The sequence below is a fragment of the Magnolia sinica genome, chromosome 12 (genome assembly GCF_029962835.1).
Source record: "Magnolia sinica isolate HGM2019 chromosome 12, MsV1, whole genome shotgun sequence".
Lineage (NCBI taxonomy): Eukaryota > Viridiplantae > Streptophyta > Magnoliopsida > Magnoliales > Magnoliaceae > Magnolia > Magnolia sinica.
In genome coordinates, this window is record NC_080584.1 from 7,723,700 (window position 1) to 7,867,878 (window position 144,179).

The following is a 144,179-nucleotide window of genomic DNA, read 5'->3' on the forward strand; positions in this document are numbered from 1 at the left end:
GGATTGAATCCAAGTTAATTATGGGTCGGGTTTAGATAAATCCAACGAACCAGGTGGGTGATCCAATCTCATATGTGAACTTTTTATATACTTGTTTATTTTTATATATATATATATTAATCTATTTATTTATCTTTTGAAATTTTTAAGAAATTCATATTTATTTGCTAAATATATTTTGTTAATGGGCATATGAAAATATAATGATCATATCAATTTATTTGAAATAAATGAGAATTCTGTATTATATATTTTAATATATGAGTTTGTGAAGTAATGAATTTATTTAAATTAGTAAATTTGAATTAATTCCAAGATACTCTTAATTAATGATTATATTAATTATTAAATTTAATTGTATAATTGATCTGAATTATTAAAAAAAAAATTCAAGTTAAAAGGTAATCCAAAATTTAAATTCCAATACTTAGAATTAATTAAAATAATAATAATAATAATAATTTGAATATGTAAAAATAATAGTATCTAAAGTCCAAATTAATAACTTGTTTTAACTTATTAAACTTATATATAAAAACTAGATAAAATTATGAATTTAAAATATTTAATTTAAACTAATTAGATAAAAAATAATTACTTTAATTTAAGATAGTTTAACTTAAATTATTAAATAATAATTTAATTACAATGTTAATTTTATGAATTTATGAAATCATTGTAATATTTTTTTGTAAAGATTAAAATCTGAATTTTAATTCTAAAATTTTAAAGAGCTAATTAATTTAAATATTAAATGAAGTCAAGTTTAAGAAAATTTTCAAAATTTTGGAGTTGAAACTAAATTGATTAGATTTTTATATTTTGAAATTTTAGTGATTAATATATATTCGAAATTTAATTAAATTGAAATTTTAATAAAGTATAATATTAGATTTTAAACTTAAAAATCTTCTCCTTATAGTTCAAAATTTTTGTTTAAATTAAAATTTAAATAAATTTATCGATTAAACCTAAATATACATTCTCAATGAATTATAAAAGAGAAATTAAAATTATTTACAAAATAATCAATTTATTTCAATATATAAAATTAAATTAACTCAAAATCAGCATTTCGAGACTCAATTATAATTTTCAGCAAATCAGAGGGGACTTTGTCATAAATTTCTATATCGTTACGAAATACAGCTTGTACCTTAATAAAATTCAAATTTACAATATGTTATAGTAAACGGCTTTTTATTTTTTTAAAACAATTTCAGAGTTTGAATTTTAACAGCATTGGATTTTTACAAATTTTGTATAAGACCTGCATTATTGTAGGGAAACCTGATCTATTAAATCATTTCATTATTGATTTTGGATTCATTCATGATATACATGCATACTTATTTCTATTGAAATTATGGAAAAAGAAATGAAAAAAAAACGGTATCAGCAAGTAGGGCAATCGTGTCCCTTGGGTGAAAGACCATAACGCTAGCAACTAGGGCAATTGTATCCCTTGGGTGAAGGACTCTAGAACCCGTTGGATCCTTCGGAGTCTCTTTTATGTACAGCATATGAGTACAACTGTGTATGCGGACAAACATCAGAGGTACAACTGAAGTAGTAGTCTGACTAAGTAACGTATAAATGGGTCCCTCACAATGAGGTACCAGTGCGTGGGCGCTAATGCGACGTGACCATCCACTTGGGTATGATGTTGTAAGAGGTGATGGTTATTTGATTTCATTATTTATGAAATTCATGGAAAGTATGGTATTTAAAGTAATCTTTATGATTCCAACATTACATACATGGTATTCTTAAGATTCATATTTGATTCGTGTTTTGATATGAACTTTAAGCAAAGTATTTCATTATCTATACATATAATTTAATTCTAGAAATTTTAGATTTTGGTTGGATAAGATCTCATGGGCTATTATGCTCATACCCAAAATAACAATGTTTCAGGGATCAGAGTTTAATTAGGACAAAGCGGACTGAAGATCTAGCAATCGGCTTACTTGTAGTTACCTCTCTGTTTGTATTTGGAAAAAAAAAAAATGTATAGCAGAAATTCAGAAGTTTAGACTGATAGTGTTATATCTTGTATTGGGTAAACGTTTGTGTATTATAAAGATTTTTTTTAATCAAATGCGGTTATGAATATTTAATATTAAATCATGACCTAAGTTTTGGAGTCGGGTTTGGCCAACTCGGATATCGAATTTCAAGGCGTGACATCATGGGCTGAAAGTCATGAAATAAAACATGTATTAATTTTATCATAAATTCTCTACAATCTCTTCTCTTCTTTTTTTTTCTAATTACAGAAAATAACAATTTAAAGATAAAATCAATATCTCTATTGTTAGTATGGATCTATTATGGCATTTATTTTAGAAATTAATAAGATCGAGATTTTTGATGGACCAAACTTTAAGAGATGGCAAATGAAGATGGAATTTTATTTCTAAAAATTTTATTTTTAAGAAATAAATGAGTAGAAGATTAATTATTATTTATGTCAAAAACATATATTAAGCAAGAAATTGGAGGTGGATTTCTCAAAAACATCACGGTGGGCCACACAACTTTTTCAACGGGAAATCTAAGAGTGTGTTTCAATGATGAGCCTTCATTATCCACTATTTCAAGCAATGGGGCCCACTTTTCTCATTTTTTGTCCTACCCTCTAAAATCATATGGTGAAACTAGTGGACAAGGTGTATTTTTCAAAAACATCATCATGGGCCCCATAATTATTTTAATGTTAGGTGAGAGTTGTTTCAATAGTGGGCATTCAATAACCAATGTTTGTTTCAATCTAGTCCGTTTGATTTTGGATGTGCCTTATCTTTACACTTACATCTTATATTAACTTAACGAAATTGGTGAATAGGGTGGATTTCTCCCAAACATCATAGTGCACCCTGATTGTTTCAACATAAGGCAGGTTGGAGAGTACAACCCCCATTGTCTCATGATGTCTGCCCCTTTATGGCTCATGCCTTGAGATTATCTAGCGAAATTGGTGGACCACATGGATTCTAATTTCTAGTTGAAATTGCCTAAATTATCTCACTATAAATTTTATGTTGTAAAAATATTGATTTTAATAAAATATATTTTAATAATAAAAAATAATATATGATATATTATTTTTTGTTTTGAAAAATACCGTTTTGTGGGTTTTTAGGAATAGTCCCACATGGAAAAGGGAAGAGAAGAAAAAATAGTTTAAATGAAAACAGTGGAGTATTATAATATTTACTCACCTAGTCCAAGGACTATGGAACTCGCGCACGGGCACGGGCTCGGTCTCGGTCTTGGTCTCGGGCACGGGCTCAGTGCGAGGGCGTGGGCATGTGAAGCAGTGTGGCTGTAAAGGCGCTAGTAGTGCACTTTGCACTTCGCACGTCCGCATCGTGTCTCAGAGGGTCGCTCCTTCGCGACCTTGAGTGAACCAGAGCAAGACGCGTGCGAGTTGTGGTGCGACTAAGTGACTAAGGCGGATGACTGGATGAAGGGGAGACTAGAGGACTGAATGAGAGTCCTCCAGAATATATAGAGGGCTGAAAAATAGAGTTGTTACAGCAGATCTGTAACAGCTGTGCAATTAGTGCAGGGTCCAGCTGTAACTGCTACATGGCTAGCCCAACAGCTAGAAAACGGCTAGCTGCTGTCTCACAATAGTCAGCATGCAACAGCTTAATGGTCCATGCACAACAATCAGAAAATGGTCATAAAACGGCTAGTTTTCTCCAACAGCTAGAAAACGGTCATGGGATTTAATTCCCTGAACCATAACTGTCATGCCCCAAACCCGGAAATCGGATTCACAGGAATCCCGATTGCCGAATCTGGTGCCGACAGCCTCCATAGTACCCCATTCTCGGCTCCTAGTGTTCATACGCCAGATTCCGATCTTGGGATCTTATAAGGAGGATTTTTTTATACAATGTACGTTTAATTTGTAATAAGCATAACCACAAGATTACCCAATTCACAAAGGCAACATCATCATCATATATCCACTAATATAATCATTTGAGTACAATGCTGAAAGGAAAATACATCAATCAAAAATCAAGCTCCAGAAGACCGCTGCACGCTCCAAGCTCAACACTGTTGTAACCTAACATCACCTGCACGCATCTATCGTGCATAAGCTTATAGAAAGCTTAGAGGGTGGTGTAAGTGTGTGTAAAAGGTAAGTGCCAAGTATTCCATATCAGAGTAAGCAAATTAAGCGGAAGTACTGATAAATCCATGGATCATACGATATCAGGGTACACAACACAGATCAACTGTGCAAATAAGGAATTAAAGCGAGCCAAATATTAAATGCCGAGGATGCAATGTCATAAATCACACAATATCGAAAGTACTTGTAGACTCCATAACATTCGCTCCTAAGTGTTCGAAATAACGCGATTGAATCTTGGGATCTTATAGAGGTATGAATTGTCTATAGTAATGTACGTTTAATATTGTACATGATCAGCATAACATACGATAGATTACCCGAAAATACGACAAAGGTCAACATGAGTCATCATATGTCCACTAATATAATCATTGTAGAACAACTATGCAAGTGAGGAATCATAGATAGCCAAATATTGTATTTTTTCCTCAATACAATACAATCATACATTTCACTTCAAAACGGAAAGCATCTATCGTGCATAAACTCTTATAAATGCTTAGAGGGTGGTGTAAGTGTGTGTAAAATAATAATGTGCCGCGAATGTCATGCAATATGTGATGTAGTGCGAATGGAATGACCATCTGGAAGTGTGAAGTCGAGGATGATAATATACGTGGTATCGCAAGCTATGGGATCCACCACAAGAGGGAGTTATAGATATCCAAATATTAGATGCCGAGGATGCTAATTTGGATAAATCGGACTCAATGTCGAAAGTACTTCGTAATCTCATAAATTGTATAAGTCGCGCGCCAACCGAAAATCCTGACAAGAGTATGAATTGCACATAGTAACAGAATAGTTGCACACTGATCACAAACATACGATAAGAGTAAGCGAAAATACGTGACAATGTCCATGAAGTCGATCAATGTCAAAATATGCAATGTAGAACAACTATGCAAGTGAGGAATCATAGATAGCCAACTATCAGATGTAGAGGTTACAATACAATATACATTTCGATGAGTAACACAAATAGCATCGGGGTTTAGTACACTCAAACATATAAATGCAGAGACACAATAATCCAAAATGTCCTATGCCGCGAATGTCATGCAATATGTGGTGCGTAATGGAATGAAATGAAATGACCAAGTGTGAAGTCGGGATGACCTAGTACGTCGTATCGCAGGCTATGGGGTCCATCACGAGGAACTTCTATCCAAACTAGTCCCATACCTAATTTGGATAGTCGCGCGCCCTAACCGATAGGCTCCTGATCTCACGTTAGTCGCGCGCCCAACCGAAATCCTGGCCATTACGAAGGCACATGTAACAATAGTTGCGCACTACCAACCCGAGTGGATAGTCGAATGCACTCGAATGCATGACATGAGTATGCAACTCGCTCCTAAATCCGACGTATCGGGCAGTTCATCTCGGGATCATCAGGAGGTTTAGGGATTTTCACTCAAAGCTAAGATCCGCACAGTCAAGTGAGCGTAAGAAACCAAACATATCCTGCGCCAATAGTACGCGAATACCTATCCACGATATGACGTCGATAGTGGAGGCATTCACGAGGTCAAACTTAGCCTAATGTTGCCCCCTGGCGGGTAAGGCCACACCCTCCCAACCGACTCACGACAGGTGGGAGATGCGCCTCGAGTCATTCGGCAACTCGCAGCTTATGTATCCACTCGGTGCATCGACGTCGGGCGTGCTCATGGCCATGGAGGTTTAGGGATTTTCACTCAGGACATAAATAGCATCATGAAGCATAAACCAAACATGTTCAAGTACTATTCGCCATTCACTATATGCTTGTGGAGGCTAACATGCCGATGATGCGTATAGGGCATGTATCAAGAATCATAATGTCGAAGCATGACTCATGAATCGGTTATGCATCAATCCTGTGCATGCGCGTGCTCATGTGAGATAACCTCGACCTATCTGGGAGTCTCATAACCACATGTCTCCAATGACATATGCAATGGCCACACTAGATCTCATAACATATACATGCGAGATCCACGCGTATAGGCATGTATCAAGATGCTCGATGTCACATACTCATAATCGGCTTCGATGGGACATGACAATCGACCTCGATAATGGTGGACATTTAACTCAATGTTGCCTCACAAGGACATGGCCACATCGAGCTCAAACATATAATGGGTCCTCGAATGTCATCACAAATGGCCCGATATACAACCACGGTGGGCCTCGAAGGGACACATATACACATAGGGCCTTCACTCATGGGCCTCAACATACATCACATCGAGCCTCCATACTAACGGGCCTCGCATGTATGCATCAATGGGTCACGCACGAGCTCGAATACATTACAATGGGCCTTGCATCGCAATGAGCCTTAAATACATCATATTGGACACTCGACTACGGCCTCGCATACTCGGCCCGATCGATGATCGGCATCAACAATTAGGCCTTGTAATCGAAATCGACCTTAATTGATCGATAATTCGACACTGAATCGGCCTCGATACTCGGTCCTGTCAATCGGCAATCAGTTAGCCTCAAACAATCGGAAAGTTGCGATCGATAGTCAGAATCGACAAATCGGTCATGTCAATCGGCAATCAGTCACGATAATCGGAATCGATCGATTATCAGAGTCGGTAAATCGGTCACGACAATCGGATCGATCGATAATCAAATCGGCAAATCGGTCACGAGAATCAGAATCGATCAATAATCATAGTCGGCAAATCGGAAACGACAATCGGATCGATCGATAATCAAATCGGTAAATCGATCACGACAATCGGAATCGATCGATAAGCAGAGTCGGCAAATCGGTCACGACAATCGGATCGATCGATAATCAAATCGGTAAATCGGTCACGACAATCGGAATCGATCGATAAGCAGAGTCGGCAAATCGGTCACGACAATCGGATCGATCGATAATCAAATCGGTAAATCGGTCACGACAACCGGAATCGATCGATAAGCAGAGTCGGTAAATCGGTCACGACAATCGGATCGATCGATAATCAAATCGGTAAATCGGTCACGAGAATCAGAATCGATCGATAAGCAGAGTCGGCAAATCGGTCACTACAATCGGATCGATCGATAATCAAATCGGTAAATCGGTCACAATAATCGGAATCGATCGATAAGCAGAGTCGGCAAATCGGTCACGACAATCGGATCGATCGATAATCAAATTGGTAAATCGGTCACGACAATCGGATCGATCGATAATCAGAATCGACAAATCAGTCACGACAATCGGGATCGATCGATAATCAGAGTCGGCAAATTGGTCACGATAATCGGATCGATCGATAATCAGATCGGCAAATCGGTCATGACAATCGGATCGATCGATAATCAAATCGGTTAATCGGTCACGACAATCGGGATCGATCGATAATCAGAGTCGGCAAATTAGTCACGAAAATCGGGATCGATCAATAATCGATCGATAATCAGATCGGCAAATCGGTCACGACAATCGGATCGATCGATAATCAGATCGGTAAATCGGTCACGACAATCGGATCGATCGATAATCAGATTGGCAATTCGGTCACGACAATCGAATCGATCGATAATCAGATCGGTAAATCAGTCACGACAATCGGATCGATCGATAATCAGATCGGTAAATCGGTCATGACAATCGGGATCGATCGATAATTAGAGTCGGCAAATCAGTCACGACAATCGAAATCGGAATGGGCCTAACAAGGCCTAATGGAAGGTCATAATGTGGTCATTCAATCATCATTGCCCATCATTGTGGACATTTAACCATCATTGCTCCCAAGGAGTGGCCTACATATAAAGCCAAAACATATAATGAGCTCGTGGCCGCATGTAAGGGTTATATACACGTCAAGTGAGATGAACCAATGGACCGCACTAATGGGCCTCATACACATCAAGTGGGCCACATCAATTGGTCTCATATACATCCAGTCGGCCGCATCAATGGGCCACACCAAATAGGCCACAATTACACCACAAAGGCCTTGCCCATGGGCCATAGATACATCTCATTAAGGTGGGGTCCACGTCTAATGGACTGGACGGTGGATAGAATACCACGTCAAAGCGAGGTCCATGTCCAATGGGCTGGAAGGTTGGGACATAACACATACCCATGATCAGGCCCACGGAACTTACTGACGTTGACAAAGCAACTGAATTACCAGTGGGGTCCACATAGTTGGACGGCATGGATAACAAATACATCACAGCTGACCTCATAGATGGACGCTATGCAACACAACCATCATGGTGGAGTCCCACTGACTTGACAGATAGTGAGGATAAAACACACACTACAGTGGGTCCCACCGTCCCAAACAGTAGGCGGTGCAAATTGCAACACATGCAGGGCCCAGGAGGGATGATCTAGCTGAAACAATTGTATCATGCTGGACTTTATACAGCAGTGGGCGGTAGAGATATACATCAAGGTAGCCCACGTCCAGATGGACGGTTGGATGTAAGACATATACATCAAAGGTGGGTCCCAGCATCCAATAAACTGGACGGTTGGATCAAACCCACACATCATGGTGGCCCACCCAACACACATCAGATGGACGGTGTGGCTGCAGAGCACGGTGCAGCTCACAGCACACCGTCCAAATGGACGGTGTGGATACACAGCGAGGTGGGTCCCACATAACTTAGTGACGTCAACGACAGCTATTCTGCTGGTGCGAAGTACACCAGCCAATCTACTTTTCACCGTCCTTTCCCTGGACGGTGAGGGTACAAACACATCCATCATGGCAGGCCCCACACCTCACACATGCCCATGTGCAGGGTAGGTCCCACCATCCAAGCAATGGACAGTGATGATCAACACATTCATCAAAGTAGGGGCCCCACCATCCCATCTGGCGGGGGGATGAAACAGATACATCTTGGTGATCCAGCACCGTCCCTTCCTGGATGGTGCCATGGACGGTGGATCTTAGCGTGTCACCAGGTGATCCCACCGTCAAAATGAATGGACGGCTGGGATGAGGCACCTGTACCTAGTGGTTTCCACCATTAGAATGGATGGATGGCTGAGATGAGGCGCATGCACCAGGCCCACTGCAACTATTGCATACAGCAGCCGTGTGGCTAGCTGCACTAGCCAACCTGCTTTCCAAAACAGGTGGGTCCCACATGGGGCCCTCACGTACGGACGTACATACGTCCATATGCATGAATGAATATATATATATATATATATATATATATATATATATATACATATAAATTATTACATGATATTATAATATAATATTATATTATATACTACATACGTACATACATATTTATATCAGGTAAGTATCCAGCGTTGGCTAGATGATGCACTTCATCATGGTGGTCCCACGTAGTGGACCATGGGATTTCGGTCAAGCAGATATTCCACTTTCCCTCTCATCTAGGCCTATGTAACCATCCGATCATGTAGGCCCCAACCAAGATCAAGGTGGCCCACTAGTTGGATGGCATGGGTCTAATACATACATCATGATGGGATTGCATCATGATGGGATTGCATCAGGGTGGACCACACATATCAAAAGAGATAAAGAGAGAGAAATAGAGAAAAAGAGAGAGATCGGAGGGAGTAAGAGGGACCCCGCCACTATGGGCCCCTCTAGCTTACAATCACATATATCAAGATGGATCTCACCATATGTGGGCCCTCAAATCATAAAAAACGGTAGAAAATCACCCACATCATAAAAGTGGAGAGATTTACCCTAAAGATGCACCCACCTCATGATCCTCTTAGACTTCTTCCGCCAACACAATCTAAAGCTCCAAGAAAACGATTCCGACGGTTGAGATGGACTTTGGATGGTGGAGATGGAAAGTAAGAAGGTGGGCCACACATGGCATTCTCTCATGGAGGTGGACGTTGGCTCTCATGGTTGCTTGGAATGGAGAGAAGTGAAAGAGAGAAATGATGTAAGGGAGTGATGGGAGAGAGGGATGGTGAGGTGATGGGAATTAATGAGTTTGACTTATGGGGAAAAGGGAAGGTAAGGTGGTAGGGTAGGGTGATGTCACCCCTAGGGTGACATCATAGTAATTATATTTGTAGGAAAGTACAACAACATGGATAGGTGGGTCCCGCGATCAAGCAATCAATGGCCGCGATAATGCACGGGCCGGATCTCATAATCTAAGCGTCGCATTGACGCACGAGACGCATCGTTGGAACCGCGACGATGGTGCGGTTACAATGATATAGGTCTCGGCTTGAGTCGGCTCGGATTTACAGGATATGACCCAAGAGCGTGTGCAAATGCTACCTGCAGGTCGTTGAAATTCGACTGGGAGGACAGCGAAAATTTACGAAACAGTACGGGCGAGAATACGGGTCTTACAATAACCCCCAACCATCATAGCCTATAAAAGGAGGGTCTAGATGGGTTTCCAAACCATCTCTCAACCCACTCCAGCAGACCCATAGAATTGAGACACAGCTCACTACTTCTCTCTAATACTCCAGTGGTTCTAGCAAGACAACAAGGGTTGAACCTTTGCTAGAAGAACAGACTAACGGTATGGTCTAGAACGGTTCATCTGAACCAGTGGCTGAAGAACTGACCAATGCAGTGGTCTAAATCAAAAGAAATTTCTTCTCTTTCTTTCTCTTTTGAGACTTTTTCTATATTGTAATTCTGTCAGATAAAGTGTATAAGAGTTCCATTTGGTGGGCCTTCGTGTTTGCTAAACGCAAACCCACACTAGGCTCGTCGTATCCTATAAGCGGTTTGCCTGTAACCTATCAGCATACTCAATTCACTTGAGTAGGGGCAAATAACGCTTTAAGGATAATGTTTCAGACGTGCTTCAGCCTGTCCTGATTTCAGATTATTTTGTAATTTTTTGGTTTTCACATTATACAAAAATATATCAATCTACATAAGTTCCAACAATCTTAAAGCGTTATTTTGTAATGGAAGCCGACAGTGTTTCATCCATCAAGTTGATGAATCAGGACTTGATACGTCTTGATCGGTTCGATGGAACCAATTTTACAAGATGGCAAGACAAGCTGAAATTTCTCCTGACAGCGCTGAAAATCTATTACATATTAGATCCAAATCTACAAACACTACCTGAAGCATCCGACAAAGACACACCTGAATAGGTGGCTGCCCGCACCAAACGAGCCGAAGATGAACTCTTGTGTCGAGGACACATTCTGAACGCTCTCTCCGACCGCCTATATGATCTGTACCAACTGACGTCATCAGTAAAGGAGATCTGGGCCGCTCTTGAATTCAAATACAAGGCTAAAGAAGAAGGTACCAACAAGTTTCTCATCGCCAGGTATTTTGACTTCAGCATGGTAGATAATAAATCGCTGCTACCCCAAATCCAAAAACTACGGCTAATAGTAAACAAAATCAAAGCGGTAAAAATCGATCTTCCTGAATCATTCCAAGTCGGGGCTATAATCGCCAAATTACCACCGATGTGGAAAGACTATAGAAAGAAGTTGCTGCATAAAATCGAGGACTACACACTGGAACAAATCCAGAAACACTTTAAGATTGAGGAAGAATCCCGTAACCGCGATAGAAAAAATGATAACGGGAATACCTCGTCCAAGGTACATGCTGTAGAAAACACTAATAACAAATATCTCGAGAAGGACAATTTCCTGAAACCTAATAAAGAAAAATTCAAGAAGAACACCCAAAAGAAGAATAGAAAGTTCAAGGGCCCATGCCATGTCTGTGAAAAAATCAGGCACTATGCTCGAGTATGCCGCTATCGCAAATCTAAAGAAGAGGCAAGTGCAGTAGAAGAAGGCGATATCGTAGCTATGATCACTGAGGTGAATACCATCCAAGGCAAAGTTCCAGGGTGGTGGTATGATACTGTCGCTACTGTACATGTGTGCTACGACAAATCAGCCTTCAAAACCTATGAGGAATTGACCGATGGTTAAGAAGTCCAAATGGGTAATAAAGTCCGATCGAAGGTCGTTGGCAAAGGAACTGTCGAACTGATATTCACCTTTAGAAAGAAAGTGATTCTAACTAATATACTGCATGTTCCAGACATGAGGCGAAACTTAGTTTCTGGGGATCTTCTAGGAAAACCAGGCATACAGGTGATGTATGAGTCAGGTAAACTGATTCTATCCAAGAATGAAAATTTTATCGGAAAGGGATATGCTTGTAATGGGATGGTTACGTTTTCTCTGAATGAAAGTAGCACTTCTGCGTATATGGTTGAATCTGTTAGACTGTGGCATGATAGGCTAGCCATATAGGGTATAGTACCTTGAGGTTCATGGCTAAGAATGGTTTAATCTCATACATGGATAATAAAACTGATAAATGTGAAGTGTGCATAAGATTCAAAATGATGAAGAAACCTTTTCCAAGTGTTGAAAGATCGTCTCAAGTATTGGATCTTATGCACAGTGATATTTGTGAGTTAAACGGCATTCTTACTCGTGGAAGTAAACGGTACTTCATAACTTTTATAGATGATTGCTCTAGATATGTGTATGTTTATTTGTTAAAGAGCAAAGATGAAGCATTAAACATGTTTAAAATATATAAAGCAGAAGTAAAGAATCAACTGAATAAGAAGATAAAAATTCTCCGTAGCGATAGAGGAGGAGAATACTTCTCCAATGAACATGGACTGATACATCAATGTACAGCGCCATACACACCTCAACAAAACGGAATAGCTGAAAGAAAAAATAGAACATTAGTAGAAATGGTCAACTCAATGCTGATAAGAGCAAAATTGGCACTAAGTCTATGGGGTGAGGCATTACTTGCAGCATGCCATATTCTAAACAGAATTCCGTCTAAAAAATATAAAATATCTCCATATGAAACATAGAGAGGTAGAAAACCTAACCTAGGATATCTAAAAGTATGGGGGTGTCTTGCATATTGCAGAACCCCTGATCTAAAAATAACTAAATTAGGACCAAGACCTATTAAGTGCGCCTTCGTAGGGTATGCACAAAATAGTAAAGCTTATAGACTTCTAGACATAAAGTCTAATACAATAATATAATCAAGAGATGTTGAGTTCTTTGAAAACTCACTATCCTTGGAGTCAAAGGATAATGAAATCCAAACTCCTAATAGAGAATCATATAGCACAGCTCCACAGATAGTGGAAGCTCCTGTTGAACCTCGTAGGAATCAAAGGACAAGAATAGAGAAGAGTCTATGAAATGACTACATAAACTCACAACGCATCATTTTTCATCGTGTAGAAGGAGATAGAGAAAATTTTATAAGAAAAATACCTTTAGTGATGACTATAGAAGATGATCCTAAAACATATAAAGAGGTTGTATCCTTTAGAAACTCAGCTTTCTGGAAAGAAGCTATAAATGATGAAATGGAATCCATACTATCAAACCAAACATGGGAACTAGTAAACTTACCTCCAGGTTCTAGACCCATAGGTTGCAAGTGGGTATTTAGAAAGAAATATCACACTGATGAGACTATCTAAACCTTTAAAGCTCGACTAGTAGCTAAGAGTTTTAGACAAAAAGAAGGGATAGATTACTTTAACACATACTCACCTGTAGCTAGGATAACATCCATTAGGATATTATTTGCGCTAGCTTTTATACATCATCTTCACATCCACCAAATGGATGTAAAAACTGTATTCCTGAATAGTGACCTCAATGAGGAGGTATACATGGAACAACCTGAAGGTTTCGTTCTACCAGGAAATGAAAACAAAGTATGTAGATTAGTCAAATCTTTATATGGATTAAAATAAGCACCAAAATAGTGGCATGAGAAGTTTGATTCCAAAATACTATCTCATGGTTTCATGCATAATGTAGCTGACAAATGCATATATTCTAAAATAGATGGTAGTTATATCGTTATTATTTGTCTATATGTTAATGACATGTTAATAATAAGTAATGAAATGGAAGGTGTGACTGAAACAAAGAGGTTTCTATCTTCTATATTTAAAATGAAGGATTTTGGACAAGTTGATACCATTCTAGGTATCAAAGTTAAAAAATATTGTGGGGGTTATGCTTTGTGTCAATATCATTATATTGAGAAGATACTAAACAAGTTTAACCATCTAAATATAAAAGAAGCAAAGACCCTATTTCATCCAAGTATCAAGCTAAAAGAAAATACTGGAAGAACAGTTGCACAATTAGAATATGCGAGTGTGATAGGGAGTCTTATGTATGCTATGCAATGCACTAGACCTTATATCGTATATGCAGTAAGTAAACTTAATAGGTTTACTAGTAACCCCAATACTAAACACTGGAATGCAATCAGTAGAGTCTTTGGTTACTTAAAAGCAACCAAAGACTTAGGACTATTTTATTCAGAGTTTCCTGCCGTATTGGAAGGATATACCGATGCGAACTGGATATCGAATGCAAGGGACAACAAGTCTACTACGGGGTGGGTATTCACCCTAGGAGGTACAGCTGTATCTTGGGGATCCAAGAAACAGACTTGCATAACGCATTCGACTATGGAGTCTGAATTTATAGTCCTGTCTGCAACAGGCAAAGAGGCTGAGTGGCTAAGGGATCTTCTATTAGAAATTCCTTTCTGTGTAAAGCCTATATCGGCTGTGTCACTACATTGTGATCGTGAAGCCACATTAGCTAGAGCCTATAGCGGCACTTATAATGGTAAGTCTAGACATATCGGTCTTCGACATGATTATATCAGACAATTGATTCGAGATAGAATTATTGTTATTTCTTATGTGAAATCAAGCAATAACCCGGCAGATCCTTTCACTAAACCTCTACCGAGAGAGGCAGTAAAGGCTATATGTAGAGGAATGGGGTTGAAACTCTTCAACCAAAGTTCCACCAGTGATGGTAACCCAACCTAAAGTAAGAAAATCTCTCATTTTGGGTTTAATGGGTAAGAACAAGTCACTGATATATGAAAAGTTTTCAGCACTAAATTATATAACCTCATCCATAATAGATAAGTGCTAAGCGTTACGAAAGAGGGTTGAGTCTTAGAACTCTTAATAAAATCCAGTCTATAAGGACAAGTGTCTTATAGTAACGGAGACACTGGAAGGATTTCACCTATATGAACGTGGAGATGGTGCTGTTTCTCATGAGAGATAAGAGTTTTTCTCTCTGGATCGTTCACGAATTAGGACAAGCACATGGTCATTAATTGTGCTGAGCAAGATTGTGGGAACTCTAACAAACACATAGCAAATATGTGTGTGGTTTCTCCGACTCTGTTATATAGGAATAACTGGTTCAACGCTATGGCTACCAGTCATTTCGATAGAGTTTTGAGATACTTACACTAAGAAAAGATTAAAATCGAAAGATATCTTTCTTTATGTATATAAGCTAATTATTCTGGCAAAATTGTTTAATCGAAAAAAAATATATGTTATAAAAAATCAAGTGAGGGATTGTTGCAAAAATATTAATTTTAATAAAATATATTTTAATAATAAATAATAATATATGATATATTATTTTTTATTTTGAAAAATACCGTTTTGTGGGTTTTTAGGAATAGTCCCACATGGGAAAGGGAAGAGAAGAAAAAATGGTTTAAATGAAAACAGTGGAATATTATAATATTTATTCACCTAGTCCAAGGACTATGGACATTGCCTCGCGCTCGCGCTCGCACACGGGCATGGGTACGGGCTCGGTCTCGGTCTCGGACTCGGACTTGGACTCGGTCTCGGTCTCGGGTAAGGGCTCGATGCGAGGGCGTGGGCATGTGAGGTAGTGTGGCTGTAGAGGCGCTAATGGCGCACTTTGCACTTCGCACGTCCGCATCAAGTCGCGGTGTGTCTAAGTGACTAAGGCGGATGACTGGATGAAGGGGAGACTAGAGGACTGAATGAGAGTCCTTCAGAATATATAGAAGGCTATAAAATAGAGCTGTTGCAGCAGATCTGTAACAGTTGTGCAGGGTCCAGCTGTAACTGCTGCATGGCTAGCCCAATAGCTAAAAAATGACTAGCTGTTGTCTCACAACAGTCAGCATGCATTAGCTTAATGGCCCATGCATAACAGTCAGAAAACGGCTATAAAACGACTAATTTTCTCCAACAGCTAGAAAATGGTCATGGGATTTAATTCTTTGGACCATAACCCCCAGCCATCATAGCCTATAAAAGGAGGATCTGGATGGGTTTCCAAACCATCTCTCAACCCACTCCAGCAGACCCATACGAATTGAGACACAACTCACTACTTCTCTCTAATACTCCAGTGGTTCTAGCAAGACAGCAAAGGTTGAACCTTTGCTAGAAGAACAGACCAACGGTGTGGTCTAGAATGGTTCATCTGAACCAGTGGCTGAAGAACTAACCAGTGCAGTGGTCTAAATCAAAAGAAATTTCTTCTCTTTCTTTCTCTTTTGAAACTTTTTCTATATTGTAATTCTGCCAGATAAAGTGTATAAGAGTTCCATTTGGTGGGCCTTCGTGTTTACTGAACGCAGACCCACACCAGGCTCGTCGTATCCTAGAAGCGGTTTACCTGTAACCTATCAACATACTCAATTCACTTGAGTAGAGGCAAATAACGCTTTAAGGACAGCGTTTCAGACGTGCTTCAGCCTGTCCTAATTTCAGATTATTTTATAATTTTTTGGTTTCCACATTATACAGAAATATATCAATCTGTATAATTTCCAACATTTTAGAACATAGTTCCAAAATTAGATTGGTTGAACTATCCCAACTTTTGGTTCATTAAAATTGCTTTTTGAACAAGAACCATTGCATATTTTCCATTTCAACAATCCAATAAATGTCAATCATCCTTGCCTAAAATCTTTCAGCTGGGCCCATGAGCTCAAATGGTCTGGCTCACAGAATAAATTGCACTTGTACAAATGGTTTAGATACTCGTGGTACATGTGCGCCATGTGTACAATGGATCAGATGGTTCAGCACTCATCCAATGCTCCGACCAAGATGGGGCCCACAGATCGCATGTGGGGGCCTACAAATTGCCATGTGTACATTGCATCATGACCATGAGATGGATGGAGTGGATGTCATGGCAACGATGTTCCGCGCATCCAAACGGATAAATAAGATTCCCCACTTCAAATTGAGCAAAACAATAAAAATTTCATGAAAGTGAAAGAGGGTGAAAATTAAAGTCTATTTTTCTTTGACAACCATTTTCGCTGGAGTTATACATGAGCCGAACTAAGCTGAGCTTGGCACTGCCAAGCTCCATTCAGCCAACAGCCTACCCTAACTCAAGTTCAACTCGGCTTGATTCTCAAGCTTGACTAGCTTGCTCGATTCAGTTAGAAGTTCTAGAGAAGCTCAAGCTCAAACTTTCGAATCGAGTTCGAGTTCAAGCTTTACAATTAAGCATTTTCTTTTTAATTAATTTTTATACAGGTAGAGCTTTTTTTATATTATATATAATATAAAATATAAATATTAATTAAGTTATAACTCATTCCGATTGAGTTGAGTCAAGCTTAAGCTAGATCGAGCAAAAAAAATTTACTCAGCTCAGTTCAAACCTAACTTTTAAGTCAAGCTGAGTTAAGCTTATCCGAGCCAAGCTGAGCAAGTTAACCGTGCTAGCTCACTTCGTCTCCAACTGTAATTTCCCCAACGTTCTATTAGTTAAATTCATCAAAAGTTCTGTTAGTCAAATTCATTAAAATGCAGCCGGGTGCAAAAATCCCTTGAAAATGAAAGAAGAGCGCTTTTGGAGCCCTGCAACACATGTCAGTATGGAACACGTGTGAGATCTAATCTTTCCATATGTATGGAAAAACTACTTAGATTTTCTGAATCTAAAATCATTATGTTTGGCTCCTAAGGTGGGCGACCTGGTAACAAAAAATAAACGAACGGATAAAACACGCTTCAGAGTACAATACTCATTGTTGTTTGCCATCTAACCGCTCATCTCTCTTATTTTTCAACACACCCTAAAATCATCTACCAAAACTGGTGGACCGCATGGATCCTAGCTTCTACTTGAAACGGCCTTAAATTTCAGAAGACTAAGGCCACAGTCCCAAAGTCAGACTGGTTGAACCATTCCTATCCTTCTGGTTCATGAACCTTGCTTTTTAAGCAGTATTTGACAGTCTCATTTGAACAATCCAATCAAAGTCAGTCCATCATTGCTTAAAATCTTCCAGCTGATCTCAAAAGATCAAATCGACACCATCATGACTGAGTCTGGATATATATCAGCAGTCCCTGTGCGCCATGTCAACGGTGGATCAGATGGTTAAGATCATCCAATGGTTCGCGTCCAAGATAGGGCCCACAGACCGCATATGAGGGGCTACAAATTGTCACACGTGTGTTGCATCATGATCCAAGAATGTACAGAGTGGATATCACAAGGCATCCGGCACACTTCCAATAGGTGAGACCCCTAACTGTAGGGCCCACTGTGATATATTTGACTACATCCACTCCGTCCATCCGTATTTAAAGCTCATTTTAGGTCTTGATCCTAAAAATGAATCAGCTCTAAATCCCATATGGATCACAGTACAAGAAACAGTGGTAATTGACTATTAAATATTTCATGTGGGCTACAAAACCTTTGGATCAAGATGATATTTGTGTGGGATATTCATCTAGGTGTTTGTGACCTTATCAACAGGTTAGATGGAAAATAAGCATTCCGATGAAATCCATGAAGTTTTCAATGGTGGGAATTTAATCGTAATTGTTTGGTGTGGTGTGGTCCATCTAAGATTTAAGTCAGCTTCATTTATTTTATAATGCCCTAAACTGATCTTTCAAAATGTATGGACAGTGTGGATTTAATGTACGTACATCACTGTGAGCCCCACAGTCAGGGCCCACCCATCACGTTATCAGCTAGGATGAAAAGGGGGTAAAATGGTCTTTTTGCCTTTTAACAGCTGCTGGTCAAAGTCAATGGAAGTGATTTCTTTGTCTGTACAAAAACCGCCGGCCGGCCACAACATATGAGGAAGTTTCCATTACAAGGTCTGACTATTCCACGCGCATCTGGAGCCCTGCAAATCCGCACGCTACACATGACAGTATGGAACACTTTTGTGAGATCTGATCTGTCCATTGCACATAAAATCTATTTATACCTTTGAATCTAAAATAATACAGTTTCGAAACTCGTTTGGACACATTAAAAAGTAAACTGACGGTTAAAACACTTTTTAAGCCGTCCATTTGTTTTGTATAATGCTTCCCACATAAGATGTAACATGGCCTGATTTTTAGCTAATGAGATCTAAAGAGGGTATACTACCTAATACAGAATTCCGATCCTGAACACGTGTTATTATATGACACGTGTGATTACGTGAGAATGCAGACTCCAACATGCGTGTGGTATCAACAAACTCAACTAGAATAAAATATCATTTATTTTTGCGATGGCTTCAGTCATTTCATCCCGAGCATTACGGTTTCCCTATTTTGGGTCAGGTAGCAAAATTGTAGTTGTTACGATATAATTAGACCGTATGATTGTGTAATTGCATGGTGTTTGAGATGACCAATCACTGTCCAGCAAACGAGGAAAAAAGCAGGAAAGTCGTGTTTTCTGCAGAGGGTAGATCTGACCCGAAGGATGGAGTCCGGTTCCGCTGTTTGCCAAAAGCACAACTTTCTTCCTTCCTTGTTTCCTCGTTTCAACTTGTTGAATAGAGATTCGTCCATCTCAAACACCAATAATTACATGATTACATGGTCCAATTAAATTGTAACAACCATAATTTTGCTGCTCGACGCAAACGGAGGATCCGTATTTTGTCCCAAGCTATACAATTCTATACATTTCCGGAAAAAAGCGATTCATCGTTTGGATTCATTGATGAGATGACACGTGGCACACATGTCGAACGTATATGTTGAGAGATTTGGTCCGATAAAAAACCGGGACCCACTTAGCGCCATGCTCTGGCCTAAAAACTAGGCAAATCCGCATGACAAGCAGAGCTCACACGTTCGAGAGAAAAAAATGGACGGTTAGAAACATGACCAACAGTTATATTCAATGCACACGTGTGGTCCACCTGACGGGTGGACCAGCCTGATTTTTTTGTAGAAAAGGAACGTCTATGATGATCCCCACCAATTAATCACCCCTGTACTGATCTCACGCATGGATTCCAGATTGGTACATGTGCCGTGAATCCTCTTCAATGGACAGTCAAGGTACCGACAGCTGGGCATATACAGCCAACGGATCAAGCATATACAAAATCTGAGCCGATAAAAAGGTTGGGCCCACCTTGAATATCATTGACATTATGCTGATCAGGTGGATCACGGTGGTAAACAATGGATCTCAAATATATTGATGCAATATACATTTGTGGCACACCTGATGGATATATGGGCCACTTTGTTTAGTATAATAATATTAAATGTGGACCCAACCTTTTCAACGGATTGGATTTGGTATACACGTGACACATTAGCCGTATAGAGGAGGTCTATGCTATAGAGGAGGTCTCAAGTACAAACGGTTGGAGCACAAGTTATGGTGCATCTAACTGATAACTGCCACTCTTTTAAGCGCATGTGATACATCCAACCCTTTCCATAGGCCGGCCCCACTATGATAATTTCTTAATGGAAATATAAGACTTAAATACTCATCATAGGGCCACACCATATAAAACAATTTCCAACCATTAATAATAGAAAAACACATGTATAGTCCATTCAATGAGTTTCTGTTGCTATTTTCTTAACATGGAAATTTTCATGATGATTCAAACATATTGGATGGCTTGGATATCGTACAAACATGAAATTTTGCAAGTCATTCTGTGGTTGGACCATAACTTATAGCAATTTCTATGTGCCTGAGTATCATCTACCACACTCCGCCAGAGTATCAAAATTGTTCTCGAAGACAATTGCAGCCAGCTGTCGCGACATGCCAAGCGTCGTCCAGCATAGTTCACGTGCGAAATGTAATGGAAAACGATCCGACGCAGTCATCTCCAATGAGTTTCCATGCAACCCATATTCCATCCTACACGTGGCAAAAAAACAAATATGGAATGATCATATGGTGGACCCTGCCATGCATGGATCATAATTTAAATTCCACATATTTGAATTATCCGATCCAACTGCAACGGTATAAACAAAAAATGGGTAGGGGATAAGGTTGTAATATTGTCTTGCTTTTAAACTGTGGCCCATCATGACTGATTCAACTATATGGACGGTCCTGATTATCCATCTCCCTTGCCGCATGTACCTAAAGCAGATCAAAAACTCTATCAATGACACTTTAAATAATAAAAAAGAAAAGCAGTCATGACTCCAATACGCACGTGCTCATCATTGTGCACGTGCAAAAATGCAACTCAAAATGTCCAAATAGTGGGTCCGACTCTAGAGAGCCCACAAGCAAGGATTCAGTATAAAATTTAGTATTGAATTCATCTAAATCAGGTACCATGATTTGGACGGTTTAGATTGAGTTACATATATGCCACGTGTACATTTCATGAGTGCATGTGTATGCACTATTTTACTCACCCAGATTAAAGTCTATTTTTTTTCTCTATAAAAGCAAAGAGTTTCAAACCAACTTTCATAGCCAAGAGAAGAAAATGGATCTTTCGGTCTCTTCATCACACCTTGCTCTCATATCTCTCATCTTTCTCTCTTTCTCCATTACAATTTCATTCCCAATCCATGACAACTTCTTACAATGCTTTTCCTCCCATTTTCCAACTTTCTCAACAGAATCCCAACTCATCTACACTCCAAACACATCCTCCTACACCTCCATCCTCCAATCTTCCATCCAAAACCTCAGGTTCCTGGGCCCCACAACCCCAAAACCTCTCTTCATCATCACACCCACAAATGCATCCCACATCCAAGCATCCATCATCTGCTCCAGAACACATGGCCTGAACATCAGAGTCAGAAGTGGGGGCCATGACTATGAAGGGCTATCTTATGTATCATTCAGCAATGCCTCATTCATCATCATCGACCTCGTCGACTTCCGATCGATCACTGTCGATCTCAAAGACAAGACAATGTGGGTCCAATCTGGCGCAACGATCGGTGAAGTCTATTACAAGATTGCGCAAACGAACGGTTCATTTGGGTTCCCAGCAGGGATCTGCCACACCGTCGGCGTTGGTGGACACTTTGGCGGTGGCGGGCTCGGAACCATGATGAGGAAACATGGCCTTGCCGCTGATAACATCATCGATGCCTACTTGATCGATGCCGATGGACGGATCCATGATCGAAAATCCATGGGTGAGGATCTGTTTTGGGCCATTAGAGGAGGTGGTGCATCGAGCTTCGGTGTAATTCTCTCATGGAAGATCAAGCTGGTGGATGTCCCACCTACCGTGACTGTTTTCACCATATCCAAGACCTTGGAACAAGGTGCAATCAAGCTTGTGGAAAGGTGGCAATCCATTGCAGATAAATTCAATGAAGATCTCTTCATCAGACTCATCATCCAACCAATGGGCGGAGTGGACCAAAGACCAAGGAGACTGCAAGTCCTATTCAATTCCTTGTATCTTGGGACAGTGGAAGAACTCCTACCCTTGATGGGAAAGAGCTTTCCTGAATTGGGTTTGGAGAAAAAGGACTGTTTGGAAATGCCTTGGATTGAATCAGTCCTATATTTTGAAGGACTCCCACGTGGGCCAGGAAACTCCATAGATGCCCTGTTGGATAGAGGACTCCAAGAGAAAGTCTTCTACAAAGGCAAATCTGACTTTGTGGAGAAACCCATTTCTCAAATTGGTTTGGAAGGGATTTGGGAGAGCTTGTTGGAGGGGGGGAGAGTGTACATGATAATGGAACCTTTGGGTGGTAGGATGAGTGAGATATCAAGGGCTGAGATTCCTTTCCCATATAGGAAAGGATATTTGTATAATATACAATACGTGGTGAGATGGGGTGAAAGTGATGCTGGTGAGGGATCTAAGAAGGATATAGATTGGATTAGGAGGCTGCATGATTACTTGGGCCCACATGTTTCAAGATCTCCAAGGGGTGCTTATCTCAACTATAGGGACCTTGATTTGGGAGTGAATGAGGAAGGAAACTCAAGCTATTCAAGGGCTAGGATTTGGGGTAGGAAGTATTTCAATGGTAACTTTAAGAGATTGGCACTTGTGAAGGGTGTGGTGGACCCCACTAATTTCTTTAGGTCTGAACAAAGCATTCCACCTCTTGTTCGGATGGAAAGGAGATAGAATATAGCAATATTGGTTTGAATTTATTAATTTGTTCTTGTATACGTACATCTTTGTGTGCTTGTGATTATCATGGATTGTATTTTATTTAGAAACTATACTTAGATTTGTATGCTAATTTTCGAATACAATATAATATTTCTTCTTCTAATGTGTTATTTTATTGGAACTTCCAAGATAGCTAGTGTATAAACATGGAAGCGGATTAGTGGAACCCACCATGATGTATGTGTTGTATCCACACCGTCCATCCAGTTTGCAACATCATTTTACAGGATGGGCCCAAAAATTAAGTAGATCCAGACCTCAAGTGGACCACCTCAAAGAAATCAGTGTAGATTGAATGTTTACCTTTGAAAACTTCCTGGGGCCACAGAAGTTTAGATCAAAATGATATTTGTGTTTTCACTTCATCCATGTCTGCGTGACCTCATGAACAGGTGGGATGGCAAATAAACTTCACGGTGGGCACTATAAAGGTTTCAACGGTGGTCATCATTGTTCCCACTATTTTATGTGGTGTGTTCCACTTGAGCTTTGGATCGGCCTCATTCAAACCTATTGGACGGTTTAGATGTCGTACAAACAAGAAATTTGGAATTTTCTGTGATGTGGTACACTTGAGATTTGGATATGCCTCGTTCAGACCTACTGGACGGCTTAGATGTGGTACAAACAAGAAATTTTGGAATTTATTCTCTCGTTGTAACATAACTTATAGCCCAGCCTGTTGGCATTGAGGAATTATTCTCTTGAGCATATGATTCAACAATCCAAGCCGCTGATCTGATGAGACAACAGCTAATTGGGTCTTCCTTTAAAATATTCATGATTGAATCTCTACAATATCAATCAACGGCTCACAAAAAAGGTTATCGTGACTTTCTAGATCAAAGTGAAATAGTTCATTTGGACGGTTTAGATCACTGATGCATGTTATCAATTATACAGAATCATGCGCGTCTAAAGAGACGGACGTGGATTGCGTCCGACCCCCGCCCGTCTCTAGCCACGAAAGGGCAGTTCTGTGGGATGTATCTGTTTATCTAAACCGTTCATCCCTTATGTCAGATCATTTTAAGGCATGTGTACATAAATGTGGCAGATCCAACGCTCAAGTGGACCACACCAAAGAAGACTGTTGCATTGAATTCAACTTGCTTTTAATGCAATCAAGCTTATTATTTGGTGTGGTCCACCTAAGCGTCGATCTATCTTATTTTTGAATTCATAGCTTAAAATGATGTTAGAAAAATGATGGACGGTGTGGATATACGGATACATCATGGTGGGCCCACCCATAGAAGTGCCCTTTCGTGGCTAGAGACGGCCGGGTAGGAGGCAGTCCTTGTCTATAAAAATCAAATGGGTTTAAAGCCTTGAAGTCAACTATCCAAATAATGGATCACGCATTCAACATTTAACGTGTGACGGAGAGAAATTGGGGAGAATATGTGTTACAGTCAGGATTTGAAAATCAGTGAGAATATAAGTTAGAATAAAAATAAAATAAAAAATTAATGGAGAATGAATTTAAAGATAGACCTGCTGTTCCGATAGAGATGGACATAGGACAACTCGGCTCGTCCAACTCGACCTGAACTGAATTGGTGAATTGGTAGGCTTCACCCAATCCAAACGTAAACACAATCGAGTCAAGTTACCTAGTAACTCGACCCAAAACTTGATCGGATCATTCTCGACTCGATCCGAAATTCAACTCGACTCGAATTCGGGTATATATATAATATACAAAAAACTTTAATTTCTAAGTATTTCTAACCCTATCTGCCGCATACGCCCCAACCGGATCCTAAACTCTTTCAAAACCGAATCGAGTCGGGTCAGCCCTAACTCAGTCTGACCTAACTCGATTCCCAGCTCTATGCTCTGATATTATATTAAACAGTAAGATGCTATAAAAGCTTGAGTCTTTTAGAAGTGTATCAATATATATTAAGGAACTAAACACTCTAACACCCCTACAATGCCCCATTCATTATCGCCGACCTCATTGACCTCTGATCAATCACCGTCAATCTCGAATACAAAACAATGTGGGTCCAATCCGGCACAACAGTTGTGAAGTCTACTACCAGATCATGCAAACGAATAGTTCATTTGGGTTCCCGGCGGGGATCTGCCCCACCATCGGCATTGGTGGACACTTTGGCAGGGGTAAGCTCAGAACCATGATGAGGAAATATGGCTTTGCGGCTGATAACATCGTCGATGCCTACTTGATTGATGCCGATGGATGGATCCATGATTTGGATTAATCCAATATTGGCTGGATCTGTTTTGGGTTATTAGAGGGGGTGGTGCATTGAGTTTCAGTGTAATTTTCTCAAGGAAGATCAAGCTAGTGCATGTCCCACCGACTGGTTTAGCCATCTCCAAGACCTTGGAACAAGGTGCAATCAAGCTTGTGTGGAAAGGTGACAATCCATTGCTGACAAATTCAGTGAATATCTCTTCATCAGAGTCAACATCCAACCATTGGGTGGAGTGTGCCAAACATCAAGGACACTGCAAGTCCTATTCAATTCTTTGTTTATTGGGATTGTGGAAGAAGTATTCCTACCGTTGATGGGAAAGAGCTTTCCTGAATTGGGTTTGGAGCAAAATGACTGTTTGGAAATGCCTTGGATTCAATCAGTGCTATATTCTGCGGGACTCCCAAATGGGCCAGGACACTGCATAGATGTCCTATTGGATAGAGGAATTCCAAGTGGTGGTCTTCTACAAAGGCAAATCTGACTTTGTGGAGGAACCCATTTATCAAATTGGTTTGGCAGGGATTTGGGAGAGCTTGTTGGAGGAGAACATGTACTTGATCATGGACCCTTTGGGTGGCAAGATGAGTGAGATATAAACGGCTGAGATTCCTTTCCCATTTAGGAGGGGGTATTTGTACAATATACAATATTCAACCAAGTGGGGCCTGAACATATAAACAAAAAACAAAGATAAGCGCATAAAGACGTGCTGATGAGGCCTGAACATATAAACAAAAAACAATAAACAAAGATAAGCTCATAAAGACATGCTGACGATTAGAATATATCCATAAGCTCATAAAGACATGCTGACAACATCAATGCCGAAACAGATATGCCAAGATTCCAATATTTAGCCGGATTTTGAACGCATTGGCCTTGTGCTATATATTGCAGAAGTTCTAAAAATTTGACCCCGTAGATATATTTTTTGATTGGCCTTTTGTTCATTTTTTGAAAAAATAGTTGATGAAAATGTCCCTACTCTAAAACATGTTGTTCATAAGGAGCTTCTTTTTCTTCATTCTTTCTCCTTCCTTTTCGAATATATCTTCCAGGGACCCACCACTACACCAAAATCATTTATCAGGAACGGTCGATGCTTTGGTTCAGGTACAATTTTAAACTGTTTCTAAGTGCACACGGTTCTAAACCGTTTTTAAGTGCAGGTATATTTTTCAAAACCCATGAGTACCGTCTGTCCACGTTTGGCCCTTTTGCTTCCCTTTTCTTCAATCACCCGTCTCTCCCGTCTTGCATCTCTCTCTCTTAAAATCTCCAATCTCGTCGTCTTGCTCTTAATCTTCCTCTTCAAAACCAAAACTCCAACCCCTTCTCCTCTTCAAACCCTAACATCTCATCTCTACATTCCCTTCTTTCACGCTCTTGGATCGTGCTAATCTTGCAGGTACGTTATTCACCATTTCCTTCGCGCTTCTCTCCTTTGAACCTGCTCTTCGAAACGAGGATTCTAGCTTGATCGCCAATCAAAAGTTATAGGTTTTCTTATCTTCTAGATCTACAAATCGTTGAAATTTCAGCGTTTTTGTTCGAATCGGTTGTGGAAATCGATAATAAGGTTAGTGAAGGTTCAGATCTCGTTTTAGTAGTCACGATTCAATCTCAGCTCTCTGAATCGTAGCTCATTTTCTGATCTTCAGGTCTTCATAAGCCCTAGATCTGTAAATCCACATATTACCAGAGGATATAATATTCGAATTTGGTTCTGTTTGTTGTAAATCTGAACCGGATAAGGATTTTAGGTGAAATAGGTTCAGATCTTAGTACTGGAACAAGATCTATTGTTTTTTTCCTCAAAATTTTGAGTCTCCCTGTTATTTAGATCTGTAGATAAATGGATTGGGGCTTTCCTAAAAATTCAGTTAAGTTACAGTCTAAAAATCAGTTTAGAGCTTTTGTTTTTGTACAGTATATATTTTGAGATATTACTTCTGAAAAAATGTTATTCTGTGATATACCATGCTGTATTTTTTAGTTGCTATTTAGATAGATTTGGGATATACCATTTGAAGAAAAAGAAAAAACTAGGGAAAAATAGAGTGGTATTTCTATGACTTGAGTCAATTGTTGCTTTGTGAGTTAGTCATTTTGAAGCAGCCTCATGGTTTTGAATGAGATGTCGGTTTCTGTGTTACAGTTGATCTGTTGAAAGGAATCCTAAGAACCCAATGCTTACTAGGTCAACTGTTTTGTGATGGGCTCTGCGTTCTTCATCATAATTTTATAAACTCCTTTGTAATATACTTCATCATAATTTTATAATCTCCTTTGTAATATACTTCATCATAATTTTATCATCTCCTTTGATATTACACCCCCACTGTTTCCTGTGGTGTGGTTTAATTGAGCTTTGAATCTTCCTCATTTTTTTTTACTTATGCCTTAAACTGAGCTAGAAAAATAGATGGCTGACGTGGATAAAACACATACATCATGGCAAGGCCCATGAAATCAACAGACTTCTGGGCATGCGTCTCAGTGGGTTGCTGATTATTTGTTTAAAGTAATGACATTTTCTTTAATTATATTGTACACTCTAGAATTCTGATTATCTGCAAATTTATTCCTTTATTTTGCAAATGCAAAGGATGGCACAGAAAAATCTCCTAAAGTGCATGATCCCATTCACAATACACCTTTCAGCTTGATTGAACTATAGAAATTTGTATATAAGCACATGCTCATCATTCAGGCACAACAGATTCCCATGTTACATCTGGTTATTCATTATCAGGAATATGCAATCAGCTTGTAAATGGTAAATTGGTGAAAGTTTCATAGTTTGGAGATCAACCTTCCTTTTATCCAGACTCTGATACTTCTTCTATTTGATACTTTTCAGCTTAATGGATGTTCTCTGTATTTAAGAAAAAAATGATTGGACCATTTCTTAAATAGCTAGATTTTGAGCTGATTCACAAACTGTTGTAGTAGATAATATGACCATATTCTGGTTTTATATCATTGTTGCATTGCTTTTGTGGTCCATCTGACTAAATATATGATTTTCTAGTCTGCTGTTTTGTGATGCTTCAGAAGAGGAGACTATTGATCAAAAGGCAATTGGTGGAAAGCAAAAGAGGTAGAAAATTTCAATTAGACATGTAAGCAAGCATTTGCTTCCTGAACTGATATTCAACCTTTGATGTGTATGCCTTCAGATCAATTAACTAGACATTGAGATTTGAGAAAGGGTAACTTCTCAGCAGCTATTTCCATTGGAAGTAATGAAGAAACCCATTGATAAAGTGGGGGCCAACGCTAAATGCTTGGGCCATATGCCAAATGAAACACTAAAACTCATTACTTGTGCAAACAATCAACTCTCTTTATACCTGGACAACTAAGGCATGTGTTCTTAATTCATCCTGTAATGCACGTTGAAGATCCTATAGGGGCCCGCTCGAGTGGTACTGTTACCACCAGGTGATGATGTGGTTATTTCAAACACGGTTTTATGACAGTTTCTTTGGAACCCTACTCCATCATGGGAAATGTAGTAACATCTCTCACTGTTATAACCCAAAGAGTGGCAGTATTAGGCATTGATTTCTTTTTCTCCATTGCTTTGAGTATAACCCTTAGTATTAGAATTATTCAATCCAAAAACATGCCACTGTTGAGTTTCATATCTTCTTTTGTGGTTCAAATAAATATTTGCCTATATGTGGGTATGTCTAGTTGGTTTGATTAGCATGTCTAGTTGCTTTGATTAGCACTGTTCTATTTTTATTGTTTCTAAGCAGTTCGAGACATTTCTCAACTTGTCATTGTTTTACTTACGTGTCCCTTTTTTTTCTTCAGATAATCAACTATTGGATCGGCTTTTTGTGCTGCATTGACAGGGCCACTAGAAGCTAAGCTAACAGTCAGGTACAAGAATCTCTCTATTGCATTACTAGTAACTCAAAGGACAAAGGCAGTAATGAGGTTTCCTGTATCAAAAAGATCTTTAAATATTTTTAATGTTTTAAACCAATAGAAGGTTTAATCACTGTACTTGTTTTTAAATACCCGAATTGTACAAGTCAAAGAGTGCTGGAGCTATATGCAAGCGATTATCGTGGGATCAATGTAGTCCGCAATAAGATCAAGGATTTTGCAGCTATAGCTGTAGGTTCTGGTAATCGCCATGGGTATGTTGCAAATTTACACTCCAATTGTGGTTTGTGTAGTAAATTTGCCTATTCTAGATTACGTGCAATTATTCGTTTTCATTTGCATGCTTTCTCTTGTCAACACCAGGGGTTACCCTTGTCCACCGTTGAAGATCATTATCCTAAATGAGGCTGATTCAATGACTGAAGATGCTCAGGTACTTGTAGACTGTACCCATTATCAGTTGTTGAATCTGGACCATTGAACTATCTCCCATTGAACAGTCTCCCAGATTGATATTTATATCCTTATGATCATTGAACTATCTCCCATTGAATCTAGACCATTGTTGTATTTTCTCATAATCCATCTATTTGTAGGCCAAGGAATAAAAAGGTTAGGAACTTCCATTTAAGGATTTGCATATTGTTCTCAAGTTGTCAGTTATACAGGTGGAGCCCATGGTCTCGTGAGCTTAGCCGTTGGTATGATGGCCTACTATTATGGATCATGACCCATGAAATCTCCTCAATACGGTGATTCAGATGTTTCACTTTCTAGGCTGTAAAATAGACAGTGAAGATTTTTTATTTATTTTTAATGTATTTGTGCAATTGTAAACTTATTTTTGTAAATATATATAATTTTTATTATAAAGTTGTACTATATTTGTTGAATATTAAATTTTAATTGTATATAATATTTTTTAGATTTTAAATATAAAAACAAATGTACAGCTTTTATTGGCCATTCGTAAATAATGAAAAATACCATTTCAAAAATTTAAAATCTGACCATTATCAACATTAAGATCGGTTTAAAATAGTTCCTAAAATTTCGTTTAGGAACGGTTCTAAACCGTTCCTAAGAGTCCGTTCTTAAAATCTGAAGCGGTACTTTGATACGTAATTGAACCGCTCCAGATTTTTTGCGACGCCTCTTTTAGGAGCGGTTTAAAACCGTTCCTAAATGAAATTTTAGGAACGGTTCAAAACCGTTCCTAAATGGCTTTTTTCACCTCTCTTTTCAACTGTATTTTTCAATGTACACTCACTGTTATCGATTTCTTTTGTGTATGGGCATCACCAATAACTTCTAAGGGTCTGAAAATATATTGTTTTTTCTTCTAACAACCACACTTCTTAGATATTAGATATAAAAGTTATTGATAGAAGACATTTTAAACTAATTTTTTATTTTTTATTTTATAAAATAATATTTTTTTAGATATGAAAGCCACCTTTAGTTAACCGCGGTTGTTATTATCGTAGGGAGAAGTAATGGTCGGGATGGAATTTGTATATATAATCTAAGTTTGTGTACGCAATTTCTACCTGACTGAGTGTCATCTATCCAACTCTGCCAAAGTATCAAATTTTTCCTATAAAACAATAGCAGCTAGCGGTTGCCTTGCCGTATCTTCTGGCAAAATTCATGTGGAAAATGAAATGGAAAATGATCTAGTAAAGTCTTCTCCATTGAGTTTCTATGTAATCCATTTTCAACCCTAAACATGGCAGAAGAAATGGACATGCTGGAATGATCAAATAGTGGGCCCTTCCATGGATGGATCAGAGCTTAAATTCTACACAGAATTGAATGATCCGATCCATTTGTTAAGGGTTCTTAATTGCAACAGTATAAGAAACAAATGGGTTGAAATTAGAGGATATGATTATCCTATTTGTATTATTTTCTAACTAGCCTATTCATGACGGATAGATCTTGATTTTCCATCCCCATTGCCAAATGTACACTAAAGCAAATGAAGAACATGCGCATGCACTCATCACGCCTTAAAAAAAAAAAAAAAGCAACCATGACTCCCATACGCAAGCACTCATCATTCTACACGTGTCAAATATGTAACTCAATCTAAATAATCCAAATAGTGGGGCCCAATTGTAGAAATCCCACAACCAAGGATGTGTAACAATCAGAATTTTAATACATCTGTTCAGTATAAAAATTGATTTTGGATCCATCTAAATCGCGTCCACAATTTGAACGGTTCAAATAGAGTTACATGTATGCCACGTGTACATTTCCTGAGCGCATGTGTATGAACTATTTAACTCACCCAGATTAAAGTCTATTTTTTCCTCTATAAAAGCAATCAAATTCAAGCCAACATTCACAGCCTAGATATCAAAATGAGCCTTTCAATCTCTTCATCATACCTTACTCTCACCTCTCTTATCTCTCTCCTTTTCTGTTGCAATTTCAATCCCTATCCAAAACAACTTCCTTCAATGCCTTTCCTCCCATTTTCCAACTCCTTTCACAGACTCCCAACTCATCTACACTCCAAACACATCTCCTACACTCCCATCCTCCAATCTTCCATCCAAAACCTCAGGTTCCTGAGCCCCACAACCCAAAAACCTCTCTTCATCATCACACCCACAAATTCATCCCACATCTAGGCATCCATCATCTACTCCAGAACACATGGCCTGAACATCAGAGTTAGAAGTGGGGGCCATGAATATGAAGGGCTATCCTATGTATACTTCGACAATGCCTCATTCATCATCATCGACCTCGTCAACCTCCGATCGATCACCGTTGATCTTGAAAAGCAAACAATGTGGGTCCAATCTGGCGCATCGGTTGGCGAAGTCTACTACCAGATCGGGCAAATGAACAGTTCACTTGCGTTCCTGGCAGGGATCTGCTCCACCATCGCCGTTGGTGGACACTTTGGCGGTGGCGGGCTAGGAACCATGATGAGGAAACATGGCCTTGCCACCGATAACGTCGTCGATGCCTACTTGATTGATGCCGATGGACAGCTCCATGATCGAAAATCCATGGGTGAGGATCTGTTTTGGGCCATTAGAGGAGGTGGTGCATCGAGCTTTGGTATAATTCTCTCATGGAAGATCAAGCTGGTGCATGTCCCACCTACTGTGACTGTTTTCACCATTTCCAAGACCTTGGAACAAGGTGCAACCAAGCTTGTGGAAAGATGGCAATCCATTGCAGACAAATTCAGTGAAGATCTCTTCATCAGACTCTTCATCTAACCTAAGGGTGTAGTGGGCCAAACATCAAGGACAGTAAAAGTCCTATTCAATTCCTTGTTTCTTGGGACTGTGGAAGAACTCCTACCCTTGATGGGAAAGAGCTTTCCTGAATTGGGTTTGGAGCAACAGGACTGTTTGGCAATGTCTTGGATTGAATCAGTCCTATATTTTGCAGGACTCCCATATGGGCCAGGACACTCCATAGATGTCCTGTTGGATAGAGGACTCCAGGAGAAGGTCTTCTACAACGGTAAATCTGACTTTGTGGAGGAACCCATTTCTCAAATTGGTTTGGAAGGGATTTGGGAGAGGGTGTTGGAGGAGGAGAACATGTACATGATCATGGACCCTTTGGGTGGCAGGATGAGTGAGATATCAACGGCTGAGATTCCTTTCCCATATAGGAGAGGGTATTTGTACAATATACAATACACGGTTAGATGGGGGTAAAGAGATGCTGGTTAGGGGTCTAAGAAGCATATAGATTGGATTAGGAGGCTGTATGAGTACTTGGGCCCACATGTTTCAAGTTCTCCAAGGGGTGCTTATCTCAACTATAGGGATCTTGATTTGGGAGTGAATGAGGAAGGTAACCAAAGCTATTCAACGGCTAGGATTTGGGGTAGAAAGTATTTCAACGGTAACTTTAAGAGATTGGCACAAGTGAAGGGTGTGGTGGACCCCACTAATTTCTTCAGGTCTGAGCAAAGCATTCCACCTCTTGTTGGGATGGAAGAGGAGATAGTGCAGCTAGCATTGGTTTGAATTTGTGGCGTCGATCCTTCTCATCAGCAAATGCCCCATTGGTTCTATGATCTGAACCGTTAATCCGATCAGCCAAATTGTGGATGAGGGAAAACCCCTAAGTCCCCTAGATTGGGACATAATAAAGCTTTGATATTTGGTCTTATTTCCAACGTTTAGGACCCTCTAATCTAGGAGTGCCGTTGGATCAGAGGTTTGGATCACTGAAAAATGGGGCCCATTAAGGAAAACTGTATGTGAGCAAAAATATTGCAGGTTTGACGATTGAACAGGATCCTAAATTTTCTGATATTTATATTTGTTATTGCATACGTCTTTGTGTGCTTGGGCTTGTCATGCAATATTTCCTCCTCTAATGTGTTACTTTAGTGGACCATCCAAGATAGAGGATAAACATCCACCCACCACTACCGGCCCCACACAGGCAATATCTCTAATGTGTTACTTTAGTGGACCATCCAAGATACCGGATAAACATCCACCCACCATTGCGGGCCCCACACAGGCAATGTCTCTATTGTGGAAGTGGATTGCGTACTGAGTTTTTTAGTATAGCGAAATTATGTGGGGCCCACTTTGATTTATGAGGCTTATCCATGCTGTCCATCCATTTTTACGGCTCATTTCAAGGATGGGTCCAAAATTGAAGCATATTCAAAAAACTCAAGTGGACCATACCGTAGGAAACAGTGGGGATAATGACATCTACCGTTGAAAAACTTCCCAAGGAACACTGATGTTTATTTGTCATCAAATCTGTTCATAATGTGATACATACATGGATGAAGAGAAAACATAAACATGAGCCTGATCCAGGCCTTCAAAAAGTTCTCAATGGAAAGTGTTCAATTCACACTGTTTCCTGCGGTGTGGTCCACCTGAACTTTGTATATGCTTAAGAAATCACTGAAGCCCCCACGGAGTTTACTCGGTCCTCAATTGGCTTCCCTCTATCGTATGTAAAACCAATTGCAATAGACATTTTTGGTCTCGCAGTTAGGCTTGACAACATTAGTTATGATAGGGTGTGTGTGTGTGGCGGCATGCTCGTCTGCGCACCAGTTAGCACGGAACCGGTGCGAACTTTTTTAAAAACTCATCATACATTATGTGACTCCAAAATCTGAACGGTCCACGTGAAGCTGCACCTCAAGAAACCCCCCAGACCCAATTTTTATTTTGATCCAAAACTTTGGTGGGCCATGAAAAATGAAAATAGTTTCCTCCCTTGATTTACATTTCTCTTTGCTATGGCTCACCAGAATTTTATATCATGGTGAAAATTTGTCTCTTCTGGTTTCATGGAATTTCGCATCACATGGACCGTGCGGATTAGACGCTCATGGCACATGTTCAAAGGTGTGCATGTGCATAGGTGCACAGGTGATCATGACGCCTATGAAGCCTCAGCGAGTTGCTCCGCCGAGGACGGATCAAGTACTCGCGAAGCCTACGACATCCGAAAATTGACATGGCTCATCATCATCAGGGGTGACGGCGAATTCGACATAGGGCGTAGATTCTCTGCCCCACCATCACCCCCTGAGGTCCCCTCCCCTAAGGCCAAAGTTTCCGGCATGGTTGTGGTCCCAAGAAAGCCGAAAACAGAGAAGGAAAAGTGTGTGTGTGTGTGTGTGTGTGTGTGTGTAAGGGAAGGGAGGAGAAGACGGAAATGGAGCTCACCAAGGGGCAGTGCTGCCTGTGATGCTCGCAAGAGACGGAGCCATCAGGACTCACCTAACGCCAAGGAAGAAGAAACAATTCGAGAAAGTGGGGAGGCAAATGACCCTGCCCGACGAATAGGGCATCCCCTTTTATAGAGGAGCCACGTGTACGAGCATTTATTGCTCTCAATCAATGCACGGCCAAAAAGCGACTCCTCGGCTCTCCCGTTTTAACACGTGGCGCGTTCCTACTCGCCGCATGACTCCATGACCGAGGTCAGGCCACACGTCAACGCCTCATTCACCCAGCGCCGAAAAGGTGCCCTGACAACCTACGTGACCTCGAGCCGTGGCACACCACCTTGATGGCGTCGTACCATGATTACTGATACGTCTCGATACTTGGACCTACTGCCTTATTCAGTATTAATAGCGGGACGACCCGGCATCCTGAGCAATAATAATTCGACCTGACCAAGTCCGACCTACTTCTCAAGCCTGTTCTATCAACTTGGAAGTAGGGGGTTTACTGTTATGGAAAAAATGCACTGACTCACAAAAAAAAAAGGTCAGGTCAGAAACCTACATATCCAGCTCAACAAACGATTCCAAAACCCAAGGGATGAGATCGAGTTCGATAGCGTAGGTACTACAAACCCTGAGGAAGCCCAAACCGCCTGCCTAAGTAGGTAGGTCGGTACAACTTAAGTCGGCACTTGAGGTCAACACATCAAGGTTGGCACAAACCCATGTACAAGCAATGGGAGGCTATCAGGACTCATGAAGAAGTTAAAGACTATAAAAATTGGACATCACGCGGACCTTCTTCATAAAAGGAAGGTCATCACTTTGTTCAACATACGTGGACGAGCTCCCCCATGTCCCCGAACAATACTAAACACGTCTCCATCGCGCGTCCATTTCCTTGGTCCGACCTCAAGAGGAGGTCAGTCCAATTAAGCGGTTTCCAATTACATCTATACGCTAATTTTGAATGGTCCTACCTTACCTAAGGAAAATAGGATTGAGATTCTCTCCGGAGATCACGGGATTCATCCATAATATAATTGTGACCCCGAGATCCTCTTCGGGGATTTCCGGGGATCTTCCTAATTAATAAGGAGATCTTATCTACGTCACCGCCTCTCTTCAACTATAAATAGGGAGGCCTCCAATGGTGAAAGGTACGCACTATCTTTAGCCATAAACCTTCAACATTCAACTAAGACCCATATCTTGTCTCTGACTTAGGCATCGAAGGGTCTACTGCTCTGGCCAGGGTCTTCCTTATCCGTTCTTTATGCAGGTGAACAGGTCTAGAAAGGGGCTAACCAAATTTTATAAGGCATTTCTCTTGTCTTGTGTAGCCAACACCACACCCTAACTAGACACATGAAAAATTGAGAGACCATGAAAGAGGCAATAGGGCCCACCAGAATGACAATGTGGTTAATACTCTTTGTTGCGTTAGCTCAAAATTTAGAAGCTAAAGACTTTATAGCAGGCCATCACAAGGGAAATAGTAAGGAACGGTCATCATAGTTACCTTCTTTCTGGTTAATACACCTTCTTATAACTCCCATCTTTCCTTTCAATCCTCTCTTCTTCTTTTTTTCCTTTCATTTTAAATCTCTCCATCGCCTCCACTTGCGTTACACCTTTTATATCATAAGCAAGGGAAAATTCATGTGAATGTTGAGGTGCATAAGCAGTTGAATAATTCTTATACAAGTATGAATGCTTGACAAAATTGGGGGTAGTTTGGCAACATTGATTCATGTGAATTGTAATCTAAATTATAATTATTATGGAATTTTCCATTATATTTGGCACTATACAATAAATTCCATGTGAATTCAAAATTTGTGTTGGGCACCTTCTTATACCCATAACATGCATTTTACCAACTCTCACATGTGTCCCACTATAATGTTTATATGAAATTTACCCTAATCACCAGGTGCGTCACTCAATTGTTCTTGTAGGGCAAAAAAATCAGCCCTATTCTTGATTCCGGTCGACCATACAATTGGAAATAGTATTAAAGACGTCCCTCTACCAACTATCTCCCTTCGTAAAACCCACCTGAATCATAAAAGAGGCTGATTTTTAGACCCTATGAGTAAGGCTAAAATAGAATGACACACCTGGTGATAAAGGTAAATTTCATGTAAACATTAAGGAAGTGTCCACCCATTCTTAAAACTTTAGCCATTTTCTTGCATACCCTTATAAGCCTTAAAATTTTGTCAAAGATAGTCCAACATCACCAAGTGATGTACTCAATTTTATGGCCCAAATATCAACTCGGGTAGATCGCCTAACTTATTTTTGGGCTCTACAGGTAAAATTAGGTGGCACACTTGGAGATCAAGGTGGATATTCTTGTAGTCAACTATGGGTCATTTCCATGCAATGGTAATGAACCCATCTAAGCCTTGAAAACATTGCAGGGCATGACCCACCAAGATGTTTATGTAAAATTCAGCCCAATCACCAGGTGCGTTACTCTCTCTAGATATAGGCCCAAGTATTAGCCCCATTTGTGATTTAGGCAGTGGGCCATACTCCAAACTTTTTCCTTTTGCGTGGCCCATTTTAATCAAGGATGGGCTTGATTTTTTGTCCCAATGCCTACATTTTAACCTTGTATCTAACAATTTGAGTGATTCAATATAATCATCACAGTAGACCCTAAAAATCAAGGGTTGGTGTCCCTATCCCACCAATTCTTAAAGTCAAGGCCACTATCATTATGGTGCTTATCATCCATGATAGTGGGTGATAATGGGGCTTGAAAACACGCCTCTAGCCAAGACTTCAAAACTAGTAAAACAAATCCATTTACCACTGCTGTATGACTCCCCAAACACTTACTTTTCGCCTCCACCACCTATTACCACTATTTCCATGGTACCTAACACCCCTAAGCTCATTCTGCATGGACTTGAAGAGAAACCTGCCTCCATGAAAAAAGCAGGCAATATCTGTTTTCTTTAAAAGCATTTTTCTTTTTAAAATTGAAACAGCCAATTCTCTCTTGAGTCTGTCAAGAATGTTGTAACGTCCAAACCAAATGGACGGTTGAGATATTCCAGCAATCTCTGCAATTTTCACGTGTTTGAAACAGCCACACGTTATGGCTATTTCCACAATTTCTACGTGTTGTGGCTGGTGGAATTCGATACGTTAGAACCTAATTAAATGTAGTTAATGAGGGCATATTAGGTATTTCATAGTAGGTGCAAAAGCCTATAAAAGGCACACCATGTATCCGATCACAGCAAGTGTGTGCAGCAACAGTGCAGCAAGTGAAAAGCAAGTAAAAAAATAATAATTAAATAAAAGGGTTTTTATTTTTATAGCTTTGTAGTGTGTACGGTTCTAAGGCTTTGTAAAGCCAACAAATTGGTATCAGAGCGAGACGATCCCGTGGGACCAGTTATAGTTTGAAGGTTCAGATCGTGTGATCAAGGTGTTGTCAGTGCTATGTCAAGAGAAAGGCGTTGTTGATCCGTGGTGTGAAGAAGTGATGTCGTCCTCGATCCAGCTACAGATTCCAAAGTTATCCAAGGATAACTATGAAAACTGGTGCATCCAGATGAAAGCACTATTCGGGTCGCAAGATATATGGGAGATTGTTACCGATGGGTATGTAGAACCCACAATGGAAGAAGAAGCTCTCTACACCGCTAATCAAAGGGCGGTCCTCAAAAATCAAAAAAAGAAGGACAAGAAGGCGTTGTTTCTTGTCTATCAAGGGTTGGACGAGTCTACCTTTGAACGGGTTACTGAAGCAACAACATGCAAGCAACCATGGGAGATTCTTAGCACAATCTTTAAAGGAGTTGATCGTGTGAAGAAGGTTCGTCTCCAAACTTTTAGAGCCGAATTCGAGACCTCACACATGAAGGAAGGTGAGACCATTTCTAATTTTTTTTGAAGGTTACTTGTTATTGTTAACAACGAAAAGAAATGGTGAAAAGATCGATCGAAGATGTACGGGTTGTTGAAAAAGTACTTTGATCCCTCGCAACCAAATTTGAACATGTGGTTGTTGCCATAGAAGAATCAAAGGACTTAGAAAATCTGTCCATTGAAGAATTGATGTGCTTGTTGCAAGTACATGAGTAACAAATGCAAAAGAATGCGGGTTCAATGCTTGAACATGCCTTAGAGTCTAAGTTGACTCTAAATGAACAAAAGAATGGTCATACACAACGAGGAGGCCATGGCACTAGCAATCGTGCAAGAGGCAGAGGGCGTGGATATTATCCAAGCCAATCACAAAATCAACAAAAAACTATCAATTTCTGTGAAAGAGGAAATGGTAGAGGTCGTTCTATGCGTGGTCGTGGAAATACAAAAAATATTCAATGTTACAATTGCAACAAGTTCGGCTATTATGCTTCAGACTGTTGGAGCAAACCAGTAGATCAAGATGAGCATTCTAATTATGCAGAAGCATCAAATCATGAAAAAGAAGACTCCACACTTCTTCTTGTACAAGAAGAAGCATATGATCAACATGACGTGTGGTATCTCGACTCTAGTGCGAGTAACCACATGTGTGGAAAGAAGGAGCTGTTCGTGGAACTGGCAGAAGATGCTCTTGGCAATGTGAGTCTAGGAGACTCATTAAAAGTTCCTGTGAAAGGTAAAGGAAAAGTTAAAATCTATCAGAAGAATGGTGTGTCGAATTTTATCTCCAATGTGTATTACATACCAAACATGAAACGTAACATCCTCAGTATCGGCCAACTCCTTGAGAATGGGTATGTCATACACATGAAAAACCATTCTCTCTCTATAAGAGATGCACATGGGAGACCTGTGGCTCAAGTCCATATGGCAAAGAACCGCATGTTTCTGCTCCATATTAACACAAAGGCTGAGAAGTGTCTCTATGGACTCATGAAGAATGATTCATGGAGATGACATCTTCGCTTTGGGCATCTCCATTTCAGTGGCCTTAAACTCTTATCTTCAACAAGTATGGTGCATGGCTTGCTAGCTATTGAAGCTCCAGAACATGTGTGTGAGGTGTGCACACTCGGCAAGCAACAAAGGAACTCTTTTCCGAGTAGAGTATTTCGAAGAGCAAGAGAACCATTGCAGTTGGTTCACACTGACATCTGTGGACCATTGGAGCCAATCTCTCTTGGAGGTAATAAAACTTTATTACCTTCATTGACGATTTCAGTAGAAAATTATGGGTGTATGTAATCAAAGAAAAGTCTGCTACTTTTACTATTTTTAAAAATTTTAAAGCTCATGTTGAAGTTGAAAGTGGTCACAAAATTAAAGTACTCAGATCTGATAGAGGTGGAGAATACACCTCAAATGCCTTTCGAGAGTATTGCAGGGAACAAGGCATCAAGCAGCAACACACTGCAGCCTACATGCCACAGCAGAATGGCATTGCAGAATGAAAGAACCGCACCATCCTCAACATGACAAGAACCATGCTCAAAGAGAAAGGCATGCCAAAAAGCTTCTGGGCAGAGGCGGTTGCATGTACTGCCTACTTACTCAATCGGTGTCCAACCAAGAGCGTAAGCATGACACCACAGGAGGCATGGAGTGGCTACAAACCGAGCGTGGAGCACCTAAGGATCTTTGGGTGTGTCGCCTATACTCAAGTTCCAGAAGCGAGAAGGAAAAAGCTTGATGATCATGGTAAGAAGTGCATCTTCATCGGCTACAGTGAAGTATCGAAGGCGTACAAGCTCTACAACCCACTAACCAATAAAGTGGTGGTGAGTAGAGATGTAGTATTCTGCGAGGAAGATGCCTGGAAATGGAACGAGGAAGATTCAGCCAAAGAAAATCAAGTCACGGTTGAAGATCATGAAGAAGAGAAACATGAGAACCAGGAGCAGATACCTGCAACACCCTCTTTCGCCGAAACGTCTACATGTAGAAGTCCAGCGATACATTCCATCTCCTCTGGAAGTATTCCATCAAATCAAAATTCAGCCAGCACGTCATCATCCAGTTCTCCTTCACCCTTGACTCCTATCAAAATGAGGAGCCTAAATGATATCTACGCCGAAATTAAGGAAGTAAATTTGTTTTGCTTGTATGCGGACCACGAGCCTCTTACATTCGAGGAGGCCATAGAAGAAGAATGTTGGAGGATGGCTATGGAAGAGGAGATCTAGGCCATTGAGAAGAACAATACATGAGATCTGACTTTACTTCCTCTAGGCCAAATAACTATTGGCGTCAAATGGGTGTACAAGATCAAGCGAAATGCTGATGGTGAAATAGATCGCTACAAGGCAAGGCTTGTAGCAAAGGGTTACAAACAGAAATATAAGGTGAATTATGAAGAAGTCTTCGCTCCTGTTGCTCACCTTGACATTGTAAGGATGATTATCTCCCTTGCAGCCTATCATAGTTGGATCATCTACCAACTAGATGTGAAATCTGCATTTCTGAATAGAATTCTGGAAGAAGAGGTCTATGTTGACCAGCCTGAAGGTTTTGTTGTTTAAGGGGAGGAACACAAAGTGTATCGACTGAAGAAAGCCCTTTATGAGTTGAAGCAGGCTCCTCGTGCCTGGAATGCACGCATCGACAGCTATCTTCAAGAGAACGGCTTCGCCCAATGTCCATATGAGCATACAGTCTACATCAAGAAAAATGCACATGGCGACATCCTCATAGCATGCCTATATGTTGATGATCTGCTATTCACAGGAAACCGTCAGGCGATGTTTGAAGAATTCAAGCATGCTATGTTTAATGAATTCGAGATGACTGATGGTAGATTGATGTCCTTCTTCTTGGGCATCGAAGTAAAACAACAAGTCGACGGTATTTATATATCACAGAAAAAGTATGCCAAGGAGTTGCTTAAAAAGTTCAAGATGGCAGACTGTAATGCCGTGAACACGCCTGTAGCAACGGGCCTGAAGCTGACAAAAGAAGGAGAAGGAAGAAGTGTGGACTCGACTCTATTCAAGAGTTTGATTGGAAGCTTAAGGTATCTCACAATCACAAGGCCAGATATCGTTTACAGTATTGGACTTCTAAGCAGGTATATAGAAGCACCAAAAGAATCACACTGGCTAGCTGCAAAAAGAATCCTCAGGTATGTCAAAGGAACCATAGAATTCGGTCTCTGTTATCCATACGATGATGAGGCAATTCTGTTTGGATACTCCGATAGTGATTAGGGAGGTGACCAAGATGAAAGGAAAATCACCATTGCATATGTATTCTATCTTGGGTCAACTGCCTTCACATGGAACTCAAAGAAGCAAAATGTGGTTGCTTTGTCCACATGTGAAGCAAAGTATGTGGCAGCATCGTTCACAGTCTGTGAAGCAATATGGTTGAAGAATATGCTAAAGGAGCTGAAGCATCTGCAGTTGGGATCCACAATTATATATGTGGATAACAAGTTGGCAATTGAGCCTCAAAAAATCTGGTGCAACATGGAAGAAGCAAGCATATCAATACTCGATACCATTTTCTCAGAGATCAAGTGAAGTAGAAAGTGGTGAAATCAGGTCGCAGACATATTCACCAAGGCATCACCAACTGATATATTCAGACAACTAAGGTCAATGCTTGGAATGAAGCCTATTTTGGTTTGAAGGGGAGTGTTGTAACGTCCAAACCAAATAGACGGTTGAGATATTCCAGCAATCTCTGCAATTTTCACGTGTTTGAAACAGCCACATGTTATGGCTATTTCCACAATTTCCACGTGTTGTGGCTGGTGGAATTCCATACGTTAGAACCTAATTAAATGTAGTTAATGAGGGCATATTAGGTATTCATAGTAGGTGCAAAAGCTTATAAAAGGCACACTATGTATCCGATCACAGCAAGTGTGTGCAGCAACAGTGCAGCAGGTGAAAAGCAAGTAAAAAAAAATAATTAAATAAAAAAGGTTTTTATTTTTATAGCTTTGTGGTGTGTACGGTTCTAAGGCTTTGTAAAGCCAACAAAGAATGCCGCTTAGTAACGGGAAAGGCATAGGATTTTTATTTTAATTTTTTTTCTTGAGAACCAAAAATGTGACAGTTCAGAAAGCATTGCACAAAATTCACACTTCTCGTGACAAAATCCCAAGCTGCCTATTCTCGCATACAATCCAATGGTGTACGGGAAACCCATTTGAGTTGCTGTTCACGTTCTCTGAATTAACGCAACATTCCAGCAATGACAAGGTAAAAACCGCACCCGGCTTCAATGCATTTTCACTGGGACTAGTCTTCAACCAGCTGGGGCCTGAACCACACAAAACAAAGATCAGCTCCGTAAAGCCGTGCTAATGAACAAAGTATCTCCCGAAGCTGACACATGAATGCCACAACAACTCAATGAAACAGATCTGCCAAGACTCCAATATTCAGCTCAAAACTAGGCAAAATACTGCAGATACCATTCAGTTTAAGAAGACAGAATTTGTGTCTGAAGCAAAATTCCTCAACAGACAGAACTTGTGTCTGAAGCAAAATTTCTCAACATTAATTACCGAACATAATATCTTTCCTCAGGCAGCGAGCAAAAATGAAGAAGAAATCCAATATCACCGGAATTTGGATATAGGGTGCATGTGAGCCCCAGAGCATATATGGCACTGAATGATCGATGCAGTGAAAGCATGTCACCTGTTCTTCCTTTCATCATCAGTTTGGAAAAGTCTCATTGACAAGTCCTATTGCTCTTATCTCAGCTAAGAAAACCACTTCCTTATAGCTTCCGCATGAGCAGATTGGCTTGTATAAGCTCCATATTTTTCTGAATGACTTCTTCGAACCCAAAAGGAAGAAGATCAATCAAAGCATGAACAGCTGAAAATTGAAACGGAAGACCCCTTTCTCCCATAATGTTTGCATCAAAAAATGTGGACTATTCAGTTACCTTGGTTTCACTGACCTTTTTGATCCAGCCGATCATATATGGAGAGGGATGACGCTCCATTTTCAATTGTAATTTTTCTACCATTACCCTGGAGATGATGTTCTCGCTGCTCCCACTGTCAATGATCACATCACAGACTTTTCAATTCACTGTACACCTAGTTCAGAAGATGTTATATCATTGTGGGTGTACTTCTTTTCTTGGCGCATATAATAACCGCCTTATGACGAGCGATTCGCCATGATCCTGCTAAACCCAACCTGATTCGTCCGTTTCGTCTTCTATGGCGTGCTCTGGTTCCTTAATACCTGGATCCTCGTCGGCGTATTCAACACTACCATCATTGATGGTGAGGTTCGCCACTTGTCGCTGGGGATAAGTATTTGATAGGTGACCCGATTGGCCACAACGAAAGCAATGGTCCCCCCTTGGCCGAGCTTAGAGACTCGAAATTCTGATTGGGCCAACAGCAATCGATACACTCCTTTGGGGCCTAGTTTGAACGTTTCCTTGATCTTAGTTCGTTGGTGCAAGAGGTTGAGTGCACGCTCTTACGGGCTCCTTGCCCTCAAGCTGTGGAGCTCCCTGGGGCGAGCCTGTCACAGCAACCCTAGCGATAGGATAGGTCCATGTGTTAGGGTGTTCAGGTTGTACTTTCGCTTGAGTGGTCGACTTGATTGCATCGTTCATCGTCCAAACGGACTGCATCTGGACTCGATCCTGGATCGCCACACGCAATCCACCGTTGAATCGGGTGACTTGTTGCGATTCAGTTTCGGCCAAATTATTATGCGCCGCTAAGTGGTAGAATTCTTCTGTGTAATCTCTCACCGTCCGATTACCCTGTCGATAATTTTGGTATTGTTGGAATAGTACTTGATCGTAGTCGCTAGGGAGGAATCGTGCGCGTAGCAGTTGCTTCATCCGTTGCCATGTGCGGATTGGTGCTTTTGTCTGTCTCGCCCGTGTGAGTTGTAATTACTTCTACCAAGCTAAAGCTCCACCTTTCAACTTATAGGCCACAAGCTTGACCTTTTTTTGCTTCAGGGACGTCCATATAGTCGAAGAATCGCTCAACCTCAGAAAGTCAATCGAGAAAATCTTCAATATGTAGTTGGCCATTGAAGCTAGGAAGATCGACCCTCATCTTGAATTCCAGATCTATCCGATCGCCACCTTATCTAGGATATTGGAGGACTATCTCGTCGACCTCCTCATCACTGGATCCTCCTTCCTCAGGAGTGATTCTTTGGTTCATTGTTGGCATTATTTCGTGATCAGGGTGAGAATTCCAGCAATAGGTGGTGTTGGAGGTAAGTGATCACGAGTTCTAGCAATAGGTGGTGGTGGTGGTAGGTGATCACGAGTTCCAACAATAGGTGGTGGTGGATTACCACCATGAACACGAAGCTGCCCTAGGGCCTCCGCCATGCAATCAATGGAAGACTGCAGCCCTTGCATGGCTTAACGATTCTCTCATTGCCCCGCTTCGAAAGCTGCCGCCGTTAGAGGTAAATTCCCCGGAGCACCGTCCATGGGATTGTTGCCCAACCCGTCGTTAGAAGCCATCGATCCAAGGAAAAACCTCACTTTGATACCAAACTGACGCAGGAAAGGACAAGAGGTCGACCACCGTCTTCCTCAAGAGGATAACTATTCTGAATCCACGGAACTTCTCTGGACTCCTCACAGAGACTTCTCGAATCCACGAGGAAAGAAAGCAAGAAAATAGAAATAAATTCTAATAAATTCAAAATTGATTGATGAATGAAAAAAATGAGTTCGCAACCCTTTAAATAGGGATACCAAGCAATGGGAGAGAAATCAGAATCAAACTACGACTAAAACTCCTAGAATTCGCGACTTATTATAAATAGTAAACTTACTATTTATAGATGGTCGTGATGTCTACTAGTGTGCAAGGTTTTCAGCCAAAAATAATAAGTGTCCTATTTGGCTTCACCAAGCTGTTCTCCTAATTTTTCTAAGCTCTTTTCGCGTTGGGTGCAACTCCTAAAGTCCAATGGATGAAGAGTTATAATCAAACTAAAACTTACTATTTATAGTAAAAACGGAATTAAAAGAGGGAAACGACCATCAATCTGGCGGTATTTCACAAATCTGGCTTGGGCAACCCAGCATAATGGGGTTGGGTAGCTAAAGTAGCTCGTTCTACCTCAAAATCACATATTTTACGTTCGATAACTCATTCCGGATTGTGAGATACGCCTGATTTAAGGTCCGACAGTCCGGATCACTTCTGTCACTGACCGGGCCTTTTTTGGTCCATCTTAGCCATGTTTGTTTGCGACCCTCTCTACATCAGTATTTGTACAATATACAATGTTCAACCAATTGGGGCCTGAACATACAAACGAAAAACAAAAAACAAAGATAAGCTCGTAAAGACATGCTGATGAATAGAATATATCCATAAGCTGACAACATCAATGCCACAACAAGTCTAAGAAACAGATATGCCAAGATTCCGATATTTAGCGGTATTTTGACCGTATTGGCCTTGTGCTATATATTGCAAAAGTTCTAAAAATTTGACCTCGCAGATATATTTTTTGATTAGCCTTTTGATCATTTTTTGAAAAATTAGTTGACGAAAATGTCCCTAGTTTAAAACATGTTGTTCATACGGAGGTTCTATTTCTTCATTCTTTCTCCCTCCTTTTCAAATATATCTTCCAGGGACCCACCACCACTCTTTTCAAGTGTATATTTTAGTGTACGCTCACTGTCATCGGTTTCTTTCTTTTGTGTATGGCATCACCAACAACTTCTCACGTCTGAAAATGTATTGTTTTTTCTTCTAACAGTTACATTTCTTAGATATAGAAGTTATTGATAGAAGACATTTTAAACTAATTTTTTATTTTTTTATAAAATAATATTTTTTTTTATATGAAAGCCACCTTTAGTTATGAATACACAAAATAACCGTGGTTGTTATTATCATAGGGAGAAGTAATGGTCGAAAGGAATTTGTATATATAATCTAAGTTACTTGCGTATGCAATTTCTACATGACTGAGTGTCATCTATCCAACTCTGCCAGAGTATCAAAATTTTCCTAGAAAACAATAGCAGCCGGCGGTTGCCGCATCTTCTAGCAAAGTTCAGGCGGTTGCCGCATCTTCTAGCAAAACACCCAGATTCATAGCTCAGGTGGTAGACTGAGTACAGATTCCTCGTTTCAACACTGAGTTCTTGGCATCGATTCCCTGGTGGGGTGGCTAACAGTGAAGTGTGATCTGACAGTGGGTGTACTAACAAGCTTGTTGGCTTTACAAAGCCTTAGAACCGTACACACCACAAAGCTATAAGAAAAAAAAAACTTTTTTATTTAATTATTTTTCCTTGCTTTTCACTTGCTGCACTGTTGCTGCACACACTTACTGTAATCGGCTACACAATGTGCCTTATATAGGCTTTTGCACCTAATGTGAAATAGATCGTTACAAGGCAAGGCTCGTAGTTAAGGGTTACAAACAGAAATATGGGGTGGATTATGAAGAAGTCTTCGCTCCTGTTGCTCGCCTTGATACTATAAGAATGATTATCTCCCTTGCAGCCCATCATAGTTGGATGATCTACCAACTAGATGTGAAATCTGCATTCCTGAATGGAATTCTGGAAGAAGAGGTCTATGTTTTGTTATTCAAGGGGAGGAACACAAAATGTATCGACTAAAGAAAGCCCTTTATAGGTTGAAGCAGGCTCCTCGTGCCTAGAATGTGTGCATTGACAACTATCTTCAAGAGAACGACTTCACCCAATGTCCATATGAGCATGTAGTCTACATCAAGAAAAATGTTCATGGCAACATCCTCATAGCATGCCTATATGTTGATGATCTGTTGTTCACAGGAAACAGTTAGGCGATGTTTAAAGAATTCAAGCATGCTATGTTCAATGAATTCGAGATGATTGATGGTGGATTGATGTCCTTCTTCTTGAGCATCGAAGTAAAACAACAAGTCGGCGGCATTTATATATCACAGAAAAAATATGCCAAGGAGTTGCTTAAAAAGTTCAAGATGGCAGACTGTAATGCCGTGAACATGCCTTTAGCAACAGGCCTGAAGCTAACAAAAGAAGGAGAAGGAAGAAGCGTGGACTCGATTCTATTCAAGAGTTTAATTGGAAGCCTAAGGTATCTCACAATCACAAGGCCGGATATCATCTACAGTGTTGGACTTCTAAGCAGGTACATGGAAGCGCCAAAAGAATCACATTGGCTAGCCGCAAAAAGAATCCTCAGGTACGTCAAAGGAACAATGGAATTTGGTCTTTTCTATCCATACGAAGATAAAGCAATATTGTATGGATACTCAAACAGTGATTGGGGAGGTGACCAAGATGAAAGGAAAGGCACCACAAGATATGTTTTCTATCTTGGATCGACTACTTTCACATGGAACTCAAAAAAGCAATGTGTTGTTGCTTTGTCCACATGTGAAGCAGAGTACGTGGCAGTATCGTCCACAGCCTGTGAAGCAATATGGTTGAAGAACATGCTAAAAGAGCTGAAACATCCACAGGAGGAATCCACCATTATATATGTGGATAACAAGTCGGCAATCGAAGTTGCCAAAAATCTGGTGCAGCATGGAAGGAGCAAGCACATTAATACTAGGTATCACTTCTTAAGAGATCAAGTAAAGCAGAAAATGGTGAAATTAGAGTACTGTCACACCACTGAACAGGTCGCGGACATATTCACCAAGGCATTATGAACTGATACATTCAGACGACTAAGATCGATGCTTGGAATGAAGCCTGTTTTGGTTTGAAGGGGAGTGTTGGAATGTCCAAACCAAATAGACGGTTCAGATGCTCTAGCAATGTCTAGAAGCTTTCATGGCATTTGAAACGCCACATGTTATGGTTTTTGGAATTTCCACATTTTGCACGTGTTGTGACTGGTGGATTACCAAACGTATGAAACCGGTAGAATAAATGTAATTAATGAGGGCATATTAGGTATTTCACAAGGTAGCAAGTTACTATATAAATAGTAGGGTGCTGTACGTTCTAAGCAAGCAAAGTGAATAGAAAATAGAAAACAAAAAATAATAATAATAAAAAATAAAAAATAATAATAATAATAAACATCAAGCTTGAAAGCTTTTTCAATACAGAGAGTGTTTTTGTTTTTATTTCCCTTCTTGTGAGGTGTTTTGAATTATCTCCCAAGGCTTTGTAAAGCCAACAATTGTGGTGTGTACGGTTCTAAGGCTCTGTAAAGCCAACAAAGCTAACAAAAAAAAAAGTTCATGTGAGAAATGCAATGGAAAATGATCCAGTAGAATCTTCTCTATTGAGTTTTCATGCGCAACCCATCTTCGACCCTTAATGTAGCAGAAGAAATGGAAAATCTAGAATGATCAAACAGTGGGGCCCTTCCATGGATGGATCGAAGCTTAAATTCCACGCAGATTTGAATGATCCGATCCATCTGTTAAGAGTTCTTAGTTGCAACAGTATAAAAAATGAGTTAAAATTGGAGGATATGATTATCCTAATTGTATTATTTTTAAACTAGCCTATTCCCGACGGATAGAATTAGATGGACGGTACTAATTTTCCATCCCTGTTGCCAAAAGTACGCTAAAGCGGATGAAGAACATGCGCATACACTCATGACGCCTTCAAAAAAAAAAAGCAACCATGACTCCCATACGCATGCACTCATCGTTCTACACATGTCAAATATGCAACTCAATCTAAATAATTCAAATAGTGGGGCCCAACTATAGAAATCCGAATTAGGACAGGTGTAACAATCAGAATTTTAATACATCTGTCCAGTATAAAATTTGATTTTGGATCCGTCTAAATCGGGTCCCACAATTTGGACGGTTCGAACAGAGTTACATCTATGCCACGTGTACATTTCCTGAGTGCATGTGTATAAACTATTTTACACACCCAGATTAAAGTCTATTTTTTCCTCTATAAAAGCAATAAAATTCAGGCCAACATTCACAGCCTAGATATGAAAATGAGCCTTTCAATCTCTTCATCACACCTTACTCTCACCTCTCTCATCTTTCTCTCCTTTTCTATTGCAATTTCCATCCCTATCCAAAACAACTTCCTTCAATGCCTTTCCTCCCATTTTCCAACTCCTTCCACAGACTCCCAACTCATCTACACTCCAAACACATCCTCCTACACTTCCATCCTCCAATCTTCCATCCAAAACCTCAGGTTCCTGGGCCCCACAACCCCAGAACCTCTCTTCATCATCACACCCACAAATTCATCCCACATCCAAGCATCCATCATCTGCTCCAGAACTCATGGCCTGAACATCAGAGTCAGAAGTGGGGGCCATGACTATGAAGGGCTATCCTATGTACACTTCAACAATGCCTCATTCATCATCATCGACCTCGTCGACCTCCGATCGATCACTGTTGATCTTGAAAATCAAACAATGTGGGTCCAATCTGGCGCAACGGTTGGTGAAGTCTACTACCAGATCATGCAAATGAATGGTTCGCTTGCATTCCCGGCAGGGATCTGCTCCACCATGGGCGTTGGTGGACACTTTGGCGGTGGCGGGCTAGGAACCATGATGAGGAAACATGGCCTCGCCGCGGATAACATCTTTGATGCCTACTTGATCGATGCCGATGGACGGCTCCATGATCGAAAATCCATGGGTGAGGATCTGTTTTGGGCCATTAGAGGGGGTGGTGCATCGAGCTTCGGTGTAATTCTCTCTTGGAAGATCAAGCTGGTGCATGTCCCACCTACTGTGACTGTTTTCACTATCTCCAAGACCTTGGAACAAGGTGCAACCAAGCTTGTGGAAAGATGGCAATCCATTGCAGACAAATTCAGTGAAGATCTCTTCATCAGACTTATCATCCAACCAAAGGGTGTAGTGGGCCAAACATCAAGGACAGTAAAAGTCCTATTCAATTCCTTGTTTCTTGGGACTGTGGAAGAACTCCTACCCATGATGGGAAAGAACTTTCCTGAATTGGGTTTGGAGCAAAAGGACTGTTTGGCAATGTCTTGGATTGAATCAGTCCTATATTTTGCAGGACTCCCATATGGGCCAGGACACTCCATAGATGTCCTATTGGATAGAGGACTCCAGGAGAAGGTCTTCTACAAAGGTAAATCTGACTTTGTGGAGGAACCCATTTCTCAAATTGGTTTGGAAGGGATTTGGGAGAGGGTGTTGGAGGAGGAGAACATGTACATGATCATGGACCCTTTGGGTGGCAGGATGAGTGAGATATCAGCGGCTGAGATTCCTTTCCCATATAGGAGAGGGTATTTGTACAATATACAATACATGGTTAGATGGGGGGAAAGAGATGCTGGTGAGGGGTCGAAGAAGCATATAGATTGGATTAGGAGGCTGTATGAGTACTTGGGCCCACATGTTTCAAGTTCTCCAAGGGGTGCTTATCTCAACTATAGGGATCTTGATTTGGGAGTGAATGAGGAAGGTAACCAAAGCTATTCAACGGCTAGGATTTGGGGTAGCAAGTATTTCAACGGTAACTTTAAGAGATTGGCACGAGTGAAGGGTGTGGTGGACCCCACTAATTTCTTCAGGTCTGAGCAAAGCATTCCACCTCTTGTTGGGATGGAAGAGGAGATAGAGTAGCTAGCATTGGTTTGAATTTGTGGTGTCGATCCTGCTCATCAGCAAATGCCCCATTGGTTCTATGATCTGAACCGTTAATCCGATCAGCCAAATTGTGGATGAGGGAAAACCCCTAAGTCCCCTAGATTGGGACATAATAAAGCTTTGATATTTGGTCTTATTTCCAACGTTTAGGACGCTCTAATCTAGGAGTGCCGTTGGATCAGAGGTTTGGATCACTGAACTGTGGGGCCCATGTAGGAAAACTGTATATGAGCAAAAATAATGCAGGTTTGATGATTGAGCAGAATACTAAAATTTCTGATATTTATATTTGTTTACGCATACATCTTTGTGTGCTAGTGCTTGTCATGCAATATTTCCTCCTCTAATGTGTTACTTTAGTAGACCATCCAAGATAGTGGATAAACATCCACCCACCACTGCCGGCCCCACACAGACAATATCTCTAATGTGTTATTTTAGTAGACCATCCAACATAGCGGATAAACATCCACCCACCACGGCGGGCCCCACACAGGCAATGTCTCTATTATGGAAGTGGATTGGGTACTGAGTTTCTTAGTATAGCGAAATTATGTGGGGCCCACCTTGATGTATGAGGCTTATCCATGCCGTCCATCCATATTTACAGCTCATTTTAAGGATGGGTTCAAAAGTGAAGCATATTCAAAAACTCAAGTGGACCACACAGTAGGAATAATGATGTCTACCGTTGAAAAACTTCATAAGGAACACTGATGTTTATTTGTCATCAAAACTGTTCATAATGTGATACATACATGGATGAAGAGAAAACACAAACATGAGCCTGATCCAAAACTTCTGTGCCCCTCAAAAAGTTTTCAACCACGTTCAATTGGCAATATTTCCTGTGGTGTGGTCCAGTGAGCTTTGGATGTGCTTAAATTTTCAGTTAGTGCCATAAAATGATCTGATAAAATTGATGGACGGCATGGATAAGACATCACGGAGGCCCCACGGAGTTTACTCAGTACCCAATTGGCTTCCCTCTATTAACAAGCTAACCCAATATATATAATTAAAAATAAAAATAAATAAATAAACACCAATTGCAATTGACATTTTTTGCTCTCACAGTTAGTCTTCACAACATTAGTTAGGATAGGGTGGGTGTGTGTGTGTCTATATATATATATATATAACACGGTTGAGATTTCATGACACATGCAAGGCATTTCTTTTGACACGTGTAGCCAAGACCACACCCTAACTAGACACATGAAAAATTGAGAGACCATGAAAGAGGCAGTAGGGCCCACCAGAATGACAGTGTGATTAATACTCTTTGCATTAGCTCAAAATTTAGAAGCTAAGGACTTTATATCAGGCCATCACAAGGGAAATAGTAAGGAACGGTCGTCATAGTTACCTTCTTTCTGGTTAATACATCTGCTTATGACTCCCATCTTTCCTTTAAATCCTCTTGTTTTTTTTTCCTTTCTTTCTTTCATTTTAAATCCTCTTCTTCTTCATTTTTTCTTATACACAGATGAATGCTTTACAAAATTGGGGGTTGTTTGGCAGCATTGATTCATGTGAATTGAAATCTAAATTACAATTATCATGGAATCTTCCGTTATATTTTGCACTATACATATAAATTCAATATGAATTCAAATTTTGTGTCGGGTACCTTCTTATACCCATGATATGCATTTTACCAATTCTCAAGTGGCCTACTATAATGTTTATATGAAATTTACCCTAATCACCAGGTGCATTACTCAATGATTCTTGTAGGGCTAAAAAATCAGCCCTATTCTTGATTCAAGCTGACCATACAATTGGATATAGTACACAGGACGTCCCTCTCCCAATAGTCTCCCTTCATAAAACCCACCTGAATAATAAAAGAGGCTGATTTTTGGACCCTATGACTAAGGCTAAAATAGAATGACACACTTGGTGATCGAGGTAAATTTCATGTAAACATTAAGGTAGTGTCCATGCATTCTTAAAACTTTAGCCATTTTCTTGCATACCCTTATAAGCCTTAAAAATTTGTCAAAATTTGTCAAAGATAGTCCAACATCACCAAGTGATGTACTCAATTTTGTGGCCCAAATATCAAGTAGATATTTTTGGGCTCTACCGGTAAAATTAGGTGGCGCACTTAGAGATCAAGGTGGATATTCTTGAAGTCAACTATGGGTCATTTCCATGCAATAGTCATGAACCCATCTAAGCCTTGAAAACATTGCAGGGCATGACCCACCATGATGTTTATGTAAAATTCAGCCCAATCACCAGGTGCATTACTCTCTCTAGATATAGGCCCAAGTATTAGCCCCATTTGTGATTGCGTGGCCCATTTGAATCAAGGATGGGCTTGATTTTTTATCCCAATGCCTACATTTTATCTTTGTATCTAACAGTTTGAGTGGATTCAACATAATCATCACGGTAGACCCTAAAAATCAAGGGTTGGTGTCCCCGTCCCACCAATTCTTAAAGTCAAGGCCACTATCATTTTGGTGCTTATCATCCATGATAATGGGTTATAATGGGGATTGAAAACACGCCTCTAGCCAAGACTTCAAAACAAGTAAAACAAATCCATTTGCCACTGCTGTATGACTCCCCAAACACTTTTCGCCTCCACCACCTATTACCACTATTTCCATGGTGCCTAACACCCCTAAGCTTATTCTGCAAGGACTTGTAGAGAAACCTGCCTCAATGAAAAAAGCAGGCAATATCTTTTTTCTTTAAAAGTATTTTTCTTTTTAAAATTGAAACAGCCAATTATCTCTTTAGTCTGCCAAGAATGCCGCTTAATAATGGGAAAGGCATAGGATTTTATTTTTTCTTGAGAACCAAAAATGTGACATTTCAGAAAGCATTGCACAAAATTCACACTTCTCATAACAAAATCCCAAGCTGCCCATTCTCGCATACAATCCAATGGTGCACGGGAAACCCATTTGTGTTGCTGTTCACGTTCTCTGAATTAACGCAACATTCCAGCAATTACAAGGTAAAAAACCGCACCCATGGCTTCAATGCATTTTCACTGGGACTAGTCTTCAACCAGCTGGGGCCTGAACGATACAAAACAAAGATCAGCTCTGTAAAGCCGTGCTAATGAACAAAGTATCTCCCGAAGCCGACACATGAATGCCACAACAACTCAATGAAACAGATCTGCCAATACTCCAATATTCAGCTCAAAACTAGGCAAAATACTGCAGATACCACTCAGTTTAAGAAGACAAGAATTTGTGTCTGAAGCAAAATTCCTCAACAGACAGAACTTGTGTCTGAAGCAAAATTTCTCAACATTAATTACCGAACATGATATCTTTCCTCAGGCAGCGAGCAAAAATGAAGAAGAAATCCAATATCACCGGAATTTGGATATAGGGTGCATGTGTGCCCCAGAGCATATGGTACTGAATGATCGATGCAGTGAAAGCATGTCACCTGTTCTTCCCTTCATCATCAGTTTGGAAAAGCCTCATTGACAAGTCCTGTTGCTCTTTGCTCAGCTGAGAAAACCACTTCCTTATAGCTTCCGCATGAGCAGATTGGCTTGTATCGACTGAAAGCTCCATATTTTTCTGAATGACTTCTTCGAACCCAAAAGGAAGAAGATCAATCAAAGCATGAACAGCTGAAAATTGAAACGGAAGACCCCTTTCTCCCGTAATGTTTGCATCCAAAAACGTGGACAAGCTAAATCGCAATTCCTCAAGCCCCTTCTGAACGTATCCACCAGCATCAATGCCAAGCCTGACAAAAACACGATGAGTTAATGAATATATTTAAATAGAAGACAGTCAATCTGCTTTTAATTTAGGAAGAAGAAATATGATTGCCTCCTCTTGGGTCAATGAAAACTTTGGAGAGGAAATCAATTTCCATGAATATCTATATACACCCGCGCACACACAAAAAAAAAAAAAAAAAAAAAAACAAAGATGTATGGAAATCAATTTCCATTTCTAAGGTTTTACACGGAAAACATGGATCTTGGTTCCTTTCAAGAAACATGTTTAAATGTCGATTTCCAAGGGCTCCAAACGACACTCCAAACCAAACAATGGATCTAATGATGGATCCCGCACTTTTCCTTTCCTTTTCTTTTTTCTTAAAGGATTCCATGGGGGCTTTCCATGTCCATGTTTTGGTCCACATAATGCAGATGAAACTCAGCAACAATCATGGGGCAAAGCATCGCATAGCTCCACAGAACTCCAAAAGTAAAGCACCCAACTTTCAAACAAACAAAAGTAAAGCACCCAACTTTCAAACAAAAGTATGACAATTTTCAAGTAATTCCTAGCAACCAATATATTTGCTAATTTATCAGGATTATGGCCAAAACATTTATTAAAAAAAAATTAAAATAAAAAACTTTTGGCAACCATGTAAGTCATTAACCATGGTATAAACAGTAAACAATAAACATAAATGCATGCCACTTTACATGCTGGCAGTATTATCTGGACATGGTATACTTTTCCTCTCAACTACTGAGGCAGCAAGGCATTGCAGCACAGCTCGAGAAGGCACACATCACATGTGCGTGAAGTGTCCAGTTGATAGCACAACCCGGGTCCGAATAACATCAAGACAAATCCAATTATGGGCTGTAATAACTGCCGCCCCTACATGTTAAGGGCCTGTTTGGACACACTGTGAAGGGGGTTTTGAGGCGTAAAACCCATTTTGATCCAAACAACAGTTGAGGTTCTGCATTTGGATTCACTGTGCAAACCCCCTCTCATCTCCTACCTGACAAAATGTGTGTTAAGATGCTGACTCAGCAAAAACCAATCTGAGTCAACCGAAAAAGCAGGCTTGAAAACCCTTTTCTTTGGAAACCCCCTATTGAGGAAGTCTGTCCAAACGAGGCATAATAGTTGTAGAGCGAATTCCTTATTTTGAAGTGTTGACAATCAGCGGACAAGGCTATCCGCCAAAACCAATGTGAGTCAACCAAAAAAGCAGGCTTGAAGACCCTTTTCTTTGGATAACCCCCTCGTAAGGAAGTCTGTCCAAACGGGCCATAATAGGTGCAAGGTGAATTCCTTATTTTTGAAGTACTGACAATCAGTGGACAAGGCTATCCCAATAGCTAACAGGTGATTACTTTCAGTTTTCAAGAAAAAATCAGTAAAAGCTTCAGGAGCTTGACAGAGTTTCAGATTATAGATTTTTGATGGAGTTCCTGGTCAACTAGTCCAGGTAGAAAAGTAAATTACAAGGTATAATTAGAGCTGGGCATTGGACCGAGTCGGATCAGATTTGGTTCAACCCGATTCGGTCCGAAATTCACATGGTCCAACCCGAACCTGATCCGATCCGGGGCCGAGTCCGGGACATCGGACCCGAACCGATCCGATGCACGGTTGGCCTGACCCGAACCGAGTTCGACTCAGTCAGAAAAACCGAGTCGGATCGGGTTGGGTACTATTCGGATAGTTTTTTGAAACGGTTAAAATCATTATCATCGCTGCTATTTTCGGTGTGGTCCATTTGAGCTTTAGATATGATTCATCTTTTTTTTCATATGCTCTAAAATGTTCACGAAAAATAGATAAACGGTATGGATATAATAAATACATCACTGTGGGCCATGTAATATTGATCTCATGTGAGCCATTCGTACAACTCGGAAGTCGAGGCGCATACAGCTGTGTAACTGTGTTTACGTGCTGTGCAAGTAAGTCGTTGTGAGCGTGGGATGCCTTACGAATCTTCGTAGACCGTCCATTTGTTTTCACACATGCATGACGAGACGTATGAGCTCACCGTCCAGATTTTTGACCCAGTCCATCTAAATAAAGAGGCCCATGTGATACATGGTTGAGATATCCCGTCCACGTGCCGCGTGTGGAGATCCGTGCAAGACTTACCAAAGTTTCATTGTCACAACATAAAGAAAATTAAATACAGAGGATGGGATGTTTAATAGGAAGAGATCCAATACCCGTCCGGTGCATGGAATTTCCATGCTCCCATGTCATGGACTGTACAAATGGTGCATGATCTAATCATCCGAACCATTAATCCTGTGGGGTCCACAATAGATGACCCACTCACCAAAAAATCCTTTGATCGGACTATCCTAAGCATCTTATAAAAAAACATGAATGTAACCCATCGCTAACATTTGTCCTCTGGCCGAAAACTAGGACGACATCAAATTAAATGCTAGGATCATCCAAAAATATGTGATTCAGATATGTGTCACATCTAAAGTTAGACTCACTGAATGAACAGTTATGATTTCACTTATACGTGCCACATGTGCAACAATGACATGGAGGGCCATGCATCCACAGAAAGATGGGAGTGAAGAGAAAACCAATGGTTAGGTGCAACATCACGAATCACGAATCTCCTTTGAACTGTTCATACAACGTGGAGCTCGAGGAGCGTCTGTGCTCGCCTTCGCACGACACGTACCTACAGGCTACAGCCTACAATAGCTATAGCCGGTGTGGCGGTGCGTGGCAAACCAGCGAATACCATTCTTATCGTATTGAGTAAACTCTGTTGGGGCCCACCATGAATGCATGTGGTTTATCCACGCTGACCATTCATTTTTCCATATCATTTTAGTGGTTGAGCCCAAAAATGATGCATATCCAAAGCTCAAATGGACCATACCAAAGGGATAAGTAGAAGCTTTGATAATGACAACTCCGGATTGGGTCGGGTCGAGTCGGTCCAGATCCATTCGGATCGGGTTTTCGGATCAGATCGGTCCGGATTGACCATGATCCGATCTCGATCCAAAACCTTGTCGGATCTGGATACCCGTACTCGATCCGCACCGATCCAGACCGTCAGATCGGTTCGGAACTGGTAGGATTGGGTCTGCTCGGGTCGGATCTACCTGATCGGGTCAGATATGCCCAACTCTAGGTATAATAGAAAATTAACAAAGGCCCTAGAATCGTGCATTGCTATATATCATGAAACTAAGCAATCAAAATAAGTATGATGAAATTAAACAAAATGTACCTCCGCAGTTGACCAATCAGTACAAGAATAGCAGCCGAAACTTCCTCATTGATGCATGAATCCAATAGTTTCAGCAGACGGGGAATGATGTTGCTGTATGACCAATCCCAGCTCTGAATGCAAAAAAGAAAGCGGGCTTAGCATCAGAATAGAATAAACTCTCTTGACCCGAGAGATAATTGAAAGGAAAAAGGCATATCAGAGAGTGGGACAGGCAAAATGGAAAAGAACAAAGTAACAAACAGTATGACAGAATGACCAAAAGAGGCTCCCAACATTGCCAAGATCCAATTGCTGTCATAAAATCACTAGTGAAAGTCGACCGAAGACTAACCTAAAATTATAAATTGTAAGGAAAAAAATTACCAAGTGTGAACCAAAGAAAGAGATATTATACCATGTGGCATGAAAGAAGCTCCACCAACGAAACAATATCACTTAATTGACACAAAGTCGATTCAGCCCCACATTCGGCTTTCAGAGCAACGACCCCTTCACCGTTAACTAAACAACAAGACACATTCCCGCTCATATTTAGACCATCAGTGTCATTTCTGTCCCCAACACATTTTTCATCTCCCTCTATTTGTGCTTGCACCGTGTAGATTGAAGAAGTAATTGATTTCTTTGGATGTTGATGTCTGATCACTGAGATGGCATAATCCTCTAGTTTCTCCATAAGCAACAGCAAGACTTTGTCTACGCAAAGTGCACCTTCTGCAAATGGGCATTGCACACATGGAGAAAACCTGAGCTGATTGTCCCTTGCTGAATGGAGGCAAGAAGAAGATAGAGTTCCAACCGAGTCACTTCCACTCTCAAGGAATAAAACAACAGATTTTATGGAAGTCATCACCAAACTGTAGTTTCTCTGCTGAAAGTACTTCTTCCGACAAACAGAAGCAAAAATATGCAGCACTGTCAGAATCCAAAAAGAATCACCTTTGCACATTCGAAGAATATTGTAAGAAGCCTCACAAATAAAACCTATGTAGTCAGTTGCTAAGCAAATTGATGCTAATATAATGCCTCCAGCCTCTAACTGATCGGCAGTGGCTATTCTGGAGACAAATAAATCTCTGCATCCTGGAAAGGCAATTTCACTTCCTGAAGCACAAGGAATGAATGCTTCACCATGGACATCATTATATACCAAAACTCTTCCATCAACAAGGAAATCCTCTATGAGGCTGAACAGGATATCACGCTGACATAATTCTAAAAGCACATATCTTGTCTCCACATCAGAAATCACTGCAAGAAGATGATAAAAGGCTGTATGAGCTATGCAAAACAGCGTAATCATGCAGAACAAAGTATACATGTAAGCAAAGATATTATAATAAAGAAATAAGTGTTCACGAGGAAACAGTGGCTACCAAAGACAAGATAGACTGCAAGTCACTTCGACTGCAAATTTGGATAAGAATCAGACAAATAACTCCCATTAGATTAAACACAGTTAGGGCCTGTTTGGTAACACTGAAAATTTTGACTTAATGCAGAATTGGAAAGCAGTCATCATTTAGTTTTGTTTGTTAACACGGAATGTGGAAAGCGCTCAGTGTATTTTGGCTGAATTTTTTCAGCAATGAAGGTCTAGCTTAACGGTGAATGGAGAATGCACTCCGTGTATTATTTTTTTTTATTCCAAAATTGCCTTGCACTTTCTCCTTTGCGTAAAACACAACCCAACTTTTAACGTGTGGCACTTCTCTAGGCCCACTATGATTTATGTGTTAGATCCACACCGCTCATCAACTTTTCTATATCATCCTAGATCACAGTCAAATGAGGCATATCCAAACCTCAAGTCGACCACACCATAGAAAGCAGTGGGAATGGAATGAATACTGTTAAAACCTTTTTAGGGTCCATTGTGAAGTTTATTTGCCATCTAATCTCTTCATAAGTTCACACAAACCTGGATGAAGGAAAAACACAAAAATCAGCTTGATCAGAGGCTTATGTGGCCCCAAGAAATTTTTTATGGTAGCTTGTATTGTGGCCCACTTAAGCCTTAGATCTGACTTGTTTTTTGTCATTTTTCCTAAAATGATATGAAAAAATGAATGGACGGTGTGGATAAAACATATACATCAGAATATGCCCCAAAAGCCATTTGACGAGACCGTCATCTCTAACTACACCGATTAGCGAGTGGGGGTAGTACGCAATCCCACCCGGATTTGGGGGAGCGGATCAGGTTGAGTAGCGAGACTCGCTATTGAAGTGACGTCACCAAGTTTTGTGGGCCCACCATGATATGTGTTGTATCCACACTGTCCATCCATTTGGAGAGATCATTTTAGGGTATTATCAAAAGAATGAGGCAGATCCAAAGCTGGAGTGGACCCCACCGTAGAAAATAGTGGGGAGAGTGACGCCCATCGTTGAAACCTTCCTAAGGTCCATCATGATATTTATTTGAGATCCAACCTGTTCATGTGTTAACATAAATATGAAATGAGGGAAAAAAATATCAGCTTGATCAAAAACTTTTGCGGCCCTTGGAAGTTTTTAATGGTAGGTGTCACTCTCCCCACTGTTTTTTGTGGTGGGGTCCACTCAATGTTTGGATCTAACTCATTCTTTGGATCATGCCCTAATATGATTTCTCCAAATGGATGAATGGTGTGGATACAACACATACATCATGATGGGACCCACAAAACTTGGTGACATCACCTCGCTACTCAACCTGACAATAGCAAATCCACGTCCAATTACAAATCGGATTGCGTACTGAGTTACTCAATACGCTCTTATCGTACCGAGTAAATTCAATTGGGCCCACCTTGAATGTATGTGCTCTATCCATGCCTTTCATCCGTTTTTCCATCTAATTTAAGGGGTTGAGCCCAAAATTGAAGCATATCCAAAAATCAAGTGGATCATACCACAGGAAACAGTGAGGATAATGATTTCCACTGTTGAAACCAAGCTAGGCCCAACAGTGATGTTTATTTGTCATCCAACCTATTAATAAGATCGTATAGACATTGATGAATGGAAAACACAAATATAAGCTTGATCCAAAACTTCTGTGGCCCCTGAGAAATTTTCAACGGTAGAATTTCAATTCAACTGTTTCCTATGGTGTGGTCCATTTGATCATTGGATATGCTTCATTTTTGGGCTCAAGCCATAAAATTATCTGATAAAATGGATGGACGAAGCGGAAAAAATACATAGATCATGTTGTACCTCACAGGGTTTACTGAGTACGCTAAGTGTAGTGAGTTACTCAACTCACTACGCAGTCCGCTTCCGTCCGATTATGGGGTTTAGTGGATTGCGTGGTGTGCCATATGCCACCTACCTTGGCCCTAACCGTGGGGCCCACCTTGATGTATGTATCCTATATCCACTCTGTTCATCCAGTTTTTCAAATCATTATGGGGCATTATACAAAAAATGAAGCAAATCCAATTATCAAGTATGCCATATCATAGGAATTAGTGGTGAGTGACCATTAATGGGCCAAGAAAGTTCTAGGCCACATGAGATTTGGATCATCCTCATTTTTGGCATCAATCCCTACAATGATTTGGAAAAATAAATGGACAGCTTGGATAAAACACATACATTATGATGGGGGCCACACAATACCGTCCAATAGCTAGGGGTTATTCACGTCATTAGTATGCAATCTGGATCCCCTTGACTATGAGGTCCGCGGTGATGTATGTGACTACATTCATGCTATTCATCCATACTAAAAGCTCATTTTTTAGCATGATCCAAAAAATGAAGCAGATCCAAATCTCATATGGCCATGGTACAAGAAAAAGTGATAAATGACCATTAAAAATTTTCTTGGGAGCTACAAAATCTTTGGATTAAGATGATATTTGTGTGGTCTCTTCATCTAGGTGTTTTTTACCTTATCAACAAGTTGGTAAATAAACATTTTGATTGAATCCATGAAGATTTTAATGATAGGGATTCAATCATGATTGTTTCATAAGGACAAATGTGTCAAATTAACATATTCCAAACATTTCAGACGTTGGTTAACAAACGGATTCTTCTAAATTCAATACTAGGTTTTCGACTTCAGATTCAGACTTTAGATTTTGATTTCAGATTCAGACTTCCAACTTCAGATTTAACAAACAGGCCCTTGCATTGCAATTGAGTTAAATGAGGACAGACTCCCTACAGAAGCAAATCATGCCTACATCAAACGAATAATATGATAATATTCAAGCTGAATATAAGAAGTGGGAGACAGCGGGAGCTCTTTGATGCTGGTTAACCAGTTATTTCTTATTCTCCTTTTTTTTCATAGCTAGTGTGCAAATCTTACCTACAATAGAAGTCAGGAAGCATATTGCTAAGCGATAACAAAGGAACACTCTTGATGCATCAAGAGCATAAAACAAACACTAGAAAGACATTAACTGAAACCTATATTTGAGTCATTTTGGATTGATTGGAGTACTGGACAGGAGAGATTGTACACATACAAGACTAGAGATTAACAAACACTGGAAAATGAGCCACTGGAACCTTGGCCATAAATTTCAAATTACATGTTATATATCAGAATAGTAAATCCTTCCAATACCAAGTTGTGAAAAGTTTGAGCAAACCTTGATTTAACTGTGCTGTAAGGAAATCCGAGAAGCATGCAGCATCTCCAGTCTTGACGATTCTAGAATTTGATGAAACCCCAACAGAGAAATTGTACAACAACAGTGAAAAGAATACACAAGCCTTCTCCCTAAAACAACAGTGATTAAAAGTTAAGTGTCTGCCCTATCATGTTATTCAACAAATGATAGAAACTGAAACCAGAAGGCCAGTCTTTCAAAAATAGAAATAAATGCGTCGATACCAACCAATACAGGGGGGCTGTTTGTGTGCACTCCAAAATGGGGTAGTGAATGTGCACCTGACAATCTGCATTTTGCAGAATCAGAATCATTTGTAACATAGGCAAAATGCAGACAGCAGGATATGCTCCCGTCCACAAAATGTGATGGTGAACGAGAATGAGATGATAAATGGTAGCACCCGTTATCATCCCATTATCATTCTTGGCCAATGACCTGCACTCTCAACCACATTTTAGGTACCAAAAAAAAAAGGGCCCTAAACTACTCATTGGAATTCAAATTTTCCAAAGACACAGCAAAACCTTAGAAAAAGATTTGCTAATTCATGGCATGGCATCAAATCACTTACTCAAGGAGGAGACCCCGTTCCAATGCAAGAGCAAGCAGAAACTCTGAGATCACCCAGTGTGTCTGAGAAACCATAGAGCTCTGAGAAATACAGTTCTCCCTCGCACAAAATATCCTAGAAATGCTGTCTTCGTCCTTCATATTTGAAAACACAACACAATACTTTGGAATGCTCCAATTTGAATCTCCATTACTGCCTATGCAGCAAACTTCCGGCTGCTGAATGCTAGGACCTTCACTTGTTGTACCAGATGCCAGGGCATTGCAAACGCTAGTTTGTCGTGGTTCTGCAGCATTAAAGAAATCACTTCCTGCAACAATTTCTGAAGTATCAGTGGCATTGGAAATATCTTCAACAGCCACAGATGTGCCAGGTCCAGGGATGGAAGCAACATATATGCTATCATAACCTATAAGATGATTATTGGAATCAATATCCATACCAATTACATCAGACGTACGATGCATCACCAAATTGTCTTCCTCAATCATCAAGCTAGGAAGACTCCGCTTTACTGAATGACTAGGGTTGTGTACTTCAGAAATCCCAAGTTTAGGGAATTCAATTTCAGGTAAAGTAGGAGATAGAGGCATTTCTATAGCAATCCTGAACCTTTCTTCATCATCATCATTATCCAACTCTAGTAACTTCATATAATCCCCTCTAAACATGTCTTCAAAGCATAATGTGGCAGATTGGTCACCCTCAGTAGAAATTGTTTCATCCCTGCATGCATGATAGGCATCACTTGTTGGAGTGACAGGTAGCGACACACCAGTGTTACGTTGTGCATCTCTACTGCCTTCGATTTCCAACTTGTCTTTGTGCTCCATCTTGTCATTATGACCACAATACTGTGAAACAAGTTTCTGTTTCAGATCTACCTTTCTATTCTTTCTTGACTTGTGTTTCTTGCTATATAAACTGTGAAGCAGCAAAGGCTGTGAGTTTCCATCACTTTGAGAGCAAATTGATGCAGGCATGTCACTCTTAGGACCCAAAACGTCTTGCAAAGGAGCATGAGTATCTTTAATACAGAAATCCAACTTCTTATCCTCAGACTTAAAACACATAACAGATTCTGGAGCATCTTGGGTCTTCTTCCTGCCATGGCCAGACGCCCTGTCAAGGACTTGACTCCTATCACAAAGGGTTGGACGCAAACTTGGAGTTCCTGATGGTTTGTCAACCAGACTTCCACCATTACCCTCAGCCACCACTGCAGGATTTTTACAGTACCTCTTTTCAGTAACTTCACGAGATGCTGATCCTTGCCTTGAGTTCTCTTCTGCCAATTTTGTTGATTTACGGTACCTCTTATCAGTGACTTCACACGACAATCTCGTAAAGGATCCCTGCCTCGAGTAATCTTCCGCCAATTTTGATGATGTGGTGGCAGAAAAAACACCTCTTCCCTGTGAGCCCATCAACTGTCTATCAGAAAAGGATGTGCTAGTGGAATATATGGCAGAATTTTGTGACTCGTTTCTGACGGAACCTCCAATCAGAGACTCCAATTCAGAACTAATACCTGAGATTGGTTGAGTAAAGCTTCCCCCAGAGACCGGAAACAATGTCGCTGTACATTCTACTCTTGACCCAATATGATCAAAAGCATCTGTGGATGTGTAGCGAGTTTTTATTAGTTCATTTTCACTTTGGGAATGCAAATCGCATACTTGTGTACCCAGGATTCTGTTATTCAAACTATTGCTTCGTAGCTCTGGAGAGTTGCCAATCTGGAAGGTAAATAAATGGAGAATTAGCATAATGACAATGTAAACTTAGATGTGATTTTGGATATATTATTGCCAATCAGCGGAAGGATAAAAGAAACAGTTTTATCATAATCAGACGCCCAGTAAAACATGTTTAATCCAGCCTCTTGAAAAGCTAATCAATTCAACTTGCATGAAACATCTTAAAACCCTCAGGTGAAGACTAATTTAAACTTCTGCTAACATACATTGAGAGACATGCATATGGATCACAATGTGCATGCACGTATACACTTATATGCTAAGTATCTCACATTCTCTTCATGCTTGCGGAATCCAACAAGTAACCATGGAAAAGAAAACATTCCACAGATGTGATGTTTTCCACCAATTCTGACCATAAAGCAACTTAAGAAACAGTTTTCCTCAAAAAAATAAAATAAAATAAAATAAAAGGAAAATAAAAGAAAGAAGAAGAAGAACTTGATAATCCTCATTTCCACACTTTTTGAAAGACGGATTTCACTTTTTGACCATTCCCCATTCTACATTCCCTGCAAATAATGGAAACTAATATGAACAACCTTTTTAGGATTCTTTTCTGTGGATTTCCTCATCCACAGTTTTCCTTTCCAAGTCCGATTTTTGGATTGCACCAATCCAAACAGGCCCTAAGAAGAAACATAATAGATGATCATTTGTTCACATAGCCGATGGCTATTCCCAAGGTATTCCATTACGATGCAGATCACAATGGCCTTTTTAAAAATAAAAATAAAAAAATAAAAAAACCTATTTCAGCCCCATAACGGACCATTGCGGGTCATTTTTTTTCCATAACCGTTTTCGAATACCTTGGCTATTCCCCTCTGCCAGAACTTGAAAATGTTAGCACAGCAGCAGTGCTTTATTATTGCCAGAAAGCATGTTTTCCTTGTTCTGAAATATCAAGTATAGCAGCAGTGCTCCAGGAAGGAAGGAAAAAAACAAATGAACTGTCCCTTGCAAGAAAGATGACTGAGATACCCTACTTAAATATTTGTATCCTTGGCATTAGGAGACCACTCTTTCTATAACTGAGAAGTCTATGCTCTGCTCTCAAACTTACAGCATGATAACCATATCCAAGATGCCACTGTTTCTTTCAAAAAGTAATTTAAAAAAAAAAAAAAAAGAAGAAGAAGAAAAAAAGATGAAACTATTTCCTTCAATCCGATATGAAAAGAAAGTAACTTCTTAGTTTCTCTTTCTTTTTTTCAATTTTAGCAAGAAATGCAGAGGAAAATATAGATGCTACGCAAGTCCATGACAGATAGTAGCTACGCCCCAACCCACATATAAACTAACAAATGATAAACTATTCCACACAGGTTATTCACTAATACTGACCTTAGTCAAGATTGTAAGATTTATGCAAAAGATTTGACAGGAATGCAATATGTTACAACTAAAGAATACTACAACTGGTTATAAACCACACGTACAGTACCTGGATTACAGAAACAACCATGGGTATGAATGGTCTATTTCCATGCTTCAAAATGTTCAATAACATATTCATCTTCATTAAAATTCAGGTTGTTTCCAGGATTATCTCTCTGAAACCCACCTTACTGAAGTGAATACAAGCAAAACCATCAGTATCAACACTCAACAGGCCAAGCAAGAATGGAACAGAACTGGTTGAGCATGAACTAAAGAAGGATGTTAAGAAAAACAGGATGAAAGGGTTGATGATTACTTGACCAGCTTGATTGCGAGACAGTAGAAGTATTTGACCAAAAACCATTAGTAGACTAGAATCCATTAGTTATCATGTTAGGAATTAGGATGCTTCAGCAGTCCTTTTCAAACGAATATCGACCAAGGGAGTACAGAATAGCGGAGGACAGTATAAACACAACTAACTTATATGAATTTTTCCACTTTGTCAGAAGTCACTATGAAATAGTAAACCATAAAAGCTATGACAAATGACAATCGCCCATGTGCAACAAAGACTTGCTCAAAAAAAAAGTAAAGCAAGTTGCAGGTACGTACCTTTGCCAAACCATCTATACCTTCCATGCCGCGAGAGAAGCAACCATCAAGTATATCCAGGCGACGTGAAAATTGGATAGCATCCTGCTTTAACAGATATAATTCTTTCTGTAGCAAATTATTTCGCTCTTTTTCTTGCTTAGCTATCCTTTTAGCATGCTTTACTTTCTTCTTTTCTAGCTTCAGTTTTCCTTTTAAAACTTTTTCATTGGAAGCTTCAGTCTTCACATTACCATCAGGTGGGACTAGATGACACTTTTTAGCTCTTCCAACTGCAATGATTTGCTCCATCTCCTTCTGTAGAACTTCGCCCTTCTGTTTCTCCTCCTCCAATTGTTGAGACAAGTGGTCGGCATGGGATTTTTCATCCATCACCTTCTTCCTTTCTACTTCTATGCATTTCCTCTGCTCTACCACTTTTACCATCTCCAAATCTGCACGCTTTTTTTCTCTATTTGCTTTCTGCTTCTCTGCTTCAGCCTTCCTATTTGCTTCTTCTGTTTTTAACTTCTCTGAAACCAATTTAGATTTTGCTTCTTTAGCTTCAAGCTTTAATGATTCCAAGGAAACCCTACATTCCTCTGCCTTTTTCCTCTCAATGTCTGTAAGCTTCTTTTCTTCTTCAGCCTTCCTCTTTTCCTCTTTCACAAGCTTCCATGCCTCTGCACCTTTCACCTTCTCAGTTTCGGCCTTTTTCCTTTCTAAATCACCTCTTTTTTTCTCTTTCTCAAGAAGCTCCTTAAGTCTGCTAATTTCAACCTCCCTTTCCAAAGCACAGGACCGAAGCAGTTCATCCCCATCTTCGTCTTGACCTCCTCTGTTCTGCAATGCAGTAATTTCTGCCTTCAAATTGCACACCTCTTTCTCCAATTCATTTCTAGTGCGGGACTCTTTTTCTTTTTCTTCACTCTGTCGATCTGCTCTCATTCTCTCCTGCTCACATGCTGGAAACAGAATATCATATCAGTCAAAGTAAACCTCAAATGCACTAGGTTTGCCAAGCCCACCCACATGCGAAACCCTGCCCATCAACAGAAGGGCACATGAGACAATATGACACACATTCAAGATCCAAGCTTTCCATCTGGTTGAGAACATTGGTTTGATCCTCTGCCTCAAAATTCAGGCTACTTCACTCCTCAGGTGGGCTACAATGTCCGAATAGACTAGTGGTTGAAACAATTTTTTTTCTAGCCATCCATTTGTTTTGCGTGTCAGGCCTCCTAAGTAGTGAAATGGCCCGATTTTTAGGCCAGAAGATTTTAACAGTGTCACCCAAATGATGGAAGCTCTGATCAGGCACACACTTGCCGTATGCCATGTGGATCTGCCCATGGATGGGCTTAAATAAACCTTCAAATGCAAAGACATCCACAGAATGATGAAACAAATGCAAAAATGACACGTACACTTCTATGAAACTTAAAAGAGGTGTGAGAGAAAAGCACAATCCAAATATATCACTTATCGTATGAAAATTCCATGAATCCATACAGTCCATTGCAAGAGGTGATTGCAAATAGAAAGTTCACACTAATTTATGCATGCTTATGTACAGGTGTTCACCAATATATTCCACGAACTTACAGATGCACAGTCATTCTGAACTTTGCAAGTCAGGAACATGAGGTTGGAGTTGAGTTCGACACCATGAAAAAAGGGATAGAGATGCCACAGAATCACTTTCCAGTTCACGTTTCTAAATAAATGGACATTCACGTGATGAGTGCAAAGAAAGGGCCATCTTTTTTTACTGCCTCAAAGAAAATTTTATTGTGCTGGAAAAAAAAAAAAAAATACAAAGCACATGCACATGCATGAAATACCAAAAGGGTTATAGTAGATTATAAATTTAACATGCATTACATTTCTTAAGAAAAGAATGGGTGATATCAAATTTCAAAATTTTGCATTCCTTCAGTAAAAATGAGGAATATGTCCCATATTGTACTGGGAATTGGGCAAAGGCTTTGCTTCATAAGTGAGGAATTTGGGAAGAAACCGAAAAAAATGAGAATGGGTCACCCTTTTGAGTGAAAAAAGAATTAGTAGGTAAACACCCTTCACTCCAGAGTTACATAACTCAACACCCAACGGAGTCCACGTCATTTCTTTCTCTTTTTTTCATGTAGGTGTGCAAAACGGGTATACTTAGAGATTAATGAATGCCTGCTTTTTTAGGAGACCGGACACAGAATGCATGTGTTTGTCATATGTAGGTGTGAAGGTAGAAGTAGAAGCACAGAAAGCCCAAATGACATCATCTAAAAGACTGTGATCAATGCTCATTCTACACCAAGAAGCTTAAAACTGCAGTTTTCAAGTTGAAAGGCGAGTGCATCTGTTACCCATAGAACTCCCAACACTATCAAATCCATACATGGTTTAAAAAATCATCTGATGTGACTATGTATCGTCTGATTCAACCTAGTCATATCTGTTTCAGTCCAAAAGGGATACAAGTCACCAGACTGAAACAGGACCAAAACTGATCAAAGCAGACCAATATAGAACACTATGGGGCAGGAACCAGTTTCGGTTCCCTAGCAAGTCTCAACCTGGATCACTATTTAAATCCATGGATCCATAGAAATTGTCGCCATATAAGCCAATACAAGCCAAGATGCACAAAAAGGATCATGTTCTCGCTTTTCATTTATTCCCACATTTTCCTCTTCTTTTTGCATATTCTCTTCAATCCAAGCATAGAGGAAGCCTAGAACCCATTTTTGGATAGATCCATGCATATTTTGGAGATCAAAACACAATCATCATCATAATTGTAGCCATCATCATCTAAGCCTCGCCCCAACTGATTGGGGTTGGCCACAAGAATTCTGTTCTGCCATCCACTCTATCAAGCCCGTATCTTCTGTTAAACCACAGTCATCCCATTACATCCATCCTTGTCCTTCCAAGCATTCCCCTTGCCCTTTTAGAGCCTTCAACTTGAATGAACTCCCTCCTAACCAATGCAGTTCTTGGTCTCTGTTGCAAATGGCTGAACCATCTAGTCCATTTCCCTCATCTTATTAGCTATTGGTGATACTCCTAACTTGCCTCTAATGCATACATTTCTTAATCTATCCTTCCTCATCTTACCAATCATCCGTCTCAAGATTCCTTATTTTAGCTACAAGCATCCTACAAACATGTTGTTCCTTAACTACCAACATTTTATCCCATAAAGAATGGAAAAATACAAGGTTATTTTTTTTAAAGATAAATAAAGTCAAAACACAAGATTCGAGCAGATGCGATGAATTAAAACAGCCTGGTCCACCAGCTAAGGAAATAAGTAAACCTTTACTTCTCTATATTGTTTTTTCTTTTTCTTTCTTTTGGGATAATAATAAGTAATTCACTTCATCTTCTTTTTGTCTTTTTCCTTCTTTTGGCTGTATTCAACATAATGGGCCATCATCCAGCAAATAATACTTGATTTTTGTGTTCAACTAGGACCTATTTGGCTGATTTTCCAAGCTTTCCACATTCTTATCCTTTCTTCTCAATTTAACAATTATAATCATGCATGTTATAATTGATTTCTTACCAAAGAATGATCCAATACATCATAAAATACATGTCAAACATACAAATAAACGACATTCGTGTTTCCAATGTTTTTCCTTTTTAATGACACCCATATTTTTATAGGGGCAAAAAAAACCATGCCAACATGATCCAGTATACCCCACCTCATATGGTTTTGGAGCCCAGCTGATACTCCCACCAAAACCAATTTTTGGAACCCTGATGCATGCAAGCATGCGAGTGTGTGGGAAAAGGATCCAGTGCAAAACTGTAACTTCTAAGCGGAAGACTCAATCTTATTACACTTAGCGCGCACATTCAAGATCCGCTATTTGTCTCCTAGACCCTGCAATTTTTAACAGGTAATACTATTGGATCCTACCATCGTTGGCCATATGCTAAATTTATGCCAATCAGTCAATTAGAACCCTAACTCCTTGATTATAACCAGCCTATGTAATATACTATTAGATAGTGCTTGCTTGTAATAAGCCTATATAATATTCTATTGCATTGTGCACGTTTGTGCTCTCGTTGCCGTTCCCAGCCCAGATAAAGGAGGTTTGTGTCAGGTTGGCAGCCAAAGTTGAACTCATTTTTTTTGGAAGATTGAATTTATTAAGGGGAGACAAAGGCAACCTGAAAAAAACAAAACAAAACAAGAAGCAAAAGCCAAACAAAAAGAGGAAAAGAACCATACAACTTGAACAAAACCCACTAAAACAGCTGAAAAAGAAAGGAAACAAAGCCTAGAACCATATAACTCGAAACAGGGACATCCCAAGAGAAAGGAAAGGGGGCAGAAGCTCAGATGGACCAGCAGGCGGGAAGGCATTGAACTGTCATCAATGTTGAGTGGAATTGCGGAACAGGATTTATGCAGCAGAACTCCCAGCAAAACAAACGAGTTCATATCATTTTGGGGCCCAGCTGATACTCCCAACAAAATCGATTTCAGAACTCTGATGCATGCTTGTGCATGTGTAGGAAAAGGATCCAATGCTAAACCCTAAGTGCAAGACTCAATCTCAGTACACTTTGACCATTTGTCTCCTGGTCCCTACATTTTTAAGAGTTCAGACTATCTGGTTCTACCATTGTTAGCCATATGCTAAATTTACACTAGTCAAACTATTATTTATAGCCCTAACTCATTAATTGTAATCAGCCTATTTAATAGACTATTAGATAGTGCTTGATTGTGATAAACCTATATAAGTCTATTACATTGCATCCATGGGAGTTATGTGCTCTCATTGCCAGTCCCAACCTCGGATAAAGGAAGGTTGCATCAAGTTGGTAGCCAGTATCAAACTTACACCATAACTCACATCATGAATCCAAGAAATATGACATTCCAAACGTAGAGTGGCATGGAGGAACAGGATTCATGTAGCCAACCCCAATTAGGTGGTATAAGGCTTAGATGATGATGAGATGTATAGCCCTCAAGTGGACACTCACCCTTTGAATGTTGACTGTTGGTTCGACTCTTTACCAGTAACCCAATTCTAGTCCAAAATGTACAATCAATGGCTGTGATTACCTGATTGAAGGGATTATTGCAATACACTCAACCGACTAGAGGGGCCAGCATATCAACAGTATGGATCGCATGCACATTTGTATGTACGGAGATTAAGTGCTGATAACTAATTTAGATATTAGCAATTTAGCATTTAGCATCATATTACAGATACTTCCTCAAAATTGCCAGTCAGTGTCTAAGTGTGTGCATGTAAGCAATGAACAAATACACCCCCAACCAACACTGTACCATCCACCCCAGCACATATGCCAACATGTCACATGCGTACAACATATCCATGCAAATGGCAGGACCCACCACGCATATTGGTGGGAACAAAAAATATGTCAGTCCAATCATAAGGCGAGCTGTTCGTGTGATGACGACCATCAGCAAGTCTTATGCAAATTATCCAATATTTTCATAAGGGTGCCCTGCCAACCTGATGATTGGACCAACATGACTTTGTGCCAGGTGATCTACACGGTGCAGCACACTTTTTGGGTTCTCCCTATGGCCTTAAAGCAACCGCCACTTCCGGGAATCATTTTCATATTTGTTTTTCTGAATTCCATTATGATGGCCATTTGGCAGTTATATCTTCATAACAATAACTTATTGCTTTGATAAAATCAAAAGATGCACCATCCTTTCAACCATTATAAACGGCAAAAGATTCTATTGTCAACAACATTGATTAATTGATTTCACCTTACATTCTAATTTGAGGGCTCATATGGTGCATGACCCATATTTTAGCACAATATACATGGGTCTTCAGTTCTGAAATGAGTGGACCAGTGATTCGGTGATCCAGGCCATTGATTTGTTGTGTCCCACCATGGATGGAGTATGCCTTAAAATTCTCCTCAGCAGGAGAATCTTGACCTTTCAAGTGTAGCCTGCAGGTAGATGGTTAAGAAGAGATACAACAATTGTCCACATTCAACTGAAAAAGAAAAAAGAAGCCCTAATATTGATTGCCAGGATCTTCCAATATGGATGGAATATGCCTTAAGATTCTCCTCAGTAGGACTCGTCAGGCCAATGTTTGGAATTCCAAGCCATGTATAATTCACTTGTTAGAATGAAACCCCATGCATGCTATGTGAAGGTTCAGGCAATGTATTGTATATTTTCTCCTCTGATGACCTATGCATGTGTCGTGTCTTTGCATGGCACACGCGGGTTTTCAATTCTGACAAGTGAGGCCCATCGTCCAATAACTGAGACCACTGTTCTGTGCTGTCCGTCGTGGATGGACAGGCCTCAAAAATAATACTTAACCAGATCAGAACATCTTGGTTGCCAATCTTGAAACTTCTTAGTTGAATGTACAGCATTGTTGTATTCCTCTTCTCAACTGTCTATTTGTCAACCACAAGTCGAAAGGAAAAATTCTCCAAACTAGGAGATATTTTGGGCCATGGTCATAGCAGACCAATGGTTGTTATTCTTGGCAAAAAAAAGTAGGCTGCAGGACCCTCTTTATTTTTTTTGGAAAGTTAATGTGTCATGTATTCCACATATACCGAATCCTAGTAAAAATCATGAATTATGAGAGTAATGCCACGGCAACTCGCTCGGGGCAATTCACCAAAGCGATTTTCCCTCCTATGTCAGCATGTGTACTCACCTCCTCACATTTAATTGGCCTGACACCCCATGCAACAAAATCCCCAGGGGGGCCAACATGATGTGTATATGAAATCTTCTCTATCCATTTGTTGTTCAGCTCATTTTAGGACATCATCCCAAAAATCAGGCCAATCCAACACTCAAGTGGACCACAGCAAAGATAACGATGGGAATGTAACACATACCATTGAAACCTTCTTTGCCCCACCGAAGCTTTGGATCAGGCTGGTATTTGAATGTTCCCTTCATCCTGGATGTCCTTGCCTTATGAACGAGTTAGATGTCACGTAAACATTACAGTATGACCCATGAAGGTTTCAACAGTAGGCATCCCTATTCCCACAGTTCCATAAGGCACGGCCCACTTCTGTTTTATCTCAACCTAACTTTTTTACTCATGTCCTAATGTGATGATGCAACTAGATCAAGGAATAAACTAATTGCAGTGAAGTTCAGCACACTAGATTGAAAGTTCGAATCACATGAGAAACTATGCAATGACAATGAGCAAGGTCAGATCACCACTCCCCCCTCAAGGCCTCAACATAATTCCATAGAGAAACAAGAGAACTTGCTCAAAGAAAATATCATTCGATTGTCTTATTCTTTAGGGCCTATCTCTAGCATAATCTAAGGGCTGGTTTGGCAATGTGGATTTGAACTCCCGTGTAATCGAGTTGATTTTAGTCTGTACTGAATTGAATGAATTTGAAATCAGAGCTGATGCAATCGTCCTGCATCCCACACGTGCACGCTCTGCACGTGTGTACAAGAAAAGGACCACCTTCCTTTTCTAACCATCCTCACTTTCCATTTTTTTAAATTTTCTAGATTAGGAAATCTGCTCACTTTCATATCTTTATTTTTAGGCAGGGAATAATCTTAAACATTTTCTTATCCAAGTATCTTCTTATTTTAGAAAGCTTTGTTACTTAGGTGCTTTCCTATTTCATAGATCCTTACTTTAGATATTTTTTTAAATATAGAAAGCTTTGTTACTTAGGAGCTTTCCTATTTCATAGATTTTTAGATTTCATATCTTTTATTACAGATTGTAAGGTTGATTATAAATAGGACTTCTGTCCTGTGGAATAAGACAACTTCATCAATATTCTCTTTATGAAATTTTCTTCTTTTCTCTATGGTGGCTGTTGAAGGGAGGGAAAGTGATCTCTAGTTCTAGACTAGAGGATTGTTGAGCTTGCTCACAGTCTTGCATCTCTAGCATCCGGCTAGAGGATTGTTGGATCTTTTCCACAATCTCTTTATCTTCTTATTGATTTATTTGGTTTGTTTTTCGGGTTTGCATTAAATTGATATCAGAGCAAGTTCTGCTCTTGGGAAAATTAGAAGCTTTTTTTTTCTATCCCAATCTGACCTTCCATCCTTCCCCTTCATCCATCCGTCATCTTTCTCTTTTCTTTCCTCTTTTTTTTTTCTTGTCCCATCTCAAAAATCACCAAACCCTAACTCAAAAGAGAGAGAGAGAGAGAGAGAGAGAGAGAGAGAAGAAGAAGAAGAAGAAGAAATTTTTATTTGCTTGCCAAAGCCCGTTGTCTTATGCGCCGCACTAGAGGAGGGATGACTTACAATCCTAAGATGGCCACACAACCTCAAGAAGAAACTGTCACAACCCTGCAACAAGTGGTCGATTTGCTAACAAAACGGATGGATGACCTAGAGGCCCGTTCCATAGCCAGAATGAATGCTTTAGAGAGATGTATTGTTATTCTCGAAAACACAAGCAATGGAATCAATCCAAACCACCAAACATCTATAGATGACCCTGATGGAGAATTGGAGTCCGGAAGTGTTGACTCAAGGCATCCTGCTCGGGATGGTAACTTCCAAAACGAAGAATGGAGCCTGGTTACGGGGCCCAGCAACATCGCTATGCGCAACCAAGAGCCAGAGGGATGAACAACTTCCGACAGGATTATCCAATTTATCCCGAAGGAGGGAGGAATATTCACACTTCAGATCCTGCCAAGTATATCAAGATTGATATTCCAGATTACGATGGTAATTTGGATCCCAAAGTGTTCAATGACTAGCTAAAGTCGACGGAGCGATATTTTCGTTGGTACGATATGGAAGAAGTTGTCAAGTTGCGTTTCGCTACCTTGAAACTTAAAGATGCAGCTCAAGACTGGTGGTACGCCATCGAAGAAAATCTACAACGATGCAACCTTCCTCCCGTAAGCAATTGGGAGGAAATGAAAGCAAGAATGAAGCGAAGGTTCCTGCCGCTAGATTACGAGACGACCTCTTTTCAAGAGCTCCTCATGCTTCGACAAGACAATTTGACCGTGGAAGAGTACACACAACATTATTATGACTTAGTCATTCAATGCTGCTTAACAGAAACGGGAAGACAACAAGTGACGCATTATTGTAATGGGCTACGGTTCGATATTCACAGAGAGTTGGTAACTGTTCGGCTCAACAGCGTAGATGAGGCGTATCAAATGGCCCAAAAAGTGCAAGACTAGAAGCTGATGATAAGGCACGGTAACCTTCAAGGCGGGAGTTATGCATCCACTCGTTCCACTACTAGTGGCTCCACTTTGCGCCCACAACCATTCGTGCCTCGCACTAACTTACCTCGAGATTACAAAATCGGTCAGAACTCCGCCCAACCTGCTTCCAATCCTCTTCCTCAAAATGATGATACCAATGGGAAAGTCTGTTGTTGTAACGCAAGGGAGGTCGACTAACAATTGCTTTAAGTGTGGTGGTCGTGGACATTACATGACTGAGTGTCCCTCTCGCATCTCCAATTTTATGAGACAGAAGACTTCATTGCAGGCCAAGCGAAAGATGAACACACAAATGATCCAGAAGATGATGAGCATGTACTTGAGGAAGGCCTCGATGGCCTAAATGAAAACAAGTTATCATTAGTGGTCAGAAGGATTTTGACAGCACCAAAGGAGGAGGCCCAAGAAGACTGGTTGCGAACGAATATTTTCCATACACGAGTTTCGTGTGGTGGAAAGGCTGTCAAGGTCATTATTGACAGAGGCAGCAGCATGAACGTGGTCTCACAAAGCATAGTAGACAAGTTGAAAATGAGACCTCAAACGCATCCCAAGCCATACAAGATCGCATGGGTGAATGACACGTTCATCCCTGTGACTAAGAGGTGCTTAGTCAACTTCTCTCTGGGTCGTTATGTAGAATCGCTTTGGTGCGACATCATTCCAATGAAGGTCACACTTATATTATTGGGGCGCCCATGGATATATGACAGGGATGTAACTCACAAGGGTCACAAGAACACATATAGCTTTATATACAAACGAAAGCCCATTACTCTTAACCCTATGAAGGATGATGACCTTGAAGAGGCAAAGTCGGCTTCCACAGTATTGAGCATTGCCCAATTCATGGAGGAGAGTCGTGAACGTGGAATCATGTATGCTCTGGTAGGATGCAAGATCGATCTAGTTGATAATGTTGTTGTTCAACCACCCGAGATTCTGGACATTCTGTCCCAATTTTAGGATTTGATCCCTGATGAACTACCAAGTGAGCTTCCACCCATGCGCAATATTCAGCATGCTATTGATCTGGTACCTGGAGCGCCATTACCAAATCTTCCAGCATATCGAATAAACCCGACAGAGCATGCAGAGCTTCGTCGACAAGTGGAAGAATTATTAACAAAGGGGTTCATTCGTGATAGTCTCAGCCCGTGCGTTGTGCCAGTGTTGTTGACACCAAAGAAGGATGGCAATTGGCGAATGTGTGTTGACAATCGCGCCATCAATAGGATAACAATAAAGTACTGTTTTCCCATTCCGCACGTGGATGATATGCTGGACATGTTAGCAAATGCTACAATTTTTCGAAGATTGATTTGCGAAGCGAGTACCATCAAATAAGAATTCGTCCTGGCGATGAATGGAAAACTGCTTTCAAGACAAATGATGGATTGTATGAATGGCTAGTTATGCCATTCGGCTTGACGAACGCACCTAGCACATTCATGCGGGTGATGACGCAAATTCTACGGCCATTCATTGGCAAATTTGTCGTCGTATACTTCGATGACATCCTCATTTATAGCCATTCACAAGAAGATCATTTGGACCATCTTCGCCAAGTGATGAGAGTACTGCGCCATGAGAAACTCTACATCAATTTGAAGAAGTGTACCTTCATGAGTTCTAACGTGGTCTTTCTCGGGTTCGTCGTTTCTGCAGAGGGCGTAAAGACTGATTTAGAAAAGATAAGGGCTATTGTTGAATGGTCTACTCCCGTAAACATTCATGAGGTTCGTAGTTTTCATGGGCTTGCGACATTTTATCGAAGGTTTATTCGGAACTTCAATTCCATCATGGCACCAATTATTGAATGTATGAAGTCCAATCCATTTGAGTGGACTAAAGCAACAACAAAGGCATTTCAAGAAATCAAGCAAAAAATGACAGAGGCTCCAGTTCTTAGACTTCCTGATTTCGAAAAAGTATTTGAAGTTGCCTGTGACGCATCGCACGTAGGCATAGGAGGTGTTCTTAGCCAAGAAGGGCATCCGGTGGCCTTTTTCAGTAAGAAGTTCAATGCAGCATGAGAGAAGTATTCTACTTACGACGTGGAGTTTTATGCTATTGTACAAGCTATGAAGCATTGGCGTCATTACCTCATTCATCGAGAGTTTGTGCTCTATTCTGATCACGAGGCATTACGTTACTTGAATTCTCAGAAGAAGTTGAGTGCTAGGCATGCTAGGTGGAGCACTTACCTTCAAGAGTTCACTTTCAACCTCAAACATCGCGCCAGTATTGAAAATAAGATAGCAGATGCCCTCAACCGAAAGTCGCACCTTTTGTCTACCTTATCAGTTCAGTTTCCGTTGTTAGATTTGAAGAACTTAAACAGGACTATGCCACAGATGATGATTTTGGAAAGGTATTTTCAACAATCATTTCCAATGCAGGCACCGAGTACCCAAGGTGATGGGGACATCACGCGCATACACGCACGCACGCACGCCGCCCCTACGCAAGTACGGAAGGAGAGGGAGGACCCCACCGTCGATCTGCCTCGATGACGACATCCAGAGAAGGTCTCCTAGTTAGAAGACGGAATTTTGGCTCATTAGAGTGAGCCTGATAATCAAGTAAAACCCATCATGGGATCTCATAATCGGGGCCCACTAGTCGGATTAATTTCATATTTTAGATTTTGAATATTTTTATTATTTAGAACATCATGAATGTTTTAGAATTTTTGTTTGGTTTTTATTTTAGTTTACTTCATCACCAAGTAATAGGTTGCGCACATGGCGCGAGTTTTGGGGTATAGGGTTTTTTTATAAATAGGCACCCCCTGTAGTTCTTTTGATTCATTGAAGTTGAATAAAAATTCCTGCGTAGTTTTTCTGCTCTCTGAGTTTCTGAGTTGTAAAAAAATTAAAGTGTGAAGCCCTCGCTTTTCGAAGGGCTAAGATTAAAGTGGGTGCAAAGTCCTCCCTTTTTGAAGGGTTAACAACCGTGGTGCGAAGCCACGTTTATCTCATCTGCCCCTCCATCTTATTTCATCCCTCCCACAACCATCTTCGCACCCAATCCATTTGTTTTGTAGTTGTTCATCCCTCCACAACCAGTTTTCAAAATCTGACCCTACAGGAGGATTGAAACTTCGACGGAGCACCACGCACCACGCCCAGACCACAGCCCGGATCGACGTGAAATTTGAAGGTCTTACAGCCCCAGCCTGGCCGACCAAGGCCAAGAAGTTGATTTGGGAAGGCGGGCCTTCATCACACGTGCGGCCAGCCCATCTGCGCACGGGAGTCACCCCCGGGGCACCATCTGCACGCGAAAGCTATTTTTGGGTCAGGTTTTTCTCTTGTTTTCCTATTTTCATCCCTAATTTTATAAACCCTAACCCTAGATTGACCTAAATCCCCAATTTCTATTTCTTTTTTCACCCTAGGGTTCCTTGATTTGAAATTCGTGAATTCCTTAGATCAGGGATTGATTGTCATGCATGTGTGGATGATTTCTATTTCCCTTTAAGTATTGTTTGGTTCATAATTTTTATTGATCCAGCCCTAACGTGTGTAGGCCTAGACCCACATAGATTCCCCTTAATTGAATATTTGGACTTTTGTGTGGGATGTGGAATTTGTGTAATTGTTTATGAACTATGTAATCTTAAATCTGAAATCTTACACATCATATCTGAATTTCATATCCTGCATCACAAGGTATATCTTGCACGATGGGTACTTATTCTTTGACATGAGGGTGTGTCTTCCTAAGAGTTCCTTGCGAGAGCTTGTAATACAAAAGCTTCATTCAGGGGGCCTAGGTGGTCACTTTGGTATCGATAAAACGACAGCTCTGGTTGAAGATCGTTTTTACTGGCCAGGTTTAAAGAAAGACATTGGGATCGTTGTTCGTCAATGTCGAGCATGTCATCTTGGTAAAGGTAGCAAGCAGAATACTGGTCTTTATACGCTATTACCCGTGCCAAATGCTCCATGGGAAGACATCAGTATGGATTTCGTCTTAGGACTGCCTAAGACTCAACGTGGCTATGACTCTATTTATAATGTGGTTGACAGGTTTTCAAAGATGGCTCATTTTATCCCTTGTAAGAAGACATCGGATGCCATGCACATCACCAATGTTTTCTTTAAAGAGGTGGTTGGTCTACATGGGGTTCCCAAAACCATTGTATTTGATCGTGACATCAAGTTTATGAGCTACTTCTGGCGCACCTTATGGTTTAAGATGGGAACTAAGTTGAAATTATCAAGTGCGTATCATCCGCGAATAGATGGGCAGACTAAAGTCGTAAACCGTAGCCTTGAGAATCTACTTCGATGTTTGGTTGGTGATCATATAAACTCATGGGACATCGTGTTACCACAAGTTGAGTTCGCTTATAATAATTCCATGAACCGCACTACGGGACTCTCCTTTCGAAATTGCGACCGGAATGCGACTGCGACAACCTATCGATTTAGTCCCACTTCCTAGTGTGACTCGATCAAGCCAAGACGCCAAAGCTTTTGCACAGCATGTTAAGGAGATACATGAAGAAGTTAGGCGAAAGATCACCCTTGGTAATGAAAATTACAAGGGATATGCAGATGTTCGACGACGTTTTGCACAATTCCCAGAAGGAGATAAAGTCATGGTGCGACTTAAGCCTCAGTGGTTTCCAGCAGGTTCTTATACAAAGCTCCACTCCAGAAAGGCAGGTCCTTACCACATTTTGAAGAAGCTAGATGATAATGCATATCTAATCAAGCTGCCACCTGAAATGAAGATCAGCCCCATTTTTAATGTGGAAGATCTTACAATTTATCTTGGACATCATGAAAACGAGAGCATGGAAGAACAGGCTATCCAGATACCTGAGGTACCACGCCAACTCAAAGAAATCATTGAGGACGTGTTGGATGATCAGATAGTTTCCACACGCCAAGGGGGGTATCAGAAGTTTCTTGTCAAATGGAAAGGTCGACCAAGGTCTGACAGCAGATGGATTTCAGCAGAGGATTTCAGGCGTATCAACCCAGAACTCTATGAGGAGTATATTGCCATTAACTCGACGGAGCGGAGTTTTTTCAAACCGGGTGGAATTGATGCAATCGTCCCGCATCCCACACATGTAATCCCACACGTGCACGCTCTACACGTGTGTAGAAGAAAAGGACCACCTTCCTATTCTAACAATCCTCACCTTCCATTTTTTTTAAATTTTCTAGATTAGGAAATCTGCTTTCTTTCATATCTTTATTTTTAGGAAGAGAATAATCTTAAATATTTTCGTATCTAAGTATCTTCTTATTTTAGAAAGCTTTGTTACTTAGGTGCTTTCCTATTTCATAGATTCTTATTTTAGATTTTTTTTAAATATAGAAAGCTTTGTTACTTAGGAGCTTTCCTATTTCATAGATTTTTAGATTTCCTATCTTTTATTACAGATTGTAAAGTTGAATATAAATAGGACTTCTGTCCTGTGGAATAAGACAACTTCATCAATATTCTCTTTATGAAATTTTCTTCTTTTCTCTATGGTGCCTATTGAAGGGAGGGAAAGTGATCTCTAGTTCTAGACTAGAGGACTATTGAGCTTGCTCACAGTCTTGCATTGTGATCTCTAGCATCCGGCTAGAGGATTGTTAGATCTTTTCCACAATCTCTTTATTTTCTTATTGATTTATTTGATTTTCCTTTCGGGTTTGCATTAAGAGCTTTGAGGTGTGGGTTCAAAAAGATCTCTTTTTGGAGGATTTGGATTACTTTCTGATGCAAACACGAAAGGGAAAGTAAATAAATCAATAAGAAAAGAAAAAGATTGTGGGAAAGATCCAACAATCCTCTAGCCGGATGCTAGACATCACAAATGCAAGACTGTGAGCAAGCTCAACAGTCCTCTAGTCATAGAACTAGAGATTACTTTCCCTCCCTTCAACAGCCACCGTAGAGAAGAGAAGAAAATTTCATAAAGAGAATATTGATCAACTTTTTTCTTATTCCATAGGCCATAAGTCCTATTTATAATCAACCTTACAATTTGTAATAAAGGATATGGAATTTAAAAATCCATGAAAATAGGAAAGAAACTAAATACAAAGCATTCTAATTAAGAAAATGCCTAAAATAAGAAGATACTTACTTAGATAATAAAATATTTAAAATTATTCCCTGCCTACAATAAAGATATGAAAGAAAGATTTCCTAATCTAGAGATTTGAAAGAAATGGGAAGTGGTGATGGGCTAAAAAAAGGAAGGTGGTCCTTTTCTTATACACATGTGCGGAGCATGCACTCGTGAGATGTGGGCATTTTCTTCAAATTTTGATCAATGGGCTTGTGTGGCCATTTGGTTGCATCACTTTCAAATCCAAATCATTCCAGTTCGTAGCTACCAAGTCTCCACAAAAAAAAAAAAAAGCAAATCCTTCCAATTCCACGCTGCCAAATGACCTCCAAGGAATCAAAAAATATAATTCCTTGCCAGCCAATATTTCTAAAATTTAAATAAATATAAAACAAAAAACTTAAACATGAAAATCTATTTATACTTATTTCATGTAATAGAGATATTTTCCTAACATAGAAATATGAAAGAAAGGAAATTACAAACAAGCTAACAAAGGAAATTGGGCCTTGTCTGGTGCATACGTGTGAATCATGCATGTGAACGGATGGACGGAGTGGATTTCACACAAACATCGAGGTAGGCCTTACCTCTCTTGAGCTCGAGATTCTCGGCCTGGAGTTTGTTGACCTCGTCATCCAGCAGCTTCACGGCTAGCCGAAGAGCATTCCGCTTCTCATCCATCTTCGACAGCCTCTCTTTCAGCTGTTTCATTCATAGGAGAAAAAATCAGTGCCGAGACTCGAGAAGAAATAGAGAAATAAATAAATAACAAATGAGATAGATGGGGAAAGATATTTCCGTACCGCGGCGCAGCATGATTTCGACTGTTCTGATGCTATGGTTGCGTCTGCAGCCATTGCAATGAGAAAAGAGGGAAGTGAGCAGATCTAGGGTTAGGGTTTCAGATCGGAAGGTCTTTGATATCTGCAGAGAAGAGACGCCATTTCCAGAATATTTTTTAAAAAATGGTGTTTTGGGGAGAGGTTGGAAACCTAAAACCCCTAAAACCTTTGGTACGGTTGATTTTATGGGGAGGAAGAGGTCACGTGAGTCGCGCCTGAGTAAAGCCGCCCATGGAGGATGCTCGCCTTAATCCAAATGCACACGTGCCGCAACACACGTGTGCATTTACGTATTTGTTTTTTGGGAGCGGATGAGGTGGGACCCGGGTACTCACCCGAGACGGTGAGGCCCTCCTTAATATATGTATTATGTATCCCTGCCATCCATCCATTTTTCCATATCAATTCGTGTCGTTATCAGGTGGACTATATCATACGAAATAATGGTGATTGACTATTAGTAAGCCAAAAAAAATTCTCAATCAAGCTGATATTTGTTTCTTCCCTCCCCGGAGGTTTAGGTGACCTTATTAATAGATTGGCTGGGAAATAAACACTAGAGAAACATTAAGGTGGGCCCTAATAAGTTTTCAATGACAAAGGGTTTAATAACCATTATTTTGTATGATATGATCCACCTGACAATTGGATTTGCTTCATTTTTTAGCTTAATACACTAAATTGGCGTGGAGAACGGATATAATACCCTGAATTGATGTGGAAAAATGGATGGATTGCATGGTACATAGTACATACATCAAAGTGGGCCCCATGGTAACAGCCACACTGTCCCTGGGTGATGCAAGGTCTCACATCATCTGCTCTCCTCTTTCATGACTGTGTAGAGTGTTGGTGGAAGCATAGTTTTTTCATAGGGACTTTTCTATATAATTGTCTAACTTTTATGTGATTTTTTAATAAATGCATGTTTTCAAAATATTTAAAGCAAAATTGTTTAATGAAATTGTGTTGTTGACTCATCTAGATGGCGAATTTACCTCTACATTAATTATATTTTGCAGTTATTCCTGACATAGGAGGATTCTATGGGGTCCGATTTTTACAAATGTGTGTGATCAAACCGTCCATCCATTTTAAGCCATTAGTCCAAAAACAAGCCATATCTGAAGAACAAATGAACTCCACCAAATCCATGGTGCCCGACAACCGTTAAGATAAACTTGCCTCATTTTTTAAAAAATCCATTTGTTATAAATTGTGGCCCGCTTAACTTGTGAATCTCTTAAATCTTTCGGCATATGGATAGCATGGACAAAACCCAAACATCATGGTGAGTCCAATAGAGCCTGGCTACTCAGTGAGCCTGACCTAGCTCTAGGTTGGGCTTACCTCTATTAGCCTGTGAGCATGATTGGGCCTAGTATGCATGGCCGGATCAATTTCCATACAGGCTAATGCATGCACATGCCATTTTAGCTTGGCCTAACTTCATTTTTTCACGTCTTATGTCATATAAACATGTCATTCTACACCCATCGAACATACATCTTGAATGTAGGCCATTGATTTCACTCATTTAGGTGTATTTTCCCCTTATTCATGTTTGCCCCACCCTATCAATGGACAGATTAGGAACATTTAAGTGGGAAAATGGGAATTTCATCAATTTTAATGCCAAGCCGATTTGGCTAGGCTCACCCAAATTGGGCATTGGATCTTAAAGTGATGGGCCAGGCTGCAACCTAGTTTAGCCCCGCCCATTCCTACACCTGTGTCTACATGTCTCCAGCAGCGATGCTTCTCGTTATAGCACATGCTTGTGGGTGCACCTGTGTAGAGCCATGCAGCGAAAGCGAAAGATTACCTACCTCAAGGAGTCGAGCCTTCCGCCTAATGTAAGAAACCCGCCGAGTGCGACCCGCTTTGGGCAGGCCACCTGATCAACAGCTTAGACAAAGCCTCCACGCGGCCGTCTTCAAGGCGCGAGCTGCCATATCATCTGCCCAGATGTCTCACACATTTGCCAGCTTGACATGGGGATGGGACTAGCAAACCAGGTGTAGTGCGCACTACTAACAAATACACTCAAAAGAAATGCATATGGCCTCAGCTTGGGCTATTTTATTGGGTCTGAATCAGGCCCAGAAAAGACCAGTGCAAACTGGGCTTGGGCTCATCACCGTAGATCCAGCCCATTGACATCTCTTCTTACAAGTGCACATTTCACGCGACAATGGCCTGGTGTTTTTCCCTACCTCGAGGGGACGCGGATTAGCTGCCGACAGGTTGAGTAGTGAGACTCGCTACTGAAGTGACGTCATCATGTTCTATAGGCCCCACCATTATCTATGTTTTGTATCCACGTCATTCATTCATTTGGAGAGATTATGTCAGGGCATAAGCCAAAGAATGAGTTAGACAATTAAGAGGGGCCTTAGTTCCAAAATAAATGGTTTTAGTAACCGTCGCATGGTTATCACTTATTATAGAGTGTGACATTATGGCTTCTGATTTTGTTGGCTATTACCTAGCCACACTCCTTAAGGTCCCCAAGAGTTTTGATTATCACGTAGCACAAGAAATTGACTATTTTCAATGTTGACAAAGAGATTAACCTCTAGTCACATTATTATGTAGTGTAGATGGCTGTGGAATCAGGTTTACCAGGTTGTTGCTGTGAGGCCTACGAGATGGTACAGTAGGGTGGCACCTAGGACCACTTTGAGTTGGTAAACTGGGGAGTGACACATTATCATGTTCCTTTGTTCCTATTACCTTACATGGTTGGAGTGGTTGGGTTTAAAAGGGGTCTTATGTGTGCGGCTTCATTCGTATTTAGAGTACAATCATTGTGACTTTAGGACCCACCCTTCTTTTAGTAGGTACCTTGTGACCGTTGAAATGGTATTTACATGAGGGAGATTAATGTCGAACTCTTTGAAACTATCACACTGTTTTGTTCATTAAATAAATCTAATTGTGGATCTCCACTCCCTTCTCCATTTCGTTCCCAAGGGTCTAAAAGTGAAGTTCCTCGAGTGATGATTATCCCAGGAATAGTCTCGTCAGAGAGTCTCGTTGTTATAATACCGCACAATTGCTGTAAAAGCCTGACGATACAACTCTAAGAACATCTAAAGCTTGAGTGGACACCCATCATAAAAAATACTCAAAAGGGCTGTAAAAGTTTTCCATCAAGTTGATATTTTGTGTTTTCACTTATTATTATTATTTTTTTTTATGTTTGCGTTAACTTATGAATAGTTGGATCTCAAATAATCACCACGGTGGACCTCAGGAAGGTTTCAACCGCAGGAGTCACTCTATCCACTCGTTTATGTAGTGGGGTCTACTCCAAGTGTGGATCTACCTCATCTTTTGGATCATGCCCTAAAATGATCCCTCCAAATTGAAGGAGGGGGTGAATACAACACATACATCGTCCGCAAAACTTGGTGAGGTCACATCATTAGCAAAAACTGGATGATGTGCAATCACTTATAAATTACTTGGAAATTGTATATGCAAGCTATACTAATTCAAATTAACCGTCCATTTTATGTATACAAGTTCGTATGTACCCTAAATTGAAATTTACGGCTACTTGATTCTCTTACTATTAGATACGTGGCCATTTTATTACCAGGCTGTAAATGCCAGTTAATACACGCGGCTATTAGGTGCCAGCGCATGGAGCATGATCCGCAGCATGAGTATCAAAATAGCTGGAAGTGGATTGCGTGCTACCCGTATGGAAGATCATCTGTCTAGACTGGGCTCTGTGAGGCCCACTGTGATGTATGGGTTTTATCCACACTGTCCATCCATAGTTTAAGATCATTTTAAGGTATAAGCCCAAAAATCACACAAATCCAAGGATCAAGTGTACCACACAATGCGGATTAAACACATACCATTAAAAACTTATTCGGAGCCACAGAAGTTTTAGATCTAGCTGATATTTTTTTTCCACCTTAATTCAGGTCTATATGACCTTATGAACAGGTTGGATGCAGAATAAACATCACGGTGGGCCCTTAGAAGGTTTCAACGGTGGTTTTCATTATCACAGCTGCCTCTAATGGTGTGGTCCACTTGAGCTCTGGATCTGCCTCATTTTTGGTATAATCGTCTAAGATGATCTTAAAAAATGGATGGACAGTGTGGATAAAATCCAAGAATCCCAGTGGTCCCCACGGAGCCCCGCTGTACGGATTATCGTCCATACCGGGGGAGAACGCAACCCGCTTCCGTACACTCACCCTTTCGATCTGAACCCTCGTCAGTGTGGCTGTTGCTCTGCTTCCGTGTATTATCATTTTTCTGAGAGAGAGAGAGAGAGGGAGAGAGAGAGAGGCTTCTGAGAGATGTCGAATGCAGCAGCGGGCGCAACGGAAGAAGAAGAAGAAGAGCGGCAGCGGCGTCAGAGGAAGCTGGAAGAAGCTCTTGAAGTCAAATCCCTTAGGCGTATCATCAGCGCCTATCTAAAGTACTCTCTCTCTCTCTCTCACTCCTCTTCTGATGATTTGGGTGTGTTTTCTGAAATCGGGTTTTTTTCCCCGATTGGTGAAATGGGCTTCTTTTATTTTCTGGTATTATTATCATCACTGCACTGAATTTGGTCTTGTGAGCTCGCAATCATGCACAAGGAATACCATCTGCATGCTGTCATACGTGCAACTATAGCAGACAGGTGCAATATCTAAGCCGTCCATCAGGTGGGTCCGACCTTGAATATGTTCTCACTGGTTTTTACTATTTTTGAGCTAATGTTGTGATAATATCACGATAAGAACGCGACACTATAAAATCTACCAATATTTTGAAAATTCCATGTGTTATCGCTTGAATCTGCTTGAACCCACGACTCCACCCGTAGGCTACTGAATACCTGCACTAGTAAAAAAAGGATGGACACTAGGGGCGTCGGTTGTGGCTGGGGACCCTCCGATACCTAAGTCAGGTAGATGAACCTAGAGTAGATGTGGCTGAAGTTGGGATTTTTGTGCATACCTTTTCCCTAAGGCTGGGTGATGTATTTATAGGTTTTTTGGGCAGCTTGTGTATCTAAATGGATCTGCTAGATATGTTGGAGGAGCCCGTATTGGAGTGAGAATATGCTCTTGAGAGCATCTCCGATTCTGGCTCGATCGGCGTGATTTTCAGCTTGCATACCTTTTTCCTCAAGCATGGTGATGTATTTATAGGTTTTCTAGGCAGCTTGCGTATCTGAGTGGATCTGCTAGATATGCTGTCCAATTGGTTGAGCTATAAGTCGTGGTCCAACCACAAAAAAACATTCAACCTTTCACGTGCATGCGAAAACCAACTTGTCCAATAGGTTGGCCTCCATCATGAGGATCACCTTGTGCAAAAATTCCCCACATCCACTCAAGATTGCGTGTATTTTGCTATTTATTAGTGGCTAGATGTTATTTTTAATGGTTTTGTCTGCCTGATAAGTAAATGGTGCTACTTATTTTTTTTCCGGGACTCGGTGATCCTCATGGTGAGGCCAGCATATTGGAAGGGTTGGATGCCATACCTACTTAATAGGTTGGAGGTTAATCCACTGGATGGACCATAGCATGTGGTCCAATCAGTTGGACTTGAGACCACATAGAAAAATATGTTTAAAGTTACTTTGATAGTACAATGATTTAGGCATTTTAAGGGCATGTGAGGATACGTGGAGTATAAAGGGCAAGAAATGTAACAATCATCCAATAATTATTTTCATGATTATTATTGGTAAATGGATTCCATTTTTGGGGTCTTATTTGGATAGCAGGTGAAAATCTCATATTCCTGTCACAATGGTCATCTCGTATCTTGTGCATAAGAATCCTAACAGTGGAGAAGGCTGATGATTGCTTTGTGGAACCCACCATGTTATTTGCTATCCAAACAACACGACTTGTCACATCTATGGATGGCCTTTTCCATTTTCCTTGCTTTCCATGGTTCTCCCCCTATCCAAACATGCTGTAAATATACAATGTGTCCCCTGCCTTGAGATTTGGGGGTCAAGTATGTCTGACACCCAGACTCAGGGCCCTGACTTGACATCTATTTGGGATTTGCCTGGGTAAAACACAGACAGTGGGTGTGGAAACATATACAAATGATGCCATGATCAGATTGCACAGGAATGAATGAACGCTGCTGAAGACAAGGAAAATTGGCAGATTATCTGGAACAGCTGTACATTCTGGATATTGGATGGCTGCTTCTTAGAGCACATTTTCCAATTCTAAAAACCAAAAGTTTGCTTCGACCAAATCATCTTGGAGATCTGAGCAGCTCCACCATCCATCCAATAGTGCCAGGTTCCCTTCTCCAATGTAACAATCCTCCACTATCTTTTATGCATCCCACAAGGTCATTTGACATGTCACATTTCTCAGCTTCGTAGGAAGAATGCTCACATGTTTCTTATTCGCTAATACTGGAGGGAAACATCTTGAATAATCACACAAGATAAGCAAGAATGCTTGTGTTTTTGAAAGGTTAAGCAGGAATGCTTGTTAAGGGAGCATAACAAGCATATGTCTGCAGAAAGGAACATCGGCTTCCCATCCTGAAATGTACGGAAGTGTATCAATATCAAGGTATTCCTTAACGATAACAGTGGCCGTAATGGCCCATATTGTGACGGTACGACCCCATAAGGCATAACAGTTGCCACCATTACTGTTACGTAACAGCTGTTATGGCACACCATGGTTGATATGTTGATCATTTTCCAATGCAACCATATAGAATCAGTGGCCTCCCTACCTCTAGTTTACTTGCCAATTATGATAAACCAAAGAGTAATTTCTCATTATAAATAGATATTCATCTCATGACTGCCTTCATGCCCTTGTAATTACTACATTTTCCTATTCCACTTCTCTGTAGTTCGAGATTTTTGCATCACTCTGTGCTGGAGTTTGCACTTGATCTCATGTGATTCTGGACATGTTGCAATATTTGTGTTTCAAAGGTTACTTTTGCTGCTTGCTGTGGAATGTTCTTTTATGTTGCTTATTTTTTTCTTCTGTTCTTTCTCAATGGGTGTGGGATTTCTTCTGATACAGCATGGAGATTAGGCAAAGTATGTATTTATTCACTCTCAATTCCTGTTCCTCTTGTATAAACTTCTTATCCAGTTATGCAGATGCTGCTGAAGCGGATGTGAGAAGATATGAAAGATCCTTTAAAAGGCTCCCACCTGCTCACAAGGTATTCTTTTATATAAGTGGCTAAACTTTCGGAACATAATGTGAGGGAAAGGACTGTTGAAACTTGTCTTCCTTGGAATTACACCCTCCCAAAAAAAAAAAAAAAGAAGAAGAAGAAGAAGAAGAAGAAGAAAAGAAAAAAGAAAAAGAAAAGAGCAATGACCGCTTTCTCCAGTTGCAGAACTCTACATGGGATGGATGAGAACCAATATTACCTAAATCACCAAACCCCCTATGTTTTCCATTCCAAATCGAGCAATGCAGATTAGCGACCTGAAATGATGGCTCTATAATCTTACCATATGCAAATTTTTATTTACAATTTATAGATTTATAGTTTTATTTTATTCATATAAGACAATATTGCATCCACTTAGTGTATGCATTGGAGCGACACACATGATCTTACCTGGCTACCCTAGTGCACCACATATTGGAGGAAGTAGTGTACTCCGCATGCCCATACAATGTACCAAAATGACCCATGATCCAGATAACCTTGATTAGAAACTGTCTAAGGTCATCATCATGATCATCATTTAAGCCTTATCACAACCAATTGGAATTGGCTACAGGAATCCTGCCCTGCCATTCTGCTCTCTCAAGTACCATATCCTCGGTATGGATTAGAACCATCCATCTGTGACAATCAAAATCATCCAATCCATGGCTAGGATCATCTGATTGGATTGTGGGCAACAGCCCATTAAATGTAGGGCTGAGCATATTAAGCTTCTGGATCTTGTAAATGTATTCCACTGTACCAGGAGTGATAACAAAGAGACAAGATATAACATTGAATCCTTTTCAATGACTATTGTTCTTTGCCATTTGTTATAGTCTCTTTCATGTTTGCACACATGCTACAATGTTTAAATTATCTTAATACGAGCATTCAATATTTCTTTTCTTTCATATTGGCAAATTGCAATCTTTCAAACAATGGTACAGTCTCATCTCATGTCATTACTTATCTTTGCGGTTTCTTTGTTTTGTCCTGGTTGTAAATATTTGAAAGTGTTATTTTCATCCAGTTGAATTTTTAGACTGTTAATGCACCAATATACTTTTCATGTACGTGCAGGCTCTTCTCTCTCAGTTCCCCTTAAAGTTTCAAAGACTTAGACGGTATATGATTCATTTCAACTTGCACACTTTGGCTGGGAGTAAATAATCTCTCGATGCTTTTTGTTTGTAGTGGATCCATGCAAATTGCATTAGGTCTTATTTTTAAGATGGTATTTTGTTTAGTGAATCAATGTTGATACATTATTTTCCAAAAAGCACTTCCAAGCCTTTTGGTTTGGTTAGTAAACATTTTGATGTCTTTTATGTTCTTCATAGTCAGTTGATCACTTATTTATCCACTGCCCCTTCTCCTGGGCTGTTTAGTCTGGTATTTGTCTCTCTTCGATGGTTTCCTGGGTTATGCCAAAATTGATTGAGAGTCTCTTCCATTGCTGGCACGATTGGGGGGTGATGGAGGGTCGCCTTGCTAGCTGTTCTTTGGGCAATATGGGGTGAAAGAAATAATTGCTGCTTTTGCGACAAAAGCAGTTTTGCCGTTGAGGATCTCAACTGGGTTGTGATGTATATCAGGGATTGGGTGCCCTGATGGGTGTCCTGTGGGCTGCTCTTGTAATTTTCTTGTTGTTTCTGCTCTTTCGATTTTTTATTTTTTATTTTCTTTTTTTGAAAGGGGCAAGCTTTCAAGATTTTTTTTTCATCACTATTCGGGATGGCTGAAGTGACACATTTGATGGCTATTGATTATCTTTAGGAACAAACTGTTGATTACTTTTGCTGCACATGCATTTGATGGCATATAGTTCACAAAATGTTCCAGTGATGTGCTTTCGATGATCATCAATCTATACTATGCGCTTTTGAAAGTTGTGAGGTATACTCTAAAATAATGCATGTGCATGGAATAAAACACAGCCTTTTCTTTTGTTGCATGCTAGATTTTCTTGTCATGGATTATCATGCTCATTGAGGTTTCCTCATTTGTACTTAGGATTGGTTGAAATTGTTTTTCATGCTTTGACATTGGAATGAAAGTTGCTGATGAGAATAGAACAGACTTTGTAGATACAACCTGTGGCTTATTGTGACTGGGAAAATCTAACCTGAGAGCAGTGCATCAATTTAATAATTTCTTGCCCTGCACTCAAAATGGGGACATGGGGCAGTGGTCCATGATCTGGGTTGTTCATCAGGTGGGATCCAACAGCGATGGACCACTTTCCTCAAATCATGAAGGATTGGATATCCTAGCAGTTGAGTTAGTTGACTTATCCCATTTCAATGCTGCCCTCTGCCAACATCCGTTTGTGGATCTGCATTTGGAGATTGTAGATTTTCAAGTCAGTTTTCCTACTGGTGCAAATCATTGGCGGGACTGGCATTTGTATACGGTCTAGATCATGGATGGTTGTTCCAAATGTTCAATTTAGGAAACTAGTTTACTGAGCTTCTAATAGATTTTACTGTTAATATTATGATTACTTTGATTAGTAGCCTTTATGCGTGGCTTAGCCTATTTCTCAAAGCAGATATGTGCTTGAGTGACATAAAAGTGAAGCTGATCAGTTGGGTTCTTTAATGTTGCAGGTGTATCTATTTGAATTCATTTTTCATCTTGAATATGCTTCAGGTGATTTGCTAGTCTGGTTTTTCTTGAATGCTGTCCTGCTTTTTAAAGAAACATTTATTTTTTGAATGATAATAAGATTTTATTAAAAAAGAAAAGACGACAGGCTACACCAAGAACAAATGATAGATGGTGAGAATTACACCTATTACATCAAGGACCCTCCTCCCGAAAACCCAATGTTTGCTTGTGGTTGCACGTTGATGTAGGTCCAAGGCCCACCATGACACGCAATATGTGCTGAATTTTGGGCAGTTGCTGTTAGTTTTGGGGGCTAAATTTCAGAGACTACCATTTACTATTTTTGGAAGATTAGAGGTGCTGATTTTGAACATTCTTTGGAGATCTAGGCATGATTTTCTAGATCTACTATTTTTAGGCCACTAGCCCACTACAGTTTGGCAAATCCTTGTAGATATAATTTTTTGCTATCATAGATTAGATTGACTCGAAATGAATCTAATGTTTGGAAAATCTTAATTAAAGATTCATAGGGATTTTAGGGCATGTTTAGGGTCTATAAAAGGGGTTGCTCTAGGAGGTGGAATGATTACATTTTCTTAAGTTTTTTTTTTTTAAAAATGTATTTGTAAGAAGCGAAGCAGTTTCAATTTCAATAAAGTTGTTTATCCCTTGCTATTCCAATATTCTTGTGGGTGTGTTATTCGTCCATTCTTAAAATTCAAAATCAAAATCTCACCAATTTGATCACCGGATTACTTCACACCCCTTGAGCACTACGGATTCCCCCACCGAACTGATCACTCTCCCTATTGCCTTTTGATAACTATCAGCAACCTCTTCTGCCTTGATACTGGATTTCCAATTGTTCCTTCGAAATTGACAACATGCCTGCAAGCATAATTCTCCAACCAGATGAGTCAAGTTGGCCTGGTTGCCAATTGGGTGACTTGGTCAAGATGTAGGCAGATTGCATCTGACTTAGGTTTGACTTGCTTGACTTGGGGCTAGCTCAGTGTGTTGACCCAGGACTTGGGTGAGTCCACTTGGCCCAGTAAGAAGGAGAAGAGGAGGGAGATGAAGGAAGATGAAAGTGGTTGACTCGCCAGGTCCCGAGTCGACTGGATCTGATGATAGGTTGAGCTTGAGTTTGAGTTTGCATAGCATGCCGCAAGCAGGAGTGGCACTAGGAAGTTTTTCTCTAGTTTCCTTTGTGGCTCCCATGCCAATGCCACACCTGGATAAAAGCTTGAATCCACCTTGGCATCACCTGTACCATCCGGAATAGAGCAAAGAACTTACCTCACATCTCTCTTGCAAAATCACAATGCATGAATAGGTGCTCGACTAAATCTTCACGATGAAGGCATACGATACAAACATTTGTAAAAGGCATGTTTATGCTCTTGAGACCGTTGATAGACTGAGCTTTGTCTTGACTGACCAACGTTAAGCAACCACTCGAGGTGGAGCTGGATATCTCCATATTTGAGTGGCTAGATGATGCTCCTTGAAAGCATCCATAGAAATCGCAAAATAAACTGACTTCACCCTTGCCTTGCTCTAATTCCACCTCCAAGAATCATTTACCCCTAGCTGCAGATACATCAGCTCAAAATTTCCACATGGTTAAGGAGTTTCATAAGGCCAAGCATCAATTACAGCAACTAAAGAGGACCCTCTATGGTAGTTGATTATCTAATGTTTGGTTTTGTCATAAAATGAGCTTCTTGGACAGAGAATCTGAGATGATTAGTTCCTTGAATTGGTTAAGAGCTTGCTAAACATATTTGCTTCAAGATATAAAATTCAGAATATTCTGTGGAAACATGCTAGTGTTGTTACGAGTCCAAGATTTAGGCTGTTTATTGGGCGGACCCTTCAGTGAAGATGTCCTGTCCCAAAGGTTTAGCTGGTCTGCTCATCACGCTAGCAACATGTGAATGATAGAACTGACCTGGTTCTCACATGTGTCACACTCATGTATACTGTGAAGAGGATTCTCAATCTACTCTGCACCTCATTTATGAAATTATGAATCTTCTGCAATAATGGTTAAGTATTTGCAAGGTGTGTTGGTTCCCAATGACTTATTCAGGTTTATTTTGGGGTTTAAGAGGGGTTCTTTCCTGACAACTTATTTAGATGTTCGACAAAACACACAAGTCTCTTTGGACCAAATACTGGAGATAATGGGGAGGAGATTTATCTGTTTAAAGCCACTATTTATCCTTTTGGTTCTCTCATTAAGTTGGTTCTCTTGAATATGCCATTTATTTCATTTCCTTATTTCAGTGCCTGGTGAGTAGAGTGGAAAGATTGGAGAAAGTCCAGAGGGACTTCATTTGGAAGGAGAGAAAGGACAAAGGGAAGTGTCATTTGTTCGAATGGAACAAGGTGTTTAAACCAAAAAGAAAGAAAAAAGAAGTGTGTGAGTGCACACGTTTTTTTTTTTTTTCTTTCTGTTTTTCTGGAGGGGGGAGGGACTGGAAGAATGCAGATTGTAGTTGGGTTTTTTGGGCAAATGGTTTTGGAGGTTCTTGCAAGAGGAGGATGGTCTTGGAAGGGGGTTATTTGTGAAAATTTTGGGGAGCTTAATTAGGGTTGGGATCCTTTAAAGAAGGGATGAGATATGGAATCGGAAATGGAGCTAGAATTTGTTTTTGGGAAGACGCTTGGTGCGTGGATTGCCATCTTCGCTCATTTCTGGAGCTTTGTAGTGTGATGATGAAGAAGGAAATTACAGTCAACCTCTGTTTTTCTAGGGAACGAGGGGATTTGATTTGAGATCTGTGATTCAAAAGGAATATCATAGATGATAGATTATGAAATTGACTCATACAATAATCTTCTCTTTATTGGAAGAAATCTTTATTCTGGTTGAAGGTAGGGCCAGAAGAATTTGAAAGTGGAATCTGCTCGGCTCTGTTCATAGTTTTCTCTTCCTATGCGGTTGTTTCCAGGTTGGCCAATGTCAAAGCTCCAATTGGTTGGATTTGGAAGTCAAGATGCCCTCCAAGAGTAGCTGGCTTCTGTTCGTTGGCGGGTGTTGATATAATCTTGAACCATCTCAATAAAGGCAAGTATTATTGTGAATGAATGCTTTATTGAGGAATTTGGTTTTAAGTTGGATGGAGGGAGAATCTTCTGGCTTTTGGCTCCCCTTGCACTATGGTGGTCTTTATGGAGATCAGAATAAACAGGCTTTCAAGAATAGAAAGTCAAAGCATTCCTCAGATTGTCTACAGACATAGAGAGAATCATTTCATGTTGATCGTGAAAGATCTCAATAGTGTTTCTAGGATCACGCTTAGAAGAGGATGGGCGGAGGTCATTCATGATGGATGTAGCCGATCTGTTATCTGTAGGGTTTGGTCTTCACTGCTCAACTTTGATGGTAGCTCTAGAGGTCACCCAGGTCCAACAGGATTATGGGCTTGATCAGAGATAACCAGGGAGGAATTGGCAGTGTTTTTGTGGGTCCAATTGGAATGGTTGATTCTAATGAGGCAGTGGTCCGGGTCCTTCGGCAGGGTATGCTTGAGCTCATCCATTTGCATGCTCCCCCTTTGATTATTGAATGGGACTCGACCGATGTTATCAGATGGTCTATTTCTTTAGTTGATTACTGTTAGCATTTTTTTTCTGGATAGAGGAAATTAGCCTGTTTGGATACGTGTAAAGGAAAATAAAATAAATATGCAATGATTATTTCCATGAGAACTATTGAAACATGGATTCCAATGGACTCCATTTTCATGGGCTTTGTTTGGATGGTAAGTGGAAATCTCATATTGGTGAGACAATGGTCGCCTTGTATCTTGTGCTAGAGAATTCGACCATAGAAAAGGCTAATGATTGCTATGCAGAGTCCACTATCTTCTTTGCTATCCAAACAACACAAAAGATCACATCAATGGAAAACCATTTTCCTTTCCCACCTTTTCCTGCTATCCAAACAGGCCCTAGAGATATGAAGGTGGCTATCTCAGTCTCCTTCATTCATGTAAATAAGGATGTTAATGATGCAATGGATGACCTGGCAAGAAAGGTTTCTAGTGTTCAAAGTCTATTGGTTGGAGGCCCTGTTGCCGTTTAGTAAATTTTCTTCTCTTATTAACAATATTTAGTCTTCGAAAGAAGAAGAAGAAGTTACTTATTCCCTTTTGTTACTTTGTGCAGGCATTCGACCCTCCACTCGACATGAGCCAAGATACAGACATCTGCGAACATGAAACTCTAGAAAATATCCATGAGGATCATATACAATTAGAAAATGCCAACTTCAAAGAGAGGAATTTTAGCTCTGGGCAGCATGCATCAACCAGTGGAAGAACTGCTTCTTCTGAAACTGAGCAATCCGGCTGCAGGGAAGGGAATGATATGATCAGCAAGTCACCCAAGAGGACTGGTAACGAGGTGCCTATGGCAACCATTTTTAGACCTCTTATGTACTCTGTGAACTTTCCTTAGTCTTCAGGCACCTCTCTGTAGGCCATACCACACCTGTGCATTGACATCTTGATCTCACATCATATAGGTTCACTGAGTTGAAGAACTGGCCCCATACTCAGTTTTATCAACTCATCAGATTCACCACATGTGAAAGAATGGAAGGTTCAAAATAAGTTCTCTGCAGTCCTTCATTCAGTGTACTTTTGTGGCTTGTCTGATGAGTGGGCTGCAGTAATTTTGGGCCAGGCCAATCTCATGCAAATCTAGGATGTCCCATGCATGAGCTAGGTATTGACTGCATGTAGACTATAGAGGTGCATGGTCATCATAAAACTCTATACTTACACAGTCTGTATATCAGTAGATGCTTTTTGAGAATAAATGTAAATGCTAATGACCACAAGATATGACCAGGATTCTTCTCTGTCTTTTCATTTAGAAACTTGACTTCTGTAGATACCAACAGGAGATGCGAATGGAAAGCTTCTGCGAATCAGTTATGGGAAGCTGGTCCCTAAGCTCAGAGTTCAATGCAGCAATTCATAGTGCTGGAGGGGATGATGGTGTCAAGGTTGTCAATGATAAGGATGGACCTTGTTCTGTTTCTGCTGCCAATGGAGATGTATGTTTTCCCCCCTTTTTATTGTTTTTTCGGTTCATTTATACCTGTTAATCTATTAAACGATGCCCACCCATATTGGTGGAAAAAAAATATGCTGCAGGGGTTTGGTTCTGCTCAATATACTCTGATCATGTACTTAGTCCAGTCAGCCACATTAGATTAGTAGTAGCTAGATAACCTGGACATTGGCACACGTATTTGGTATTTGACACTGATATGTGTCAAGCATGGGGACCCTGGAAAACCTGACAAGCAGATATCTAGATACTGAGAGACATATAACGATAGTATGATACTGAAACAGAATGGATATCTATACCTTTCCCACCTTGACTTGATGGATACATTGTTTTTTTTTTTCTAAATTGGTAAATAGGATAGTTGTAGAGCTTGGACTGTTCTTTTGACGAACATAACAAGCATGCACCGTTGTATTACCAACAGTAAAAGAGCAGAGATTATTAAAGGAATTTTCAGGTAAAGGACAGATGTATTTCTTGGAGATTGGTCGGTGTTGATGTTGTAATGGGGTAGCCATTTGCCTCTGGGCTTTGTTTCTTAATGAACTTTACTTTCTGATAAAAGAAAGTAAAAAACATTGGGCATATATACCAAAAAGGTTGCATATAAATAGTGGGCCCCAATTGAAAATTAGTGCTTTGTAAACTATAGTTTGTAAATGCCAGTTATTTCTTAAGAGAAGATTTCAAGTCCAACTGGTTGCATCACAAGGTACAGTCCACCCAGTGGAATGGATAGCTTCCAACCTACTAAGTGCATGTGAAATCTAACCCTTCCAATAGGTTGTCCCCAATATGAGGATCACCTAGTGCAAAAATTGGCCCTATCTACTCATCAGGTGGGTCATGTCATGGAAAACAATATCTAGCCATTGATAAATAGAAAAATAAATGTGTGGTCCACTTGATTAGTGGATATGGCCAATTTTTGTATAAGGTGATCCTCATGATAGGGCCAGGGCCAATCTATTGGACAGGTTGGATGTCAGACACTTGAAAGGTTGGAAGTTGTCCAATGGGTGGACTTTAACTTAATAGTCCAACTGGTTGGACTCGAGACCTTTTTTTTTTTTTGTCATGATCGGTCATAGGCGCAGGATACAGAAAAATGTATCTATATAACTAGAAATGCATTAAAAAACATATTAATAGTGCGTGTGTCCGCGCGCTCACACGCTTGTGTGCATGTGTTTGCATTTACTACTAAATAAAATTATAAAAGGTAAATATTATTGTTTTCTGCAGTGGCTGTGTTGATCTCTTTCCTGCACATGCTTTTGACATGGGTATCAGAGATGCAGAGATTTTTAGAAAATATCGTCCGTATTAAATGGGTCTGTCTGTAGCTAGAGACGGCTAGTTTAAGGATGTGAAGATTCTGTTGTTGCCCCGTGGCATACAGAACCTATTTGAAAGTTGCCAATTTCTCTTTTTTCCTAGTTCTGTAAATTCTTGTAGTGAATTGTTTTTCAATCTCAAAAGAATCAGCAATCATATGGTCGTATAGAAACATTTTGTTTGTGTAGTTTCCATTCTGAATTTCAAGTACTGGTACTATTGGAGAATCATAATTGGTTAATGACATGCAAAATGTCACATTGCTGAATGTGTTGTGTTGACAATAGTGATTAATAATCATTATTTTTTATCCTTTATTTTTCTTCTGTGTATTTCACTCTTGTTGTTGTTGTGGTCATCATCATCTTATTGTGGTTGCATGGTCCTCAAAGTTCGTTGTGGGTGTATGGTGATGCTCTTGTTGCTACTCTTTGGTTTTTTTTTTGTTTTTTTTAAAGGCTTGCAATACTCTTTAGATACAATTTTTGATATTTTGATATCATATTTGTCTGGAGTTGATTTGTCTTATTTGCCATTATTATATAGGTTAACTCCCCACCACCAGATTGGTTGGATCCGTCATTACAGCTGAATGTTCCTCTAGTCGACGTGGACAAGGTATTGTGTCTTTGCACAAATTGTTATCTTTGAATTGTGAAGATTTTGTTGGTTCTAAACATCTAATTTACAGCTCTTTTCATTTTGAACACTGTTAGTCTGGTTGGATCACTATTTTAGAAGTCTACTTGCCCCAGAAATCACAAAATTATGACCAAGCGAAGGAGACTATTCTTTAGGAAGATCCAAACCCACTTTCATGGATCTCATGAGTCCAATCTATGCTTCATTAAAATCATAAAATCTGGAACCGTTAGGGTTCTTCATACTGAATTTCCATCAATATCTTGATTTTCTTGATCTCAATGATGGAGCAGACCATCTGTTTTTGTTGCATTTTCTGATTTTCTTGATGTGGATTGCTTCTGTTGCCAACTTCTAATCCCTTTCTAAATCAGTTGCTGACATGATTCAAGCCCGCCTTTTTCCATACAGATCACTTTCTAAATGTCTAGAAAACTAGCGTTAGAATGTAGATGCAAAAGCTGTAAAAGAACCATTTCGGAAGAATCGGCATCTGGCTGCAATATGACATTGAAGCTTCAGTTCTTGCAAATGATACATTCAAGAAGCATCCATCCTCATGAAGTTCAGATTAGGGGTGCAACTTGGCTGGCTTGGGTCGGGTTGAGGGTCAACCACAGCCCGACCTGACCCCAATGGGACCTATCCCACAGCCCGACCCAACCCGAATTCCAACCCGCAGTGCCCAACCCAACCTGAACCAAATACATGTGATTACTCCCAACCTAACCTGACCCAGATTTGTTCAACCCAAACCCCAACCTGATTTCAAATTGGGTTGGCGTTTTTCCAACTTGAACCCAATCCGAGGACCTTGACAACCCAACCTGACCTGACCTGAAATCGGGTTGGGCCAATCGGTTATTATCCTTTTTGCACCCACCCATATTCGATCATTTTTTAAGGGTAATAATTTTTTTTATTATTAAGAAAGCCCAAAGGCAGAAAAAATACAGACGCCACCCACACCAATCCAAAGGAAGTACTTTGACTTTTTGGTGTCGACGATATATCAGGATGTATCGATGATATGATAGCTATGAGAGATGGGGGCTTCATTTTTCTCAAAAAAAAAAAAAAAAAAAAAAAAAAAAAAAAAAAATGAAAAAAGAGAGAAAAAAGAAAATAAAAGGAGGAGAAAGAAAATAAAAATATCTTCAAATGAATTAAAAGAGGATAAAAACTGCAGACATGCTATGGATTCATGAATTTGTATTTAAATTGAGTCAACTATACCAAGAGGTTCATCACAGGACATCCATGAATAGACTTCACAAAACTTTCCATAATTTATCTGTTTCATTTGTTTGTGTTTTAACTGAGATAATCTTTCTTTTTCTTACAACGAATGCCTATTGAAAGATGCCCCCAAAATATCCCAGATTGGAAGATCCTAACCTTGATTATGGATGGTCGAAGGGAAAAAAAACTATAATGTTCTGGAAGAAAGTCCAAATATCGGATGTCTATGAGCTTCCAATCTGGGTGATTGTGGGCATCACCTATCCACAGTGGGACTTGTGGGTTAGATGGTCTCGTTCGCCAAACCATGGGCATTGGGCAAACTTGTAGAGAATGGGTTCATTAGGACACTCTGTCCAGAGACGTCATACTGCTGCAGAGAACAATTTCTACCCTTAAATCCTAAGGTTCTGATGGTCAAATCCATGTCTCTGTGCAGCTTCCTTCTCGGGCTGCAATTGTGTAATTAGTTTCCTGTGAGTTTCACAATTTGAAATGTTTTGACCTGATGAAGCCAGCATTCTGTTGTCCCACTGTGCAGTTGCACATTTCTAAAATGCTGATGAAGTAGTTTGTTTATATTCTATTTTCTTCAGGAATGTGGTTGTTTTGGCTTTTGAGTACATGGGTTCAGTTCACAGGAAGATTCATATTTTTCATGTTGATTCAGACAATCATGGTTTCCATTGTGGATGGAAACATAACCGAAATCACACTTCTAATTTTGGCCTTGGATTTTGGACCACGGACTCTCTTTTTTTCCCGTCCATTTGATGGCAGCCAATTGGATTTTAGAATTGTCCTGTGCTCAATCCCCAATGGGGCCCATGTTTTGGACTATACAAATTGATGTGCACTATGTACAGAGGGTGGCCATGAAAATGGTGGAAAATGTGTGGTTCTTACAAGAACAATGCATTGAGAGGCTTAAGCACTTTTAAAAAAAAACTTTTTATTATTAACGAGTGGCTTAGATGACGACGACGATGATGACTTGTGTCAGGTGCGATGTATTATAAGGAATATAGTGAGGGATTGGGCACTAGAGGTAATCATCCTTTTCAATTCGGCTTCAATGTTTTATGTTGTTCCTGACAATAATGTGCATTCTCTTTCTTCAAGGTTGACGCTCGTTTCTTGTTCTTTTTGTCATTTTCTTTTACCACAGGGACAGAGAGAGCGTGATCAGTGCTATAAGCCTATTCTCGAAGAGCTTGATCGCCTATTCCCTAATCGGTGTAAGACAAGGTACACTATAACCAATGGTTGCTATTATAATTTTCTAAGAAAAAATGCTAAAATAATTAAGGGTGTCCAACTTTCCATGGGTCAGGCCGGCTCATCATGGGCCTGGCCTGTCATCAATCAGGTTTGTGCCTAGACTCTAGGTTGTCGTGGGTAGTTGCATTTATTTGTATTACATGCTGTCAATATACATGTGGAAATTGCTGAACAGGCTGTCTCAGGCTGATGCTGACCCAACCTAGGCCTTTTCCGTTGGAATGCCTGGTAGTAATATCGTTATGGTGTACATTGTGTCGATCATATGTTCAATAAAGCTCTTCGTGTTCTTGACCATAAGGTCAGTTATGGGACTTATGAGCCAACTAAGAGAGTTATAATGATAACGAGGGAGAGACTTTGATGTAAGGTTGTGACATGGGTTGCAGTTGCAAAGCCCCGTGATGCAGGACAATTAACCACTTGCTCTAAAAGCTCGAACTGATAGATCATGGCGAATTAATCTCTCATCTCATAGCCCAAGGCCCCACATCATATGGGTTAGGACCTCGGCCGAACTCCCCCTCGTGGGCCCCACTTCACATGGGTTCTGCTCCACACGAGCCACCCGCTTCACACGATGAGGCCCGCTTCACACAAGCCACCCATCCCGAGTCTGCCCTTGCATCCCAAAGGGGACCCCACTCAAGCCCGGTGTGAAAATGCCCCTGCATTAATCACCCTCGGTGATTAGTCTCGAACACGAGACCTCCCGCTCTGATACCACTTTGATGCAGGACAATTAACCACTTGCTATAAAGCTCGAGCTGATAGAGCATGATGAATTAATCCCTTAAACTCATAGCCCATGCCCCACATTGCATGGGTTAGGACCTTGGTTGAACCCCTCGTGGGCCCCACTTCACATGGGTTCCGCTTCACACGGATGGGGCCCGCCTCACACGAGCCACCCACCCCGAGTGTGCCCCTGCATCCCACAGGCAACCCCACTCGAGCCTGGTGTGAAAATGCCCCTGCATTACCCACCTCCGGATGATTAACATATATTTTCATGTATTTTATTGCTTCAACTGTTAGTGTCACTGGACTATGGCAAAATGGCGAAATATGTGGTAGATATCGGCCATCTATTCCATCTGTTCAGTTGTAACTCCAATGGCATAGCAACAGATCATTCATAGCAACATAGAATTGCACCAAAGACATGTTCACATTCAGCTGGTGTGTACAGTCTTTAACAATTTTGAGAAGAACCGAATGTCTCAAAGCATCTCTTTCTTCAATGTCTAGAAAAGGCAAATGGGCAAAACTGTAAATTTCTCGTACAAAATATATAGCAGTTTAACTAAGAGTAGTATTTGTTGGAATTTGTGGTCTTAAAGGCCTATCCAATAAAAGGTAATGTAGTGCATATATAATGCCTATTTCTTGTAACCATAGTTATTTGTGGAACTTGCGGCCTCAACAACATTTTCCTCCCAACAAAACCATATGGCCAATGTGGAGAGCATAAGATGCAGAATTCGATCTAACACTTTCTTATTAGAATATCATATGGTGATAGACCTGGTGGTTAGTTTTCTTTTGTGAGTGTAAACTTGAAATTGACTTCAATATTGAGGGTCTAGGATGGATTACATCCGAGTTGCAGAAGTTGTGTAAAGAAGACTGCAAGATAAAGGTAGAGTAAGGAACAATGTGTTGGTGAAAGTAAAATATTGACTGATAAATATCCATCCAGGAATCTCATTATTGCCACATACATATGTTGGTTAAATGTCAATTTCAGTGCTTTTGTATGGGCTAGTTACATGTGTCTAATTATGTTGGAAATTACTTGAGTAGGGCATTTGGAGAAGAAGATAGACGCACACTAAACCTAAGTCCTGGGAGTCTGTTCTTGTTGTCATGAAAAACCTGTCCAAGGGTTTTATTGAATTTTCCAGCATTGAAATGAGGTTTAAGCCACATGCATGAAAGAGTGTCAATTTACACACCATGCATGTGTTGAGGTGGCACTATGGCACTCAAGTGTGCAATGTAATCCATCCATCAGGGGGGCCCGACCATGTAAATGCCCTCATTTAACCAGAACTCAACTTGAAACCAAGGTTCAAAGACCCGATGGGTACCTGAACCTGGTTGGACCTTAGTCCCGTTAAAAATGTGATCTGAACCCGATCAGCCTGGGTTCAGGTATTCTAGGACTCGACTTGACAGCTCTAGTTCCCATGTGTAGCAGTTATTACTATTCTTCACGTAATTTCAAAAAAGATAAAATAAAGAACTAGATCAGATGAAGTGTAACTGGGGCGGAATTTGAAAGAATCCAATTTGACATTTTCCATCTTTCTCATGCTACAGTTCAAATCTCTTTGATTGATTTCTTTATATTCTCTTTGAATATCTTTGCAGAGTCATGATTTAGTGTTCTAGACTCTCCAATACCTAGTTTAATTACCTTGAATCTGTTTTAACATGATCAAGGGCTACTATTTAATCCTTTTAAACTATTATTTAATCCTTTTAAACATTTGTCCAATCCATAATCTTCAAAAGAAAAAAAACTCGTCCAATCCATGTTTTATTTTATTTTATTTATATTTTATTCTCAAACCTAGCCTTCCAGCTATTTTGGTACGTTCTTTAAGCTTACCTGATGTTGGCATATGCATGAGATCCAATACATTCATCAGGTTGGCACTGGCTGCCAAGTTTAGATGCCGTGGACTGAAACTAAGTGGTCCATAGGTGGGTCCACGTTATGTAAAAAGGGATGGCCAAAAAATTTGGACACTGGTCCACATCCTACAAACACGTGTTCTTAGCCTAATTTGTGCCAGTACTCTGCACAGTGGGGCCCACCTAATGGACCACTTGGATCTCGAACGTGTGCCAGTTGGCATACATGGCAGCATGTGTCTGGGCTGGTAGGCATACATGCATGGGCTTGGCATAACTTCCCTGAAGGATTTGGACTACAACATTTTCTTTACTGCTACAAAAAACATTGGTATACATCTTTGAGAAATTGTTCTAATTAACTAAAATCTCAGTATTTTGTAACAGACCTCCATGCTGTTTAGTCCCTGGGGCTGGACTTGGGAGGCTGGCTTTGGACATTTCCTGTCTTGGTATGTATGGAGTGACGAACGACTACAAACTGCTACACCTGCTTTTTTTTAGTCTGGGTGATGACCATTTAAAATTTTCCTGAGCAGGTTTTGCAAGCCAAGGAAATGAGTTCTCTTATTACATGATGATCTGCTCAAGTTTTATTCTTAACCAGTAAGAAATTCACCACAATTTCTTTCTTTACTACACCAGGGCTTTACTGAGCCTGCAAGCACCGCTACAGGTGTCCAGACTTGCCAACTTGGTGCATTCGTAGGATATCCTAGCCCTGCATCATCTCTCAAAAATAAAATAAAATAAAATCCTAGCCATGCATCCAGTGGGCTCACATTGTAGGTGACCTGGTCCAAAAAGCTGGCTAGCCAATCCATCAGGTGGGCTGCACACATTCCATCGTACCTGTGTGATCCGGCTGATGCGTAGACAGGCTTGAGCCTTGGTCCAGGTCATCTGCTCAGAGGGACCCCCACCCAATTCACGTCTCCAATGTCCCATGCTCGTGCCAAGCTGGCTAGTATGTCCATTCATAGAGTTGTGTGTGATTAGCTACACTTTTTTTCATAGACTCATTTTTACTGCATATCTTGGGTTTCTGTCATTCTAATAGTACACAGACTGCTGGGGAGTGGACAATATATCCTTGGATCCACAGCAACTGCAACTCTCTTTCAGACGATGACCAGTTTCGGCCTATTAAGTTTCCAGATATTCATCCAGCTAGGTACTTATTTTATGCTATGCAAGTTCTCTTTTGCATGCACCGTGCTTGTGACTCTCTCTCTCTCTCTCTCTCTCTCTCTCTCTCTCTCTCTCTCTCTCTAAAAAACCCAGAAAGAAAAAGATGAATGAATATCTGCATGTGTTTGCATGCCTGTATGTATGTATTTATGTTTGCATCCTGCATGGATGGATGTGCATGCATCCAGGGATGTATGTATGTACTCACCTTATTGGGAATGTTAGCAACATCTTTTAATTGACCCATGGCACAACTAATCGTCAAGCCGGATGGTCCATTCCCTTTTACCACTAGGTGCAAGCCATTGTGCAAAAATCATGCTGATCATATTCTAACCACCCTATCAATAGCATGAAAAATGGATAGTCAATATTGAGCAGAGAAATAAAATAGGACCAATCATCATCTTGAAACATCTATTCACTAGGTCCTACATTGGATTGCTTATGATTCCAAATAAGTGCTTTGGGTTCATCATTATCTAAGGTTTGTCCCAACTAATTAGGATTGGCGACATGAATCATTTTCCACCATTCCACTCTATCAAGGGCCATAACTTTAGTTAGACCATAGGTCATGAAGTTTTTTCATACTACCTCTACCCACGTCCTTTTGGACCTTGCCTTGGCAGCGTGGATTTGGAATGCTATTGAATCCAAATCAAAATACCCCCCCACCCCCAAAAAAAAGAAGAAGAAGAAGAAGAAGAAGAAGAGGTCAATTCGATTATTTAGTTGTGTTTGGCAGCCTGGATGTAGAATCCAATGGAATACAAAAATTGTATTTGGCAACCTAGATTTGGAATACAAAATTGTGTTTGGTAACCTGGATTTTGACCAAGGAGGAAATACTATATATTCACAGGACAATGAATTTGATTAAGTAAATCGGCTTTAAATATTCCCAAATGCCATACATTGACATGTCAAACCATCATTGTAATAAGCTCACCCAAAAATGAGGCATTTTCAAGCCTCGGGTGGCCCACAAAAGTGGGCCCACTAATTTGATCAATAGCATGAGACGCTTAGACAGTCCAATCATTAACCTAGACTCTTCATCAAGTCCAACCATGCATGGGATACCATGCCGACAACTCACTGATTGGAAAATCTTGACCATTTGATCAATAACATTTAATATTGATGGTCAAGATCGTCTACACAAAAATAGTCCTAAATTCCTAGTAAACGATCTGATCCATGTATTTATTAGGGCCCATTATGGATTTCCGATGATTGTGCAGGATCACTTTTGTTAGTTAATCCTATCCATCCTATCTATGGCTAAGGAAAAAGATGGCTACAAAAAATAACGTGTAATCATGGATGGATTGGATCATTTGACCAATGTGATTTTCACATAGTTATTTGATCTATGGTTTGTTGAGTACATGGTTGTAACAAAATAGTCTGCGCTCAAAGGATTAGGATCAAGGTATCCCGTATCGGTATCGGTTGGCGTAACGGTGACCTCCAAAACCGATACGGATACGGGGGCGTAACGGTGATACGGGGGCGTAACGGCCCGTAACGGTGCAAAAAATTTTTTTTGTCAAAAAAATATGAAAAAATATGGATTAAATCCGGAATATTCTAAGCATTCCAAATATGCATTCATTTATAAATTGGAACATGTTTATGGTGGTGTAACGGTCCACTCTTTGGTGAGAAGTTGTATCGGACTATCTGATGAATTTATGAACCAGATAACCTGAATTTGACTACAAAATTCATATATTTAATTTTCTAACTATCTACTATCAATGATAGATATATTAGAATGAATGTAATATGAAAATATCTTACATTTAGGTGTTTGCAATTATTTTTGAGGGCCAAAATTCATGCGTAAATAGAAAAAAATATAAAATGGCACCCCAAATATGTAAAATGCACATTAACATGTTCTACTATGATTAACACATCATATGACATCATTAAAACAGCAAAAGAATCATTAAAAAATGATTTTTCGAATTTTCAAAAAAAGGGCCGAAATAAATGCGTAAATAGAAAAAAATATTAAAAAAATATAAAATGGCACCCCAAATATGTAAATTGCACATTAACATGTTCTACTATGATTAACACATCATATGACATCATTAAAACAGCAAAAGAATCATTAAAAAATGATTTTTCGAATTTTCAAAAAAAGGGCCGAAATAAATGCGTAAATAGAAAAAAATATAAAAAAAAATATAAAATGGCACCCCAAATCTGTAAAATGCACATTAACATGTTCTACTATGATTAACACATCATATGATGTCATTAAAACAGCAAAAGAATCATTAAAAAATGATTTTTCGAATTTTCAAAAAAAGGGCCAAAAAAAATGCGTAAATATAAAAAAATATAAAAATATATAAAATGGCACCCCAAATCTGTAAAATGCACATTAACATGTTCTACTATGATTAACACATCATATGATGTCATTAAAACAGCAAAAGAATCATTAAAAATGATTTTTCGAATTTTCAAAAAAGGGCCTAAATAAATGCGTAAATAGAAAAAAATATTAAAAATATATAAAATGGCACCCCAAATCTGTAAAATGCACATTAACATGTTCTACTATGATTAACACATCATATGATGTCATTAAAACAGCAAAAGAATCATTAAAAAATGATTTTTCGAATTTTCAAAAAAAGGGCCAAAATAAATGCGTAAATAGAAAAAAATATTAAAAAATATAAAATGGCACCCCAAATCTGTAAAATGCACATTAACATGTTCTACTATGATTAACACATCAAATGGCATGATTAAAACAGCAAAACAACCATTAAAATTTGATTTTTCGAATTTTAAAAAAAGGGGCCAAAATTCATGCGTAAATAGAAAAAAATATTAAAAAATTATTAAATGGCACCCCAAATCTGTAAAATGTACATTAACATGTTCTACTATGATTAACACATCATATGACATGATTAAAACAGCAAAACATATTAAAAAAAGTATAAATACCTATTTTTGACGAATTTCTGAAAAATGGCCCACCGAGCTTTGATTCAAAAAAATTTGTGATATAATGTGTTTTTATCTCAAATACCTAGCTAAGGTTGGTCGAAATTAGTAGTAGAAGGAGTGAAAAACAGTTTGGAAACAAAAGATTTCAAAAAAACAGCAAAAAACGAGCTAAAAATGAAAAAAAAAAAAGTTATCGTTTCGGGCCCGTAACGGCCCGTTACGGCCGTTACACCCCGTAACGGGCCCGTATCGGCCGATACGGGTACAAAAAATCGTATCGGCCGATACGGCCCCGAAACGGGTAACGGTTCGCACCGTTACCGTTACGTATCGGCCGATACGGCCGATACGTAACCGATTCGGCACACCCTGATTAGGATCATCCCATTAGTGTGATGATTTTAGGAATGGCTTGCCCCTAGAGGTGCAAATGGATGGACATATTGGATTGATGATTGACAGTCCCACGTGTCAATTAAAAACTTTGGAGACATTGGTAATGTCCCATGAAGGTGGAAGTTAGCATTTCACACACAAATGCATACATGCATACAAACATACGCATTACTCTTTGTAGCATTATACTCGGAGACTTTAATGTAAATGCATATATCCCCAGTCTGGATAATCTAAGATCAACAGGGGGGGGGCAAATTAGGTGGAGCGCGCCTCATCTAAGTGAACAAGATTCACGAAGCAGTTCTTAGCCTGGGGTGTAATAAGGCTCGTGTTGTTTGCTAACATTTTGAGAGGTGGTGAAATTTGGTGGAGTTCTAATGCATGATAGGTGGCTTAGCCTAAAATGATGTAATGAGATCATCAACAGATTAACTAGAATAATTTAAAGCACAAAATAATGCTAATCAATCACAAGCTTAATGAATTCAAGTATTTAACTATGCTTAGATTCAAGACTAAATTACAACCCGTTAGTTAGATCTTATAAAACATGATTTCATAGGACCTATGGAAGGTAGGACTTCCATCTAGCATAGGAATTGATCTAATTCTAAAGGGAATCTCTTGGTTTGTTAAAGGGTTGAAGAACTAGGGTTTTGGGATTTAGGGATTTTGACTTTTAGGGTTTTAAGGTTTTAGGGATTTAGGGTTAGGATTTTAGGAAACTAGGTTTGGGATTTGGGATTTTAGGGCTTTGAGATTTAGGACTATTTAGGGTTAGGGTTTACTATTAGGGTTTTGGGAAATCTAGATTCTAGGATTGGACTCGAGGGTTTTAGGATTAGGGTTATGGATTTTCGAGAGAGAGAGAGAGACGCAAGGATCTAAGAATGAAATAGGGAGGAGATGGGTTAGTCGTACGATCTTGTCCATACTATAGTACGATCATGTGTGAAGGTCCGTACGGTAGTACGGTATAAGCCTAGGTTTAGATGGGTTTTAGAGGAGATTGGGGATGAGTTTTAAGGAAAACAAAGAAAATAAAGGAGTAGAAATGATTGAGAGAGATTGAGGAAAGTCGAAGGAGAAAAAGAAAAGAAAGGAAAGAAAAGTGTAGATATTAACTTGAAAGAAGAAGATGAGAGAGAGAGAGAGAGAGAGAGAGAGAGAGAGAGAGAGAGAAGATGGAATCACTCCATGGCTTCACACTACGCCAATCACAAGAGGTTTTACTTCATCACAATGCAAAGAGAGAAATTTTTTTTTTTCTCCATATGCAATAATGGGCTAGGGTATGGACGTCCAAGCCTTATATAGTCCCAGAAAAGATTTTTTTTTTTTTACAAAAAGACTCTCTTAGATAAAAAGTTTCGCATAAGGACGCTCAATAAAATAAAATTTGTTCCTAACTCCTTAAACTCAGCAAAAATATAAGCTAAACTAAAAAAATAACAAACATATAAACAACTAAATAAGCTAAACTATTTCGTGGCCTGTGGGGTTCACAATCAAGATGTCCAATGACGATGATCCAACGGTCGGAATGGTCCACGGTCGAAATCCAACGGTCCAAATGGTCGAAGTAAGTAACCCACATGCTTCTTCCCAGTGTGGGGCCTTCAAAGATGCATAATCATGCATGTGAGCTCTTTAACAGGCCAGACACTCGAATTGATCCCACGGGGCCCCATATATGCATCACCTAGCCATACAGAAATGGGAGCTCTCTTCCTCTGGTATACTCTGACTGGTGCTTGGATGTCCTCATCAAGTTCAAAGTTGAATTTTATAATAGGGGCAGTTTAGCTAAGGACTTGTGTGGCTCCTTCATTGCCCCTATTCTTAAGAAAGATGGTGCAGTCCGTTTGAAAGATTTTAGACCGATAAGGCCTGATCATTAACCATGAGAAATTCTGGCAACCAGGTTTCTGGCAACCAGGTTTAGGAAGGTTCTTCGTATCTTTAGCTTATCAATAGGCAGCTGATTGCGTGTGAATGCATTGATTCGAGACAGAGGGGAAGCTGAGCCTTTTTTTTTTTTTTGCAAGCTGGATTGTGGGGTTATCATAGGAAGGTTCTTGGTGGGGTTATCGTAGCTGAATTTTATAATAGGGTAGTTTATCTGTGGACTCGTGTGCCTCCTTGATTGCCCCTATTCTTAAGAAAGATGGTGCAGTCTGTTTGAAAGATTTTAGACCGATATTAAGGCCTGATAAGTAGCCATAGGAAATTCTGGCAACCAGGTTTAGGAGGGTTCTTGGTGGGGTTATCTATAGCTTATCAATAGGCAGTTGATTGCGTGTGAATGCATTGATCAAGACAGGGGAAGCTGAGCCTTGTTTGCAAGCTGGACATGCAGAAAGCTTATGACTGTGGAGTCAGGAGTGGGATTTTTCACAATACATGCTTCCTAGGTTGGGTTCTATTTGAAGTAGTGGCATATCTCTTCAGCTCATATACTTTTCTCATTCTCGATGGATCTCCCAAAGGTTTTTTTTTTTTTGGGAGTCAAAGAGGGATTTGGCAGGAAGATTCTCTTCTACCATCCTGTTTGTTGCGCTAGTGGAAGCTCTTGGCATAATGGGATGGCCTCAGAGGAAAGGTATTCAATAACGGTTACGGTGGCCGTAACATTCACTGCAATTACCATTACGATACGGGTCTTAACAGCCATTACAAACATTTAAGAAAAAAGAATGAAAAAACTGTATCACCCCTATAACAAACTGCTATGGGCCTGTAAGGGCCATTATGATCTGTGACTGGCCATTTTTTCTATAATGGTCATTATGGCCCTGGAACACGTAATGGCTCCCATTGTTGACATTACGTAACCGTTTTTAATACCTTGCTCAGCAGAGATTTGATTAGGGTGTTATTGTGTAGCTGGAACTGTCCCCAAGTTGGTCGTCTTCAATGTGCAGATGTTTCAAATTCTTTTGCAACACAAAAAAGGAACAGGTGGCTGATCTCAGAAAGGTGATTTTATATATATATATATATAGTGTGTGTGTGTGTGTGTGTGTGTGTGCGCGTGAGATAAGTATCAACACAGAAAGTCAATCTTAGTGAAAGCGAGATGCACTGCATTTGTCTTGCAGTGGATTTAGTGGTTACAATGAGAAATGTTTTTGGATGCAAGATTGGCAATTTCCTGTCCTCCTACTTGAGTGTTCTACTTTGTTTTGGTAAACCAGCCAAGTGGCTTTGAGAGGTGTTTATCGAAAGAGTTGAAAAAAAGCTTATGGGGGGTACATGTGTGGTACACCTACTTGAGCATGTCTTTCCCACTTTTGGTCCAATGGTGGTACATGTGCAGCTTGCACTTTGGTGGTTGTGTTAATTACCCGATGAGCAGGAATTTCATATGTGCATGTGTGTCTGACAACTGTCTGAGCCTCCTTTGCTCACTTGCCCTTTGAGTTGGTTCGTGTGTTATTTGGTGGGGGTCAGTATTGGGTGGTGTTGTGTGGGCATGCGAGGGTTGTCAATTTGAGCCTCTGCCACAATGGTTCCAGAGCCCCACTAAAAGAGCAAAGTTGATTGTCAATCTACCTTTTAAAAGCGACCCCAAATTACTTGGAGAAAGGATTCGATGATGATGCTTAAGTATGGAACAACCATTTCGTAACTATATGGATGTTAACAAATTCTATGATTCAACACATTCTAATGTTTGAAAAAGTGTTCAAAGAAAATCTGTTGATATCAGTTTAATATCTGATATGTGGGCCATTGGGCCACATGATATTTCTTGTGTTGGAGGTCTCACCACAATAGCTTGCTACTGGGGCTCTCAATTGCCGTTCTTGCATTGCACTACTGCTTGGGCAAAGAAAGTGTTTTAAAAAAAAAATCAATTCTAGATACTAATTTTTTTCTTGTGATGAAAAATAAATTTCAACTGACCATGTATAATCCTATGTACATATTCAGGTTTGTGTAGCTCGTATGGATATGCATCTTTTAAATGGTATGCAAAAAATGCGAAATTGTGAAAGTGCTGAACTACAGAAATATATTTTGGGCATGGTTTGTTGGTTCGTGTCTTCTTTGTAATTTTCTTATTTCATGCTAGGTTTTTGACTAGGTAACTGGCATTCCCAATCACCTGTTTGATTTGTATTGTTTCATTTCTAAAATTAGAAAAACGGATGTGCTTATCGAAAAAGGTGACTTTTAAATAGTGCGTTTCGACTCTGAGGTCATGGGTTCAAGAACCCATGTTGTGTGTGTGGGTGTGAGAGAGTGTGTGTATAACCATTGACCATTCAAAAAAAAAAAGTGGCTCCCTTCTACTAATCTAATCAATATTAATCAATATTGCAATTCGCATGATGTTATGACTTGTGATTTATTCCCTATTTGAGTTTGGTTTTTACAATTTTACTCGATAAACATGGGTTATAGGCCATAAAGTGCGAATATATAGTTATCTGCATGTATGTATGCATACAAGTTTTGAATGTTTCATGTACACAACATGTTTCCTTCTCTGCTCTATTGGTGATTGTTGACTAGATTTTGCAAACAGTGCAGGAATTACTGAAGGCTTTTCCATGTGTGGTGGCGACTTTGTGGAAGTCTATAATGACCTAAGCCAACATGGTATGTCTTTCTTTTATGGTGTGGGTCATAGTAATAGCTAAGAGAACGCAGTGGAAGCAGGAATTCTTACAGCAAAATATCCATTAGGGCCTGTTTTGATAAGCGGAAATCCACGGGAAAAAAAGAAGAAGAGGAATTTGTAACTATTATTAGATGAATTATTTTTCATAATCATTATTTGATGATTATTACCCAAGATATTATTGAGAAATGGATTCCAATGGATTCAATTTCTAGCGGTGAGTTTGATTTGCTTTCTCTAGATCTGTAAAAATCATGTGGTGATTTGTCTTCTTCTCTTTATACTTCTCAATCAATTGTCTAAGTAGGAAAATAGCTTGAGTGTCAATCTATCTAGCAATGAAGCCAAATTTATTGTCTAATGTCCCTGTTTCTTGTCTTATTCTTTGTTCCATTTCCCCATTGATGCAACTTTCTGCATCTCCATTGTTCTGTGAAATTTTGTTGAAAAGAGTAATTAGCCAGACTCGTCTGATTTCATCCAGGATCTTATCTTTCACCCCTCTATTGGTATATCATCTGCCTGACAACATTCCCATTTTCCATCCTTAGCAGCACTTTCTTTAGTCCCCTTACCCAACTTCTAAAATAATACACATGCCCTCCGAACCCTTCAGTCTGTAAGGCTCGTAATTTAATTATGACAAAATCTTCCCTCCGTCCCACCCCCATTGGAAGATCCGAATAGTTTACATTTTGGCCTCTTTTTTCTGTTGAATGTGGACCTAAGCTTATTTTCCGTTGCATTTCCACCTCCTCAATACCTACAATTCCTCTAGGAATAGTCATGTTTGTGGTAATGCAACTTTCTTCCGCAGTGTTTTTCCTTGTGTTTTTGGATACGAGGATTCCAAGGGAAAAATATGGAAAAAGAAAAGACAATGATTATCCAGTAATTATTTCTATGAACACTGTTGGAAAATGGATTCCATATTTAGGGGTCCTGTTTTGATAGCAAGTGGAATCCTCAGATTCATTTGACAATAGTCACCTAGTTTCTTGTGCTAGACAATCTGGATTATGGATAAGTGTTAGATTACATTGTGGAATCCATGTATCCAAACAGCCCAACTGTTTTTTCAGTGGAAAAGGATTTCCATTTCCGCATATCTAAACGCACCCATAGATCCATCTCTCCTACCACTCTGGTCAAACTGCATATTTTTACTGTTTGCTGTTCTTGCAGGAGCTTGGGATGCTGTGGTGACTTGTTTCTTCCTTGATACAGCACATAACATTGTCGAATACATTGAAATCATATCAAGGATTCTCAAAGATGGAGGAGTAAGTTCTCTGGTTGGTCTTGATTTATTCCTATTCTGAATTAAATTGACATTACATCCTCTCATTTTGACGTATACTCCCCTTTCCCACTTTCAATATTATACTACATACTTTTGTATGACTTTTCACATGATTCTAACACCGAAAGTAGAAAAAGGGTGTACGCATTAAAAAAATATAGGGTGTGAATATCATTTCCCTTCATAATATGGCTTAGTATGTTTGGTTGGCAGGTATGGATAAACTTGGGGCCCCTACTTTATCATTTCGCAGATACGTATGGCCCGGAAGATGTAAGCATTTTTCTAATCTCTCTTCCCTTTTTCCATGGGCTGGAATGGATATTATGATACTGTTTATGGAGTTGGTGCTTTTCTCTCAGGAGATGTCCATTGAACTCAGTTTGGAAGATGTGAAGAAGGTTGCTTTTGATAATGGATTTAAATTGGAGGTAACTATGATTTATCTTATCCAATATTAGCATCAATGGAATACAAATATCCATGCATAACGGGTTTTTTTCCTTTTTTCTTTTTCTCATGTCATGAATGACAGATGGAGAAGACCATTGAGACAACTTACACAGCAAACCTTCGATCTATGATGCAGGCAAGCCTTTTTTCCTTGTAGATAAGCAGTGAATTAAGTCTCGTAAAAGATCCTTCTTTTAGCATGTCTGGAATGCCTTGGGGAACATGGGCAGATGGAAAGCTTTTCTCCACCGATTCACACTCATCCCATTTCAACTCCTAGTTGAAACAAGTGAAATCATTATTATCGGGAAAGAAAGGCAGGAAAACAATGGCCTGCCTAATCGAATTTTCTTCTATGAGCCACCTCAAATGCTTGCAAAGTTGAAAACAAAGTGACCCAACCGACAAATTCAATTGAGTGTGGATTACTTCCAAACAATCCAGCCACTGAAGGTCCATGATTTTAGGTCCATGTCTGAGCCTTGAGCTTATTTTCAGGTCTGGGCCTAGGCATATTTTCAACAGCTTCTCTTGTCAAGTCCCGGCCTGAGCCCCTTTGTCCAGTCCCGTTAATGCCAGGCTTAGTGAAACCGAGACCTGGTTGTCTGGCCTGAAACAGGCCATTGACAGTCCTTCAATTCATGCATGAGTCGGCCGCATCTTCTTTGGTTGCAAGAACGGCCATCCGTTTTGCTCATGAGGCTTCCCGAGAAAAGGTTTGAGGCAGAATTTTTAATTTCATTAATTTCTGATTTTGGAAATTAGCATCTTACCCATGTTAAACACTTCCACAGCATCCGAAAATGTTTAGAAAAAGAGTTAGCTCATGTACGTCCAGTATGTGTCGGCCCATGATAGCCACCCACGGAAGATGGTCGGATGATTGGAACCACCCATCTGCTTCATGCTACCATGATGGACCACAGCTCAAAAATCGCCCTGAACAGATGATCCTTACCATTGATTGGAGTAGAATGTGGTGAACAGGCCTAGAAATCATGCTGGTCCACTTATTGGGTAGGCCACATGTGCGTACTGAGTGGGGACCAAGGGCAGTTACTTTGAAAACACTGGTGTAACTTGCATAGGTACGGGGGGCAGCGCCGCCAACCAAGCTCCACAGGTGGATGAATTAAGCTAGAACTGGTTTTAGTTTTACACCATTTAAGAAATGGTGGTGACATCCTTCTGGGAAAAAAAAAAAAAAAAAATGTCGGTGACTCTTCAAATGTAGACATGAAAACTATTTTAGTTTAACCGTCCATTTGGTAGCCATAAATGGATCGTTCCACAATTTTGATGGGCTGGATAGCTGCATCAGTGCCAGATGAGAGAGGATGAATCACCACCACATTTTTAGTAGTGCATAACTAACATAGGAGTCTACCCATTCTCAATAAAGTCAGGTGGACAAAAGCCATGCCTTCCATATACCAATATGAGGTAATCTAGTGCAGGCCATTATTTTTAACGGTCCATCTGTTTTGGTACACGAATTAGCCGGCCTCATTAGTTGACCTGATTATTGGGCCGGTTATCTACAGTGGGCCAACTTACATATGGATGATGCTAGATTGTAGTCTTCCATTGACAAACATTCTTCTCATGGATATGCCTTTAATTGCAGACTCATTACTTTGCCGCGTTTTGGACAATGAAGAAAGGAAAGGCTTCTTGATACCATCCGTGCCGTCAGAGGTCTTGATTCTATTCTTTCACAATGGATTTGTAGCATGAAGGTGCTGCATTCCATATATATATATATTTGGATGTTGAAACTGAGGCATGTTTGGATGCCCAATTGAATTGAATTGCAATATTTCAATTCAATTAGGTGAAAATGGCTCAAGTGGGATTAGCCCAAGTCCATTAATAAATAGCTATTCAGATAATTTCAAGTCCAACTCGAAATGCATGGAACTGTTATTAGGGGTTGGTCGTCACGATGAATTAAAACAGACCCACTCCTGTCTTTACCTGTCATTCAATTGAGTTATTGCAATCCAATCTAGATGTCCAAACGCTCCCTTGATGTGATTGTTGAATTGTCAGTTTTTAGAAACAGTTAAGAGATTTGGGTAGAAAAGGGTGATATACTCCATCTGTGAAGGAATGTAATACAATTAATTATCTTGTCCATATTTTTGATGGGATGTTCAGGTGCGGGCCAGAGATGCATGAATTTCAACAGAGACGCTTAGTCATTATTCTAATTTTGGACATTTATTCAATAGATTAACGGTCCAGTTAGTGTCCTATAAAAACATTGGAGGGTGATAATAGTTCCATAAAACAGATAGCAAGCCTCTCCCCACATTGCATTTGAGGGTGCAATATGCATCAGACTGGCTTTCATGAGTTTTGGGTGTTCTCTGTGTAACAAGAGAGGATTGCTAGAGATGCAAATCCATGTGCTGACAGAGCAAATGTGTTTTAGATCCAAACGGTAGATATGATGGTCCACTCATCAAATAGGCTAGTACCCTAGAAACAAAAGTATGGCTTAGAAAAACTTGGCTAAGTTCTTTCAGCCGTTCATTTACTTCACAAACTGTAGTTCATCTGATGAAGTCCCATTTTTCGGTCAAGGGCATGTGCGCCGCGGGACCCAACTGAGGGATGCCTTCAAATCGGAGTGTGATGCATTGGCCGATATGGGAGTCGAAAGTTGTGGGCGATGGTACCAGGACAGACCGGTGATGCGCAATAAGAGTCGGCTGAGTCGATTTAAAAGTTGGTGACTTGGCTTAAAACTCAGCTGAGTCGACTCAACCAGATTACGAGTGAGTCGAGTCTCTTTGAAGCTGGCAGATTTATTCATTTGTTTTTATTTGTTTATTTTGGGTTGCAAAATGAAAATGGATGAGAGTGAGAGTAGACCTGGTGGCTTCCATTTCTTCCATATCAGTTATCACAATAAGTTTGAAGTGCTTGTAATTGCATTGAGACACATAGAGGGTCCAATTGATCAATCTAGACTGTTCATTAGGTCCAACATACATCTCATATAATACCATTCAAAATTCATACCGATTTGACATATATCAACAATTCGATTGATGACTTTAAAATAGATGGCCAAGATCGTTTACAGAAATCGGTTCAATTAACATTTCGTTCCCTCTATTTGTCGAGGACCATATGGATTGCTTATGATTCTAAAGAATCATTTTTATTAGCCAATCGGTGCCTTCCTACCCATGGCTTCGAAAAATGGATGGCCATAGAAAACAAGGCCAAATCAAAAGACGGTTTGGATCATCCGATCAGTGTTGTTTCTACATAATAGCCCATAGAATGTGTTCTGGACTCAATGGACGGTTCGGATCAATCGATCAGACCAATGCTACTTTAAATTTAATTATTGAATTATGGAGTAAGGCAAGTAAAGACTCTTGCTCGATTCTTCGAGTTGACCCAACTCAGTTCGCCATCGAGTCGAGTTTTCGAACTATGCTTGGCAGTAGACTTACAGCATAAAGTGGTTTTCTAGGAGGCTGTTTGGCTAGTGGTCGGAGCTGTGCCCCCACCATGATGTATGTGTTTTATCATGCCGTTCATCCATTTTTCTAGGTCATTTTAGGGGCTTGATCCAAAAAAACGAGGGGATCTAAATATCAGGTGGACCACATCACAGGAAAAATGTCATGAGTGAATGATTATTTGACATCTAACCTGTTGATTAGGTCACATGGACCTGGATGAAGGGAAGAACAAATATCAGCTTGATCCAAAACATTTGTGGCTCTCAAGAAGTTTTTAACGGTGGGCGTTCAATCAACACTGTTTCCTGCGACGTAGACCATTTGACATTTGGATCTACCTCGTTTTCTTAGATCATACCATAAAATGATCTGGAACAATGGATGGACGGTGTGGATGAAACACATACATCATGGTGGAGCCCACAGAGTACCGACCACTAACCATTGCCCATTGGGTAATGGCAGGGTCAGTAGCCAACTGCGTCCGGTTTTCTAAACCTAGCTTGCAGTGGGTGTGGAAGTAGACTTTCCTTGGCATCATTTAATCGAGTGATGCCTAGTGAGACACGTGTCATATAATCAGATGGTTATCCGTACCAGCAGCCAAACAAGAAAAGCCATTCTCTATCGTTGATTGGTTCTCTTCGTTTGGGTTGAGTCCAAATTCTACAAATGGCTCACTTACGAGAGAAATGGTCTTCTCTGAGCAGTGCCAATGTTGTCCTCTGGCTATTAGATGTGTCCCCCATTGTCCGGCCCAGGTCCCAAAAAATGGGAAGCGGATTAGGTGCAGCCCTGCCTCACTCAAGACAGTGCAGCCCTTACCGTGACGGCCCACCTTGATATATGTATTCTATATCCACGCCGTCCATCCAGTTTGCCGGATCATTTTAGTGAGCAAGCCCAAAAATGAAGCGGATCGCATTATCAGGTGGACCATACCATAGGAAACATTGGTGATTGACCATTAATGGGCCACAAGTTGTCCTTTCCTCCGGGTTTATGCGACCTTATCAGCATGTTGGGTGGCAAAAAAATAAAAATAAAAATTACAGAATTTTTTAAGAGCTAATGGTAGGGCTTTTAATCACCACTGTATCCTTATAGTATGGTCCACCTGAGATTTGGATCTTCTTCATTTTTCGTGCTAATGCCCTAAAATAATCTGAATAAACGGATGGTGTGGACATGCGAATAAATAACATCAAGGTGGACGCCACGGTTGGGGCCGCACCAAGAGAAACAGTTTGAGGATGGGCATATTGACCCATACAGTGTTTTCCAATAACGTTGGGCCCGCCTAATCACATATGGACCTAGACCCATTTATTTCCCACACATTCTTCATGACACATTCATGGGATGATCAGAGATCAACAATTACGCCAAAAGTCCTCCAATTGTTCCTTCCATCACCATCCAACAGAACACGTACCAGACCAAAATAATTATGGGTCCCACTTCAGGGTTTTAATGAACGTGCTTCGCATCAGTATCTCTCTCCCTTTTGGAATTGGTAAGCCTGCTATACACCTCACCTTTGGGGTAAGGTTATCAAGGGAGTTGAAAGAAATATATCCACGCCGCCACGTATCTTTGGGGGGAAGAAGACTGACACTTATTAAAGCGGCTCTCTCTAACCCCTTAAATCTACTTCCTATCTTTCTTTCTTTTCTTTTCTTTTAAATGACCGCAGGTAGTTTTGAAGAGAGATTGGATTTGCCTTATAAGGGATTTCTTACGGCAGGGTGCGCTGAGGAGAAGTATACATTTCAATTCACCTGATGAGATGAAAGGAGGTTCGTAAACCTTTCAGGAAAAGGAGAGAAGTCGTTAATAAGCTGGATGCCATGAACAACGCCTTACTAGGCAAAGTGGATTTGGAGGTTTGGAATAGATTGGAAGTCTTTGGAAGGAAGGTGTTATAAGGAAACATGGGGCGGATCAGGGGGGTTGGACAAAAGACAGTCTTTTATATAAAGCCATGGGAAATTTAAGGAGGCTTTTGGGTTTGCTCTAAAAAATGAGAGAAATATCACAATCTGGAATGACCTTTGGTGACGACTTCCACACCCAGCTGGTATCAAAACGTAAGGTGAAATCATGGTCGATCTTTGTAGCTCTCTTTCAGGTAGGGTGTAGACCCCTCCATGCTATAAGGCCCTGTTGGAGGAGGAAGATGAGCTCATATCTCTGCAAAAGCATCTTTCAGGGATTAGCCTTCCTCCCTTGGTGAAGGATTCGACGACTTAGCTCCCAGTCTTAGACTGGACTCTTTTCCATCCGTTCCTTTTATAAGTTTCTTGTGGGGGATAACTCCAAGAAAGATTTAGCGCATACCTCTTTTCTTTAGCATCGTGGAGTCCCCTTCCAAGCTTGCTCATTTGGAACAAGGTGCTCACCATCAACAGCTTCCGGAGAGTGGAATGCCTATTACAAACATATGTGAGGAGTCGATGGATCATCTATTCATTCATTTGCCCCTTTGTGAGGATGTTGTGGGAAAACTTCTTCAGATGCTTTGGGATGATGTGGGTGGAAAACGTCTTCAGATGCTTTGGGATGATGTGGGTGAAGGAATGGGTGTCTCAACCTCGAGCGGAGAAGTTGATAGGGATCTTTCTTTTTGTTAATTGCTTTTTGGCTGTAATTATTTGAGCCTTACCCCCCTTTCTCAATAAATTCTAACCATTCAAAAAAAAAAAAAAGAAAAAGGATGGGCCATATAACCCAAACATCATGCTAATCGGAAATCTAGAAATATCCAACCAACCGATTTCAGTCAGTTGAAATAAAAATCAATGATAGCATGGTCACAGACTGGCTGATTAGCTTGATATCGCAGATAGGCCCATCCCTGAGGCATGGGTGTCGACATGGGGCAAAGGTGTCGTTAGGGATCTTCCTTTCTGTTAAATGCTAATTGGCTGTAATTATTTGGGCTTTTTGCCCCTTTCTCAATAAATTTGAAACCGTTTTCAGAAAAAAATAAATAAATAAAAATGGATGGACCATATAACCCAAACATCATGCTAATCAGAAATCTAGAAATATACAACCAACCGATTTCAGTCTGCTGAAATAAAAATCAATGATGGTATGGTCTGAAACTGACTGATTAGCTTGATGAGGCTGGCATAGGTGTAGAATTGCATAATGTGTGCCGCCAAGAAGTTATAGGATATGTTATTGATTTGGGTTTCAAAGGAATTTGACGTTAACAAGAGAAACTTGGATACCCTGGCAGTGTGATGGATGATATGCAGGCACTAGGGAATTACTTAAATTGCATACTCAGCATACGAGTAATTTAAGTTAAACTGTCCAAATCATGGCTCCCAACTTAGATGCATTATGAACAAAAATTTACCCTTATTTAGTTATCCAACCATTGGATTGGTGGACATTTATCAGACGGGTTAAAACTGAAAAATATCCAATAAGTGTCCAGGAATCAGAGGTTACATACTCACAGTTGCTCAGCCAATCTGACTTTGGGGCTGTCAGTGGCAGTGGGCTCCACGATTTTGTCAGGTATAATTTGAGCTAACATATGCCACGTGTACAATTTCTGAGTGCCTGCTTATGATGCTCTGCCAGAGTATCAACTAACTCCCCTAACAGAAAAGGACCGGAGAATCAGTGATAGAACCAATAGAGTGGATTTCTTCTTTCTACAGAACTGAATTTTTCATGATAAAACAAGACCAAACTCCAGAAAACCATCCAACTCTAGGAAACAACTGCTAACAAATTGGAGAGAAGAAAGAAAGAATGGATGGATACAAATGAGAAGGATGACTCCACCTAAAACTCCACCAAGCTCACCAAGTAACAAATATCGATGATAGCGGGCCCCGTGAATATTTTATGTAAGCCAGGTGTGCTCCAGATCAACAAAATAAGAACCTACTGACCTCGATGACGACCCCACCCAAGAATCACCAATGGCAATCGGCAGATCTGGATCATTGGTTCTTTTAAGCAGTTTTTGTAGGGGGCAATGTCCCGAACACCTTGTCCCAGAGAGATGATGTGATACCGAACCCTTTGTTCTGAATTCTGAAGTGATGATTTAGATGATACCGCTGGCAAACACAAACATATTGACATCAACATACTTTATTAAGGGAAATTTCAAGACATGCTTTGTGTGTAGACACATGCAAAGTTTTGATGCTCATACTGCCCTGTTTGGAGGTACTCCAATGGATCAGGCTTATCGCTGGGGGGCCACCATGAACACGCACTGGCCCCAAAAATCTAATCGATTAATCAGGTCGGGAGTAGGTGCATGTTGAATATAGACATTTTTTAAAATAAACTGTCAAGCTTTCTCATGCACGTATGTGCATATGATGTTCGTAATAGCCTGATTTTTGGGCAGCACATGTTCTTGGTGGTCACAACTTGATGAATGGCACAGAGCTTGCAAGTGGGTACTGGGTTGGGATGCATGCCATGAATCGCCTCGTCAGCATACTAATGAGAGTCAATAAAAGCACCTCTCACAACTGGAATGCGAATGCAGGAGAATGAAGCCTGTCCATGCTGTATTTTGAGGAGTGCTATGTTTGGGCGTCCCACAACAGGACAAACCACATTCCAAGAGTACTCAAAACAGGCACCGTCCTGAAAAGCACATGATGGATGCATGGTGGATTGACAGGTTTTTTATGGTGCATTTGGATGTGCAACTGATTTGCATGCAATAAATAGTCTAATTACTTGGAAATAACCAAATTATGTTCCTTTTTAATGGAGGGTTAAGTTGAGGGTTTGGGCTCCAAATTTCAGTGGGACTAGTTTCAGGTTGGACACGAAATGGAAAGTAACTGCATATGATGTCTACTTTCGTTCTTTCTTCCTTTCTATTTTGGAATGTCAACGACTGCTACTTCCTCATTTTGAATATGACCATATGAGAAACATCATTGACGTTTGTCATTTCCCTTCTGAGCATACTGAATTTTCCTAATTCAGTTAGGATATGCATCCAAATATAGCCTTATATAAAGAGTTTTTTTTTTTTTACTTGCTCACCTTTAAATCTCGAGGAACTTTGCTAGATGGCTGACCATGGTGCAAATAATAGTGAGTAACATCATACATCACATAACCCAACAAGCCACCTCCAAACACAGCAGGAGCAGTTGAAGGAGTTGAAATCAGTTTAACCAGAAACCAGACCTGCCAGCCAAACAACCATGAGGAATCAGGCAGTGCAAAATAAAAGCAATTATTACAGAAGAAAAAGACTGAAACTTTTGTATTCTTTCCCAATGTAGTACACATCCATTCCTCATGTTAAGATTACTATCAGCAACACATATGAAGCTTTGCTAGGACCATACGCATGTACAGATCAGCTAATGCACACACTACCACATATGCCAAAGCAGTGGATATACACTGTCCAAGCCATCAATCAGAAAGGTACCAGCATGTAGATTTCCTATCCCAAGAATCAGGTTGGCCCACTAGCCAGGTGGGCTCCAATTAACCAAACAAATGTGCATTGGTCCAATTATTTCTAATATTGTGGCAGAACTACTGAGTAGCGCACGTCTTTTGGCAGTAGCATCCACGCAATGAGATCCACATGATGGATGGCTTGGATATTTTACCAGTGTGTCACTCTAGCACATGTGGTGGCACATGTATTAGCTGACTTGCACATATGTGTAGGGTTAGCAAACCTCACATACATGAGTCACTCGTAAGGGTACATATTTGGTATCGCAACAAAATGTCACTAAATTGGAACCCCCAAAAGTGTGGGAAAACGTTGTGACATGCAGTATGGTTCTAAATACTCTTGACTTGGTGGGCAATGGAAAGAGTTAACAGATCGAAACGGAATAAGTCGGACCAATCAAGCAGATTTCACTCTCCACGTGAGTCAACACTCTGAAACGGCCACTCAAAACCATGACACAAGCTTTGATTGGTCATATAAGTGGCCAAACCCAAGTAGGAAAAGGGTGTCATCCTCCTACCTTCTGAACCAATAGAAGTGTGCAGGCACCTTATTTTAATACGTGAGCAAGATTAGAAATTTCCAGGAACCATGCCAGAACAAAATCAATACAACTTATCTAGAACAGAAATTCCTAAATGTCAATTGACAAAGCAATATTGGAGAAGAAACTGAATTTGTAAGGATTAATACATAGCAATTTTGAAACTCAAAGCCTTCGCCAATGGTCCCACAATGTTATCTCTAATCGCTTCACAAATCACGAATGAGGATAAAACAGCAAAGGAGAATTATGAAGAAACACTCCACACAAACCAATGGCATCTCACCAAATGGACTATAAAAGCACCACACCGGTAGAGTGTTGAATCCCACCAAAGAACTAAAAAAACAGAAAAAGAAAAAGAAAAAGAAACCCACCTCAAGAATCTAACAAAACAATATTCTTCCATTCAAAATAATCATCATCTACAATTAGACCATTGGTAGTAATAAAAGGCATTTTTCTTTTGGTTTCGGATGATGGTATAAAATTCTCACCACAGTTACTAGCATTTTCGAAAGCTGCTTTCTCATTTATATGGTTGGAATGTATCCTCTTAAACTCTTATTGGGAGTTATTGTTTTCATCACATTATTTGAAGCTTTTCCTGAAGGAGATGCATGAACGACTTAATTATAATTCAACATTTTCCCGTCAAATTTCATATCAGACGAAAACTAGGTATCTAAACTTCCCCTCAATAATAGTCTCCATGTTGTCTATTGCCTGTTTTACCTAATTCTATCTTCCCACTCTCCCTAGTAATGGAAGGGAAACAACTGCTTCAAAGAGTTTAAAGAGAGCGCATTACAGCTAGAGAAGGGTGCAGCTTCCAAAAATGCTACCAGCTCTAGGGAGGATTTTATTATTTTATATAAGCTTTTACCGCTAAAAGAAAACGACCCTCAAAAGCAGTAACTAGTGACAGCGAGGATGAAGATGATGAAATATTTTGCAGGCTGTTTTCATGGATTCCTGGGATTGGTTTCTAATTTTTTATTGTTTCATGAGATGGGATTCAATACTCTATTGGTAAGATGCCTTTAGAGCCCCTTTAAGGCAATGCCATTGGGTCTGGATAAAGTGATTGTGTTATAATTTATTTGTGCTGTCTTTTCATTTCATTATTGGTGATTTGTGAAGTGATTAGAAATCAATTTGTGGCAGACTGATGAAGGATTAAAGTTTCAAAACTAGCATGTATTCATCCCTATTTAAAAATCAAGATACTTCTCCAAGTTTGATGCATCATTAACACTTGTCACAATTATCACCACCACCACCATACCATGTCCAAGCTATTTGGTGTCAATTTAATGTTAACACTAAGGGGTCATTTGGCAGCCTGGATTCTGGGCAGCCAGCAACTGGAATACGGGACTTTAATCCAAATCCTGCTTAGCACCCCCGCAGTCTTGGATTGAAAATTCTCAAGAGGGACCCTTTTAAAATCCAAGAGAAAAGGTGGGGTACAAATCCTAGATTTTCAATCCTCTCCAACTGGAATACAGGACTTTAATCCAAATCCTGTTTAGCAACCCCACAGTCTTGGATTTAAAATCTAACTTGGATTGAAAATTCTCTAAAGGGCCAATTTTAAAAGCCAAGAGAAAAAGATGGGGTACAAATCCTAGATTTTCAATCATCTCCAACTGTCATAAATGCTCACATCCGCTCTTTTAAGGCCCCCTTAAATCAAAATCCAGGCTGCCAAACATAATTTCTGGATCCCGCAGGATTGAAAATCCATGCTGCCAAATGCAACTAAGAATGCAAGATCCAGCATTTGGATGCTTAAGTCAGAATCCAAATCAATAATACCGAATGACCCCTAATTATATTTGGGGTCAGCTTGATATGTGTGCCAGACGCAGTTAAAGAGAACATAAAGGGAAGAAACATACAGGCACCAATAGAATGGCTGTAGCAGCAGGAGGAAAAACAAGGCGCAATCCATCCATAGGGTGCTTGTGATGGCAGCCATGAAGAAGATAATGAGCAGTATTTCCCCTGGAGCAAGCAGCAACAAACATTAGCATCTAATTCATATTCCATTTGACTGCCCAGAAAGCGAGTAGACTAAGCAAATGGTGGCAAGAAAACAAGCTTACCAATAACTTTTTGTTTTGATGTGAAAAAGGAAGCGATGCAAAGTGTACTCCATTAATGTCCACACAAGTATCCCAATAAACACCAATGGGACTACCTCAGGAAATGTGCAGCCCATTCGGATAGATGCAGACACGAACCAACATACAACCGGCAACCAGATAAGTGGGATCACCCACCATACAGTACGCGTCAAGAACTGTGAAAAGTTGCAAATGGGTCAGTAATGGAAGATGGAAATATATCCATTCACAACAGTTAAGGTCAAGGCAAAGGGGTCATAGTCATACCTCCCAGAAGTTGCTTGCAAAAAAGCGTGGGCCTTCCTTGCTGACAATAGGCTGGTGAACCCATTCCTGGTATGCTTCTCCAAGATGGCCAACCTATGAGAAGGTTTTTTGCAAGGTCAAAACATAGTATGAAATAGAACTTATTACTACATTAGTGCGCTATGAGGATTTGAACAGATAAAAAAACTGAATACGCTAGAAAAACAGAGAAAAAAGGGAACATGAGCATGAGGCTCACTATTTAGATGCCCAATAAGCAACCTGAATGGTATCAGCCAACCATTTAGTTCTAGACAGGATCAGGTACATGAAAATAGAAAACTGTCAGGCATTGCATGGCTCTCATGTCATCAAGATACCAATCAACTACGTGACCAGAATATTTTGCAAATAGCGCTTTGGTGGTCCTTTGATGGAGTTGTTAGAATAACCTCAACAGCAATATCATTGGAAAAAAGAATAAAGCAAATGCCATTAGATCTGACCTGGAACACAAGAGGCTTATTCAAGTCCACTGTAAATGTCTGTGCAACCATCTTGGTGCCTTCTTATGTCACTAAAGCATGTTTAAACCAAAAATGAGTATACATGAAAAGTAATTGCTCAGTCAACCCTATAACACCAGGACAAACCAAAAAAGAAGGGGAGGGTTGCAAAACAGGCATAAAACCACAAAACAAAACTTGTTTACACTGAAAATAATGTTTTCTTTTGGGTTTATATGCAATGCTCACAAACCATCTACATTTTGTGTTAAGGACAGTATTCCCAGAGAGCCTAACTCAGTATCCACCACAATGACAATCTGGTGGAACACCTGGAGGTGTTATGGGCTTAAAACCTCATCCAATCAAATAGCTGCATCCATCCTATGTCTGGGGTGGGGTCTTTCCAGTTCATAGGATGGTTATTCAGTTATTAACCATCCATTTATTAGCTAAAGATTGGATAGCTAGGACTGTCAGTAGGGAAGTTCTTTGCTACATCAACCATCCATGGCAAGGCCCACCAAACAAATACTATGAACCTCAATTCTTTCCAGAAAAAGAAGAAGAAGAAGAAGACAAAACTAATGTTCCTCAAAATAATTACAATGGAATAGGTGTGAAAGCAAAAGAGCGTTTCAAAAAATAACTATAAATAAACAAGCAATTTCTATTTAAAATCATGTCCTCAACCCAAAACAGTACATGTTGCACATGTGATCAAGTTCTAATTCATTTCATATCCAGACCCTATGGTGGATGGCGTACAGCCCCAAATCCATTGATTAGATGATAATATTAATTTACTCAGTGGCATGTAAACAGATAGTATATGATGATTACGACCATCTAACCAGTGCAATCTTCAAACTGTAGAACATCGCAGTAGGGCCACTTTAAAATTAATCCAACACAAATACTAGTATACTACAGCTATATGCTGTCAGTTATAGACGACACAACGATAAATAGAAATTGTTCCATTACTCTCAATAATCCTGAAAAAAGAGTTCCCCTCACAAGAGGATACGGCATACACAGGTTTCCAATTCTGACAAGTGGAGCCCATAATTCAATATTCCAGTTGGATGGACCTTGCCCAAAAAATCACCCAGACAATTTACTCTTGCTTTGCCCCCTTCTGCTTGACATCTGGTGGAAATTTCTCCAGATGTTGGGTGTTGATTAGGGATCCCTTCCATGCTCGGCATGATATGGTTGGAAGAAGGGCAAAAAGAGGAATTCTTTATGGCAGCTTATCTCGTTGGCAACGATAGGGGCAGTTTGGATTGAGCTCAATTGTAGGAATTTTCAGGATAAGGCCTGCTGGTTGGATGTAGCCTTCTATGAAGGTAAACTGACGGTCATTAATTGGGCAAGCATGCTCAAGGATTTTGGCAGTTCTCTTTTTCAACGGGACTTGCTACTGAAGAGAGAGAGAGAGAGAGAGAGAGAGAGAGAGAGAGAGAGATCCAAAACCAATCTTTAGAAAAAATAACCAAAATAGATAGAGAGAGAGAGAGATCCAAAACCAATCTTTAGAAAAAATAGCCAAAATAGATCCCAAGCCAATCTTTGGACATTTTTCAATTGAATGAGGACTGACATTGTATCTCTCTTATTAACTGTCTATTTGTGGGTCAAAATTCGAAAGGCTACAATTGCCACATTGATGAGATTTTTCTGGGCATGATCCATGGTCAGTGAAAAGCAACTAACCAGTGGTCTAGAATACTAGATCAAGGTAGGCACATTTCAAAACTCGAAACTCACGAATATCATGCAAATCCTCAGATCATGCACTATAATTCCTCTTTTTTTTGAAAAAAAAAGCTATCCCCCCAAGAAAGAAAAAAAAAAAAAAAACAGTATTTCAAAAACAGTTTCACAGAAATCAACCCTCCAAACCGAAAATTTCGTCGAAAACCCCATCGAATCCACAGAAACAGCTCCAATCAACAAAACCACAAGCCACAGAGCTCAAATCCAAACATCACACCAAAACCCACAATGCAAACCCTAAAACACCCATCAAAAGCAAAATCCTCACCAAAAACCACCGAAAAACCTCAGATCTGAAAATCCAGACCCCAAAATCCATCAAAAAAGCTACAAAAGCAACAAAATCATCGACGAGGATCTGAAAGTCACCGACCTGGGAGAATGCAGGTCGATTGGAGGCCCAGATCTGGAATCCCTCTGCGAGATTTCAAAACCCTAGAAATGGCTCCAACGACTCTGCTACTGCTTGTATCTGACGCAGCGGAGAATAAAGAGAGGAGATTGCCGAAAACAAATGAGGGGAGGAGATTTGATTCCGGAAGGTTGGATTTTATAGGATAGAGAGGCATGGAGTGATCTTCGCCGTTGATTTAAACGGAATCTTCGATATGCCAGCGAGGACTCACGTTGGGTTTATTAACGGCTGCCAGGTAGGATGGTATTGTAACGGGGATTTCCTCCTCTGTCCGTCGAATATGGACGGAAAGCCATATATGCTCCCGGAATCCTGGACGCTGATAGCATGGTTACCCAAACAACACATAGCTACGTAGTGTCAGGACTCTGTAAGACTCACCTTGATGTACTTATGTTTCATCCACGCCGTCCAAACGTTTTTTCAGATCATTTTAGAACATGATCCCAAAATTGAAGCATATCCAAACCTCAATGGACCACACCACAGGAAAGAGTAAAGATAATGACATCCACCGTTGAAACAATCCTAGGGCCCACATTGACGTTTATTTGTCATCCAACCTGTTCTTAAGGTCACACAGAACTGGATGATGGGAAAACACAAATATAAACTTGATCCATAACTTCTTTAGGAAGTATTCAATGGTAAGCATTAAATCCATACTATTTCCTTTGGTGTGGTCAATTTGAACTTTGGAAATGCTTAAGTTTTGAAATCATTAGATTAAATTAGCTTTAAAAACGGATGGACGGTGTTGATAAAGCAAATACATTACGGTGGGCACCACAGTGTCCTGACAGCATTTAGCTACTCTGGTGTCGGGGTCAGGACGCAACCCGCGTCCGTCTTACGCAGCCCGGAGAGCACCCAAGCTCAGTGGGGCCCACCGTATTTTACATGTGATTTCAAATCCGTTAATCCAGGTTTGTGTGTGAAGCTACCGATGGTGTTTATCTTTTATCAGAGATCAGAACCGTTAATCAGCTGTAACCGACCAGGATGAAATGAAGATTCAAGAATCAAACTGATCCAAAATTCAGAAGGGCCACAACAAGGAGTGGCCCATCGGATTTTTTTTATCGTGCTGATTTCTGTATGTACGGTTCAAATAATAGTTCTCGCCTTATGGACAGAATGGATTTATATATATATATCATGGTCGGGCCCACAGAACTAGCTGTTGTAGAAGATTCCGGTCCGGATGTCAAGGGCCGGGCGTGGACCGGATCAGTGACAGCCAGCTCGCCCGACTGGTATACGAGAAAAACTTTGATACTCCAACAGAGTATGGTAGCTGATACTCAAGTGCTCATAAATCACGGATTTAAATATGATTAATTCAAATTAAACCTATCCTATTTTAGATGTATCATTAAAAAATAATAATTATAATAAGATTAACGTGATGAAGTCAATCACCCTCTTCCTCAATGATAAATACTCTCCTAATTATTCTAAGCTTCCACCCTGTTACTAAAACTCCATGGATGAAGAGTTAGAATCAAATTAGAACTTATTAAAAATAATAATTTTACCGTCAATCTTATTATATCTTACAAACTAGGTGTTAGGTGGATACATTATCTCATCCTACGAAATCGTATATGGTACGTCCGGTAACTTATTTGGATTTATGAGATATGCTTATTTTAAGGTTTTGACGGTGTAAATCACTTCCGTCTCTGATCTGGCTGTGAAATTGTCCGGACTGCTCTATGTCAGATTACCTAATTATAGGATAGGTGGACAGTTACCGGAAGGTTATGAAAAATATCCAATGGTCCTTCTTCGTCAAGCAATCAGGGGTTAGGATTTTCTAACAAATACGATTTTTAAGCGATGACTTGGCGACAGTGGGTTCCACTATTTAGTTGATTTTATTTGATTCATTGTATTCCACGTGTGCAAGTGTTGAGTGCCTGCGTATCAAGCGCGTGTGATGCGGGAGTATGAAATCACTAACGTGTGCAAAGCTGCCTACCTACAGGCTACCAAGTGTGCCGCCATTCCATGGGACACGTACAAAATCCAAGCCGTCAATCGGGTGGGTCCCACTGTACGTTAGGCCATATCTAGTAAAGAAATGGATGACTGAAATTGGTAACTCGAGAATTTCGGATCGTGCATTTCACATTTGGTATGCCACATCATAATGATACCTGCCATGAAAATCCGGAAGCGGATTGGCTACTCCCCTGCCACCAGCCAATGGCTGATGGTCCTTGCTCTATGGGCCCACCATGATGTATGTGTTTCATACATGTCGTTCATACATTTTTACGGATCATTTTATGGCTTGATCCCAAAAATGAGAGGTATTGAAATCTCAGGTGGACCACAACACAGGAAAACAGTAGTGATTGGATATCCACCATTAAAATCCTCCTAGGGCTCACTGTACTGTTTATTTGACATCTAAAGACCCAGATGAAGGAAAAAACAAAGATCAGCTTGATCCAAAACTTTTATAGGCCCCAAAAAGTTTTCAATGGTTGAAGTTCATTCAACACTGTTTCCTGTAATGTGGTCCACTTGAGATTGTGATATACTTAATTTTTGGTCTTATATCCTAAAATGATCTATAAAAATAGATGGACGGCATGGATGAAACACATACATCATGGTGGGGCCCACAGAGCACCGACCATCAGCCATTGGCGGGTGACGGGGAGTAGCCGATCCGTTTCCTGAAAATCCGGCCGATCCACTCAATGAGTGGGCCACACCAGCCCATCGAGTCATTCCATGTGTTGGAGATGTTGGTTAATTGCAATACAACCGGTGATTAGGTTGCAACGAAAATGCAAGCTCATACCATCCGCAACGACGTATGGTCTACATTTAAGCCAATCCTGGCCGTTAAAAATGTAATGCGGCACTTGAATTGTACGTAGCGTGTGAAACAAACTGATCAGCTAAGTATATAGCTGTTGGATTTAGCCATTGAATTTCGATCGTTAAAAATTTTCGGTTGTTCGTTTCACATTGACTGAAAAAGTTCTTCGAATCGCCAGATTACTGAGATTTTGTGGGATATGTTGCATCAAAAGTGGGACCCATACTTTACACGGTCTGGATCAACAATGCCCCATCAAGGACCCTGGAACGGATTTTTGAGTGGATATCCACATTGGAACGGTTATGATCATGTGATAGCTGTAATTTCTGGGCCATCTCATGCCGGAGCCATTGAATGAACGGTCGGGATCAAACTAAGTAAACATGGCGAATCCAATAATAAAGGGGAGAAAAGTAGACAAACGGTTTTCTGTTCATGCTCGATGGATGGAAGACAGTCTGGCGATGAAATGGAATGACAGCGATGTCATCATTAGGATATTCGGATGCGACTTGCCATGAAACCGGGTTTCCACGGCTCCTCTGTAATCCAAAGATATGTGGGGCCCATCAAGATGTTTTTACTATATCCACTCCGTCCATAAGTTTCTTTAACTCATTTTAGCATAAAATACCCCAAAAACGGGAAATCCATAACTCAAATTGGACACACAAGTGAGTATTAAAAATCTACCGTTGAAACAGCAGTGGGGTTACGGAAGTTCTGGATCAAAGTTATATTTTTCTTTTCCCTTCATCCAGGTGGGAATCATCTAATGAACGGTTTATATGGCATGGGCCCAAGAATATTTCAACGGTGGGTGTCTCCATTCCTACGGTTTCCTGTGGTATGGACCATTGATTTTTTAGATCTTTATCGTGTTTTGATGCATGTATTAAAATTAGCTGAAGAAACGGATGGACGGAGTGGATACAACGAAAACATCGTGGTGGGCCCAACAGAGCTATGGGTTACAAGGGCGCGTGTGACCCCGGCTTACTTGCAAGTCGCGTCCAGGATATTCTCTCGAAGCATCGTCAGATCCATCTCAATGGACTATAACATCACTGTCCATTGAAAGTGTATGGCCAATATGGCATAATTATAAGAAATCTCATCCGTTGAGAAGGTATCTTCTCTCTTGGAGATCAAGCTCAAAAAAAATCAGGCCGATCTCCTTATAATATGTCCCACGGTGGACATGTTGTCAATCTAAGGCCGTCTATTTATATGGTTCCCTATAGATTAGTCATGTGATGTGTGGAGAGGCCTGATTTTTTATCCCACTCATCTTTGTAGTGTGGTCCACTATTTTCACGGCCCGGATTCAGTATATAAATAACATTTTCGTGTATGCCGCTCAATGGACGGTAGTTTGGTTCTGGTTGGAACACATGGATATTTGCGGCCAGCTCTATTTGCGGCCCACTGATGTGTACAAATAGTTAAGTGATCCAGACTGTCCAAATTATTTTATCTACAATAGATGGGGTAATCCTCACTAATCTCTTAAGTTAGACGTCTCTAGCCCTTATATCAGTCAGTTAGACATAGACCGTAGAATAGCAACTTTACAGCAAAGTCCAAGGATTGGACGGATGGGATCTTTGAATCTAAAATTGAAATCTGATCATCCAATATCTTTTACTGTCCAATAAGATCAACCGTCTCGATAAGAGATCCGCCGGGACCACTTGTACGGACCGATGGCTTGAGGACGCCTTTCACGTCCTGACGCATCAGGATAGTTCTGCTCATACCTTTCCATTCTCAACCGCTAGTCAAAACTCAAAAGTACTCCCGCTCTGCAGGAGATAAGTCCTTAGCCGTAGGACGTGTACTACGTCCTAAGGCATGAAGTGGGTAAACATGGAACCTGTGGCGTATTGATCCAGACCGTTGATCTTATATTCACTTTTTACGATGCAATGATCTTATATCCTACCTTTGGCTCTCTTACCATTCAATGGTGGCCGTTGCTGTATTTCGCATTTAACGTCTATTTGCATGTTACAGTTGAAGTTGAGATTTTCCGATCAAGGATTTATTGTGATCATTGCTATCCACAGTGTGGTCCACCAGATCAAAGGTCTGGATCAAGCAACCGTTGGTTGTGGTCATTCATACATCTTGCGTGTTCCCTTGGAAGGAAATTTTTTTTAAAAAAAATAATTAGATTAAAAAACATACAACGACGAAAGATGAAGGAAAAAGGGGTAGAGAAAGGGACTCATATGAAGAAAGAGACCGTGACTTAGCTGTGACAAGCAATGCGTGAGTGCGACCTTGACTGTTGGCCCACCTTGATGTATATGTACGCGTTACATTTCCACGCTGTCCAAAAACTTCCCAGGGTCGACTGAGATGTTTGTTGAACATCCAACCTATTGATTAAGTCACACAGACCTGGATGAAAAAGGAAAAAATATATATATATCAGCTTGATCTAAAACTTTTGTGGCCCAAAAGAATTTTAATGATAATAACCCATGTTTCTGATGGTGTGGTCCACTTGAAATTTTTATCTAATTTATTTTTCAGACCAAGTCCTAAAATAATATGAAAAATCTGATGGACGGCATGGATATACAATATATACACCGAGGGGCTTATAGTCTATGTCACGCCCACATTGTTGATTCTAGGATGGCAGCCCAGCCGCATTCAAAGATTGGCTGCACCCGCAGCCAGGAAAATTTTGACTTTACAACATCAAAGACCAAATGTAGGCCAAAAACTACATTGAGATAACATGATCGTTACAGTATCATAATATTATGCGGTGCAACGCATGCATTTAAAAAGTTGCGTTCATAACTCATGTAGAACTCGATGTAACCCTGTCGATGCAACCCTCTACATGGTGGGTCACACCTTAGATAAAGTCATAAAAATAATTATTATGAGAAAGGTATCGACCCATAAAATAAAGCCAGATCAGAACTAGATCAGAACTAGAGCTGGGCATCGGTCCGAGTTGGATTGGATTGGGTCCAACTCGAATCGGTCCGAAATCTACATGGCCTAATCCAAATTTGATCCGATAAAGGACCGAGTCCGGGTCATCTGACTTGAAACAACCCTAACCACTGCTGGCCTGAATCAATCCAAGACCGACTCGGTCAGGAAAACTAAGTCGGATCAGATTGGGCAAGATTTGGATCGGTCCTTCTTTTTCTTTTTTCTTTTTTGAAAAATTTAAGATTATCATTAAAAAAGATAATAATGAAGAGTTGTTAAGTACATCTAAAATTGAAAACTTACAATTAGAGAAGAGGGTTAGGGTTTAGAGAAGAGGGTTATAGCAAAAGAAATTAAAAAAAAAAAAAAAAAAATCAACATTACTTACCTGATTCAATGCAGACAGGGAGGGACGACTGGACGAGCAGAACACGAGCGTCAGGTAGGCAGCAGCTGGTGGGTTCGAATTGAGCATTGAAGAAGAAGAGGAGGAATACGGGCAGGCAGCAGCGATCGTTCGTTTGTTCGAGCGCGAGAGGGTAGGGTAAGAAAAGAGGGGTAAATGATTTCGGTGGGTAATTTTTTAGGATAAAAATATTATTTATACTACCCGACTATTCGCTCCGAATTGGGTTCGATCGGATTTCGGATCGGATTGACCATGATCCGAACTCGATCCGAAAAACATTCGGATCTAAATGGCCCAACTCGATCCGCACCGATCTAGGCTAACGGTTCGGTTAGAATCGGGTTGGATCCACCAGATTGGATCAGATATGCCCAACTCTAGTCGGAACTTTGTGCACTTTGTCAGGTCAGACAACGATAGATACGACTAAAAATTCGACCTCTAACCCCAGACATAGTAAGAAATGAGGTTGAGCTTGGTTTCTCGTCAGTATGTCGAAAGACCCATTGATCTGCCCAATACAAAAAGAAATTCAACTATTACTCGCTAAAGAAGTTAGGTCGGCATAGCCCTAGAATGGCATAACCCCGAGTCGGCACAACCCTTCTTCTATTGGTTCCGACTTGATCCCAACGATATCTACCCAAGATCCCAGCCGAAGATCCGAGAAAGCGGCTGCAACATGGATATGCCCGAGATCCTAGCTGAGCATCTCAAAAGATCCTCGCGACATATATGAGATCCGAATCCTACTACAACGCGTCCTTACAAAATAAGGAGATCTCCTCAATGTCACTGCCTCTCTTCATGTATAAACAGGAGCACATTCAATGAAAGAAGGTACCCATAATCTCTAGCCTAAAACTTTGCTTACGACCAGACCCAGTTTCCCTACCTGACTTAGGCATCGGAGGGTCCCCTGCAGCGGCCAAGGTCCCCTTTGTCCGCTCTTTGTGCAAGTACTTGAAGGTCTAGTGAAGGTCACCTAATTTTCTACATCAACAGTTTGGCGCTGTCTGTAAGAATGTCGTTGAAAGCCGTTCTCATAATCCACCAAGGTTCAGCAATGGCGAAAGGGAAAAAGAAAGCTCAAACCTCCACTATTGCACCTGATCTTGCGCTGTCAAAGTAGTTTGCCAGCCACCGGGATTCCTCTTACCAACTTCAGGCTAACTCTGCACCGGCAGGATCGATGTAGCGATACTGGAATCGGGGAGGATAACTTGTCTCCCTTGAGCAGCAAGTTGAGGCACTGACTAACAATATCAACTTGATAAAGCGAATATTAGAGCAATAAAACCCTCCCCCTTGTCCAGGGGGTTGGAGAAGCAATGACTCGAGCAGTTACAGAAAACCCCATGCCATTTGGAGCACCCACTGACTCCCAAAGAAGCAAGTGGATCGGAATACGAAGGTTAGCGCCCTCCCACCTCTCGGGCACTGTCGCACTGTCTGCCTCCGACTTACACCAAGAGTTGGAAAAAAAGAGATGCGAAAAAGCTCCGAAAACCACAGTTGAGGCAATGACCAAGAGCTAAGATCCTTGGGAAGTCGAGCTCAATGAACTGCGGGGCCAGATCGGCGACATACAACAGACTTACACACATGCTCCGACCTTAGTAGAGGCAATGCTGGAAGAAACTGAGCAATCGTTTATCACCGACATCATGCATGCCCAGCTTCCATTAAGGTTTCAAATGCCCCAAATCGCCCCGTACTCCGGAACCAATGACCCAGCCGAACACCTGTAATCTTTTAGGGATTGGATGGAACTTCACGATGCATCAACAGTTGTCATGTGCCGAGCGTTTTTCCTCACCCTAATAGGAGTAGCTCGGAAGTAGTTCCAACAATTAAAGCCACGGTCGATCAGCTCATACACTTAGCTCAGCAAAGCATTCATTACCAACTTCATCAGAGGAAGGGAAAGACTCAAGCCAACTACTCACCTTCTCACTATTATCCAGAAAGAGACGAGCTACTAGAGGATTACATCAAACGCTTCAACCTAGAGGCAATGCAGATAGTGGGGCACTCGACAGAGATCGCCTTGGATGCCGTGATGGGAGGCCCAAGAGAGGGGAGGTTCTTCTTCTTGCTCGGCAAGAATCCTCCAATAACATTGGCTGATCTCTTTAATTGAGCTCAGAAATATTTTAACATTGAAGAGCTTTTCAGCTTGCAAAAGGCTGCTCGGAACAAGGGGAGTTTGGCCAAGGAAAAGTGACCTAAGGAGGAACCAACCTCGACCAACATCAACAAAAGGAAAAAGGACGACGAGCCGACTAGAAGCCAGCGCCCGAGCAGGCGGCCTGAGAGCAGGTTTAGTTCGTACACCCCACTCAATGCGACGCCTGAACAGATTCTCATAGAAGTTCGAGACAAACGAATCCTCAAATGGCCGAACAAGATGAAATCTGATGCCGACAAGTGGGACAAGAGAAAGTATTGCCACTTCCACCATGACTAAAGTCATTCAACTATTGACTGCTTCGATTTAAAAGAGGAGATCGATGCCATCATCTGCAATGGGCACTTGCAAGAATACGTCAATAGGTGGGAAGAGTGGACAGATCAGAAGAGCGAGTAACCCCTCAACAATGAACCATCGGGGAGATTCGCACTATTTTCAGAGGACTTGCCGGGGGAGGAGACTCAAACCGAGTACGAAGCGCATGCACCCGAAGTATCAATCACTATAATTTGGAGCATCAAGTCATTGTCACCAATAGGCCCCCAAAGAAATAGATAGTAGCATCGTGTGAGTTGACTTTCACCGAGGAAGATGCCCGAGGTGTCCACCACCCTACGATAATGCGTTAGTGATGACCATGACTATAACTAATCGCAAAGTATTTCGAATACTGGTGGACACTGGCAGCTCGACGAATATCCTCTTTGCTGAAGCCTTCGACAAGATGGGAGTCGGGAGGTCCCGTCTCCAACATGTTAAAACTCTCATGCTCAGTTTTATAGGTGACAAAGTCACTTCGGAAGGATCCATACAACTCCTAGTCATAGATGGAGAAGGACAGAACCAAACAACGACCATGATCGACTTCTTGGTAGTCGACTGTCATTCTGTCTACAATTTTATCCTCAGATAACCTTTCCTCAACACTTTACGAGTAGTGGTGTCGGTGTACCATCTCACAATGAAATCCCCAACCGAGCATGAGGCCAGGCTAGTTAAAGGAGATCAACAAGAAGTTCGGCCATGTTATTACATGGCACTAAGAACACAACATCAAGCAATGGCCATCACCTCCCTCGACCCTCGGGAGGACTTGGTCGAAAGAGAATACCTGATGGAACACCTTATGACCATCCCGTTCGTCGAATCCGACCCGACCTGAACAGTACAGGTCGGCTCATCGCTGACTCCAACCTTACAGGATGAGATCATGGATCTCCTCTGATGGCACATGGATGTGTTTGTTTGGTCTCATGGATGTGTTTGTTTGGTCTCATCAGAACATGTCGGGCATCAGCCCAAAAGTGATAGTTCACAAATTGAACATCAACCTTGTTTGCCGGCTAGTGAAGCAGAAGCAATGAGCGTTTGAGCCTAAACGATACACCATCATCGAAGAATAGATCGACAAACTCCTCGAAGCGAGTTTCATTAAAGAGATCCACTATCTGGGTTGCATAACCAACGTCATTTTGATGAAAAAATCCAATGGGAAGTGGCGAATCTGTGTCGCTTACACTGACCTGAATAAAGTCTGTCCCAACGACAGTTTTCTTCTTCTACTGATCGACCAACTGTTCGATATCACTGCAGGACACGAACTCCTAAGCTTCATGGATGCTTACTCAGGATACAACCAGATTGTCACGCATCCTTACAACAAACAGAAGACAACCTTTGTCACCGACAAAAGACTCTACTACTATAAAGTTATGACTTTTAGATTGAAGAATGTTAGAGTCACATACTAACGACTCGTTAATAGTAATTTAGGTGACATATAAACATCACAGTCACCCTTGGGGAGGCTTCAACTATATGCATTTTCCAACCCACTTTATCTTCTCCTTTAGCTTACTTGAGTCTTGGATATGCTCGCTAGCTGGTAAAATAAATGAACGAGGTGGATTTCTCACGTACATCATGGTGGTCCCACCTATTAATCAGTACAGGAACTTAAATAATATGGGCTCAGGCCCTTACTCGTGCATTAGTGGTAGACCATAAAGAGTTTTAACACGATGTCATGCGTTGGATTTTTTATTTTTTTTTCTTCTTCAGGATGCGTTGGAGTGCCCAGTACAGTTTATTAAAAATAAAAAAACAACACTTAGGGGACCATAAGTAATGAATGTGTCTGATCCATATCTTATCCACGCTAAAATTGAAATATATCCTAAACTAAAATAGACTACACCCAAGAAATAGTGGCGACAATGGCATCACATCCACGGTTGAAATCTTCCTTAGTTAAGAAAGTCATGCAGACATGGACGAATGAATATTAGCTTTTTCCAAAACTTCTATTCCCCCGAGAAGCTTTCAACGGTGGGCATTAAGTTCTCACAGTTTACTCTGATGTGGCCCACTTGAGATTTGGATATGTTTCGATTTTAGGCCTATGCCCTAAAATGAGCCAAGAAAAAGGATAAACGGCGTGGATAATACACGCACATTAGGTTTCACATATTTTACCCTATGCTCATTGGGCAATCCCTATCCATCCGACCTCCACCGTACATCTCCCGTACTTTACACAAGCCCCAGCGTTTTCCTTGCGATCCGTGCGGTGCACGTGCTTAAGGCGCTCCAATTTGGTGCTCCACCATCATACCAAATTATCTGATCCTTCCATGGTTGGAATCGGTGGGTCCCACTTGACGAATCCCTTCTTTAAACGCATAGTACCCGTTTGGGGTCTTCAGTACGTTCAGGTGGGGCCCATGGTTCAGTGATCGAAGCTGTGAGCCGTCCATGCAACCAAAAATATCCTATATTTAAAAACCTGACCCTTCGATTGGTGGGCCAACGAAAGACTGTGAGAAAGAAAATACAGCAGTAATTGACATATAAAGCTCGTGATCCGTGAGGCCCACAATATCAACGGTTCGGATTACTGCAACATGGGCCCCACTGGTTGAAACTGATGACTCGAACGTACAGTACAAACCCTCGCCCGAGCATTGTAGAGTACCTCATTAGACATGCGGAAACTGCGGAAACGGATGGGCTATTCCCCTGCCACTAGCCCGGTGGCTGATGGTCGGTGCTTTGTGGGCTCCACCATGATGTATTTGTTTCATCCATTCCGTTCATCCATTTTTACAGATCATTTTATTGCTTGATCTCAAACACTGGAGGGATGTAAATCTCATGTGTACCACGCCACAGGAAAACAATTGTGATTGGATATCCACCATTAAAATCCTTCTAAGGCTCAATGTACTGTTTATCTGACATCTAATATGTTGATTATGTCATAAAGACCTAGATTATGGGAAAAAAAAATATTAGCTTGATCCAAAACTTCTATGGCTCCGAAAAGTTTTTAATGGTCGACGTTCATTCAATATTGTTTCTTGTAATGTGGTCTACTTAAGATTGGAATATACCTCATTTTTGGTCTCATATGATAAAATGATCTATAAAAATATATGCACGGCATGGATGAAACACATACATCATGGTGGGTCTCACAGAGCTCCTACCATCAGCCATATGCTGGTGGCCAATCCGTTTCCCATTTTCCCATTATGAAATGCGTCCTGCTCTCAGTTGGGCTCCTCTTCATGCGACCCACATGTTTTCGTATTGGGACGTATCATGTACGATTACGCGGGAAACGGATTGGCTACTCCCCGGACACGTGGCCGGTGGTCGGTGCTCAATGGCCTCACCATGATGTATGTATTTCATCCATTAATTTCATCCATTTTCAAAGATCATTCTAGGGATCTATTCAAAAAATAAGAGGTATATAAATCTCAGGTAGACCACACCACATGAAAACAATAGTTATTGGATATCCATCATTAAAATCCTCCCAAGGCCCACTTTAGTGTTTATTTGACATTCAATATGTTTATTAGGTCATACAGGCCCAGATGAAGGGGGAAAACAAAAGTAATCTCGATCCAAAACTTTTATGGCCCCAAAATATTTTTAATGGTTGACACTCATTCAACACTATTTCCTTTAATGTGGTCCATTTCAGATTGGGATATACCTCATTTTTGGTCTCATGCCGTAAAATAATCTTTAAAAATATATGGATGGCATAGATGAAACACATACATCATGGTGGGCCCACAGAGCACCGACCACAGCCATTGGCTGGTATCAGGGGGAGTAGCCAATCCGTTCCCCGTTACGCGTGGGTTGACTTCAGACAAGTGGGGTCACGGTTGATCCGAAACGTTGATATCGTGGGCCACACTATTGATTTGCCATACAATAAAATTTTCGGAGATGGAAAAATCCTAACCATTCAGTTGGTGGCAAGCAAACATGCGGTTGAGAGAAAAATATAGCAATGGACTATATTTAACCAAATAT

General features: G+C 40.3%; 8 protein-coding genes, 1 long non-coding RNA gene and 1 other non-coding gene across 21 annotated transcripts; 8 read left to right on the forward strand and 2 right to left on the reverse strand.

Moving 5' to 3' along the window:
• The first annotated feature begins 21,714 nt into the window (after window positions 1-21,714).
• On the forward strand, window positions 21,715-23,500 carry LOC131220869 (berberine bridge enzyme-like 23). Its single transcript, XM_058215730.1, has one exon. The coding sequence runs from the start codon at window positions 21,715-21,717 to the stop codon at window positions 23,335-23,337; it is 1,623 nt and encodes a 540-aa protein (XP_058071713.1). The 3' UTR covers window positions 23,338-23,500.
• A 3,434-nt stretch (window positions 23,501-26,934) lies between these two features.
• On the forward strand, window positions 26,935-28,992 carry LOC131220355 (uncharacterized). The gene is made up of 3 exons (XR_009158532.1): window positions 26,935-27,024; window positions 27,134-27,195; window positions 28,674-28,992. It is a non-coding gene; the product is annotated as an uncharacterized LOC131220355 (long non-coding RNA).
• Window positions 28,993-31,898: 2,906 nt separating this feature from the next.
• LOC131220356 (berberine bridge enzyme-like 18) lies at window positions 31,899-33,479 on the forward strand. Its single transcript, XM_058215300.1, has one exon. It carries the CDS (start codon window positions 32,324-32,326, stop codon window positions 32,762-32,764), a length of 441 nt encoding a protein of 146 aa, XP_058071283.1. The 5' UTR covers window positions 31,899-32,323; the 3' UTR covers window positions 32,765-33,479.
• Window positions 32,855-33,529, forward strand: LOC131221983 (berberine bridge enzyme-like 23). Its single transcript, XM_058217286.1, has 2 exons — window positions 32,855-33,174; window positions 33,325-33,529. The coding sequence occupies exons 1-2, from the start codon at window positions 32,855-32,857 to the stop codon at window positions 33,527-33,529; spliced, it is 525 nt and encodes a 174-aa protein (XP_058073269.1).
• A 5,196-nt stretch (window positions 33,530-38,725) lies between these two features.
• On the forward strand, window positions 38,726-43,484 carry LOC131221984 (uncharacterized). Its single transcript, XM_058217287.1, has 4 exons — window positions 38,726-39,110; window positions 39,608-39,850; window positions 41,695-42,238; window positions 43,370-43,484. The coding sequence occupies exons 1-4, from the start codon at window positions 38,726-38,728 to the stop codon at window positions 43,482-43,484; spliced, it is 1,287 nt and encodes a 428-aa protein (XP_058073270.1).
• Window positions 43,485-50,086: 6,602 nt separating this feature from the next.
• On the forward strand, window positions 50,087-52,004 carry LOC131220357 (tetrahydroberberine oxidase-like). The gene has a single exon (XM_058215301.1). The coding sequence runs from the start codon at window positions 50,087-50,089 to the stop codon at window positions 51,719-51,721; it is 1,635 nt and encodes a 544-aa protein (XP_058071284.1). The 3' UTR covers window positions 51,722-52,004.
• Window positions 52,005-54,906: 2,902 nt separating this feature from the next.
• LOC131220870 (uncharacterized) lies at window positions 54,907-84,013 on the reverse strand. Of its 2 annotated transcripts, XM_058215732.1 has the most exons (9): window positions 83,806-84,013; window positions 83,590-83,704; window positions 67,672-68,615; window positions 64,356-65,652; window positions 63,914-64,223; window positions 63,319-63,449; window positions 59,118-59,974; window positions 58,721-58,833; window positions 54,907-55,477 (listed from the first exon to the last, which is right to left on the reverse strand). In XM_058215732.1, exons 1-9 carry the CDS (start codon window positions 83,857-83,859, stop codon window positions 55,165-55,167), a joined length of 4,134 nt encoding a protein of 1,377 aa, XP_058071715.1. In that variant the 5' UTR covers window positions 83,860-84,013; the 3' UTR covers window positions 54,907-55,164. The 2 variants fall into 2 exon arrangements, with proteins under 2 accessions (XP_058071715.1, XP_058071714.1); XM_058215731.1 differs by having other exon boundaries at window positions 63,914-65,652.
• Window positions 84,014-88,094: 4,081 nt separating this feature from the next.
• Window positions 88,095-119,062, forward strand: LOC131220871 (uncharacterized). 10 transcript variants are annotated; one of them, XM_058215734.1, is made up of 19 exons: window positions 88,096-88,294; window positions 90,960-91,032; window positions 92,116-92,159; window positions 93,645-93,687; window positions 97,828-98,064; window positions 98,567-98,722; window positions 100,627-100,698; window positions 102,968-103,012; window positions 103,133-103,212; window positions 106,276-106,340; window positions 106,428-106,494; window positions 106,949-107,062; window positions 114,998-115,071; window positions 116,279-116,376; window positions 116,610-116,669; window positions 116,759-116,827; window positions 116,932-116,985; window positions 118,477-118,547; window positions 119,010-119,062. In XM_058215734.1, exons 1-18 carry the CDS (start codon window positions 88,173-88,175, stop codon window positions 118,525-118,527), a joined length of 1,524 nt encoding a protein of 507 aa, XP_058071717.1. In that variant the 5' UTR covers window positions 88,096-88,172; the 3' UTR covers window positions 118,528-118,547; window positions 119,010-119,062. The 10 variants fall into 10 exon arrangements, with proteins under 10 accessions (XP_058071719.1, XP_058071722.1, XP_058071717.1 ...); XM_058215733.1 differs by having other exon boundaries at window positions 88,097-88,294; window positions 118,477-119,062; XM_058215740.1 differs by having other exon boundaries at window positions 88,265-88,294; window positions 90,968-91,032; window positions 118,477-119,062.
• On the forward strand, window positions 114,117-114,304 carry LOC131222011 (U2 spliceosomal RNA). The gene has a single exon (XR_009159721.1). It is a non-coding gene; the product is annotated as a U2 spliceosomal RNA (small nuclear RNA).
• Window positions 119,063-123,634: 4,572 nt separating the features above from the next.
• Window positions 123,635-131,615, reverse strand: LOC131220873 (dihydroceramide fatty acyl 2-hydroxylase FAH1). Of its 2 annotated transcripts, XR_009158873.1 has the most exons (8): window positions 131,397-131,615; window positions 129,242-129,312; window positions 128,757-128,849; window positions 128,469-128,665; window positions 128,262-128,367; window positions 125,378-125,524; window positions 124,252-124,422; window positions 123,635-123,951 (listed from the first exon to the last, which is right to left on the reverse strand). XR_009158873.1 is itself a non-coding variant. In XM_058215743.1 (7 exons), exons 2-7 carry the CDS (start codon window positions 129,290-129,292, stop codon window positions 124,315-124,317), a joined length of 702 nt encoding a protein of 233 aa, XP_058071726.1. In that variant the 5' UTR covers window positions 129,293-129,312; window positions 131,397-131,614; the 3' UTR covers window positions 123,981-124,314. The 2 variants fall into 2 exon arrangements, 1 of the variants encoding a protein (XP_058071726.1); XM_058215743.1 differs by lacking the exon at window positions 123,635-123,951 and having other exon boundaries at window positions 123,981-124,422; window positions 131,397-131,614.
• Between the last annotated feature and the right edge of the window lie 12,564 nt (window positions 131,616-144,179).

Excerpts from the sequence above, each read along its gene's own strand:
- LOC131220870 (XM_058215731.1), bottom strand. The coding sequence starts at position 83,859 with ATGGCTGCAGACGCAACCATAGCATCAGAACAGTCGAAATCATGCTGC. Across the intron at positions 83,705-83,805 it reads CGAAATCATGCTGCGCCGCG|CTGAAAGAGAGGCTGTCGAA; the intron begins GTACGGAAATAT and ends TGAATGAAACAG. Across the intron at positions 55,478-58,720 it reads CTGATTGGTCAACTGCGGAG|GCTTGGCATTGATGCTGGTG; the intron begins GTACATTTTGTT and ends TGTTTTTGTCAG.
- LOC131220873 (XM_058215743.1), bottom strand. The coding sequence starts at position 129,292 with ATGGTTGCACAGACATTTACAGTGGACTTGAATAAGCCTCTTGTGTTC. Across the intron at positions 128,850-129,241 it reads ATAAGCCTCTTGTGTTCCAG|GTTGGCCATCTTGGAGAAGC; the intron begins GTCAGATCTAAT and ends ACCTTCTCATAG. Across the intron at positions 128,368-128,468 it reads ATCAAAACAAAAAGTTATTG|GGGAAATACTGCTCATTATC; the intron begins GTAAGCTTGTTT and ends TGCTTGCTCCAG.
- LOC131220356 (XM_058215300.1), top strand. The coding sequence starts at position 32,324 with ATGTGGGTCCAATCTGGCGCATCGGTTGGCGAAGTCTACTACCAGATC.
- LOC131221983 (XM_058217286.1), top strand. The coding sequence starts at position 32,855 with ATGGGAAAGAGCTTTCCTGAATTGGGTTTGGAGCAACAGGACTGTTTG. Across the intron at positions 33,175-33,324 it reads CCTTTCCCATATAGGAGAGG|GGATCTTGATTTGGGAGTGA; the intron begins GTATTTGTACAA and ends TCTCAACTATAG.
- LOC131220357 (XM_058215301.1), top strand. The coding sequence starts at position 50,087 with ATGAAAATGAGCCTTTCAATCTCTTCATCACACCTTACTCTCACCTCT.
- LOC131220871 (XM_058215734.1), top strand. The coding sequence starts at position 88,173 with ATGTCGAATGCAGCAGCGGGCGCAACGGAAGAAGAAGAAGAAGAGCGG. Across the intron at positions 93,688-97,827 it reads TCATCTTGAATATGCTTCAG|GCATTCGACCCTCCACTCGA; the intron begins GTGATTTGCTAG and ends TACTTTGTGCAG. Across the intron at positions 98,723-100,626 it reads TTTCTGCTGCCAATGGAGAT|GTTAACTCCCCACCACCAGA; the intron begins GTATGTTTTCCC and ends ATTATTATATAG.
- LOC131220869 (XM_058215730.1), top strand. The coding sequence starts at position 21,715 with ATGGATCTTTCGGTCTCTTCATCACACCTTGCTCTCATATCTCTCATC.
- LOC131221984 (XM_058217287.1), top strand. The coding sequence starts at position 38,726 with ATGTCGTCCTCGATCCAGCTACAGATTCCAAAGTTATCCAAGGATAAC. Across the intron at positions 39,851-41,694 it reads ATTAAAAGTTCCTGTGAAAG|GGGAGGAACACAAAGTGTAT; the intron begins GTAAAGGAAAAG and ends TTGTTGTTTAAG. Across the intron at positions 42,239-43,369 it reads AGTATTGGACTTCTAAGCAG|CAATGACAAGGTAAAAACCG; the intron begins GTATATAGAAGC and ends GCAACATTCCAG.